A 115,113-nucleotide genomic window follows, 5' to 3' on the forward strand; every position below is an offset into this window, starting at 1 on the left:
TATCTTCTCAAGTGGTGCTCAGTGAAAGGGCAAAAGGCAACGGTGGACAGGAATTGAAGATCCTCAAAACTCACCTTGACAAAACCCTAAGCAACTGCAATTCTTGCTGTAATTGACCCTGCTTGAGAAGAGAATTTGACTGGATGATCTCCAGAGGTTGCTTCCCACCTCAACCTTTTTTGATTCCAGGAGATTCTGCTAAGGTGTATATAAGTCACTAAACAGCACAGGGAATCATTACAAGGTAATATAGGTGTGGTCAACACATAATATAGGAAGAAGAGTTGATTATTTTAGTTTGAAGTGTGGTACACCTGGATCTGGGTGACTGTAGTATTAATCATGATTAATACTGACTCTTTGCTAGATAATGTTTTTTGGCCAAAACTGTGTTCTTGTCTTACCTACTGTAATACAGTTTTTGCCTTCAGAAGGTATGAATGGTAAGGGGTCAAGTGATAGACAGAAGCCAAACAACCACATTTTCTGATGCTGACATGCTTCATATCTTCAAATAACCACTAAATCTTTCTGTGCTTATCCAGGCACACTCTGAGGATAATTGTAGCTACCTGTTACAAAGCACTTTAGGATGATTACTGCATGTTTGTCCGAAAATACAGAGCAGTCTTTTGTCTGGCATGTGGAAGGTTTATGAAAATCTCAGAAGGTAGGATTTCTCATCTGTATGTAATGTGCTGACATTTGACATTTTGACACTCAACAGCTGACAATTCTAATTGTTTTATCATCCTCAGTCCTCACTCCTCAGGCCGTCTCTCTCCATCTTTTAGCACATGATTGAAGAAGAGTAGTTCCAGGTATCCCCTAAGTCAACTCCTTGTGAGCATGGCCCATAGTCCTTCTTAAACAGCTCCCTGTTTTGATTAGGAACAGACACAGATCTCCAAAGATCACAATGTTCATGAGTAGCTGAAAGAAGCTAGAGGGATATGGCTGAGAAAAAAATGGTTTCAGTCTGAAGCGTATGCAGTGGACCAGCCATCTAAATTGTGTTTTTCAAGACTATTTATGAAAGAAAGCTGACAAAACAATTCTGATTTGTTCAGAGCTAAAGTTGCTTCCAGTAAGGGAGTGGCCAAAAAGCAGCAGGGGTATGGAGACTAAAACAATTGCTGTTGACGATTTGCAATACTGTGTGCAAGGGGTACTATTTCAGACTATCTCTAGAATGGTTGTTTGAATTCCATACTATAGGCTGGAAAACAGAGGGTGTTTAAAATGCTTAGGATCTCCTCATAATTTACATGATAGGATGTCCTGGAAACATGGATCATTTACTACTAACAAAGGGTAAAATTTTCAGGCATACCTGTGTGACTCGAACAGCAGACATACTCTTTTGAAAAGGGCAGGAGCAATTTACAATTTTTGTGCTGTTACTTAGATTTCGAATCTCCAGATACATCAGGTCTTTTGTTTTTAAGGTGGATGGTTGTCATGGGTTTACTTGTTCTAAAAAACCAAATGGGAATTTTCTTTCTCCTGCTGCATGTGGGGGAGGGATGTTGAATGGAGAGGACAGTTTTCCGCCTTGGGTGATTACCTACACAAAGGAGCTGGCTGGCAGTAACTACATTCCAGGGTGATGGCCCTCTCTAAGGGCCTCACTTGGGTGAGGAGTTTTTTCTCCCCTCCTCTCCTTGGAAAGCGGCACTTCTTTTGCTTTAATGGAGGCAGGGGGGTGTGTGTGTGTGTTGGAAAAGCTCTGAGGCCGTTTTGCTTTCGACGTCGTCATCTGGCTGCTCTCTGGCCTCGGCTTGCTCAGAATTCATCGGAGAGTTTGCACTCATCTACGAAAAAGGGGGAGTCCTGACCACAGCCAGCCACAGACAGCGTGAGTTTAGCGGGAAGGAAATGGCCCTTCTTTCCCCTTTTCCCCTTCCTCTCCTCGGCTGGGGGGGCGGAAATCTCCACTTTTCGGCTTCTTCTGCGATCCGGGGCCCACATGGCGACTGCCGGGGCCCAACAGCGCCCCCTGCCGGCCAACACCGAGCACTGCAGGCCCTGCTCCTCCAGAGATCCAACAGCGCCCCCTGCCCACCGTGATTGGAATCGCGCCGGGACAGAGAAGTGACAAACTGTCCTTTTTTTGAAGGGGACTTTTTGGGTACAGGATTACTGTTTAGTTGGTTTTGTGTTCTTTTGCTGGTTTTGCCAATACGCATATATCCTTTCATAAAGCGTTGTTATTTTTTTCTTTTTTTTCCATACTTCCTCGATTGGAGCCTCAATTTCCAATTTGCAATTGCTGAGAGAGAGGAGTTTAGTCTACCTCATAACTCGACCTTCTTAGCAAAACACTTTCAGTCTCATTAAACTGAGACACTGGTCCTCCCCTCTTGTCAGCAGAGAGGTTCCTTGGAGCAATCCCCAACTCACTGTGTTAAAAGCAGGCAGACTCCTTTAGCTGACACTTGAATTTACCTGCTGTTTTTGCCTGATGTGGATTAGGAACCATTCTATTAGTAGAGAAGCAGAAAGGGGAATTTCTTGTAGAAAAGTCAGGACAAATGGGAAAATTAATATCTGGAAACACTAGCTGATGGCTGCAAAATTAATATTTCTCTAAGTTTTGTGATGTTGAATTCTGTTTCTGAAATTCAGATTTTTTGTGGGTGATCCTTTGTGTCCTAAGAAAGGTACATGTACATTAATGTACGTTCCTCAGAGCAACAGTGCTGATTATCAAAAATATTACTGTTGAAACATAAGACATTATAAAGTTTTAGGCTCCACACATATAATAAAATTATATAAACACTTATTAATCACATATTTCAGTAAACCTTAACCACAAAATTTCAGGGTACCATTGTAGCTTCAGTGTAATAAATGGAATCTTGTTAAAAACAGAACTTTACCCTTAGCCAAAATCAACTTAAATTGTTTCACAGATCACCTATTGCTTTTTGCAGCAATGCCTGTAATTCACTAACTGTATTGTCCTGTGCAGAGGAAACAGCATGACTCGGCTTCCTCTCCTATTCCTCTGTATCTCTGGGCTCCTGACCCTGCTGAAAAGGAATTCCTGAACTTCTCTGAACAGAGGCTGAGTTTGCTACTGCTGGTACTTACTGTAGTCACAAAACTGAGAAGAGATTATGGTAGTCACAGCTTAACCCAAAATGCTAAATCAGTTCCTTGCAGCTAGGAATACTACCTATCTTTTCAAAAAAGATTTTTTTAAAAATTGTACAGTTCTTTTTTAAAGATTTTTGATTTTAAATGTACCTGCTGAATAATTTTTGTGTATGTTTTACTTAAACTTCTTAAACACTTTACAGTGTTTGCTCTTCGATGCTATTCAGTGGGAACAAGATCAGGAGACAAGATCTGGATCTGTATACAAACATGGAAAAAATATATTAAGGATATATCGCTTTTAAAGTTTATATTGAAGTTGGATGTGAATTTATATTTTGATATTGTTTAGCAAGTTTGCTTCAGGAGAAATTTAAATGAATTAAATTGAGCTACAGCAACATAAACTTGTTGCTAGAAAGCAAAAAGTATGTGTATGTGCATGTGCACATGAACAGCTTGGAATTAAAACTATTATTATTTCTTTAATTGAGCAATTTCAGATTGCAAAAATCAACATTTGCAACTTCAAACACAAAACATAAAATAACATCCTCATTCTGGTCACAGTTAACCACATAGTGACTAAATATAGCATCAGCTAGTCTTCAGGATGTGTCCACAATAACAGATTACTCAAAATGTTCTGCTGTTATTCCCTACCTAATATTATGCCTACAACAAAATGTGGAAGTTTAAAATATCTCTGTAATTATGGTAAACAGACAACAATCACCAAAATTGCAGAGTACTGTCTGCTGCTCCTAACCTACAGGCTGTATATGGAAAGCTAAATTAAACAATTCTGCCTACCATGGGTAGTCAAATACATACTGGATTCCAGGTGTTGGTGAAGCACAGGGAATTCATATTTTAGCGAGATATAAACTATAACCCTGACTTTCATTAAGATCTTCAGATGACTTCTAGTTCCAAACAATTAGTGTATATTTCATTACTGTGTTGAGAATTTTCATAGACATTTTAAAATGCAGAAGCCATGAGATGAATGACACTATTTCCTCTTGCTTCCTTTCTTTGCAATGGGTATATTGCTCAATGTCCAAAAACCTTTATGCTGCACTCAAGCCAAATTCCTCTTTGAAATGAATGCAAAAAGATGCAGGTATCTTTAACTGTCTATAAACTTATTTTTAAAGAAAACAGTCCTTATTTCTGCGCATGGCTTCCACCATTCCCTGCCTGCGACCCTGACAATGCCCTTCTGCTTACGTACAGCAGCCTTTGAGTGAGAACAGGAAGAGGCAAATCAAGGAAACAGCTGTTCTCTGAATCACAATCCTCTCTGGATTTCTCTATTAAAAAAACTAATAGGAAGATAACGCAGAGCAGAAGTATAATATGCCTGGAAACCACCTCTGCAGCTGCTACCAAGAAGACTCACCAGCATGGTGATAAAGATGGATGCAAGTACACAGAAAGTTCTGTCTTCACAGATTGAGGGCCCCTTTACTTTGATTTGCACAAATCTACAGGTCTGGATGGCTACAAATTCACAGTCATCTGTACAAATAAACTAGTAGAAGATGCCTTAGTTTGGCTCCAGAAGTTTCTCTTCTATCCCTCACTGAATAAAGACTTTCCAATATGGTTCCACTTTCAATATTTTCAAAGTATATTAATGTATTGTATTTTATTCTTGTATTTAAGAATCACCTCCACCTTTGCTATTCAAATATGTATCCATTTGCAGTCTACTTGTTTCCCTGTCTAAGTGAGCATGTAGAGGCCAAAATATAATATCAACACCCTGTGAACACTTTTCTATCAAGACACCTGTGAAAAATTTATAACTTGAATAATGATTCTTTTGCAAATTTAGGAAAATCTTTCCTTTTTCATTTTAGAAAGACCAGCTTGCACTGTATTTTTCTGAATGCATATTATCTGCTTCTTAATTACTTCATATGCTTTTTCTGTAAATGAGTCTGTAAGATGTACTGAATTCCAAAATAAAGTTCCTTTTGTCTTTCATGTAACAGATAAACCAGACCATTTCTGCACCAGATACTTTCAAGATACTTGTAAAATAGCCAAAAATCGGAGTCATATGTTCTGAAATGCTTAAAAACATGACTGAAACCATAACCTACAAAAATAATTTCTGGCCTGAGACCTGACCTTCTGTTCAGGTTTTGCTTGGAATTTTATCAGCAATTAGAAGTAACTAGCAAGAGCTAAGATCATAAAATCATAAAATATCCTGAGCTGGAAAGGACCCACACGGATCACTGAATTCAAACCTCAGCCCTGCACAGGACCCTCCCCAGGAGTCACACCATGTGCCTGAGAGGATCATCCTAACGTGTCTCGAACTCTTTCAGGCTTGGTGCTGTGACCACTTCCCTGGGGAGCCTGTTCCAGTGTCCAACCACCCTCTGGGTGAAGAATCTTTTTCTAATATCCAACCTAAACCTCCCCTGACACAATTTCCAGCCATTCCCTTGGGTCCTGTCACTGGTTACGAGACTGAAGACATCAGCGCCTGCCCCTCCTCTTCCCCTCCCAAGGAAGCTGTAGACTGCAATGAGGAATCCCCTCAGTCTCCTCTTCTCCAGGCTGAACAAGCCAAGTGACCTCAGCCGCTCCTCACACAGCTTCCCCCCTAGACCCTTCACCCTCCTTTGGACACTCTCTAATAGGTTTATATCCTTCTTATACTGTAGTGCCCAAAAATGCACACAGAAAAATTAACGTAAGCTCTCCTACATTATTAGAATCATAAACTACTGTGCTTTTACCCCTTCCTCCACAAAATTGTACCAAAAACTGAACAATACATTCATTCACAACTGATCAATTTCCATGCAAATTCCCGAAAGCTTCTTAGACTTAATTCCTTCTCTCAGCTGCCATTTCCCTTGTGCTATTTTGAGAAGAAAAACAGCCATTAATGGCTCTCCTTCCTGGCTCATAGTTCCTTCCTTTCTTTATGCCTTTGCTGAGAAATTGTCTCCTGTGTGATCCTCTTGAAAACTAGAAACACAGTCATTGCATCATTTATGTATCAAATCAGATGCAGATGCACTTAGATTAAGACACACAAGTTTTCTCTAGAAGTGCCACTTGTTATGTGCTTCCACAGTATAGTCAAATGGTTCTCAAGTTTTACCTACACCCTCCCTTTTTCCCATTCAACTCAAGTTTTTTTTCATAGTCTAATACGTTTTTGTTAAAGGAATCCAGAAACTCCTTTCAGCTGGTCAGTATGAAAAGAAATTCTAGAAAGCATGTACTCAAACTACAGGAGCAAGCTAGTGAGCAATGACATTTAGTATAATAAATCCCTGCCACTTAATTTAGCAGCCTCTTCAGCAGAACTACATGCCCCATCCCTGGAAGTGTTCACAGCCAGGTTGGATGGTGCTTTGAGCAACATGGTCTAGTGGAAGGTGTCCCTGACCATGGCAGGGGGAATGGAACTGGATGACTTTTAAGGTCCCTTCCAACCCAAACCGTTCTATGATTGTGCTCTCTTGCAAAATGTTTACATATCTTCAGTGAAATAATAAATACATATAACTAATAGAAGCAGCTACATTGCAGAATAATTGCTGTTTTAAGTATATAGAACAGGCCTTTACATGTTGAAGACAAAGTTTTACACTCAGATTTTTGATTTCCAGTGTCTGACATGAAACTAGAAAAACATGACCACAACTTACTTGCACCATGTTTGTGGACAACATATAAAATATATAGACCTCATTGAATCAGTTTTTAAGCCTGGATGTTAATAAATTTCGTAATGTAGAAGACGGTGAAAAACCAAGTCTCTCTGTTCTGACATTATTATAATTGTATTTTGAATTCCCATTCTGGTAATTTCTGTAGACCTTTTCCCATATATTTTGCATGGCAGGAAAAAAACCTTTCCTACAAGTTTAGTTCGTGACCTTAGATGACACTTTACATTTCCTAAAACATGGAAACAGTCCTAGTTTATTACTTAAAACATTTATTTCTTCAATTAAGCCTCTCATGAATACACGAATTTGATTTTCATTGTAACTTAGGCTTCTGAATGGGAAAGTCACTTTTGAAAAAGTGCTTGGATGCCTGTAAGAGACGGTTTCATCTCTTACTCTTTTTTTTGTTTTCACATTGACTGGTTTGGTGAACAAAATGGTGGACTCTAACTCCTGGCAGGGCTGTCTTCATCATCCTGAGAGGACATTTTTAGACTACTTGCCAGGCCCCCTGGAGAGTGCACAGCAGAGAAAAGCTACATTTTCCCGCCTTGGCAGAGCCAGCCTGCCCAGATACTGACGGTCTAACCAATTGGTAGTGTGGAGGAGTCTGCCCAGAGGCAAGCCAGCCAATGAGCGTTGACCGTGGAGTACTTAAGACCATGTCCAGCATCACCAGAGAGAGTTTTTTGTTGGTTTGTTTTGGGGGTCCAAGACAGCCGGAGTTCTGTTTTGTTTGGGCCCAGGACACGCAGTGCTCAAGATCCAGTCTGCCAAGTTCCACTGTTTCCAGTCTGCTCTGGCCTTGGCCCCACTCCTCGCTCCATCGTGCCTGGTTCCATCTCACCTGCCTCTGTTCCACCTCTCCTGCTTGCCTCCAGCTTGGTCAGGTTCAACTCAGGGTCCAGTGTTGGCTGCTGATCCCCCGCACCTGCTTTCATCCATCTCACCTGCCTGCTGCCGTCCCACCTACCCATCCACCCTGCTCACCACCTGCCTCCACTCGATGGTCCTCCTGCTGACTGCTTGAGGTCGTATGCATCCAGTTTCTTCCCTCACTGGTGGTGGCAATCCTTTTGTAATTTAATTTTGTAGCTTTTCCCTTTCCTTATTTTTCTCCCTTCTCCTCCCCCCTTGCCTTGTTTTAACCATTTACTTATTGCTAAAAATAAAGGTCATTTTCTGTTTGAGACCTTAACATTTGGATTTAGTGCCTTAATCTCATCTTTGTAGTATCCATTTAAAGAACCTCATTGCAGCCGCTAACTGGACTGTAACAGATGTCTGACTTGTATATTTTTTGAAAATCATCCTTTGCTAGCTTTAGCACTAAAAAAAAAAAAAAAAGAAGCACACATTCCTATATTTCATCAAGTTCTGACTAACAGAGAATCAGAAATGTTCTAAAATGTACAATTAAAAACAGGCATAAACTTTGAGACATTTTTGTGGTTTCAGAGAAAACTGATTTGAGTACATACATCGGAAAGTCCCACCAAAAAGCCACTTCTGTATTTTCAGGAAATTAAGAAAAAGAGCCTACTGCAATTTTTATTGTAATTTGTTTGTTTATTTTAAGCCACATAAGAAGGAGAAATTTTTGATTGTAGGTGCAGTATTTAGACCAAAAGACACTGTTTGAAGATAAAAGAGTTGTTTATATAAACAACTGTTCTCAAAAATTTTGAGACCAATTCTAATGGTCTTATATTCTGTGGCACTGTGAATAGTGGCAGGGTTCAAAGCTTTGCAGCTGTGGAACCAAGCCACAATCACAGTCATTCTCCTAAGTACTCTGTTTTTATTTCCTTTTCCTGGAATGACCCACAGAGACTATTTGACAGATGAAAAGTAGTAGGATATGGCAGAAAATGCCTCTGAAAAGTCTCGATAAAAAAGGTGACTGGAAGAGTAGTAGACTAAATTAGATTGCTGTTCTTGAGCCTAAGAACGGCTATAATAGATCTGAAGGACCATATAGCCCCACATCCTGTCTCTCCAGCACTGGTCAACTGCAGGGACCCACAGAAGAGTGGAAGAACAGGAGGAGCATATTATAAACATTCTCTGGTATTTGAAAGAGCTAGACAACCAGCAGTTTGGAATTCTTTACATAAGAGCCTACAGCTTGTCTAGACCCATATTCTATCTCCAACAATGTCCATAACTAAATGCATAAAACCCAGTAAAAGTGGATCAAACACATACACTCCAGGACTTTCCCTGCCTCTTGATTTTTTCAGATTTGAAGGCTTCCTAATCCTGATACCATTTGTTCAGTAATCCACCAACAGGTCTCTCTCTCTCCTGGTTAGCCAACATTTCCCTGAAATCCTGTAAACTTCCTGAATCCATAGTGTCCTTTGGTAACAAGTTCTATAGACCTACTTACCCATTCTGCTTTGAACTTAACCTCTAACAGCCTAATTTCATGGTCACTAGCTCTTGCAATTGATAGAGACTGCAAACAATTAATCCATGTTAATAAATGTTGGAAGGATTAAAATTAGAGTCAGTAGGATTCTGATATAGCTCAGAATCACATTTACCCTTTTTAAAAAGCAAATGGCTTCATCATGTCTACTTTCTGCATTGACAAAAGGGAAAGTCTCTTTCCTTCCTTTAAAAATGTTTTACAGATCAAAGGCTTTTCCTATTCCCTCAGAGTTTCTGGATTTCAGCAGCACTTTCTACTTAATGCCCTTGGCAATCAAGAAGCCAGGCAGAAGCCACCTGAAAGATTTCAAGCATGAGTAATGAATCTTCTTCTGATCCTGAGAAAACAGATAAGGAAACTTGGGAACAAGACTTTTTGTAATGATACAGGTATCAGACAGTTAGAGAGCTACCAAACCGAAGCCTGATCATTCAGGACACTTTGACTCTGTCCCACCCAACCTCTCAGCAATATTGCAAAACTTGGAATGAGCCCTAAGCTGCACAATTAGTGATCACTATGAAGGGATCACAAGTTGAAGTGTTAAATAGAAAATATCTGTATCATATCATTGCTGTTCAATCTTTGCACCTTTGTGCTGAGAAAAAAAGTGAGTTCTGTAAAACTAATAGATGTTGGCATAATAAGTACTTTGGTTCTGTCATGCTTCTCCTATTGAAAGAGTGATGCGCTTACATGCTTCATACGATCACAGCATATGCACAATGTTGAACATCTAGCAGAAGACACTGTTCCTTTGTTCAGCTGCATCTTTAGTGTTGCGAAACCATCTCTTCTGATAATGTATGTTTTTTCGTATTAATACATTACACTTTGTTCTTGCTTTCTATTTTTTGAACAAAGACCTTACTAAAGGTAAAAGGTTGAATAGAGTAGGCATTTTTGTAAGGCTTTAATTCTGAAAAATGTAAGCAGTGGTGAGGATTTACAGCAGAACCATCCTGTCATACTTTACCCTGCTACTCCCACATACAGCACAGTGCTGCGTGCAGTGTCACGGCCTTACCTCGCATAAGCCTCCAATCTGATAAGATATGACAGCTGAGCTTGCACACGCCGCTATGCCTTACTGAAACATTAGGGTTTGTTATGCATAGTGACATGCTGATAAACTCTTAATTAGCAGTTGTTTATGAGTGTCTGCTTTTACAGTAGATCCTAATTCATTTGCTTCTACCTATACCATGTCTCTCTATGCCAAATACGGATTATATTGCAACTGGTATCCTCTTGTGTGTGCATATAGAAAGGATGATTAGCTGTAAAGCCTTCTGTGAGACGTTTTATATGGAAAACTACTTAAAAAATATATCAGGTTGCACCAGACAGCTGCCTAAATTCTGGAATGAATATTTACTTACCATTTATATGCCAAGACTGTCATTCACAGTTACTTTGTAACTGCATCCAGACCGCTAAAGCAAAAAACTTATTTGGCAAGTAATATTTTTCTGATTCACAGTTGCCCTGGTACTAATTAATACACCAGCCCAGCACAACTGTGTCATTATGCCTTTTCTCACTTTACCAATCTCTGTGGTCTACCATGCCATCACTTGAAATTTCAGATGTCTGTTTCTAATTGGATGCTTTCTTTTGTGATAATAAAGATGATTCATATAGTGATATAGTGTCCTAAACATTATATAGTGTTTTTCAGAACACACTGGACACTTCTGCTATAAGGCCACTCAGTAATGTTCTATAATTATTGATGGTATTCTCAATAAGGGGTTAAAAAAGGCTGTACTTTTCTGAGGACTGCAAATAACATGATATCTAAAGACATCTATGTGAAAAAGATATAAATATAAATTTGTTCTCTTTGCAGTGGAATCAGTGAAAGCATTTCTGACACAATTCCTTTTGTGACAGTATGTAATATTCCACGGTGTCTTCCCCCTTTCAAAGAGACGTGACTTTCTTTCAGAACATATTCTTCTGTAAAAGTGCTGAATAAAATTAGGCTGTACTTAGAAGTTCTTGGTGGCAGAGATACCTGTTACATTCTGTCTTGGAGCAGCAGTAAACAGTTTGTAATCTGTGCTTCTGCTGGAGTCTTTTGCCACTCCCACAATAAAAACGACATGACTGTGCTGAGTAGATGTGACTTCTACTGTGTTTTTTTTTTTATTATTATTTACACTTGCATTTAGATTTCGCTCTATTTTAAACTGCTCTGTCATGGGTTATAATTTATGTTTCCCCACCCTCTCTTTTAATTTACATCCCAGTCATAGTAAAGTTTGTGAAAGAGAACCCTGTAGAGGCAAATAAGAAAGAAACAATACAGCCTGTTTCAGCAGAACAAAAGAATTTTTCCCTCTTCAGATACTGAGAGGCTTTGTCTGTGAACCTAGTGGATGACCTTATCTCTAAAAATTCACAAACACACTGAACTCCTGATTCCCTGACGTTTAGCTTTAACAAAGTAGAGTGAGTTACCAAACAATCCTTGTGGCTTGTTACTGAATTTTTCCAGTGATTACTCTCAGAACTTGAAAGGACAGGTAAAAATGATATTCACCCCACCTTGCCACCCACCTACATTGCTCTTTTTTATGTATCTGAGTTTTTCCTTGTCTAATGGACATGGGAGTGACAACAGAACTTCCTTAGTTTGGCTGCCAAACCTTTTTTCTTGTGGGAGTTGAGAGACCTGCTAGTGAAAGTACCTTCTGCATATTCAGATTTGAAGGTCATTATCTGGCTTTTCGTTTAAGCTATGTAGTAAGCTCAGTGCTGCCAATATAGGATCCATTCTTTGAAGCTTTTGCCCCAGAAGACATCATTTCCATTTGGCAGTAGTTTCTGATTCACATGTTCACTGAAGTCAGACTTCCTCTTTTGAGAACTAGAGGAAACTAGATTTGTCATTTGAAATGTCAGCAGTCTTTTACATAGAAAAAAAAAAGAATGGGAAGTAAAGCCAGTAATTTGTACTTCTATTATAGCAGTGGCAAGACCTCCTAAAACAGGAAGAAGAGCAGGTCTTGGGATATTTTAAGTGTGGTGCCAAATTAGCTTCAACCTGTATCTATTAAAAGTACAACTCAGCAGGAACATAAAACACTGTTGATTTATGTTCTTTATTCTCCTCCCAATGTCATATTACTCGTTATACAGCTGGCTTTATGAGCTCCAGTAAAGGACTGACATCACTAAGGACTATGGAAAGCCCTGTATACATACATACACTCAGAGAGAAAAGGAATGTCTCCTCCCTAAATAGCAACCTTACTTATTTCTCTCAGTGTGAGATCGGAAATTGCAACATATTCACCATTGTCAAAATACACTTTAAAAATAATCAAAATTCAACAGAAAACTGTCTTTTATAAACCATTTTACAAGCAACCTGAGGACATTATTATCATATGGAAGAAAATCAGTTTTTGTCAGAATAAAGTTAATTACAAAATCAAAAGTATAAGCACCTAATGGCAATGCAAAGAACTTCTGGGGAGAACAGTTTCTGTTCTACTGTCTATTAAAATGGGATAATTGGGTCTGTTCTCAGAAAATCTACCTTGAATCAGGTCACCAATTACAATCACATTTCAGTGCATTCACTGTAAAAAGCTGAACACATGAGACAGACATGAAACTGAAGAATCAAAAAAAATAACATCTGTGGAAAATGTAGTCTGAGACCATCACTCAAAAACCCAAGGTGAATGAAATGTTTGTAGATACAGGAGTGCCACTTCTTTGACACAAGATGACAGATGGGTAAAGGTGTGATTCATAAGCATTTACTGAACAGAGAATTAATCTCAATATTACAAGCGAATTTGTGCTGTAGAGGAAAGTCTGAGAGAGACCATATGGCTTTAAGTCAGAAAAATAACAGGTTTTCTGCCTTTAAAAAAAGCTCTCTTACTGAGGTATGTGGTTTTGATGGTAGATTTAGAAAATGATTGGCACAATATAATAGACTGTAATTTTAAGAACTACAGAATTATACTACAGTGGTGGTACATGCCTTTATTGTATGTGCTGAAGTCTCAACATGTCTTTAAATGTTTATGTCTATAGTCTTTTTAATGTTAAATACTCTTTTTCTTCACAAAATACATTTCGTTTGAAGAGATGTGTAATATGTCATTAAATTTATCCAACGAATTTAGCTTTATTTATTTGGGTGACAGTCTCTAAAAGCAATTTACTTCCATTTGGAAATGGGAACAGTTAGCAAGAAAATTCTGTTAGTTTTGAGGATAATTTCTTTTTATGGATGCATGTAAAAATTTGCAAAAAAATGTGTTTGACAGATTTTGTCCAGATCACATTCTTCCACAATACTAAAAAAAAAACCAAACAAACAAAAAAAAAGCTGATACACATAACCATTTATGTGTTTATTCTAAATATGTTCAATGTATACATAGGAAAAAATATCTAACTGTATTCTGTTAAGTATTCCTGAAAACTAGTGGTGACCTCTGTGAAACAGCAAATGCATGGTAAGGGACAGAACATGATGAAGCGGCTTCCAGAAGTCATACCTCAGCTGCACAAGCGAATTTACGCTGTGCTTTGACTAGAGAATTACCAGACAATGACTGCATTTAGTCCTTTCTGTGGAGAACATCCACATTGCTTCCTTCTCCAGTAACAGTACCCAAAAACCAATGGAGTCTCAGTTGTGGAAGTGGTCCTGTATCAGCTGGCTAAAAGAGCAGAGTCATGGACAGCACATGGGTGGAAGTGGGGAGGTACAAGAGTATACAGCGTTCAGAGCTACCCTGCCAGAGGCATTGCTGGTCCCTGTGCTGCTACACTTCCTACTCAGTTAGGACCCCACCTTTCCTAAACAACTCAGCACTAGCAGCAGGCCTGAGCCAATTACATGCGTGAAGTCCACTTTAATCAGAACCCTTGCAGTGACAGAGACATAACTTGTGATGCATCTTGTCAGTAATTCACCTGAAAGCAGACCGACCAGCTAAGGAAGAGAAATGAGCAACAGTTATTTCCCTCAGAATATTTGCATCCTCTTCCCAGTACTTTCTCATGTTCCTCATTGCCATCTCTTCTTTCTCAATATAGAACTTCAAATATATGCATGCATAATTCAGTTGTGTATTACACAGCTTTTTCTGTGACTTTTTCCATGTTCCTCAAGTGTGGGACTAGAAAATAATAAGAACAAAAAGTAGATCTGAATTGCTTCCTAGCAATTTTTGTTTTTCCAGGACAATCTTCAGTCTTCTGTGTGGTTTTGGAGAACCTTTATCTAGTTTCTCAAAATCTCTTTTGACCACTTCTATAAATCTAGTTGGGGTACCAACTCCAGCGTATAACAGCAGTCCTAAGTGCCCCTAAATTACCTTCAGAAAATACTTGAGATGCCTCTCTTCCATTTACATGCCTGATTAAGTGCTTATTTGCTATGCAGAGCAAAGCTTTTGCTTTAAAGTTCTGTTTACTTAACAATTATCTTTTTGAACTAGAGCAATGCTAGAGGTTTCTACTCTGGTATTTTCAAATCCCTTCTTGGCATGGTTAATCAATCCAAAAGCTGCCTTCTTGTTTAAATAGAAGACTGTATTTATGGAGGCCGCAAATCAAGTTTCTTTACTTGATGCTATAGTTTGAGTAGTCTCCGCATTTCTCATCTGTAATATGAAGATACTGACCCACAGGCCAGCTTAGCAGCTCTGCACTACCACAGTGAGAAAAAACAGTTTTAACTGCTGATAGGTTTTATAGAACGATAATTCCTTTCTCTTTCAGAGGGTAGTTTCAGTGGCTACGAATGTTTGGCTTTCCCTTTTCCAAAGGCTTGGCACGAACAGTTCTCTGTCTGAAATGTGGAGTTTAACCAAGTGGTCCTTTAACTTCACTGAATGAAAAGTTTTTTCTTGGTCCACTCTTTGTTCTTTTCCAGAATCAGTTCATTTAAAGGAGAATGTGACCTGTCACCTTCTAGTGGGACTGGGTTGTATTCTAGCCCCCAGATTTAGTAAACACAAAGACTTTTTTTTAGCTGCGTTCACATCCCTCTTCAGCTACCCTCTCTTCTTTGTGCCTTCAAGCATGCTTCAGTATTAGCCAATATATAAGGCACAATATGTATATTTTCATTCTTCCAAGAATAGCCTAGTATTAAATAACCATAAATCAGAGACTGATCCCAGCTGAGATCACAACTCAAAATTCCAAAACTCAGAGCAGAGCCCAATGTTTGAATCTCTTCTATCCAAAATTATATAAATCCTTCATGAATGTGGCTAAAGTACTGCAACATAGACAGCTTCAATTGTTTTCTGTCTCTGCTTAGCTGTTTTCATGGCCTCGGTCTTGGCACTTTATCTTTCTCACACTCAATTTCTCCAGCTATAAAATAGTGTTAAACTGTACTTCTTTGCAAAGTATTAGGAGATAAACTGGAGAAATGTCTCTGTAGTCCCTGAGTTTTATTATAGTGATCACTATGATACTAAGGTACTCTAAAGATATATAAGCAAAAGACTCCTGTGCTGTTCATCACAAGTAAAAAATCAAAACATTTTTGTGGATATCAAAACTGGCTGGACTGCAGTTGTTGCTCTCCCAGTAATTACCCATTCATGAGTGACAGACACACTAGTGGATAGCACAGAGTAGTCGTCTACCTGATGAGTTCCAGCAAAATGGATACCGTTGTTCACCTTTAGTCTGTGATCTGGCATATAAATGGAATGTTGGAGGATTTAGAAGGTTTCCACATTTGGTATGCACATTGATAGGATTAAGACTGGAATTTGTCAAGTAAAGCATTTTTTAACCAAAAAATACCTCAAATTTAAAGGACAGCATGCAGTTCTTGCAGATACTTCACAACACAGGACAGCAATGAATCTTTTACTGCTTTGCACATGCAGGTCATTGACAATTATGTAAATAGGGCAGATAAGAAATTAAAGAATCTTAGACTGGGCAGTGATCTTTACTAGGATAAATAATTTAACAAATATAGAAGTAACCAATCTTGGGAAATTAGTTTACTTCAAAAAAGAACACCATTTTTTGCAGTGAACTCAGTTACCCAGTCTTTGCATCATCTTGCCGTACAAATTGGCCACGCAGTCATGCTGACCTAAATTACTGGTTTGTAATTGGACACAATCTTTGAAAAGTTTCTCATTTAGGACTGAACTTTTTATGACCTGCATAGAAAACTTCTTTTGAGAAAAAAAACCCTGCAATTTCAACTCATGAGCTTTGCTCATAGGGAGACAACAATTGATTTCATAATTCAATTTACATGGAAGTCATTCCAGAAAATATTTTACAAATATGACAACTGTAGAATTCTTTTCTGTAACTAGAGAGTTAAATTTGACCATTAAAAAGCATTTAAAACACTTCCTGAATGCTTTCTTTTGGCTTTCCTGTCCTTTCATGCTTTCATGCATGAGATGCAGAACAAGTCCTTCACCTGGAATTTCCATGCAAAGACTAGGTCACCAGCCTAACTGCTGAAATTGGTTGGTAGGAATGACCATTGTTCCAGTGATAAATTAGTGATTTGCTAAATAAAATCGTTCTGTCCTGAAGATCTATTTGCTGATGGTAGGTTTAAGTGTGTGGACAGCAAACCTGAAAATATGGTTTCTGTTGTAGTCAGACAAATCTTGATTTAAACAGTTTATGACCTGTCAGCTAGATCCAGACAGGCTGACTGTACGTAATATGTAGCTTTTTCCTACAAAGTAGAGGTGCAGTGGGTCAGAATTATTTTACTTACAGCTGTTCTTTAGGATGCTTTCTCAGGATGGTGTAGACAATCATTAAGATCAAAAATCTGCTCAGCAAAGTAAGGGTGACTCATATAGTTTGCTGAATCATCCATTTTTACAGCTGAAGGGCTTCACTCATTCTTCTTGCATAGCAATTTGCACAAATGTAGCCTAAACTGGGTATAAAACACTCCTTAATATAGAGACATTACTTTCCACTCACTGCACTCAGTTTCAGTGCAAATCATTACTCACCACAAAGAGCAATGGCAAACAGAACTTGAAGAAGAAAAGCCAGGGCAAATATTATTTTGGTTATATTACATGCTCTATGGGATAAAGCATAGAAATTCACACACAAACAAGGGGGTTAATACTGTTATTTATTTATTTACTTCATTATTTCATTGTTTATCCTGTTGCTTTGGGTCAAAAACTCTGTTAATTAGGGTTTAGAAACAATCTTATGTTTATAAAAAAAAAAGGGGAACACATTTCAAATCAGTTACTAGGGCTAATTTTGCTTTAGAAAAAGCTTGTTTTGAAAAAAATTAAATGTGTCCACTTCATTAATTCTATGTTAGTAGCATAATTTCTGAGTTGTAAGTCCTTCTGGTAGTCAGTATGCAAGTCAGAACTTAGTTTCCTCTTTTTAATTGACTTACAAAATAAGAATTAAATCATGTTTTGCAGTATCAAAGGATCATCATAAAAGTTTTCATTTTTGAAAGTAACTTCTATCTCCACTATGCCTTTTGCTGATAATAATGTGGGTTAAGGGGTACAGAAAGAGCACTACGAGATACTACGTTCACTGCTCTTGTCATCATCAAAACATCCAGGACTGAGAAGAAAATATACATAGCATAGAAGAAAATACACCTTGTATCTGGAGGACAACAAGGAAAATACCAAGGGAGATACTGAGACCAGATTGGCTGGATTCAAGCTTCAAGTCTTTTCAGAGTTGTAACTCCGTGCATCTCAGGAACCATTTTCAGTGCTGGAAATAGATGCACGTTTTACATTTGTCTTTTTCAGTGGTAGGAGTAGGAGTAGTATGTATGTATGTATGTATGTATGTATGTATGTATGTATGTATGTATGTGTGTGTGTATGTACGTACGTAGGTGTGTATGTATGTATGTAGGTGTGTATGTATGTAGGTATTATTTCCTTCATGTGAAAAATACCAGTTTCTGAGCACCAAGAGTACCCAAATGTCTGTGATCTCAGACCTCACAAAAGTTGGGTTACTGGACAAAAGCTAACCTGTAGGGACTTGCAGCATAGACATGCACGGGTTACTGTAGTTACAGAGCTACCAAACCTAGCTCAGTTTTTTGACTTTTTTTTGGAGAAAAATACTGTTTAGAAATAAGCCTTTTACTAGCAGCAGGCTCTGTAGGATGTATTTCCTGAACACTTTAAAATAATATTAAGAGAAGTGCTAACACATTAGCAGCTAGATGCTGCTCTTTAGGAAAGAAGAATGACTAAGATGGAGACACTGACAGGCATCAGAGCAAGAAAAACTTTTCCTTCTGTATCTTTTTTCTTTTGGGGCAATGTAATTGTAAGGCTCTATTTCAGAAAAAAGTAACTGGTCAAGCAATAGCTGACAATGTATTTGTGTTCAGTTACAAAATATGATAGTTTGTACTGTGAAACTCTATGAAATGGTTTGGGGTTTTTTTATATATTACTGGTCCAAAATTGTTTTTATTCATTAATAAAATCAGTTAAATTATTTTCCATCCTTCAACCCACACGAAGCACTTCCTGAACCTCTTAGTAACTGTGCTACCTTCAGGGCTTTATTGCCTTTGCCTAAGTGGGGAGAGCTGCTATTCCAAACTTGATACAATTACATTTAGTCTCTTTTTCTTAGCACTAAAAATAGGTTAATTCAGGTTAACAGTGAGGATAAACTCTCTACAGCACACAAACTCCTTTAATGAGCTTTTCCAAATCTACCTTAGGGGTGCTTATTTGAACATTCCTATCCTCATTGTAAAAAACATACAGTCACCACAGCCTCATCCATTACAGCAAAGCCATAGATACAGGTTTTGTGTGGTACTTTAGGTAACATTCTCTTCATCAGGTGTTCTATAAAGTTACTTATTTGCAAGTTACTTTATAACATTCTTCTCCATATCCTATTGTGTATATGTATGTGTGTGTACAGAAACACACACATACATTAAGATGAAAACTGGTAAATACACACAAATATCAAATCCACAAATGGCTCTCTATATTCCCTACATTTCAGTCTTATCGGTACAACCAATCTGACCTACCTTTTCTAGGAAGCAGAAGTTCCAGGAAAATAAAATGGCACACAGTTATTCCCTGCTTGCTGCATGAAATGTGGATTTATAATTTAGGGAATATTTACTGTATATTTTAATGTACTCAAATATAGTTAAAGTCTTTTATATAGAAAGATAATTGTTAAATAAATGATCAGGTTTCAGTTCATTAAATGTGTAATATTTGCATGATAAGGTGTTACGTTATGCATTTTTTGGACATTCTTATACTCAGCCAGAGAATATGTCATGTAGAGTTAATGAAAGAAATTATATTACTTTCTTTGTAATGTTTATTTGCTGTATCATCACCATATGATTTAATTATTCTGATCAGTTGAGCCCTGACTGTCATTACACTTATGCAGAGCAAGGGCAAACATTTGGAACTATAATGGTAATACTTTAACCACTTTGCATGAAATTATAGGCAATATTTAAATTTCCCTGCAAACTTAGAATAATTTCAGCTTGGGAACACATTTTTTACTTCAGGTTTTTGGGGTTTGCTTATTTTCCTTCCTAATAAGCAGAATTATTTCTAACTTATTTTAGTTCCTTTAAAAATTAGACTTTTGCATGTATATAGATTTGTTCTTGAATGTCTAATAATCAACTTTGATTCAGAAATTAAAAATTGGCAAATAATTAGACTGCTCTAGAGCACAGCATAGCTCCCTACACTAATGAGGGGTATTCGTAAAGTTTTTACTGAACTAAGGAGGTGCAAATTGCAACTTATATACAAGCACCTTTCCAAGAGGGCTAAATGACAGATACTTGCCCTTTCAGGGACTTGAAATTATCTGTAATCAATAACAGAGAAGCAATAAAAATCTGGGAGGTAAAAAGTGCATTTGCTTAGATTTTCCATGGTTTGAGAACTAATCTTAATCTTGTTAAATTTGCTGGTAAAATTCATGTAAACATCAGTTAGATGTTATATCCTTTTGTGGATTAAAATGTTCTTACCCATAAGTGGAGAGGTTAACTATTGACCCACCTGAAAAAAACAGCCGTATAACAATCTTATCTGTCTAAGTCTGAATTAGATGGCTCTTTTAATATTCATACTAGTGGCTCAGCAGAGGGGAAGGTTATTTTTAATAACATACGGTAGCCAGTTATTGCTTTAGACTTACTGAATAATTCACTAAAAATGAATAGTGGAAGAAACGTGTTTAATGCTTTACTCAATTCTGAAAGTTCTATCAAAATGTGTGGATTAAGCAGAAGCTTGGCACTAAAACTGTCTGACACTAGATTTTGCCCCTTCTAAGAGGAAGAAGCTCAAAAGATATGGAGTATTCTGATTTGTAAATTGGCAATTGTGATTGTCCGGGGGAGTGGACAGGGGTAGAAAGTGTTTAATTGAACAGATCAGAATTTTGAACACAACGGGAAACATAATCTGCAAAGCTTTCCAAAAATGACAGCACTGATATTAAACATGTATGCCTCAGACCATTTGACTAATAAGAGCACTGTGAGTTAAATTTATTTCTCATAGTGGGGAAAAACACGTCCCACACAGATGTGATAAAACACTAGAAGAACGAGACAACCCAGAGGACGAATTCTACGCTGCTCACTGTACACTTGTGCCAGCCAGATCCCATGGCCCCTTCATACTCCATCCTACAGTTCTGTGCCAAATCGAATCCCAACAAAAAGACTGCCACCAATGTTGCTGTGCTGCACAATTCCCAACATGAAGTTGTAGCTCATAAGAAATAATGGCAATGGTATCAACTATTTAAGCAGTATTTGAAAGATAAAAAATGTGAATTCTAGGCTGTTCTGTACCTCCTGCTTGCTTTTCCTTCCTGATCCCAGAACTGCATCAATGGATCTGCCCCTGTCTTCCAATATCCTTATTTGATACTCCAAGAGAATCTGGGATACAGAAGACAGTTATGGTCAGTGGAAAATATCTCACCAGTCTCTCCATAACTGCAAGGTCCATTTCCTAGAGCTTGCCTGGCCCAGTTCTCTGAACATGGTAGCTCCTATCACTTCCCCTAGGCAAGGTCCGTATGGCCTCATACATGTGTTCCGTCAGCAGGAAGCTTATTCTGATCCAAGGGATCTTGCATGGACAATGTGGTTTTACTACTGAATCTTTGCCAGGATCGAAAGAAAAATTATATTGCTTAAAGACTCCCTCTAAGTGCCTCAGGCAAGCAGATCATCTTACTGCACAGTAAGAAACACCCCATGCTCTCTTGTCTTTCTCTCCATAGACTCTATCTTAAGCTATATTTGGAGGGGACTGGTGGTACAGCCTTTACTTGAATAATGATAAAATGTTGTTATGCAGTAGTTCTTGGTGACTTATTTTTCTCTAAAGAGAATATGGGCAACAACCATTAGAAAGCTCAACCAGGACAACATACTTCAAGTTGCATCTTGCTGTGCTTCGCGGATGACAAAGACATTGCACATCAATAATGAAACCATACAGACTAAATTTTTTACCTACTCCACTCCCAGCTCCACTTCTTGTGGCAAAGTATGTATTTGGCATTTCATCTGTTCTAGTCAGCCATCCCATGCCTTTGATCAAATTAGTTGCAGATGTAGATTTGGTTTTGTGTGTTTTCTAATCTCAAATAGCATCTAGTACTGCATTTCAAATGAGAGGAATAAGGATGGGCACAAGTTATATTTTATCAGTGGGCTTCCCTACTGTCTTTTCAAAGAACATAACACTGTTCTCCTCAGACTTCTCTCTTTTTGGCTTTGTCTTCATATATCTTGAATAGTTTTTTTTTATGTTAGTTTCTGGTAGTTCACCCTCCTCTATTAAAAATACAAGGATTGTAAATGAAAAAAAAACCTGAAAAAAAATTCAAATTACATTAATAAAATAGCAACAGGCAAATGTGATCCCACACCATTTCCCAACTTGTGGTGTATGAGGAGGTAGTGATGAACTTCATGCTGTGAGTGTTTTATAACTACATAAAAAACCAGCATTTTATTGTAAGTTTGTTTCAGATCTCAAAAGCCTAATAAGGGTCATGCCAAAATAGCATAATGTAGAAGTGGCAAAATAAACCCCGAGCAGATGTCTCATAGGAATATTCTGCCTGGTATGATCGCATGGTTTTACTAGGAAAGGCTTTCTCATGCAGATAGTCTGATGGACCTGCCAGTCTTTGCAGACATTTCTGTTCTCTGTAAAGACATAACTCCTCTTTCTGATTGTTAAGAATTTGTTTATTTATCTACTTTTCATTACAAAACATGAAAGATTTATATATCATACTAAATATAATAAATAACTAATATATTGCAGAGAAAGCATATCTAAAATGGAAAAATCAGATCTTCAGTGATACCGTTACGAAAATATTAATACTCTGTAGCCTTTTTAGGAGCATTACTGCAATTTTCATGAATTCTAGTATCCATGTAAGAGCCACTAGACACATGTGTCTGGGAGAAAGGATACGTAGTATACACAGGAGAATGATTCACAGAAGAAAAGGGCAGAAAAAGAAGCCAGAGAAATATCTAAAACTGAGAAATGGATGGGAAGACCAAATACAAAAGCAGAAAAGTGTGAAGCCAAGTCAGGGACAGTTTTGAAATCTAAAAAGAAACCTGTCAAATTGATACAAACAGGAGTAGAAGAAGTCTTATCCTGTATAGGAATCTCTCCCTAAAAATTTTTTTGCAGTCAAACTTATCAGAAAAGGGATTTTATGTTAAATGCTGATCACACGTTGTGAGCTACAGCCTGAGAACCATGATTTATGTAAAGAGACTCCAATGTAATATTAAAGATAAAGAGAATTACTTGAAGCTAGAGAAAAATACTCCAGCTCAGTTCTTCATCACGTTGGTTGATTAATATTGACTCTCCAGCCTTTTGTGTATTGCCTGATATTCACTACTGCTTCGTCCAGCTGGTGGCTATTCTCTCAGCAACAAGAAGAGAGAGCACTAGTTCTGTTACCTGAGTGGCAGTTATGTGTTAGTAACAAACTTGCTTGGAAAGATTCAGTGATTCATCCAAAATGATGGAATGGGGTATCCTGATCAGTCTGAAGGCGGTGCAGAAAGGGCTTCTGAGTCTCTGTGGGTTTTGAGATGAAGTAGGATTTATTTGCAAGGGTGCAGGAAAAGAAATGTTCTCAGAACTGTTTCTAAGAATAGCAGGATGACTTCTATAGCAGTCCTGTGAGTAATTTGAGAGCAGCATCTGAATCCCATGAGAATATTTGAAGCATAAATGTATATAATTTTACAACAGCTTTTTTTTTTTTAAATCTAACTTTTTTCATTTCCAATAGCTTGACTTGGATAAGAAATTTGCTGTGTTCTACAGTGTTTGAAGAATCTTTGTGAGATTTGGAAAGCAAGAGCATGCACAAAAATCTGGGGCTGCATATTTCTTCACCTTATCTGTGAGCTAATGACTAAAGTCCATGGAAATGTAAGTGGTAGATTGAAAATGAAAGATCTGGGAGCTTCAGCAAGGCACAAGAGAAACAGTCTCAGAAGATTCATGAAGATGCTGGCAAAGCTTCTTCCATGTGTTTCATTTAATAGAAGCAGTCACCATACAGTAGCTAGCATACATATAAGCAGTGAAATATAGTCATGGCCAACACAGAAGATAGCAATGGTTTGACAGTTTGAGGTACTCGCAAAGCAAATGTCAGCCTTTTACCAATACTGAAAGCCATTGATTACAACTCTATTACTAATGGAAAAAAAACAAAACATCGACATTATTGGAGAAAGGAAAATGAGATGTGAAAAGATTAAAGGACAGACACCCTGATCTATCTGAACCTAGCTGGATGCAGCTGAAATGTTTGGAGGATTAGTAGTGGCAAGAGGCTGCTCCTTTTGCATTTCCAAAATCTTGAAGTTGCTGGTCCCAAGGTCAGACAGCTTCAGGGCTACCTTAACTTGTACCTAAATCGTGAGATCAAGATAGTGTTTTGTTAGCAAATTATTGCAAAACTGTATTTTCCCAGTAACAGTGGTTTTCCTCTGGAAACATCCTGGTTGGCAAAAGATATCAAAGAGCATATATCCTGTAATCTAGAAGAATATGTTTTCTTTATATTTTTTAATATATTTATGGTTGCCATAAGCTAATGTTTCTCCAGTAATATAATTTTACATTTTCACACTAGGCAGAAATTTGATCCAAACCTTCTATAAGCCATGCAAAACACAGTAGCATTTCTAAAAGCAAAACTGAAAGTGTATATGTAAACATATGCATATTTGGCAGTTTGAATATTTGTAGCATTCATTAATCACTAATACAGTGGAGGACAGAAAATTCCTGACACTAGGATTCATATGACATAGCGCTTGAAAATACATACAGGAATAGTAAACTATAATTATTGTCTAAAAGTGCAAGTTAACTGTTACAGTCAATGTTATCTACATAAATGCTAAACTAATAAAAACCAGCAAAAATGTATTGCTACATATCATATCCAAGTTCTCCACCTCAAAATACAGCAGCTGACCTTTGAAAGCTTTTAACCACTAAGAAATTTAGCACCAGATCAAGAAAAATGCCCTCATTGGTTGTTTCTGTCTTTGTCCCAGTTTGTCTATTCCCAGACTTTTAAAAACTTTAACAGATATCATTTGTCCTATGAGATCATTTACACTGTGAAACACACCACAGCAAAATTTTTCCGATAGTTTCAGGAGATCAGGGGACATAAAATAGACAAATGTGATGAATTACTGTTTTGCTTGACTCCGCCTCATTCCTGAAGATAAATTGACTTTCTTTCTCTGTTTTGAAACCTGATCTGTGGTTATAAGAGTGTTGCTCAGATGGTATTTGCTATTTCAACAGAGGTAATTACTGTGTTCATTCGGAAGGGCATATCACCAAAGAGATGGTATCTCGAGGCTTCATTGATGGGAATCTAAGACAAGAGTCCAAAGAACATCCTTGAAATGTATTTTCCACCAGATGGCCCTTTGCAGCAATCCAGGAGTATGTGTCCTGGGCATAGCAAGTTTCGTTCTAGTCAAATGACTGGAAAAAAAAGGTTATTTGCTTTTACATTAACAATTGATCTTGCACATAGGTGGATTTGAGTTCTCTGTAAAATATACATCAGTCAGCTGTTCTCTCCATTGACTTCCAAGAAAGTTTTGCTCTTGGATGTTCTCTTGGGGTTTAATTTCCTAATTTCCCAAAATGCTTTACCAATCCACTTTTAGTGCCCACTTTTTATGCCCACTCTTACCGTTCTAAATTGGCCAGTCAAGCCAAAAAATGGTTCCTAGCAATTCCAGATACACAGCATTTTCAGGTACATATTTTCTAGTAACAGTAGGAGAATAATGTGCAGTTACACATTAGAGTGAAATCAAGAGATATGGAATCAATTTACGCCCTTACCACAGAGACTCAGTACCACCTTGGGCTAATCACAGGAGAAAAAGATATACAACACATATCCTCAGACCTCTGGTGATCTAGATGCCTCACTCACAGCCTAGTCTCCCTACCCATCTCCAGGCAATGAACAGATAATTGTTGTAGGTGTCTCCCATTTCTGTCTGTAAACATTATTGAACTTCCACTCCTTATTGGATTATTCTCTATGTGCACATTCAATGGCCAGTGCAGTGAAGCCCAGATCTTTGAGAGTTGTAGACATTCTGACACCAGCAGCATTAGAGCCTGCCAAGGAGGTATAATATCATGGAAGGAAAATAGTTGAAAAGGTTTATTAATTTCTAAATATTTAATTTTTCAGGAACAACTGAAGCATCTCTCTTACAAGGATAGGCTGAGGGATCTGGGCCTGTTCAGCCTCAAGAAGACACAACTGCACAGGGACCTTGTCTGAAAGGAGGGTGTCAAGAGGATGGAGCCAGGTTCTCCTCAGGGGTGCCGAGCAATAGGATAAGAGGCATTGGGCAGAAACTGATGCATAGGAAGTTTCACTTTAATATGAGGAAGAACTTCTTTCCTGTGCAGGTGACTGAGAACTGGAACAGATTGCCCAGAGAGGTTGAGGAGTCTCCCTCACTGGAGATATTCAAGATATTCAAGAACCATCTGGATGCAATCCTGTGCAATGTGCTCTAGGATGACCCTGCTTGAGCAGGGAGGTTGGACCAGATGACCTACTGTGGTCCCTTGTCCTGGTTGCAGCGAGGAGGTGGAGCTAAGAGCTGTGTGGGCATGGCTAGGTTGGTCTTTTATACCACACACGTCATTGCTGGGGGGCATGGTTTTGGAGGGAAGAAAAAGGTGAGTACACACCAAAAGTGCACCATTTTGTTCCCTCTCTTCCTTGGTGAAGTTGACGGCTGCTGTAGCACTGTGGACTCTGTCCCTCCACTACCACCAGCTGTCCCTTCCCATTCCTTGGGGAACACAGCTCCTGAGAGTAAATGCAGGCAGGATGTGGCTCTGAGAAAAGCAGTGAATGCAGCCAGGATGTGGGGCCAAAAAGCGCTGGCGAGCCAAGTGGTGCAGTCTGGGAATGGAGTGGTGGTGACTCCAGCCCAGCCGAGTAGCACAGCTCAGGAACAGAGCAGTGGGGAACCAAAGCCCAGCTGTGCCAGGCTCAGCCAAAGACTGAGCCCAGCAGTAGAAAAGTGGGTGGTGGAACATGGACAATCCAGCTTTTTGGGAGCGTCATCCATCATCGGTTTTCATTGTCTCAGGCAGGGACAGGGAGTGAGAGTGCTCACCATCTTGCCTTTGCCTCGGCAGCCACACAAAACTGAGTTAAGTTTTAACTGGTGAACACCTTTCATGTGTAAAGTGCCTTCTGTTTTGTACACCTTTGTTATTAATATTGTTGCTGTTACTGTGCATTTCTTATTCCATTGTTGTTTGCTTCCAGTAAATTGTTCTCTCAACCCATAGTCTCTGCCTTTTTCCCTCTCTCACCAGACGGGGCCTGGGGGGAAGGGGAGTAACTTCTTTGGAGTTTAATTCCCACCACATCCCTTCCAACTTTACCCATTCTGTGATCCTGCGATTCATTCATGAGATCTGTATTTGTGCATATATATATATATATTTATATGTGCACACACTTGTGTATGTGTGCATGGCTGTACATGCATGTGTGTCCATGAATGTGTGTACGAAACATAGTTTAAAAACAAGGGTATTTCACAGGCATTTAGAAGATCGATTGAGCCATGGAAGAATTCCACCAAGAACCCAGAGCACATTTCCAGCCATGTGTTCTGCATTGTACTTGTCTGCATTTCCATCTAGAATGAATAACTGGAAACACTCTGTCAGTACCCCAGATCACAAGAGGAGCAGGATGCTTCTTAACTACCACATATTTTGTAAAGGAGAAAAGGCTCTTTGCTGTAGTATAAGTCAGATAAGGCTGAGGAGAAGCAATTCTGCCTCTTCCTCCCACACACAGACAATTTACACCTGCACAATTCAGCTGTGCTGAAGCATTTTAATCAATCTTAGAAAATCAAGAATAGGGTTTAAAATTCCCTTCTCCTCTTATACAGAACAGAGATGTAGGAATGTCATATCATATATGTTGCAGCTGGTGTGTATGATGGAAAGAATTAAAAATAGTTTCCAAAACCTTACCAATTTTTTTTTACATTTGTGAATTGGATTTAGTCATTACCTTAACTGAACACTGCTCTTTGTACAGCAAATACGTGTACTTTGTAATTTACAGTGGGAGATTTTTTTTATCTTTATAGAATGTGGAGGCTAGGAACAAAATATGTAAAGCATTATTTTTATCCATGGTTCATTGACAAAAGGACAGTTTTGTCCATACTTCTTCAGAAATGGTGTTTCCTACAATAGTGCCAGCTAAGAGCCCATTTTTCTAAGTACTATGGAAACAGAATAATCTTAAAAGTAGCCCTACCTCAAAATAGTTTACAATCTAGGAAATAAGAGAAAGCAAATAAGAGGTGTTACTCTTTATTCAGCCTGGTATACTGAAACCGTAAAGAATTATATAAATTGTTGCTAATTCCAGTGCAGCTTTGTGATTTGCAGATTAAACTGAAACTAAGTATGGTTTTTCCCTTACTGTTCCAAGACACATTTGAATTTCTGGATCTGAGTGAACCTGACAACCTTCTTTCTCACAAAGGCTTTTAGTTTTAGTTTCACAGTTTTTTAATCAGACTCAGAGGAAAAGGGAAACGTTGTAGGTTTTCTGATGCCTTCTAATCAGAATTCTAAATCAAATGAAGTATCAAAATTAGATCACACTTCTTTATACTTAATCTGAATATTAACACTGTTTATTTTCCCTTAATTTTTCTGAAGTTTTAAAATGCTTTCATATAAACTAGTGAATTGCCTGCAAATTTTAGCAGTTTGAGGTAGCGGGGGGAACTTTGATGGACAAAAATAGCTCTAAGGCCTTGAATGGTGATTCTAACATCTTTGAACAAAAAAAAGTTAATTATCCTGTCTCTGATTCTTCTGTTTAAAAAATGCATCTTCAAATCTCATTTAAAAATATATGCAGGAGCAGTGGTGTCCCTGTTACCTTACAAAGTGCAGATGTTTCTCATCAATTGTTGAAAAGAAAGCATCAAGCTGGAAAGAGGCAGCAAGCGGAGCTCCTACAGCACTGCTCTTGAGATTAGTCCTGTTTGCATCTGGATGGATGTAGACATCACAGAAAACATCTGTGGTTATGAGATGAACTGACAAAGCAATGTGATTGCAAGAGAGGAGGATATCACACCAGAAAAACTGGGCAACTTTGAGGACTGGAGTAACAGGAACGAAGTGAAATTCAAAGGCTAAAATCAAGCATTTAGATACTAAGAAAAAAAGTTACTGTAAAATCTGAGATTCTCAGCTAGAGCAACTCAGGAGGAGAATGACATGTATACATTAACTGGATACAAAACCATTCGACCTACCAATCTGCTATAACCAAATAAAAAGAGAAATACATTCATAAGCTATATCAGGGACAGGAAAGGCTTAATATCATTAGTGCAGACCCTGGTAACTACCTCATATGAACTATTCTGCACAATTACTGTGTTTCATGTTCAGGAAGGATGAATTCAAGCTAAAGTAGTTGCAGGGATGGGCTATTCAACTGGTCTTGGAAATGGAGAGCCTAGCATACGAGAAGAAAATGGAAGATTGTGGTCTGGCTCATCTAGAGTATGGGGACTGACATCATAATGGACTATAAATATATGAAGGGGGAAAACAACTATTTAAGTTGGCAGACAGTGTTGTCCTAAGAATGCACGGGTATAATCTGATTATGAATAAATTTAGGCTGGATATTAGGATGTTTTTTCTTAATTAGGGAATGAAAACAGAGATAAGCTCCCCACTGTGAGCATGGAGGAGAAACACGTTGGGTTGTTCTAACACAACAGGTTGTTCTAACACTAACAGGTCAGTACAATAGAAGAATTATCTAGCATAGGTGCTCATGTCAGTAGAGCCACATAAGCTAAATTAACGTTTTGCTCCTTATCACTTTATAGAATTATTTTAACTTATCTATGCAAAACTTCATTTTTAAAATGACGTGGTGTTTCATCAGATGGACTGAATCTTTTAAAAGTAATCTATATACCCAAACATCATAATAATAATAATAATAATTTGTCCAGGGGGCCCCTGGTGGTCCAGTGGTTAAGGTGCAGCACTTTCACCGCTGCGACCTGGGCTCGATTCCCAGCCCCCCGGGCAGATGGAGCTCATCAGCCCTGTAAGGCAATCCATCTAAGAGAAGGTCACTCTAAACAAACCTACGTTCTGAGGACCTCACTGCCACTGTCCAAGCTTGTTGCTCGGCCCTGTAAGGCAATCCATCTAAGAGAAGGTCACTCTAAACAAACCTACGTTCTGAGGACCTCACTGCCACTGTCCAAGCTTGCTCGGCCCCGGCAGATGAACCTCAGGATTAAACGGTGGGCTCAGTTCAGCACACACTGGGTCTCACCTAAAAAAAAAAAATCCACTGCACAGGCTCAAAGGGTTAATGACCTTTCCCAAATCTTCGCTTGCAAAGACTGGTCATTATTATTATTATTATATACCCAAACCCATTGAATTAATGCAAATAAAATACATGGGTTAAAATATTGGGAATTTAAGTATTTTTCCCCAAATTATTTATGTTTGCCAGACTGTGCTGTGGAAGATAGGCAGAAAACTTTTTAGTTAGTTGTCCAAAAAGGTTGTGATATTATTTTAATAATAGTGCTTTACAGGGCTCCCCAAAAGCCAATAGTTTCATTCCTTCCTACTTGTTATGTTTAACATCCATTGTATAAAGACAATATGTGTAAATGTTACTATATAAAGAAAGTTGTTAGTTTTATTGTTACGACCCTGGAGACTTCAAATATTCCTAGAGAGCTGGTGAGCAGTCAGAAATAGATGACGCCAATATATGCTGAAAGGAATAATAAATCATTTTGGCACATTTGTCCCTAAATTTGTGTGTCTGTGATCTGCGCACTAACATGTACTACCTTAACATCTGACAGACTACAGACAGCTTCAACATCATTTTCATTTGTAACTGACTGTGATGTCTCAAAAGAATTCATTTCACCTTGATAACTAATTTCTTTCTTAAGAAAATATTGAGAACTATGCAAAAATATTTATTGAGTCCAGTCTTTTTCAGAAGGATTTAGTGTGTTCTTTTTCTTTATAAATCAGCTCTCTCTGAGATCTGAGACTACCTTTTTATGGTTCACAAGTTGTTGTTGTAATCAACTTGGCTGCAGGCCCAAAGCAAGCTGTGTGACTCAGTGACAGTTGCAATCAGTGCAACTAGGAAAAAGACAAAGAGCCGATACATTTGGAACCCACAGCGATGGATGAAAATATTTGGAGAGCTTTTCAAGCACTCTATTGGTTGAAGAGTTTCAAATTAATCTGATGTTTAAAATATTAAATATCATTTCTGAGGAATATGTATACAGAATCTAATGCTGCCAATTTTTTTTTTTATTTAAAGAGCATTACATTTCAATTAGATATGATATTGTTAACAACAAAATGTTTCACTCTGTTGCTGTGCACTACAAGACTTTTGTTTAGGAAATGCTTAGATGTGTTTTAATACAGGCAGTAAGTTACGCTACCCTAAAGCCACAAAGTGGTCAAGAATGCCATTAGTGTTATGCATGACCTTAACTCCTAGAAACATCAGTGAGATTTAAATATGGGCTACAAAGAAAATTCTTTGAATTTAACATGTCCATTTACCATCCCAGAGCTTAATATATCTTCATGAAAAATAACAGGTTTCCTATCTGGGATTTGAAGATTGCTTTGAAACCAAAGATGTTACTTCAGTAGAAGATATCTAAAATTTTTCTTCCTATAACTGATAAAGTCCCTTGATACAAATCTCTTGTGTAAATTCTTTCACAAGCATTTTGGTAACATTTATGTGATCTGCTTGTGAGAGGAATCAGGAATCCATGCTAACTAAACACTATGGGGATGAGTTGAATATAAGGTGAGATACAGGCCATGTTAAATAGTTACACCTGTTCCACATTTTCTGCAAGGAGAAGAAAAACGCACAAAACATATGAGAATGAGTTAAAGATATCCTGGATAGCTCCAACTTATGTAATAGTACTCCCACTTTCTCTGCTAGCAATTCATTGCTTCTTCATGAACAGAAATGTACTTAAAAGTCACCCACAATCACACATATGAATATAGTCCCACTCGCACATTTGTACAGTGATTCCTACAATATTACCTTGTATCAAGCAGCCTAAAAATGAATTTTTAAGGAAGAATATACAATACACACTTTAAATAGCCCTGGGAACTCAGCAGATACATCAGTGAGAACTATGACATGTCCCCCCCATCACGAAGAGCCTTTGGTTGCATAAAAATTGCCAGATTGGCTCAGATTAGTTGTCCATCGAGTCTTGAATCCTGTTTTTGAAGGTGACAAGTACCAGATGCTTCAGAGGCAGGTGCAAGAAACCCCCATACTGAACACTTATGTAATAGAGAGGGTTCTTCCTAAAATCAGGCAGTTGGTGGGTGGCTTGTGCTTCACAGCAGGAGACTTTATAATGCCGTGAAATGTTTATCTTCATTATGTAACTGTGGATGTGATTACCCATCTATAGTCAGCTCGGGCAAAAAGTGCCACAGGGCTTTTAATAAACACTGCTAATCAGGACCTTGTTTTATTTCTCAGCTGAGAGACATCAGAACAATTCAATATCTGAGAGACCCTAGAGTGTTATGCCAATTTGCCAGACTGATCATTTTTTACAGTATAGAAAGTGCTCATAAGTAGGGTTCATTTAGCCATCTAAAAGTTGAGCGTCTGGTCTAAGCTAGGCACTAAACCATAGATACATCCCAGTCCGAGTGCTGATAACTGGAAGCAGTAAAATTTTAGGGCTACACATGACAAGCTAAAATTGGGGAAGTAAGCAAGAGGACTTTTTGCTTCAAGACCTTGGGAAAAAAAATCTCTTAGGCAATTGGAATTAAAAATAGTCCAGATCCAAAGTAGACTACAATTCTAAAATAAGATTCATAATCTCCATTACTTTAAACAAAGAAAAGGTTTGAAATAAAAAGATGAATGTGCGCCATAGTAAAGAAGTAGGAATCCAAACATGCAGTATAAGTACCAAAAAAACCATCTATACTGGATGCTTGACTTTTAAATTAGTTTGTATTGGTGTTTTAAATTTTTACTCTCCTTCCCCAAGTTAAAGCTTTTCTGCTTGACCTCACCAAGGCTTTCAATACTGTGAGCAGAAAAGGTCTATGGCAGATTTTGGAATGTTTAGGTTGTCCCCCCAAGTTCCTTAAAATGATCATCTCACTCCATGAGGATCAGCGCGGCCAAGTCAGATACGGCAATGCACTTTCTGAGCCCTTTCTAATAACCAATGGTGGTAAACAAGGCTGCATTCTTGCACCAACCCTATTCACAATCTTTTTCAGCATGATGCTCCAAAGGGCCACAGCAGACCTCGATGAGGTATCCTCGATGAGGACGGTATCTACATTCGATATCGTACTGATGGAAACCTATTCAACCTAAGACGACTGAAGGCCCACACTAAGACCTTAAACCATCTTGTCCAGGAGATGCTTTATGCTGATGACGCCACCCTTGTTGCCCACACAGAAGTAGCTCTCCAGCGTTTAACATCCTGCTTTGCAGACGCTGATGAGCTCTTTGGGCTGGAAGTCAGCTTAAAGAAGACAGAAGTTCTCTATCAACCTGCACCTCAGGAAGTCTTCTGTCATCCCCATATCACCACTGGCCAATCAGAGCTCAAATCAGTCCAGCAGTTTAATTACCTAGGCAGCCTCATCTCCTCAGATGGTAAGACTGACGAACAGACAACAGGTTAGCAAAGGCATATAGTGCCTTCGGAAAGCTTCATAAAAGAGTTTGGTGAAATAAACACTTGAAGAAAAGTACAAAGATCAGTGTTTGCAGAGCCATAGTGCTGTCCACTCTTTTATATGGATCCGAATCATGGGTCATCTACCGCCACCACCTGCATCTCCTAGAACGCTTCCATCAACGCTGTCTCTGTACAATCCTAAACATCCACTGGTCAGATTATGTGACTAATATGTCTGTTCTAGAACAAGCAGCAGTCACAAGTATTGAGGCCATGTTACTGAGAACACAGCTGCGCTGGGCAGGACACGTCTCAAGGATGAAGGACCACCGCCTCCCTAAGATCTTGCTTTATGGTGAACTTGCCACTGGCTGCCGCAAGAGAGGAGCCCCAAAGAGGAGATACAAGGACTCCCTGAAACAACATCTCAGCCTTGGCCATATTGATCATCATAACTGGTCTACTCTGGCCTCCAGTCGGGAGGCCTGGAGACACACCATCTATAACGCTGCTGCTTCTTTTGAGAAAACACACAGGATCACTCTCGAGGAGAAAAGACAACACACAAAGAATCGTACCCTGTAGAATATACCACCTAAGGAGTCTTTCTGCTGTGCCTTTTGCAACCAGACATGTCCATCTCGTATTGGCCTTTTTAGCCACCAACGTGCTTGTAACAAACGCGGGTAGAGCCCTTCCCAAATCTTCATTCGCGAAGCCCAGCCATGATGATGACAATCATGCCATGAGTTAATTCAGCACAACTCTGTATGGCTCCTGGAAATAACGGCACATACAGGGTAGTTGTCACACCGGTTTACAGCATAAGCCCATTTGTAGGAAAATAAGCAAGCGCAGTGGAGAAAGTCTCTGGGTTTAGCATTCTTTTATACTAAAAGAATTTTATGAAATGGCAAAAATAAGCATGGTTGAAAAGGATATTGGAGTAACTGGGCACCTAAAGTGGTGTAAGGCAAGGTCCCTCTTCGCAATCCTGTTACTGTGCAGTCTGCTCTCTAAAGCAAGGACTATGTACAACATTCACTTATGCTTTAGCTAACACTCCATTCAGACCTTGCATATCCAGTCCTGACTCCTTTCTGCTTCTACTGGAATGGAAAAGCTTGACAAAGTTACGTATTTCTCTGAATATCTGAGGGACCTTTAAAAATATAGTGAATATTTCCACTCTCATTTCTAGAAGTGAGAGAAATCGGGATGGAATAAGAATTGTCCTCCCATGAAAGTCAAGTGATGTAGGAACCTACTTCCTCATGGCTGAACATATTAAACAGTTTTGTAAATGCTCCTTGTTCATTTTACTGCAAAAGAAACAGGTTTGCTTTAACTCCCTGCAGTGGAAAATTGAAACTACTCTCCCAGCTGTGCCCTAAAATGAATTAAAAGTCTGCATAAAACTGACCACAGTGTCTCAGCTGAAATCTCTTCAACTGCATTGCAAGCTCTTGTTCCATTGTGCCATACCTTGCCCATTTTTAAAGTTAATTGCCAAAGACTACACAACACAGGGGCGGCAGGGCTGGGAGGAGAACCAGAACTGCTGATGGGTCATTCTTGTGTTCAGTGCATTAGACCATAGCTTCCCCTAGACAGCACATTTCTGCATGTGGTACAGAAATGTGTCTCTGGTTCCTATTTTATATAGGCTGAAAAGACAGCAATGGATCTGTACCCAGCTGCTGGCCAGCAGGTATTTCTGAATATAATTGGGACTTTCCCTTTGGAGGATCCTGAGGACTGATTTTCTAGGTGAGTATTGATAATAACAAATCAAAACTATAAAAAAAAAGAAACATATGAAAGCTTATATTAAGAACAAGATTCTAAATAAGATTTTTGCATGTTCTCCACAGAATATTTACTTCTTAACCATTTGTGAACAAATGAGATTGCTCATTTTCAGTGTAGTTACATTGTCTGTTTTCTTCCTTGTATTTACACAAATTTCGTGGTGTTCTACCAAGACACACAGTTGGCAAAAATCACCACTGCCTCCAAAAAAAGTAGTTTTGCACTGTCACCATCTTCTTGCTCCCTCTTCCATGTTATCCATTCTTGGGCAAGCATGGGTGGTATGGTTAACTGGAAATACTCAGATAAATCAGGGTTTTTTCCTCTCACTAGTTTTAATCTGGGTTAATTTCCCAGTGCAGTTCATTGCCCAACACACAAATATTTAGGCCACCTAAGGCACAAGACAGGGAAGGGAACAGAGTAGGAGGAAGCTGAGGCTGCTTCTTTCAGTGGCAATGCTGCCCTAGCTGGCCATACCTTATGGCATATAAGGTATCACCAAAATCAAACATGCTTATCCCAAAACATCCTGTAAGCATGCTCAAAAAGGACAGAATAAACTCCCTGAACAACTGATACTGCAGATCACCACTGCAATTGTTGTGCACATCAGCCACATCTGCCACATCAAAGACACAACAGCTGGTACATCTGAAAACGCACAAGATGTGTTCCCCATCCTCCCACCCGGGTCTCCATTTTTCCAACACATAGCAGCAATTGTTAGCATTTTTCCATCCAGTATAGATAGTTCCAGGTTACTGCAAATCAGTAACTGGAATAATTTATGAAACTTTGCCATTCTGATGAGTTAGATCCATCTCGAATACATTGGAATTGATACAGATTAGATGTTAACATTGTTTTGTATCTTGTTGGAATACATTTTTTGAGGCAGTAGTGTCAAGTAGAACAGGCAACTTTTTTATCCTGTATGCAATAATAGGCTTCCTGCTTGTAACTTAACAAAATCTGACTTTGCTGATATACTAATATAGATTTAATTAGCTCGGTCTAGCTAAAACCTTAAGATGTGTGTAATGACCACCCAGTGTTTAACTCACACTAGGATTGTGAATGAAAGCTACTACAGAAGAAATTTCCAAATGACCTCTACTAATTTTCCTCAAAATGGCAAAACATCCATCCAGCCTCCATTTTTTGTAAACTTATCATTAGCATCTGCATACAAATATAAGTATCACTGCGTTTTGTGGACACAGAGTTCAAAACTTCCATATTTGGGAGTTAGAGCTATGAACTGGTCACTTAAATTCTGCAATGACTGACTAATCTGGATTGCCATTACTTAACTTCCACTGATCCTATTATGGATTTTAAGATGTGAATGCCATGCTGATCAGAATTATGCAACCCAACCTCCATAATACAACTATATATAATTCTTCTGCCACAGACTCAGTCCTGCTACACTCCATGTCCACCCCCGACCACTTCTTTCATCAGAGACATTCATAGACACACATGAAGCCATTTCAAGGAATGATGAATAAGCAGATTGGGACAAATGTACACTGGTTCTACATTCAGTTATAGCATATGAGAAATGTTTTAGTCCTACTTCTTCAAGTAAATATATTTTGTAACACAGAGCTGACTGCTGCCTCATCATAATTACTCCTGGTTAACTGAGCATTTTCAACTCCAATGCTAGTCACAAAAGCCGATGCTTATATGGGATGCATATATGTGTGAAAATTACTAAAATACAGAAATTCAGAATGCATACTGTTTCACTTAGATACACTTCTTGTATGTTATATGGCTTCCTAATAACATACATTGCCTTCATTCTGCTTCAGCAGTAACTGTTGCCTCCCCATTTCTCATTTCAAAGTCCACAGTTGTCAAAATGTTAGAGCAGAGCAATGGTATTGACATATAAACTAGTTTTGCTAAAGTGAAGCTAAAGAGGCATTGGATATGGGAAAACAGCAAATGCAATGTAAAAAATCGTTATTTTTAACCATATTTGACTTATTCCATACTGGGCATATCTTGTCTCTAGCTAAGGAGTCACCTCTGTACCTACACCAAAAAGTGAGTACGCTTCAGCAGCTCCAGTGAAAACTCCCAGAAATTTTTCTTTTTAGAGGTAACTTTTCCAGGTCATAGAGAGGAAGACTAGATTTCAACTCAGGACATTTAAATTGTACAGTTTGTAACAAGAGAAAGAAAAGAGGTACAGATGTACAGAGAAAGACAAGGCCCCAAAACATGTGGTGCTTGGGACACAAAGTAGTCATTTGTCTGAGGTTTCTGAATATGAGGTTTCTGACACATATGCCTAACCCACTTCTGCCTTGTTTGCACAGGCAGGGTTTACATGTACTTCTGAAATGAACACTTGCACTGAAAACACCTGATCATTTAATTCTGCTCAAAAAAATCAAACCTGGAAAGCCCCAAACCTTTGGTCAGCAAAAGAACACCAGTACTCCAGGATTGTGTTCTTCAGCCTTTCTAACCTGGGCAGAGGTAAACAAACAAACAGAATTTCAAAATCGAGAAGCAGACCAGTGCAGATTTTCTGTCATCTTCATGATATTCAGATGAAGTGAGAGAAACTGCTTGCAAGACCTCTGACTCATGCAGAGCCATACTGCACCATGACACTGCTTGCAGAAGTCAAAGAGCTACCATAGGCAAAGAAGCTGTGGGTCCTTCTCCCCTTACCTCCTCCACACAGACAAATAAAAGTCACAAGATGAGTTCACATTTTTAGTTGACCACCGAATACACATTCTGTTCTTAATAAAGACACTCATGAAAACCTTAAGGAGACTGAAATGATTTGAAATTATTTGTGGTATATTACAAAGCAGCTCATTTTATTGAACTGCCACTATGAAAATATTTTTCACATTGAATATATTTAAAGAATTAAAATAAAAAAGGCACAACTAGATTAATGATCTTTTTGTCATCATCATGTCTCATTCTTCAGGTGCAGTGAATAGAGCTATACCACCATCTGACAAACTGAACTGATTCTTGAGCATTCTTGTACAGGATCACATTAATCAACTTATCTTAATCAAAACATCAACTTACTGAATGTTAAATATTTCAACTTTGAAGACAGAAGAAAATCAGAAATAAATTTACAGGATCTTTATCAGAGAAAGCACAATAGCAGTTTAGTGTAATTGTTCCATTATGTTTATGGTAGAACCCTTTTATAGAAACATGGAATTTCAATCCATAGGAATATTGTAATGAACATAAACCATCTAGAAATGCAACGTGCCTTTTCTTGCCTGCTATGCAAGATAAAAATAGACTGATGTTTAAAATGCTCTAACACCCTGCAAAATAAAAACCTGACTGAAACTGTATATGTTTAGTGAAAACGAACAATTTCCTTAACAAATACCCTTCAGAAATGCAATACTGCCCTGCTTCTGTGCATTCAAACAGATGCTGCAAGTTTATAGTCTGGCCTTCAATGATGTGAGGCACTCCAGGTTCCCTTGATTTCCCATGTTCCTGGTTCTCCCTTCCTTGGGAAAAACAGTAGTGTGGGAATCAGAGACATTATTATTACCAGGGGATCTTGCCCCATCTTTTTCAAACAGAAAGACAGAACACTCATTGCCATTCCTACGGCACCACCACAACTGGGAAAAAAATCCCCCAGTTACATGAAGAAACGAAATGAGATTACAGTTGACAGAGAAGGCTCTGAGAGCAGCTGTGAAAAGGCGAGGAAGAAGACAAGAAGCTGGGAAAAACAAATGCGCATTAGGAAAGTGATGTCTCTTACAGTAGCACTACTGGTTTTGGTTCTCCATGAATTTTGGACAATGAAATATATCAGCTGGAAAGTATACATACAAAGACTAAGCAGGAAGAAATCAAAATCCAACTGACAAACAAAACCACAGTATAATCCTTTATTATAGCCTAATTTACTTGATGGTCTGACTCATGATTTTTGAGTCCTGGGGGTTTGCAGCACTGCTCCACTATTTCATCAGATCAAGCAGCACATTTACCATGTAAGTTCCTGAAAAGGGATTTGGATTTGGTTGCTGCTGCTTCTTGATTTCACTGCATTACCTGGATCAAATATGAATGCTTCCATTTCGGTGTGCGTTTAGAAAAAGGACAACTCAGTTTACACGCACCCTCCCGCGCCGCCACCCACTAAGAACCGCAGATTTATAGAGTTAAGGAAATAATTACAAAAAGGGCCCCGCTTTTCCACATCTTCGGCGGGGTACATTGGCAACAGCCTCACATGGCATCACTTAAAGTAGCGCAGACCCAGGTCACCGTGACCACTGCTCCTGTTCGCCAGTCCCGCCGCGCAGCCTTCCGGCGGGACGGGGGAGCCGAGGGCGGGCGCTCCGGGGGGAGAGGCCGCTGGCAGCTCCCAGGCAGGGGATCCTGCTTCACCAGACTCCCGCGCTCCCGAGAGACACCTGCACTCAGCCGCTGAGTTCACTTCGTCTTAAAAAAGTAGTAAAAGAGTGGGAGCTCAGCCCACGGGCGGAGAACGCAGCGCTCAGCCGCGCCCGCCCCGAGCCCCCCGCCGCTGCAGGCGGACGGACCGGGCCCCTCGCCGCCGGCGGCCCACTCCCTCACATCACTTCCCGGGATGCCCTCTCCGGCCCACAGCGGCGGCCCGGGGGCTCTGCGCGGGCCCGCACCGTGCCCAGCCCACCGGCCGCGCTGTCGCTGCGCCCCCGCCCCAGCCCAGGGCCGGCGAGACCCGGGAGCGGCGGCCCCGCGCCCCCCGACCAGGAAGGAGTGGCGGCGGGGCAGCCGCGTATCCCTCCGCGGCGCCGTGCGTGCGTGTGTAGCGGCGGCGGCGGCTCCGCGGGCCGCGCGTGAGGCAGAGCCGGGGGGAGGGAACTACTTTCAGGAAACTCGGGCGCCGGGCAGCGCCGGGCGCCGGGGGGAAGGCGGTGGCGCGGGCCCGTCCGCCGGCGGGCGCAGGTCAAGGGGATTACTTTGCTCCCCTTGCTCTTCTCTCCGTTCTCCCGCCTCCCTTTCCCCCGTGGTTATTTTGGATCAAGCTGTGGCGGCGGAAGGAGCCTGAAGTCAACGCTTCCGCCCAGTTTTCCTGTGAGGAGGAGGCGGGGGCGGCCGCGAGGAGCCGAGGCGGCGGCAGCGGCCGCTAATGGAGTTACTGCTGGGGAGGAAGCGCCGCCGCTGAACTTCCCTGCGGGCTTTCTCCCTCTTCTCCCCCTCGTCCTGCGGCCGGGGGCTCCTCTCTCGCCCTGGCAGCTCCGCTCCCCCTCCCTCCCCGCGCCTCTCCTCACACAAACAGCCGTGACGCATCCTCGTTCTCCGCCGTCCCCCCCCTTCCCACCCCCAGGCTGGTTTAAAACGCCTCCCTCCCCCCGTCACCAGCCTTCTCCTTGGGGCCGGCGCGTCTTCCCTCCGCAGTGGTCGGCGTCGCTTTGGAGGGGGTGGGAGAGCCCCGTCGAGCGTCTCTACCCCCCTTTTCCCGTCCCCCCCCCTTCCTTCCCCGCCTGTCCCGGCCTGTGGCAGCTCCGGTGTCTGGAGGAATTTGTGCCGCCGCCTGCCCCGGCTGTGCGCGGGAGGCGGGCGGGCAGGGAGGGAGGCGGCCGAGCAGCAGGAGGAGGAGAAGGAGGAGGAGGGCAGCAGCGAAGGCGGCTGCAGCGGGAGATGAGCTGCAGCGGGAGGACGGTGCGGTGCAGCTTTTTGCGGCAGGAATCCGTCCCTTGTCTCTACAACTCTGTCCCCCTTTAACCGGGAGCAGCTCGAGAACAGAAGATCCGTGGTTGTTGCTGCTGTTAGCACCACTACCTTCACCACCACCATCATCACCTTTTAAGATAAGGGAAATACGCTGCACCGCCGGACAACAGGATTTCGCGTTTCCAGGATAAAGACCGCTCTCCTCCCCCTTTTCCCTTCTTCTCCCTCACTTCACCGCACGGCCCGTGCCCTGGCCGGGGGCGGCGGACCGGGGGGGTAACAATGGTGAAGTTTCTGGTGAGTTCTGGCTGCGCCCTGGCTGCGTCGGTGCTGCTCCGTGTGCCTGTCGGATCGTGGTGAGGAGAAAATGAGCGAAGAGACGGCGACTTCTAACAACGAGTAAGTGGCCGTGCCCTCACCTCCCCTCCGCCTCGGGATGGGGATGGGGCTGGGGCTCGGCGCGTCCCTTCGGCTCTGCGCCCCGCGGGGCCTTTGCCCGCGCACGTACGTGTCCTGTCCTACCCCTGCGCGGACTGCGCATTGCTGCTCGCGTTCATGGAAGCCCAGAAGCTCCCTCTTTGTGAAGGAGCTTAGTTTGGAAGGGCTGCGAGCCGGCGGCCAGAAAAGCTTGGTTTAGTTAAAGCCCGATAGAAAACGGTGCAGATAACGATGGTGTCTTGGAGCGGGAGGATGGGTTTAGTATGCCCAGAGAGGTATCAGCACGTACCATCTCTGATAATATCCTATTACTTGTAGATATTTCACATGGAAACTAGTGTGTGGGAGCTTCATCCTGCAGGAAACTGCTCCTGAATTTTAATTGGATGAGTCAGCCAGTGTAAATACAGCTTAAACCTACCCTAAAGCTCTTTTTTTTTCTTTTAATGAGCACTTGTGACTTTTTTTTTTTTATTTCTCCTCAGAGAGAAAAGGGACAGTTCAAGGATCTCTTAATATTTTTACTGTGAGGGGTTTGAAGGCAATCCAGAGGAGATTGTGTGTGTGTGCGGCTGTATCCCCTTGAATGTAATCTGTCTTTGAAATACATTTTCGGTCGGAGGCGATAAATATTTGTCAGAAAACATCCGAGTTCTTTATGGCATTGAAAAAGGAATATGAAGTATTTTGAAACTTTTCCTGTGATCGGGAAGTTTAGAGTTGATTGCTGCGGTCTCCGAGCCGTAGCGTTACGATTTGCGATGTCGGGGTTTGCTCGGGCTGATTTTATGAATGATGCGGTGACTGCCGCGGCCATGGCGGTGGAGAGGGAGCGCTGCGCCTGTTGTGTCTGGGGGTAGCGATGAGGGGCAGGGGAGCAGCCGGGCTGCCAGACAGGGTGCGGACGGGGCTCCGCCGGCAGGAAAAAAGGATTTCCCATTTCACTGCCTCCCTCCAGGCAAAGCCTGCACACCTTCCCGTGCGCTCCCCCGAAGAGGCGTTCGGGTCCCCGGGGAGTAGCGCGGGCCGAGCCCCGCGGGGAGCGGGGCCCAGCGGGACGGGGCTCGGGGCGCTGCCGCCCGCGGCGCTGAGCGGGCCGAGGGGAGCCGGGCCGGGGCAGCCGCCGCGCCGCCCGCGGGGCCGGAGCCGGGGCCGCCGCCGCCATGTTTCCTTTTTTGTGAATCGCTCTCATTTGCATACCACAATCTCCATTCATAAAAAAAAAAAAATTACAGAAAAAGAATTGCTGTCACCACCGCTGACCTGCGGCGGAACCTGCCCTGCGGAGCGCCCGGAGCGGATGCTCCCGCGCCGAGGGCCAGCCTGCGGCCCGCGGCCGGCGGCGGAAGGTCTCCAGGACCTGCTGTATTAATATGTGCTGTTCGCTGCTTGTTGACACAGTTATGTGGGAAATATCAGCTCGGGGAGGTGCTGGGAGCACGTGATCCGCTCCATTCATAAAATACCTGGCTGTCCATTCACAGTGCAGTACAGTGTCTGCATTCAGCAGCCTCGCAGATCAGACCTGCATGGGAAGGGAGAGGCAGCCAGGCCGGCAGGTTTATCGGAGAAGGCAACAGAAAGAGGGCCTATGGCTGCGAGCACGGGAAGTCACTGTAGAAGGGGCTGTAGGGGGGACGAGAAGGCTTATTTTTATAGTTTAAGTTTGTCCTTTTCCTATAAAGGACCATTAATTCAGAAGTGCCTTCTCGCTGTATCATCTAAGCTAGGAAGAGTTATATTCAGAAAATGTTGAAATATTTTCCGCTCCAGAAATATTGACCCAAAAATAGAATGCTGAAATTCAAATTCGTTATTATTAACACGCTTTGAAAACAGTATATTAATCCATTTGGAGTAATTTACATTTTATTGAACAATACCGTCTTAGATATGCAAAATATCAACCTGGTGCAGAAGGGAGTCAGTCATACCTAATGAGGCATCTGAAAATGTTGCCCATCGTAAAATACAAGTGACAGTGAAGACAACTAAATTGATAGAAATCAGCACTGCGGTTCATTTTTGTCTACTTTGAGAATTTTACAGCAGATTAGCAGTCATTATTTCTTCTTAATCTGTGCCATGGCTAAAGAGACCTCTGAAATATCAGAATACAGGAAATGTTTTTATTATGGCATAAATTGTTTAGAGGTCAGTGTCTTAACTTTGATTTTAAATATATTGAAAATTAAAAAGATAATAAAATTGAATGAAATTTACTGCTGAAGAATCCCTAAAGCAGACAATATATTTGTTTGATGTAACTGTTTTGTGGTTGCAAGTGTTAAAATGGTGATGTTCGTTGCTCACGAGTACCTATTTCATTAGCCTAACAAATTACACTGAGGTGATCCTTAATTATACATTCATGGAGTGGAGGAGGCCTGTTGTTACCGCAGCCTAAGAGACTACCTGAAATATTACTAACCTTTACTTAATATGAGAAAGGAAAGCTCACATACAGTATTTGGTTTGAGTTTATTCAGTTATAGAACTGAATGTGTATAGTCTTACAAAGCACTGTAAACAGTGATTTTTCTCAAAGAATAGATTTTTATTCTTTTTTACTTCGGTTATTAGAATTTCAGAAGAAAAATAAAAAGTGTTTCTCAGTTGCTCTGCTTTTTTTGACAGCATTTTTGGTGAGGCCAGAATTGTTATTTCTCTCTTGTTCCTTTTACACACAGTACAAGCATGTCACTTTAAATGGCTGGGAAATTCGATTGAAACACCAGATAAACCATTTGTGAAAACAGGACAGATCCACAAATGGAAATTGATCATATATTCAAAATTCACTCTGTTTAATTTTATCAGTATCATTGATGATATCAATGGCCTTGAGCTTATTAACAGATCTTTTCTCATATAAGAGTGAATACGAGTACTTTGCAATGCATTTTGTGTCATTGTGACTATAGCAAGTATTCTGGTAATTGAGTGTTATTTGTTTATAAAACTTCATTTTATGGAGTAAGATATAAATATTTGTGGTGTCTAGAGTTTGACCTCAGTTAATGATGTTAAATTCTCAGTGGTGGTGGGAAAGATTAATTAAAAAGCTGCATTAAGGACTACAGGTTCCTTCTCGACCATGAACATATGGAAGGCAGCCTTATAAAATTCTCATTGCTACAAAATGAGTCTTCGTTGGTGACTTTTACATTGTTCTTACAATGATGTTATTGTATTTGTCGGATGGTGTTACGTGGAAGTGTTTCTATACTTCCAGATAATTTTAGTCTTTTTCCCCTCAGTGGTGTTTTGCAGTCCGTGTGGACAGCATCAACGCAGTGTGTTCACAAATACTATCAGTTTTTCAATTAAGGAATTTGTAGATTTGTGGACTCACGGGTTGATTTGCTATTCATGCAACTTAACATAATGTCAAAGCAGGGAGGTCAGTGAGCACTGTACCAAATTCCTGTTTTGGTGGCAGATTTTATTGCTGAATAGAAATACTACTGAATTCAGTGTTAGGTACAACAGAATAATTATGTTGTGTAGTCCCCATTCAGTAGGGATGAATGATGACAGGCTTAAGATGGAGTCTGAGTTGTTGCTGTTGAAAAGTGGGAACACTGCTTTACTGGCTTGTTTACCTTCCTCTGTATTGCAGGTGGCCACTTTCTTGTGCTCTTGAATTGTATTCAGAGGTGCTTTTACATACTGTATTTTTACAGATTCAGACTGTCATATGCTAATTGTTTTACCGCATAAATACGGTTAATCTTATACTCATTTTCCTAGATAATTTAATAAAGAGATTATAAATTAGATAGAGTATATAGTAATGCTGTGTGCTTAACAGCCTCTAGATTACGAAGCTATAAACATCTTCAAGTGTTGATTTGAAAAGTAAAGCTAAACTATATTTTTAAATAAGGTACTTGATTATGTTTTCCTTCAGTATATATGAAAATCCTGTTTGTACTTCATTTGTGATTCAGAATTGGGTTGAATCTGTATTACAAGCTAAGATACTGAAAGATGAACATGAAATTGTATCACAAAAAGTAATGCTAATTACTTTAGGTTTATTGGTTCTGGGAGGATTTTAACACTTGTCAGCAGGCTAGTATTTTTTCTGCTGTTTGGGGCATATGTAGACTTATAAATTTTTCATCCCTTAATGAAAGGAATTTGTAAAAAGAAGTAGTTTTTTTAAAGAAAGCATCTTTTAACCCAATTGATTGTATTAAATCTTGCAATTCTGATGTATTTTCTTTTGAGAGAATGTTTCCTTATAGAGTCCTTGGGAAGCATTTCCAGTCTTATGAATTGCTTCTTGCTGTCTGTTTGGCTTTATGTTACGTGACGCTATTTTGAAGGTGAAACTGAATTTGCATGTTACATAATCTGAGAGTCAGTTTGGTGTGGTTTTGTTGGTTTTTTTTAAAGGTTCATTCTAGCAACAATCTTTGATTACTGTGATACTGCAGAAAAATGCTTTTGGGATGTTGCAGCATAACTGGAGCCAGCAATAATATTTCAATTAAAGAATGATGAGTGTTTCCCTTGTTTGTTCATTTAAAATTCAACGCTCTTGAAGTGTTAAAGTGACAGTGAGGATGTCAGTGTGCCTTTTAAAAGTAGAGACCTTTCTTGAAAGGAATGTATCTTGACAAGATTGGAAGTCACAGGATTAAAGCTGAGGGCAATATGGTGGTTTTTAGGCTAAACACTGGCAGTTTTGTTTGTTATTTACCCATTCTTGTGTATATCTGGAGAAATTGTATGTATTGGTGATGACTTGATGGGATTACAACAAACACCGGAAATAAAAAATACTTTTCAGAGTATTGATACAAGCTTAAAAAGGAGGCAGAAGAAATAATTTTGTCTTTTTCTGGCTTTCGTTCCCCTGATTCAAAACAAGTAACTATGATAGGACATACTGTGTATGTTGTCTTAAATGCTGTTGTTCAAATGTTTAAATGTCTGCCTTCTTCCTCTTAATCTTCTTTCTCAGTTGGAACATTTTGCAGTTTCCTTAAAGGAATTTGAAAGATATCTGGAAGTTGCCATTTTGTTCAGGATCCCAGTTGCTTTATGGCTGCCTTAGAAAGGAAAAATCTTTGTCTTTTCCCTTTCTGTTTTAGTGTGCAACAACATTTAAGCACGTGAATTTTAGCTAACACAGTTTGCACAATTATTGAATGGCTGGAATTGATTGTAAACAAAAATTAAATGGTCATTAAAAATATAAAATCTGTTCCTTCTTCTCTCCCTTGAAAAATATTCATACCTCTTTCTGAAAGCACTTTGTGTTGTTAAGTATTTATTTAATTACTGGCAATTAATGTGGTACAAATATTCCAAATTAAAATTCAATAAGATGGAAAGACATTTGCAACATTTTTTATACTTTCTAATACTTTGTTAGGTGTGTCCCCTAACCAGTCTTGGTAGTCAGCAGAAATTATCTTCAGCAATGGTTGGTTTTTGAGGGAAGGAAGAGGACTGGATGCTCTTCTGTATTGACATATATTTCTAGTCTTGAGACAATAGCAATATATACTTCTGTTGCACTTACTTTTTTTGTATTCTGTAAGAGAAGATTTTTTTTTTTTTTTGCTGATGCTTAGACTATGCTCTAGTAAAATCTGTTGACTGTCACTACTCCCTGTGGTTTTTCTCATTCATGAGGTGATAATATGTTGTATATGGTAACATATTTTATGGTATATTTTACTAGGGTAAGCCTGGTACTTCTCCTACTTGAAAACTGTAATAGGAATCAATCTGTAAGACTGTGGTGGCATTGAACAATACTTACTTGTACGAAATAAGCAGACATTTTAAGTGCATGTGTTTTCAAATCTTTTCAGACTTATCTTTTATGTAATAATCATACTGATATCTGTGATATCAGTTTGTTAAAAAATATACGTTAATTTATTTATATTCATTGCTTTATTTTAATTTTCCCTTACATATGACAAGAAAAGAATTTAAAAAAAATAAGCAACCTACAAATCTTTAGGTATGCTGAGGGACAAAAAAATGTGCATTTAAATGCTCTGAGTATTAAGATTTGTTTATAAATGTGATTCTGATTAAATAACAACTGACTTGTATGCCATTGCAGGCACTAACTCCTAGTGCCCCAAATAAGGTGGGGAAAATAGATGGTGATAATAATAATGTCCCAATATAGTGACAATAAATGCATCTATACAAGGAGGTCACTCACAAGCATTTTTTTTTCTAAGAACTCACTGTCATATGACAGTAAATAATTCAATTCAAGTAGGGAAAATAGGCCACAGAAGCTTCATCAGTTACTGTGTTCCATTCTGCATTGCTGCCTCATACCAGGCTTCCATTTAGAACAAAATATTTTTCATGTGTGCGCTATGCAAGAATTCCCCAAACGTGTATAATTGAAACATCTGAACCATCTTAAAAATGAGGTGGTAAAGGATCTGTTTCTTCTTCTCCCCCCCTCCCTGATGTATTAATTGTTGTGTCTTCACTACTGCTATTTGTGATATTTTAATTAGATGAGGAAGTCTAATTCTGTTACAGTGAGTTTAACACTCTTCTATTCAGAACCCCAGAAGAAATTCTGTGACCCAGATGTTTGGCTTGAATGGTTTTGTGAGATAGTGTTGGTTTGAATGGTTTGTGAGAGCAGGTATCGTTAAAATCTATGGAAGAGTTGTCTTTTTTTTTTTTTCTTTTTTTTTTTTTAAGAAACTCCAGGAAAGCAGTACCAAATAAATAGGTCTTCCCCAAGATGATCTGACAACTGTTGACAACTACCCTTTTTTCTTTGGGTCCTGCTGACTAGTTGCGATACTAAACTGAAGTTTGTCAAAGCAAAAACGAAACTGATTTATTTCAGTTTCAAGTCAAATGCTGTGGCCAAACAAGCACACCAACAAGGAGCATCGAGAATTTCATTAATGAATCAAGTCATTACTGAAAACTAGTATCAGGTTTATTAAAAATTGTTTCTGAGTCAGACTGCATAACCCCAGACTGGTAAGATGTAGCTGTCAGTGAGGATTCCTGCCTGGCATTTTTTTTGTTTCAGAAATTGTGCAGAACTGTTTTGGTGAAGTGGTACAAACCTCGAGGGCAGAAGTTATTTCTCTCTCTTTAACCTCTTGAAGGAATTAAGTAAGGGTAGTGAAAGGTGTGAGTACAGAACCTGCTCTGATTTAGAAACTTTTCAGCCTCTCAGATAGGATAAAGTATTCTGAGCCCTGGGTATTTCTTTCTCTGCATGATGTGCTTACTCTACTCTGGATCCCAGTCCAGCACACCTTAATATGAAGCCTGTGATTGAGGCCAATGTATGTTGAATCTTGAACAGGAGCACAATTTTTAAAAGGTGTAAAGAAGCTTGAGTTGAGGCCCATACATTTAAAATGGGGAATCTTGAGGGGGTTTTTCATCTACAGAAGTAGCTGACCTGAGGTACCAAAGCTGTATGTTTTTAAGCACTAGTTGTTGTTGATAATCACTGGTCTTTGCTCACTTCAGAATAATTTGGAAGTTTTCTAATAGGATAGACTTAGGATGGGTATGTTTGTGCTCTCTTCTGAGGGCAATTATCTATCTTGTTACAAGTTCCACTTGTGGTTCAGATGGTACTGATGTCTGGGCTACTGGATACAAAAAAAATTGGGGTTGCTGTTTCTAATTTTGCAAGATTTTAAAGGAAAAAATGGAGAAGAAATTGATTACTGGTACCAATGGTATACAATGAGCATGCCAAGGGAATGCAAAGCTGTAAAATTAAATGCTTGAGAATTTTCAGGCTTGAGAGCTGAGATTGTGCAGATACAATCCATGTGGCCAGGGTGTATGAATTTTGATGATTTTGATAATAAGGCAGATCCAGGAATATAATCAGATAGCCTGGGTTCTGCTCTCAAACCTTCAATACTAGGAAATACCCATTTTCTTTCTTTTAGATCCTTGTTTGCCTCATTTGCTTCTCCTCCTGTGTGAGGGAGGAGGACTGCACCTTCTGGTCACGCACAGATGTGGTGCCTGTGCACCTTCTGGTCATGCTGTGTAATTGAAGAGTGCATCTTAATAAGCATTAAAATTCTGTAAACACTAATACTGAAAGGTAAAGCAGTGTTCTGACAGGTTTGTTAGGGGTTGGCTGTTGACATGTATGGGCTTATTTGCTGTGGAGGCACCTAACATAAGGGTTTCTGTGGTGTCACTTGTGTCCTGGAGGAATAGTGTCATTCATACTTCAAGCATGTAAGTGCAAAGTACTTGCAGCTCTCATTGAAATGAAAATGCCAGTTGCTTATCATTTCTTAACCAGTATGTTTTCTTTCTGGATCTTTTTTCCTTCCTCTTTTTTTTTGATGGGGGAAGGGCAGGCAGGGCAACTTACAGGTAAACTGTGGTGTTCACAAAATCTTTTACGATGTTATGCTATGTGCTTCCCGAAGAAGTTTGTGTGTGTAAAATCAGGCCATTATTACAGAGCTGTTTTAATGCATTAAGGCCCATAAGTGTTGACAGAATCTTGCTTCATCTCCTACTTCTTTCAGCCTCCAGAAAACTTTTTAATGGATGTGTAACCACTGCTTGAGCAGTCTTGTGATGATCTCTAGCACAGTACTTTCATGCTTTCTGTATTTGTACTGAACGGGGCTCACTTAAAATATCTTATATTGTCCTAGCTGTATTCAACTTGACACATCCTCTAGAAGAGCCCCCATATGCACCTTAAAATGTACGTGCTCTGTTACTATGGTGATGGAGAATAATTGTGCATGTTAACAACCCTGCATTAGGTAATGGAGGATTTGCAGAAATCAGTTAAGCATCTGCCTGGGGCACTGAAAACTGAGTTGGTGACCAAACTCCACCTCAGCCTCTTGGCTGCAGACAGGCTGAGGGAATCTTGTTATGGGATTACATGCTTCCCTCTTCCCCCTCAGGTTGTCTGAGGGGTGAAGACGACTTTTTGGTAATAGTTTCAAAAGTTGAAGTAGTGTTGCCTTATCACATGCTTTTTAAGTATCCTGCATCATATACTTAGGGTGTTCTGCATAGTGTAAAGGAGATACTTGGGCAAGCAAGTTTAATGTTTGTCACTGATACAAACCCGATTTTGTTTTTCTTTGAACTCTCTAGGCTTATGGTGCATGAATTCACTAGCTTTCATTTCTCAGTTAGGCCACCTGCAAATTCTGCAAAAGGAGAATATGTCCACATTCATTCCCCTGAAGCAAGGTAGAAAACATGAACTCTTCTTGGTCTATTGTGTATGAAGAACAGGTCTATTCAAGGAAGCTGTTCCAGAGCAAGACATGAATTTAGAGTGCTGTAGTTCCGTATAGTGTAATTCTTGCGAGGACCTTTTATTCTCCGTATTCTGGAGTAAGTTGTGGTTAACTAGGGGAAAACTGATAAGCTTAGTTAGCTAATTAGAGGAGCTTTTTCAGGTTCTCTCCTCTCTTTCCTTCTCTGCCGTACCTTTTTAAAACTGTAGGGGGTTTGCATTGATTACTTAGTTATTTGTTGGGTTTGTTTCTTTGTGTGTTTTTTTTTTTTTCCATTTGTTTGATTGTTACTTCTGAAATGGCATATCTTTTCCATGTTTGCAGGTGTGTTGGCTTTTAGAGACTCATCCCTGTAGGTTTTGGTTTGGTTTTAGCATTTTTAGGAAGCATTTTTTTCTGAGTATTTCTCTGTATTAGTGTTCTCTAACAGCTTATCCTGAAAAGCTTCTCTGGAAAATAATATACTGGTTATTGTCTCTTTGAGATGTTTTCACTGGTGCACTGAGCACCCTTACAGGTCTTAATACCAGGGTTTTACCCTTGAGCAATGGTAGCAAGAAGCCTGTTTTTTACTGCTCTGGAACAATAAAAACATAACCCAAATACAAACATGTGTTTCCTTTGCTGTAGAAAGACAGAATGCTTCCCACAGGCTACAAGTTCATCGTCCTTTCAGCAGTGAAAGAAGAAGACATTACAGAAATGTCGAAAATCAATGTTGAGTCACTTCTTTGCTACAGAAAATTCAACTTTTTTGATATTTGCAAATAAATCTTCCTGCAGTAGAACTGCAGTTATAGGTATATCTCCTTTTCCAAACGAAATCAAAATGTATGGATTAAACTTGAAGAATAACTGGAAATAAATTTACCGAGTCTGTTATTTCAGCTGCTTTTTAGGCCTGAGCAGCTACTAGCAGATACAGGATTGGCTTTTCTGTGTTTTGGCCAATCTGTGCTGTTTGAGCTTGATCCCCACAACTGAAGCTCAATGGATGAAGTAAAAGCTTCAGGTTAGTTTTAAGATCCTCATACTCCTTTCATCAAGAGCATGCAAACAATGAGCTTTGATGGATTTATCATCCCAAATAGAGCACAGTGATCCAAACTTTTGCCATGTGCTTTAGAAAAAGATCATTTCAGTAGAGAAGTTGCAAGAGATATCCTAATTAAATTTCACATGGCCAAGGAGGAAGGAATAAGTGTCACTTCTCAAGGGCAAGAGTGATTTTTGGACAGGTTTTCTGAGATTGCTTCACAGTTTTAAAGGCGATTACAATCAGATAGTGCAGAAATTGTAATATCCTATGGTAGAGATTATCTGCTTTCTGAGTTTTTTGTTTCTTTGCTAACTTATAGCTATGTATTTTACAGTGGAGAAAACATAACTGCCCTTTCCCAGAGCATTAATATCTGTGATCTAAGGTGTATTTGGTGAGAGGGGATTTTTTTACAATGTTGTTACTCCTTGACTGAGACAAATATTCCCTTATTTTGTCTACATAATAAAATGTATATTTGATTCCTGACAAATTCAGCCTTAACAGTTGAATTGAAAGATGCTGTTCAAGCTTTTATCATTAACAAAAAAAAATTTTGGTTGTATCGTGTCTACAGTAGGATATAACTTCTGTTATCTTTATTTACACTGGAAAATGGTGTTCTCCAAAGGACTGTTTTTGCTTTCCTCTGCAATGAATTCTTACTATAGCTCTGCAAATAATTTTGTCAGAATTTACTTCTGTTTGTCTCTGGAATATGTCCTTTGTCAATAACAGTGCTGGTCAAAAAGTAGGAAAATCTTTTGTTCTAACCCTTTCTTCCTACAATATTCCAGTAGATCACAAGAAGCTTGGATCAGTACTTCTCACACTTTAAATAGCCAGGTAGTGTTTGTATGCCTTTAACTCCCATGAGAGCATGATCAGAAATTGCTCTAGTATCTGACAGCAGAGACAAGGAGGATTATGTATTAGTTTTGTCTATGATTTTGTAAGGTTTGTTTTTTCCTAATGATAAAACTTCTCTTCATTAATCTTCAGTTTCTCGAGCTCCATTATATACCATTTTCTGCACAAAGGAAAATGTTGAGTGCATGCTTTATTCATTTCAGTACTGTAGCAGTAGTTGCCCAGTCTCGTGGTTGAGGCTGCTACCAGTTAGGTTCCAAGATCCAGAGGAGTTCAGTTGACTTCAGTATTAATCATATTATTTAGGATTGTACAAAATTATTTATCTGTGGCTCTGAAGGGTCTGAAAGTTGCTGCTCCTTTGTAAAACTATGCAGAAAAGGGTACTCACAAGCAAATCTTCATAATTCTATGGGTGTTTTTAAGAGGCAAGTATGAATTTCTTTTTAAATGCCCCCTCCCCCAGGCAGTAGGAAGATTTGTCATGATGTAACTAATATGTGCTATGGGTGGGTTTGTTTTAATGGGTTTTGATAGACTACATAATCTGAAATTCTTTTCAGAATGGGTTTGAGGGTTTTGTTTGGGTTTGTTGTTTTTTTTCCAGACCATTTCTGTTAACCTGTGAAGTATTTCAAAATAAGCTACAACTGTGTAAGAACATGAGCAGTTTCACTAAATATAATGGTACTAGTGTTGTCATTTTGACAAAAAATAACTTTGTCTCTATGTAGTTAATAGTTACCTCTTAAAGCAACTAAAGCAAATTTACAGTTGAAATCAGTTAATGAGGGAGAGTGGGAGTAGATTTATTTAAAATTCACTGAACTTAAAGGCTTGCTTGTTTGCTTTTTAATGGTAAAGCAGATCTGTGGTTTGAAATGGTTTGGGGAAGTTTTTGTGACAAGGCAAGTGATGGTTCGGAGGGGTCAGCTACAGTTTCTCCTTTCTGGGAGACTGGAAATCTTCCTTTGAAAATGTTTTAGAAACTTAATACGTATTGAAGGTCTTCAAAGATGCAATTAATATCTGCACAGAGTGTTCCAAGAGCATCACAAATGAATAATAGTACTGTATTATCTTAAGATGTTAATGCTGCTGTTACCTTGGTATTATTAATGCTTTACAGAAAAACATAAGTGTTGCCATAAGGGATCTGGCAAAAATTCTTGTTGTCATCCTTTTCCTGACTTTTCTACTTGCTATGGAAGTTGGTTAAATTCCACATGCATCTGTTTTCCTCATTAGAAGGTTTGAGCTGAAATACGTTATTTGATTTTGGATTCTTTGACAGGAAACTTTGCCATGTAATTGTTTGGTAGGGCTTCATTTGACTTTAGCAATAATTTAGTTTCAGATGATTTATCTCTTCTTAATTCAAGTGTTGTGTTTTCAGGCATTCAGAAGTTAAAGTGAATTGAATTTGCTATTCCAACTTACTCAGTTTTAATTTTTTGGTATAATTTTCTGCTCATGTTTCTATGTTAGAACTTGAAATTAGTCTTAGTATCTAAATGAAGTACTTCAGTATCTGTGTACTGCATGGGTATTTCTTTAAATGGTTTGTCTCACAAGAACCACATGAAAAAGGGGATGAAGGAAAATGGTAAGCATGATGTTCTAGGGAGGAACTTAGCAATTCAGTTTTGTTAGGAAATGCATTGAATTTATGGTCATGTTAGTGTCAGCTGCATGCTTTCTGATGCCAAAGTAGTGTTTTAGCAGATGGAGAAAGGGATTGAAAGGTGCTGGTACTCTTGGGCTTTGGCCTTGAGCAAGGACCTTGTGAAGTAGGGAGGGGATTGCCTGTGTCACCTTTCTTCAGTCTTCATTCAGTCAAGGCTCATTCATTAACACTTGGAAAGTGGGTGTGTTTGTTGTTTATTTCGTTGTTTGGTTTTTTGTGTGTGTTTTTTTTAAGATGCTATTTTACACTAGATACAATTGAGATTCAAACAAAGGATTTATTGATTAAAAGTTAGGTAAATACTTCAAAATTTGTCTCTGTGTTCCACCTAACTGTAGGTCTGTCACTTTTGTACAAAACCAGAATGTGTTTAATGGAAATAAATTGAATTCAAGGAAATTCTAACTGTTTATTTGGACCAAGGCAATACAGACTGTAGATGTGAAATCATAGGGCTTTGAGAGAGCTGCTGAGTATTTTAAAATAAGTTTTTTCCGCTCATTCCTGTTAGTGGTGTTGGACTAGAATTAAATTACACCAGGGCTGGTTTTGTTGCATGAAACACTTTCTCAGCTGTAAAATCTTGGTGATGTATCTTCAGTGAAACTCTTGTTTTTTCAAGGTGGTGTTAGAGGGATGAAAGTATCAAATAAAAATACAGGGGAGGCATGTGGAAGGGCAAAAGTAAAGCTTCTGTAAGAGCTACCTATGTCTACAAAATATATTAATTCCTTTCCCCTTATTTGAGCTGGACCTTCTGCCGAGACAGTTCTACTGTTCCAGCTGGGGCTTGCAGAAGCTGTAGTGACTGCAGGAAGTGATATATACCATTCTTTTAATTCTCAATGGCATTGACAGTTACCAAAGTTTCTTTTCTTTGCTCAAGTCTATCCTTGCTGCAAGTTAAAATGAAAGGCAATAGAGACAGTAAGACAATGCTGAAAAGATAAAGAAGACTGACAAGGAGAGAAATCTAATGTCTAGTTTTAGGTATGCATTTAAAAATCAATTAGGCAAACTGCTGGCATTAAGTTTCTAAAATTATTTCAGATGCCTGTCTTGCTATTTGAAAGATCTTCTTGTAGCAGATTTTCAAGTTTTTTTACTGAAGTATATAGTACATTGAACATTAGAGTCCGTTACTAAGACGGCTTCTCTTATTGAGTTATTGCCCTGTCACCCAGTGCATTGGGTTCTGGAAAAATACCTGGTAAACTCCACAGCCTAATTGATGTACTGTTTGGAAGTGTTGGAAGCTATAGAGAGTTTGTCTAAGAATTGCTTCTAGTCCTACCGCTGGTATCCATGGCAGTAGTAAGAAAACATTTTTAGGCAATTTTTATCAGCTTCACTTTTTAGCTTTCTTGCTACTTTTAAAGAATGCCCAAACACTATTCTCTGAAACTTTAAAGAAAATGCAAAGAGAAGTTTAAATGTCTCTGTGGGCTATGCAGCTGCCATTCTTTATATGAAGAATGACAGGCTTCACCAGAATGTCTGGCTCCTAAATCAGGAGACCATGATGCTGAAACACATTAGAGCAGTGTTATTTATATTCTGCCAAAAGCAATTATCCTGCAAGACTTATAAATATATGTTAGCTTTTATGTGTGTGATAAACTCTACAGACTTCCACAGAGATCTGTAGGTCTGCTTAGAGTGATATATTTAAATTTTTGCAGGACTGAAGCCCAAGTGCTTGCATAAAAAGATGTTTCGAGTTGCAGGCATATGCTGATTATTCAGTAGTGTGGCAGAAGTGCTTCTTTGGGATTGGTCTGTTAGGATTCAGATTGTTACTATGCTGAGCTAAAGAGTTTTATATTTAATGGTACTTGATAAGAGTTGTTTTAAGAAACCTGTTTGGATCCACGAGGATTCCTTTTCAGCAACAGCTTCTAAGTTCCCAAGGGCTCTTATCTGTCCAAGAACCCTATTTTTAATTTCTGTGAATCCTTTACTTTTATTCCCCATGAAGATTTATTACTCCTTAAAAGTATCTTCAGCTAGCTCTTTCAAGCCCTAAAAGTGGCTTTGTTTTGTGCTGTGTCTTTTTGTCACTGGGACAGAAAATGAGCTCCACTGTTCAAGAGGAAAGGCCTGTACTTTGGGTCTTGGCTACCAAATAGAGCAGCTTTTCTGTTCACCCCACAGCTGCTGTTAATGTTTCATTCTGCAACTGCTAGAGGATGGGCAAGTAACCATCCTCATACGAGACAAAAATATAACTCCATTAGTCAGCTGGCGTGGGTTGTTGAAGCAGAAATGCAGGCAGTATTTTCTCCTGGTGGAGAAAAATCCATCACATCCTATTAAAGTTGCCATTAGCTGACTATAGGGCAATGTACATTTCCTGAATCCACGATTGCTCGTTCTCCTTACTTTGATGGCTGTCTACTTTAAAACTTGTAATTTAGTCATAACTATTATAAGCTCATGTTACATCTCTGGGGTTAAATCTATTTGACATATAATCTGTCTGGGAAAAGCCCTTTAAGAAATAATGGTTCTTGATACTAACTGAACCTCAAATTATTGTTGTGTGAATTGGAGAATCTTGTTCCTAAAGAGGTTCCATGAGCTTTCTAAAATCTATTGCCCTATAGAACTTGTAAGATTTAATATTTTAACTATTAGATTATGTAGTATTTTAATTCACTGCTGTTAAACACAGATTTTGAAGTTTCTGCCAAAGGTGGGTTTATTAGGGTTTTGTTGGTGTTTGTTTGTTTGTTGGTTGGTTATAGGCTACTGGCATCTTTGACATCCTCTTACCAGTATTCATTGTAAGGTTTAAGTGAGCAAGGGTTATAACCCTTCAACTTTTTCACTCCAACATTTGAACCCTTAAGTTTTTAGATGCTTAATCATCATAATTATGGCATAAAGCAGAACCAAGAAAATAGAAAGATGCCATCTTTTCATAGCTGCTTACCAATGAAAAGAAAATTGTTTTTCTTTGCTATTCTGGAAGTGGCAGTCTTTTGTCATGTGTAGAGTCATGTTTCAGTAGAGGATGATTTTTGCTTTCTAAGGGAGATAGAGATGTGGTCATGCTTCCTCTTAGTTGAGTGCTTAGAGATTTTGTTAAAAACCCTTGGCCACCTCATTTGTTGTTTCTTTAATTGTTTATGTATTTTCTTTATGTAGTGTGGACAGAGTGAAACGTTCAATTTCTTAAATTGAGAGGGATGAATATTTAACCTTAACATAAGGATTGAATGGTTCTTTACAATAACACTTCTGCTATTATTGTATCAAATGTCATGGATCTTTGGTTGCAGGTTACAGGTGCATTAATACCTATAAATTAAAGGCAGAATATTATGCAATGTTATCTTGTACAGACCATGTCTGTCTCCACATTGTGTAGGATATTGATGAAGAAATGAGGCAATTGCAAACTGTGGTCTACTTTTGCTTTTTATTGTAGTTATGTTTCAATATAGGCAGAGCCTGGATGTATCTCCAGCTGGTTGACAGTTGTTTGTCTCTGGTTTTTTTATTTCTTTAGGGCTGGTAATAGACAATGCCTTCTGCTGCTTTGGTTTGTCTCCCTACTACCTCTAGTAGAGCTGCTTATTGTTATTCTCAGTAAGCTATCTGTGGGGTCGTAAAGAACTTAAGAACATAGCAGTGAGCAGAAGAGGTAAAATAAGAAAATTAGATTACTGTTATACAAATATAATTACTAGTTGAATTAAACTAAAAGTAAAAATCACACAGCTCCAGCTGAGGGAGCTATTTTCTGTCAAGTCACTTCCTTGCATGTTCATGTAAGTCATGTTCCCTAAAACTTGGTATAAAAATGTTGACAGAATTTTGTACTATTTTATATAAGAACTTTTTTTCTGGGCTTAAAGCTGCTGTAAAAGGCAATTATTATTTTGGTAAATTGAAAATAAAGTATCTGTAAAAATCAGTTTTAACTTCCCAGCAAAGGAAATAAGCAAGATCCTATTTCATTGTATTTGATCAGACAATCCTAGTTTTACCTGAGTTAAACACAACTTTGTGTTGGGCCTTTTTGAGAAACTTATCTGCTCTTCACTGAGAGTGAGTAGTAGACTATCTTCTGAGGTGCTGTGTCTTGGGGTGGTTTTCCTATTGGATTTTTGCAGTTTGGTTTTCAGTAAAACTTTAATGCTTTCCCTGCAAGAAAGGAAAATCCATCTCCACCTTATTTCTTCTTGGCCTGGCTTTGCCTGGCAGCTTCCAGGCAGCTATGGAAGTTTCTTTTCAGCTTTCAGCCTTTCTCTTTAGTCTCACTCTCCCACTGGTGGGCTTGTCCTCTGCATGCATTGCTCATCAAACAGGCACTGTTTTTTCTGCAATACAGTAATTTGCTTTATGTCAAACCCATGTTGTGTGCTGAACAATGCATTCAAGTCCTTGATTTTTCTCTGGACTACTTGAACTTGTGTGTAGACAGCTGGGTAGTTTTGTGAGAGAAGCTGGAGCATGCTGTAAATGCTTGTGGGAGTATGGACAGGGCTGCTCTTATCCTTGAAGCAACATTATCTATATTTCCTGCTCGTTACATTAATATATAGGCAAGATATAGTAACTGGTCTCTATGAACATAGGCACATGGATGCTGGTATCTGTTAGGCTTTAGCCCTTACCTGCTTCTCTTCGGATTGGCTTGGTAGGGAGCTTGTTTTGCCTCTTACGAATTGAGAGAGAGTGCCATATGGTCTGGTAAAGTTCATGTACACAACCGTGATCCAGTAGAGGAAAGGCAAACTCCCAACCCCCCTACTGCTGTTTCAGAAAGGAACAGACAGGAGGAAGTAGGAGTGAGAACAGATTTCTGGATAGATTTGTAGGCAGTGGGGTGAATTCTTAGCACTTCCCACCAGAAGTTTATTCTAATAGGCAATGGGTTTTAACCATGTATATACTGCTGAGGAAGCTGGAACATGACTATGAAGAGTAAATGCATAAATAGACTTACAGGGCTATTTTCAGTTTAAAATTATAAAAGTATTTATTTCATATCTGAAACAAGGCCGTGGTACTCTCAGCCTCTAGTTGTGTAAAGTTAATTATGGCTTGATTTTTTTTTTTATTTTTAACTTCTATTTTTTTCAAAATTTATGTGCAATTGAATGTGTGCACTACAGGCTGTATCTGGAAAACACTACTGTAGCAGTATCCTGACTGACTGAGACTTTCCTAAGGTTTACACCCGGTGTATAAATAGTTCTGCAGTGATTGAAAAATATGCCAAATGCAACAGAAATTTTTTCCTGGTTTCTGGGTCCCTTAAAGCAAAGGGGTAGTGTTGTCTATTTGTTCCCAGAGAGAACAAGAGAAACGAATGGATTTTTATGTTACATAAATGGCTATGATATTGGTCATCAGTTTCAGCCTGATTTAAACCTTTACTACTTTACTGAGTTAAAACAGTAAATAAGACAAACAGAAGAGCAATCTATTTAGAATTAAAAAATTTGTATAGACTAGAGAGCAACTTCTATGGCTTTCATGTGGTTTAAAGATGATTTTATACATAAATGCCTCCCTCAAAATGAATAGTTTAGATGAGTCTTAAAAAAACTGCGTAAACCTGCATTTCTAATGATGAAGCACAGGCTGCCACTGAAAGCAATAGTCTGCATTCACGTACACAACCCTAGCCTTAGATATAAGGGGCACATGACTGTAGGTGATTTGGGGCACTGATCTGTCAGAACAATCTTTTTGGGATGATGGATTTTCTGTTTTGGTTGCACAACCAGTTCACTTCACAGTTGCATACTGAACAAAGGAAGTAGGAGAGCTGTGCCTCAAGACTGGAGAAGAAAGGGGTGAGAATTCAGGCTGGATTTAGGTGTGTAGGTTTAGTTGCCTTCCCATTTTCCCACAAAAGTGAGTAATTTTTACCGCAGACCTACAGATGCTGAATTACTGATAGAACTCCACACGTATGGCTGTTTAGACATCTCCTGTGAATAATACCTTGCAATTAATAAGGAACTCACAAAATGAGAGATCTATGTACCATTTATGTGCTATGTATAGTTAGTATATTATACTCCTATCGTATAACTGTTCAATGGAGCATTGCCCTTTAATTTGTCTCCTGGAGATGGATTGTCTGTCTGTGTCAAAATGCTTACACGAGTGTAATCTGGAAGCTGGTTTTCTTCTGAATGCCAGTATACTGGAATCCAGTGTTTAAAGCTTGAAATTCATGGATTTTGTATTTCCTTGCATTCTCAACAAATACTGAATAACTTTCTGTAAATAGTGATCCTTATTAAAGATGAATAGCTGCAAAACTTGTAGAGTTTTCACATTTTGTGGTTTTTTTCTTCTTCCTCTTTTGTAGAGGGGAGATTTGTATTTCCTCTCCCTTATGTGCTTGGCATAATAATGAAAGCGCACAAACTGGGGAAAAAAAGTGGTAACAAGCAACAGTGGTTCGTGATGCCAGTAGTACTGCAATTTGGAAAATGTGTTGTACCAGTAAATTGACGAGTCTCAATTTAAATTTAAAGAGTTTCCCTTACAAGTAGTCAATTAACAGTATAGTCACTTCTGCAGTTTTTGTTATTCTTTAATATGAATAAATGGTTTGTAGCAGAAAAGGTTCAGTTGCCAAGTGAATTTTTCTAGGTTGTTTTTAAAGGCTACTTTTTTATTTTAAAGCTTTTTTCTGGGTGATATTTCCTTGAATATTGGTGACTGTGCATCAATGAAGATGAAGTGATGAATCACTTCAGGCAAATCACATTTGTTTGGTATATATTAAACTTCCAAATAGGAACTGCTATAATTCTTTTTCAGTGAAGAGATCTAGACTGAGTATGCTTAACCCGTCCTGAGTCTTATTGCAGTTTGTATTCAGGCTTCTAAATTCATGTAGTGGGACTACAATCTTTAGTGTTAATTTTTTGTAAAATTATCTGTTTATGTGTATGAAAGTTTGGCCAGATATGCTGTTTCAGTGTTTTAAGCAGCAAGATAGTGCATGTTTCTTTTGTCTCTGGACTGAAAATACTAGCTTTTACATGGATTAATGATAGGAAAATTGAAAGTTACGTGTGGGTTATGTGTGCTTATAATTGATTTGCATCTTGTGATGTGGTTTTAGTTGTATTTCTTGAAAATTGTAGTTTCTCTCACCACATTGTGAGATAAACTTTTTGCATTGTTCAAGATACCTATTTTTTTGTGCTACCAGAGTTAATCCCCTTGCATCTTCTGGAATCAAGAGTGCTTTTCCTTTGTATATTCAGTAATTACATAAGGAAATTCTGTTTGTTTTGTTAGCCTATAAACTGGGCTTTACTAAATACAAAGAGCTCCAAAACCTCTCACAGTAAGAATTCTGAGAAAGAAAATGTACATTTCTTAGGAGGAAAACTGTTCGTAACCTTTTCACATGGTTTGTCTTCGTAATTCCACACATATGAAGCCAAAAAAAGAGGAAAATTTAAGACCTAAGTTATGTCGATACTGCAGAAAAAGGTCAATTGTGCCAAACTTTGTGACTTAAATTCTGAGGGTTTGTAATGTTAGTTGTGTCTTAATCTCAAAATATATATATAATGTAGATAAGCAGGCAGGCTCCAACTGGCCTGTAACGTGACTGACCCCTTCTTTTTCTGATCCATACAGACTTAGGTGAATGAGTTTGGCTGCAGCAGCTGCTGATAGTGAAACAAACACTCATACACGTGTTCAGTCACTGCTCTGGAACTTGTGTTGAAGTATCATATCTGCAGAACCACTTCGAGCAGTTACAGGATGGCCTTGTGACAAAATCAGTAATTTACTGATTAGGGTTGTATAATTGTTCTGGATCGAAGTTACCCTTTCTTCTGGATTCACATGAGCTTTCCCAGTGTTGATCACTGCAAAGCTGCAGAAGCAGTGGAGAAAGTGCATGGTAGGAATGAATTATCAGGGCAAGAGAAGGATGGAGGGTGATTCTGACAACAGTGCCAGATTGAAGTGCTTATAATTGTAGTGCAGGTATGCAAGTTGCCTTGGATTTGTTAGTAGAAGATAGTGTAGAACTGTCAGTAGTTTTGTATTCTCTCTCCAGTCTGTGTTAAAGGACCTCCTGAGATCAGACTGCAGAGAGTAGTTACAGGAAAGATTAAAAGAAATCTGATTGCTGTGTGTTTTCAGCTGTCTCTGCGTACTCACTGTGGAAATGCTTCTCAGAACCTTTTTGTCCACTCCTTGATACTTAGCAGTTTTCCACCTGTGTTATTTAAAACTGATAATATGATATTGATTGTAATACAATAACTTGTATTTGCTGGAAATTACTTAATCAGTTAAAAATGAGAAATTTCTATTTTTTATTTTTATTTAGAACCAGGGTAACAGATAAATCAGTGTATTATAGAAAGCCATAGCATAAGAATTGCATGTTAAACAGTGATATGCATTGTGATTATGACTCTCATTGCTGAAGGGCACCCAGTTTTTTCTCATGTGTCTGCTGCTTTTTTGGGAAAAGGAGATGCTGCTTCTTCTCGCTTTCCTATTCCTTCTGCATCCCTTGTTTTATTTTATTGGGATTTTTTCCTTATCTTTTTCTTCCTTTTTTTTTTTTCCCCCATGATGTTATTTACTTGGTAGGGAAGAATTTATGCAAACCATATTTCCCCCCCAGTCTTTTCATGTCACTGACTTTTGAAACATCTATTACTTCACTTTTGTTACTTGAGTTCTGGCATTTTTAGCTCCCTCTTCTTCCCCTTACATAATTCTTAGGCAATCTCTTCTTTTTTGTGCTTCCTAAAGAAACAACTGTCAGCTGCTTTTTGGCTTGGGTTTGTGGGGTTTTTTTGTTGTTGGTTTTGGTTTGGTTCTTTTAATCGGCTTTTTATGTGGAATAGTCAATATCACTTTTTAACTTAGTCTTTTATGAAACTGCCTCAGCTAGATGGTTGTGTTGAGTACTGGTCACACAACGCTTCCCAGTCAACACAAGGCTTAAGAAAACAAGGGTGAGCTAAAATTGCAGAGTGACAGTGCTAGAATTCTTTAACTCAAATTGTCACTTCTATTATTACGATTATTAAGAACTAAAAAAGTCTTCTATCCATTCCTCACAGTATTATTAAAATCACAGGCAAATGAATTCTGTCTCAGAATTACTGCATGTAATGTTTTTTCTTAGAGAAAAAAAAACATTAGAGAATGTTTTTTCTTCTCTCCCAACACAACTTTTTGATATTTGAATGACCAGATTAAAGAAGTAGAGTCCTGAAAAACACTACTGTACCTCCTATATGTAAAGCTCATATGTGATGAATGCATTCCCAATGTTGGGTTTTGAACAAAGTCTACAGAATTCTGTCAGATGGACTTCTATGATACAGCTGGTACTTGAGACTTAAATTCCTAAATAGTGAAAAATTTGGCTGATAAATTAGAGATTGTCTGTTAGCACCACTAAAGCAGTTACTTGTAATATGCTCTTGGTCTTTTGACCTTGCTTTTCAGGATGTATAATAAAATGCTGATTGCTTTTCTTCAGCTAATAAAACAGTTAACGACTTCTCCTCGCTTATTTGGATTACTTGAACAGTATCCTTGCAGATAAGAGTACTCAAAATTCATTGCTATTTATAAAAAGGGAAAATTATTTGTAGTTCTCACTGTTTTAATAGTAGACCCTGTGCTTGGAATATGAGTAGATAAGATCCTTCTGTTGCTGGAATAAGAGAAAAAGTGTATAATAAAACACAAAGTACAAACGAAACAGCCTAATTAAGTTTCTTAAGTTTTACCTTCTCCATCTACACCCGTTTGTTCATTCTACCAGTTTAATTTCTCCTTATATTTATTGAATCGGTAATGGTCTCCTCTGTCTCTGTAAGCAGAGATATTTATTTTTCTGGTTCTGTTTCTTCAGTTATGCAGTCAGGATTCATTTCCAGTGCTGTTAAATACAAGAACACAAACATTTCTGGAATGGTTTAATGTATATCACATCAACTTAGTAAGATTTTTCAATTTCATACTTTAATCTAGGTATTTTATTATGTACTATTTTGTGTAATAGAAATGGCAAATAGCCATTTAAAACATTTTTACAGTGGATAGCATTCATTTTTGTTCAGTAAAGCTGTACAACGTAGATGTCAGAGCTGCACCAAAAAAAAAACTGTAGAGTTGTTCCTTCATGACATTTTTGTCTCATAGGTTGACTGAAGCTAAAAGACCTTTCTTTCACTCTGTCTTGGATTCTACTGTCTAAAAACCATTTTGAGCTTGCATCTTGTTTGACTTGGATTCTTGGTACTTTAATATATTTTGAACAGTTCAACTTAGCTGTCTCCAGTCTCCCTTTTCAGAACTTCCTTGTGGTGAAGTTCCACCCTAAACCCATAATTTATCACAGAATCATGGAATTATTTGCATTAGAAGGGACCTCAGAGATCATCTAGTTCCAGCCCCCTGCCATGGGCAGGGACATCTTCCACTAGACCAGGGCTCAAATCGCCATCCAAGCTGGCCTTGAACACTTCCAGGGATGGACCATTCACCACTTTTCTGGGCAACCTGTTCCAGTGCCTCACCACCCTCCTAGTAAAGAACTTCTCCCTAATGTCTAACCTAAACTTGCCCTCCATCAGTTTAAGGCTGTTGCTCTTCTGATGGTATTAATGGTTTTAAAAGTCCAAACAGGAAACAACGAGACATAATTATAACACTAAATTATCTCATTATCTCCCTGCTGTAACCCTTTGTTTAAGATTGTGTTGTTGCAAAAACAAGGAAGCTGTATTTGGTGGATCCCTTTTCAGTTGCTGAGTAGAGTGAGAGGTTCAGTGGTTATTGTATGTGTTCTCATGACTAGCTATCATTTATAAAGTGTGAATGTGTTCTTATTTTGGTCTATTACATATTTGGTGGGGAGGGGAATGCATGTGTACTTTTTATCCTTTTTCTTTGCAGCTGGTTACAATTTTCTAAACTTTTCTTCTGGAATAGCAGCAAATAATAGAACTTAAATAATCCTCATTTTGAACTGAGAGGCCTTTTAGTGTGCTATTTCGCTCTGTGTTATGTTCATGCATGACCCGTGTATTAATTACATGCAGTTTTTTGCAGAAACTTGTGAAAAGTATTACTGTAGTAGTAGTTGCCGTGGGGAATGTAGTAAACAAAGGCTTAGCTCTACCGTTTTTTAATACACTATTAGTATCCATATGTTCTGACTCTAGGCCTTGTGAATCACCTGTTTCTATGCTTAAGACTGCTTGTTAGGCTCTAATTATTACTGAGATTATCAAACATAGATCATACAATTATATATTGGCTATATAAGTCACGTTATTCACGCTGACATATGGCAAATATTAAAACCCTACTATCAAAACATTTTGTATAATCTTATTAATCGTTTGATGGATTATTGTAATAGAAATCTTTGCATTTGTTTTTCACTTGTCTGTTTCATTTTATTTCCTCTCTCCCAAATATTCATGGTTTCTTAAAACTACAGAAAAGACTGACTCAAACCACAAAGTGTGGCGCTGCATAACTAGGGAATAGTAGCTTCCTTTCGGTCAGTGAAGATACACCTTTAGAATACATTTGTAGGTTTACGAGCTTATTTTTCTTAAGGCTCGTTCAGACTTCCTTTGTTACTCTGATTTTGGTGTTATTTGTTAAGCATTTTGCAGTTTCACATGTAGTCTTTTTGTTTTGTTAGTGCAGACACACGATTTGTCTGTTCGTGCATTCAAAACATCCTTTTGGATGTTTACTGTTTTCTTACTGTGTTAAAAGGGGGAATTTGGCACTAGGATTTTCTTAGAATATAAGAAAGCATTTACTTTAAAATGCTTTCATATTGGCTGGTTAAAGTCCTTAAAAAACCAGGTCAGTGTAACTGTTGAGACAAGCTTTAGATTTAACAATATCAATGAATGATACTACAGTTTCAATTCACATAGTTTTAAAATACATGAATGTTGTTTGTATACAACATTCATTAGCAATCTCACATCTCAGCAAGGCTGTTAAAGGAAGATTATTTTTATAAGTGTGGATATGCTTTATTTGGTTCCAGATTCTGTTCCTTTTCTGTGCAGGCTGAGTGAGAAATGCCTGCCAGGAATGATCTGGACCTTTCATAAATTTCTTTTAATGTGCTAAGAATAAATTTAAATTTTGTGCTTTACTGCCTGATATCAAGTGTTGTTTTAGGTGAGTAAGGTCAATGGGCCTGGTGATTTTTTCTTCCATAATGTATTGCCAAAATATCAAGAGTATGTAGCAGCCACCATCTAAGCTCTGTATACCAACGTGCACTCGGGTCTGTATTGAATTACGCTCATTACTGATGGTCCCTGTCCCAAAGAGTGTATCATCCAGCATAAACTGACAAATTCAGACATAGTAAATAGAAAAATCCATGACAATGTTTCTGGTGTGTTAGATAAAGTATAACAGGTTTGTCCTTTATTTTTGCTAATTAAATTCTTAGGTGTGTTAGGAGGAAAATAATAGCTTTCTGGAAATTTGTGAGGTACTATTCCTAAATACAACAAGCAGTGAAATAGAATGTACACAGATGCCTTTTGAAAATAAAATATTCAGTACAGCCTGTTGTACTTTAGAGTAGCTAAGGAATGTGTTAGTTACCTTCATCTTGTCTTAGTGGCCAAGAACTTTATTACAAAATGACTTGTTGATTAATGTGTTCTCATCTCCTGTTAATGGGGTCTCCAGTGCTGCCATCTGTAATCTCAATGACTAGATGACCAATGGCTTTGACTATGAGGGGAATCTAATTGTACTTGCATACTTGATACTTGGACTTTGTGAGCATGTAAGGCTGGAGGAGAATGTCTCTGAGAGAAGAGAGAATTCTGACCTGTTCAGATACAACTATTACCTGAAAAACTTTCCATAATTTATGTTATTCTAAACTGTAGTAATCACTGCTGTTCCCAGGAAAATAAAAAGCACAACTGAATCTGTAAGCTTCATTTAAAAAAAATTCTTTCTAAGCTGGATGGATGTTGTCTGACGACATTTACTGGAAGTGTCAAGTTGTCTTAGTTGCAGTGGAATCTGCCTTAGGCTGCAGACTTGTGCTTGTCTTAAGTTTACTGAAGAACTGGAGAAAATGAAAAGCTCGTCTTCCATGGATTCTTTAGACATTCCTTTGTTTTTGCAAGGTTGGAAAGAAATGTTAACTTATCTAAGAAAAAAAAATCCTAAGCCTTTTAACCTCTTTCTCTTGTTTTATTTCTGGACTCTTTCATCTTTGTCTATGTGTTTCCATGGTAAGCAAATCAAAATTAATATATGGCATCAGTACCCAAGAGCTTGGTAAGAAACTTATGGCTGTCAGCTTTTAAAAATGAGACAAAATCAGGGTTTTCTGGAGGAAGCCCATTAAACTTGGGGGGCACAGGAGTACCAGGATCTGAGTACTCAAATTATTTATAAGTTATCTGTCTAAAATTGGATGGAATTTAATCCAGGAGTCCTTCATATCAGCAGTCCTCTGTTGTAAAGCAAGCAGCTGTGGGAAGTATGCTATTTATGTGGTTCTGCTATACATGTCCAAAACCTGTAGACCAATCTTTAAATGTTACTTTGATTCTTTTTAACTTCTGTGGGGAAGGGTAGAAAGAAAAATAAGATTGTTTGGGTTTTTTATTTGATTTTGTATTTTATATCAGATGCCATTTTCTGTAACACCAGATGGTGTTACAGAATCCATTCTATTAGGAAAACTGCAGTTTCTCTAAAAGAGATGGAATCCAAATATGCGTTGTCATCTTTAGTCTGCTAAAATATTACTTCATTTAACACACGCTCATCGATAACATACAGAACTAACAGAAACTAGCTACAATTATTAAACAAGAAAAGATGCTGGGGAGCAGAGCTAAAATGTTGTTCACAGAAATGTCAAATACCTACTTTGTATGTAATTTTGATGGTTTTCAGATCATCTTAACAGCTTCTCCATTCTTCATGTCCTCTTGTGCTTTGCAAAAGTGCTTACAGCAGTAGCCATTCTTCCTTGCAGCATTGATTACTTTACATGGTCACAAATCTTAAATTGTCTGTATTAAAATAGGAGCATTAGAGCTCCATTCCTATTTTTTAATTTTATTTTTTTTTTATTCTGATGTTGTGTCCAAGAGAATACTTCATGAGAGCAGTATACTGTTCTGACAGTTTCCTGTTCTGGACACTTGTTCATTTGTATCTCATTTTCCCTTTTGAATTGTAGGTACACTGTCTAATCCCTTATTTAATAAGCCTCTTCTGCTAAATAATAATTGTAATCATGTACTTCAGGCTCTTTCAGGATACCAGTTATCCCCTCCTTATGTAATACAGTTTCCCATGTAGCTTTTCCCTTTTATGACTTTGGTTTCAAGCCATTTTGCTTGGTAGTTCAGGTTTCTGTAAGATTTTTTTTGTTGCTGTTGTTATTTTCGGTTTGGGGTTGTTTTTTTTTGTTTGAGCAGTAATGCTTCATTCCGGTTTTTTGGCAAAATCCAAAGCTCTTCAGTAAATCAGTGTAGGTATCAATATCCTAAATGTAACAGCACTTGTATGTAATTCTCCCTGGAAATACTTGTCTTTGCTTGCTAAACTCCTCACAGAAATAAACTTCCTAGGCATAGTGGCCATGTATGGTTGCTGTTTACTCTGAAGAGTACCTTTTGCCTCTTTTTTTAAAGGAGAAAATCTGCCAAGTTTTGAGTTCTACCAGTGTAAGAGTTTGGTGTATACTCTGATTTGCTGGTATAATTTTGAGAGGAGAAAGGTAATAGTCACGTTAGGCAGAGCCTCACGTAGCTGCTATTACAGCAATTTCCTCTTTGTTAAAAAATATGTGCTGTCATATGTTTTCTTGATGTAAAATATGTCTTCTTTAGTACTTGTGTTATATTTGCATCTCTTTTGCTTTAGCCAAGTCATTAATGTTTTGTGCTGGTGGCACTCATTCTCTAAACCTTTAGTAACAAGGGGTTTATAACATCAGCGGTGCACTGATACACTCATGTGATACTGGTGACATTATTTTGTTTTTCTAAATTGAGTCAATACTCAAAAAAGGCTATCTGCAAGTAAAACAGACTTTAGCTAAATGGTTTGGTATTATGTACTCCTGAGCACTTCTCTAGCTGAGAATCATAAATCTTCTGCTAAGCTTTTTGGATAATAAGAACCATAAAAAGCCAAGTGTGATTCATGTATGCTCTTTGGGTAAGGCTACAAACACAGAAGGATATTGCACCAGAAGTTGGAAGGGTTAAAGTACGTGTGTAAAGTGCCAGTCAAAGGTAAAGAACCTTGATCCATGACCGTTTCACATTTGCAGATCAGCCTGGAGCTGTTACTTGCATGCCAGCAAAGATAGTGTAATCTCATAGCAGAGTGTGTCACGATTTTTCAGAACACCTTTTTTTTTTCCCCCTTGTCAGAAGTGTTTAAATAGCAGTTGTGCGCAGTGACAACTCTTGCTTCGAAGTATCATGAATTCTCATAAATTAACCCATATTGGTTATATTTATGAAATTGTATTTTATTGAAATTGCTGTGCTTTGAAATATGATATTAAATTTAAAAAACAAAATAATAATTGATCTTGGAAGGCACCTCTGGAGTTCATCTTGTCCACACCTGCTGCTCAAGGAAGGGCCTCCTAAAGCAGATTACCCAGGACTCTGTCCAGATATCTTTTGAAACTCTCCAAGTATGGAGACACCACAACTTCTCTGGACAACCTGGCCAGTGCTCAGGCATCCTCGCAGTGAAAAAGTGGTTGCTGATGTTCAAATGGAACCTCCTGTGTTTCAGTTTGTGCCCGTTGCCTCTGGTCCTCTGACTGGGCACCTCTGAAAAGAGCCTGTCTCCATCCTCTTTGCACCCTCCCTTCAGGTATTTGTATACACTGATAAGATACCCACGAGTCTTTTTTTCTTGAGGCTGAGCAGCCCCAGCTCCCTCAGCTTTCCCTCATATGACAGATGCTTCAGTCCCTTAATCATTTTTGTTGCACTCTGCTGGACCCACTCCGGGAGCTCCATGTTTTTCATTATTTGGGAGCCCAACACTGGACACAGCTCTCCAGATCTGGCCTCACTAGTGCTGAGAAGAGGGGCGGGATCACCTCCTGAGACCTGCTGGCAGCACTTCTAATGCAGCTGGGATATTGTTGGCCTCCTTTGTCCCCAGGGCATGTTTTTGGCTTATGTTCAGCTTGGTATCCATATGAAAGTTGAGGTCCTTTTCTGCAAATCTGCTTTCCAGCTTTGAAAGAAACCATATTTTTATCAAATCTAAGAGGGTCATTTTCTCCTATGGTTCAGTTTAGAATTCCACTTGCACATCCAGGTTTCTTGATGGTAACAATAGGAGCTTTATAGTACTAAAAAAAAAAATTTGCAACTTGATGGCAGGCAAGAACTGGATTTTCATTTATAAGATATATACAATATACAGTATATATACAATATTATACACATATTATCTATGTGTATGCTATCTTCCAATTGCCTTATTTAAGTTTTAATAGGTTTAGCATTCAAACGTATGCTGTACTGTTCAGTAAGTCTTAACTACTAGGGGGAAAAACACTGTAGATAACTTTTTTTTTTTTCTTTTTCTCCTTTATCTCGATTTATAACTTCCTGTAACCACAGAATACTGTACTCTTACGTCCTTACCTGAGGCATTCGGACATGAGAGAGAAGATCTGTTTCCTTCGTTGTTAGGAACTGATCTTGGACGATATTCTTGTCCCCACTTTTCACTGGTGCTCAGCACTGACTTTTGGGAAGCAGCATCCTCCTATGGCCAGAATACCATTTCCTGTAAACCTTGCTCTGCCTCAAGAGCAAGTGACCACAAGCAAAATCAGGGAGTCTCAGGAAAAGCTGGCTGCAGTACACTAGGTTTGGGCCTGCAGTTGCATGCTGCTCTTCATGCTCCATTTCCCATGTTCGTGGTAGCTCCGGTAAAAGGCTTCATAAGAGCAATGCTCAACTGATTGCCCTGTTTTTTTGGTTTTTCTTTTGTTCAGGTATTCCTGATAGAGCTACTAAACATGCAGGAGGAAGTAAAAACGTTAGACTGTGTTAGCAAAACACTGGAGCCTTGTCTGCCCTTTTTCCCACAGCTAAGCTAGACCAGCAGTTTAGCAATTTGTTGTGAAGTTCCCAGGAGTAGGTGGGGTTATAGTACTTACAGATAAAAGACATCTGAGTGCTTTTGGTGACACCAGTAGTGAGACGGGCAGATGCTGTTTTGTTTACAGAGGATTTTGGAAATGGAAATCATTTATAAGTCCTGCCACTGCATTTTGACTAATTGCAAACCAGTTGTATTGTCACTAAAAATAGCATTTGTTACCAATTGTAAGTTCCATTCAAATATAAAAAATAATGTTAAAAAACAGCCACCAACAGAAACTAAAAAACTAAAAAATCTCTTTGTAGTCTTTGGCATTGTTGCAAGTAAAGTAATGAATTTATCTATTTAATTTACAGGGAGGTTGTATGGAAAAACTATTTCAATTTAAGAGGTTATTCATTAAATATTACCTGTTGGGGAATTTTATTTTGGCTCTTGCACTAATGCAGTGGATTTGGTAGCCATTTCCAAAATATTTGAAAGCATAAATGTTTAAAACCACTTGGAATATATGGGAAGCAAAACACAAGATTGTTAATTAGACTAGACATCTCAGTATAGGGAGGGGGGGAAAACCCCAACACTGACAGGGTATGATAAAGAAACCTCCATCTTTACATCTTCTTAGCAATTCTTGGAAAGAAAATTAATGTGGAGTGTAAAGTTTCATTTTAGGAAAAATTAATATGTTATAGTTTAAGTTTTCTTATGTAACCTAAGGGAAGTTCTGTGATATCCCTAAATAATGTTTAACTCTTGCTGCAGTCTGTTGATATACAAAAGAAAGCTCTAATATTCAGATTTACAACCAAATTTATAGAATTAATAACTTCAGAGCTAAATTTGTGTTTCACTTAAATGGACAATAGCAAAAACAGTGTGTAGGCTTAACCAGTTGGTGCATCCTGTTTCTTACTTTTTCAGAGAAAAGTCCCCGTGTCCTCAGTTTCTGTCAGAAGAGGCTCTTCTGAGAGAAATGAGACGAAAGACTACCTGTGTCTGAAGTGTACAACTACAGTTTGAACCTGTATTGGAGTGAATAGGGTGATAGAGACCAATGAATGAATGATTCAACTTTCAGTAACAGGATTAAGCATCAAGATGTAGCCATTTTTGTTTGCTGATATTAGAATTGCGATAGATGCATACAAAGAAGGATTGGATTTTTCTTCATGATATTTGTCTGCTGTGTTTCAGTAGTTACTGAAGTAAGTTGGTACAGAAATGGTGAGAAACACTGACTGAACTGTCATTTTAACTGTGATTTTTAGAGAGAGGAGGGGGCTGGGATTTGCTTGGAGGGGGCAAACAAAATCTATTAATAAATTCAGCTGCCTGTAAGCTAAAGATTTATAATCTTGTTTTATTTTCAGTTTTGAAAACCATTATGTATTTAAGCTTAGATGCTTGCAGCAGAATTCCTTTTTATATACATATATATATACACACACACACACAAATGAATCATATGTGTGAATCATATGTGTGTGTGAGAATGTAATATATTAATTACACAAAAAAGCCTACCTTGGTTATTTTAGTATAGTTGGGGGAAAAAATAAAGCAGTGATCTTTTAAAAGTACAGTAGCTTGGTGAATGGTTTTATCACAAGTAATTTTGTACAGAAGGAATAACTTTGTCCTCTTCTAATATTTCCTTTTCAGCCCTTAAATTCGACATCACTAATGCCAGCTGGCATAAGTACTTAAACCCTCAATCCAGAATATGTTGCAAAAGATAACATGAATCATATTTAAGGTGTTTGAATATTCATTCATCAACTGTTACATTCACGCAGTAAACCATACTTCGAATATAGGATCTTATAACATCCTTGGTAAACCATGGGGTTTTCCAGCTGATATACTGGCAAATTCATAATCAAAATTAAAACTTGTTATTTAATTTAAAAGGAAGAAATAAAAGGAGAGAGAGAGAGAGATCACCAAAACCTCTTTTTCCTTTCTGAAAAAGCGATTTGGCTCCTAAGTAATGACCTGATAATCATTTGTGTATTTTATAAAAATGTTAAATGATGGGAAAAAGCTGTTCAGTTGTGAAATGCTTTCACTACAGGAGAGAACCAGCTAGTAGATACTGCAAATAGTGATTTTAAGTGTCTGTAACTGGTTCTGTTGTTGAACCCCACAATGGGCATGTCCCGACCTACCCTTGCAAAGGACAGGTTATGTGTGTGGGGAGGAGGGATGGATGAAGGGAAGCAGGGTTTTCTGGCTAGAAGCCTGTTCGTGTTTAGATTTCAGTGACAGAAGGCCTGACCTCTTTCTGCTTTCTTGTTCTCTTTTCTATGCAATTTCATGGTGACTGACTGGCTTCATGATTAGTCTAAAATAAATCGGGAGTTGATTCTTACTCTCTTCCTGACCCTCTAGCTAGATTACTGACTGAAGTTTTTAGAAGGATATCAGTTTTGACTTGGGAACTATATTCTCTGGTTAAGTTTCTTTACAAGAAATTACATGTAAGCTCCAAAAAGTCCTAATGAAGTCATAAAAGTACAGAGGAACATTTTTTAGAGTGTGGTCTATGGGTTTCTTCTAGGATGACAGTTGTGGAAAGACAGTGTTAATTATTGTGACCTTGGTTATGGGTTTGTTGTTTTGTTTTGTTTTTAACTAGACTTCGCTGGTTTCTGTTTTTGGAAAACTAATTTCTTCTTTTGCCTCTCTTTCAGTAATAGTTATGCACGAGTGCGAGCTGTGGTGATGACCCGGGATGACTCAAGTGGTGGATGGTTACCACTTGGAGGGGGTGGACTAAGCTGTGTCACAGTCTTCAAAGTCATTCCCCAGGAAGAGAATAGCTGTGCTGATTTTCTTATCCATGGAGAACGACTCAGGGATAAAACGGTAACAATTTGCATCCATTTAATGATCACAGTTGTCGGTGGAGGTTTAGGGTGGATATTAGAAAAAGGTTCTTCATCCAAGAGGGTGGTTGGGCACTGGAACAGGCTCCCCCGGGAAGTGGTCACAGCACCAAGCCTGACAGAGTTCAAAAAGCTTTTGGATGATACTCTCAGGCACATGGTGTGACTCCTGGGGATGGTCCTGTGCAGGGCTAAGGGCTGGACATGGTCCCTTACAACTCAGCGTATTCTGTGATATTAAAACTACATGGGACATAAGTATAGATGCTTGCTTATTGTTACCTGTAGACTAGAAAGTAAATTTATAGTCTCAGACTCATGCTGTTGATGAGCTTTTTTGTGTCAGTGATTATATACCTAAAGACCAATTGTTTGTTTTAGGTGTAACGCCATGCTTAAGCACATTGATCTTTTAGAAACTTTACGTATTTTTTTCATTGCAGATTTCCACTCATTTGGGGAAACATTTTGGTATTTTTTTTTTCCCAGTGGAGTGTTAAGTCTTGTTATCTTGTTTATATACCAGTGATACTACATAATATGAGTGTCGGAAATGAGATCATTTCTTAAGAACATGAAATCAGAAGGAATTCCTCAGTAATGGTTTGGCTGGTTGTGGAATTTGACTATGACAGAAAGTAGCCATTTGACATGAGAACAACTTTGTATTGTAAGAGAGCTTAAGCAAACAGGTCCAAGAATTGCTCTGTTTTGGTGAACACACAGACAGTATTCATTCCTCAGCTACCTAAAATAAAATCCCACCAATAAATGTGTCTTAAGTAGCATCATGAATATCAGCCTCACAAAAGGAAAACTGGTGTAGAATCTGAGCCATTTCCACATGCAGACCTATGGAAGACAAAATGGGCTTACTAAGAATTGCTTGGATACTTGTGTACCAAATAGGTTTCTGAATGAGGCTGTGTCTTATTGTGGAAACAAAGAGACATAGAGAAGGCACAAAAGCTCCATCTTAATGACTTTCATCAAGAACTAATTGTTTTCTACCAATGGATTTTGACTCCTGTATTAGCTTAAAAGGTAGAATTACCTTACACCATATTGCTGATCCTTTCTCAAGCATACCAGTTTCTCCCTTGAAGCAGGGCTGCTGAGTTTCCTGCCTTGGCTGTGACTATTGTAGGAAGAGAGCATATAAATAGAAATTCTGCTGACTCAGTTGTTTCAGCGAGGCGTAGTGCTATTAGCAGAGTACCCTGTGTTCCCGCACAGCTATGTGCACCTGCAGTTCCTTCCTCACTTTGCAGTAGTTCCCCTTAGAACTTTTTTTTTAGCCTTATTGAGGCTGTTTTTTGAGAAGCTTAATTGCATTTAGAGATACTTGATAATTTTCTTTTAATTCTTAATACTTGGAACATTCACAGCTTGCCTTAAGAATTTGAGGGTAATAAAATGCTCAGAACTGAAGGCTGGTTTAATGTTTCGCCTGCATGCATATGAAAATGTCATGCCATCAGTGTCCTGATCTGTTTGCACTCTGCTGTTTCCCCTGAGCAAGCCTTGTTTTGTTTCCACTTCTGGTAGAAGGTTTTAAATGTTTCTGCTCCTCTTCCTGTCCAAAATCAAGTTCATGTTAGCGTGAATACATTTTCCAAAACTTTATTGTCTTGAACAGTTTGTTTTGATTTGGGGGTTTTTTGTGTGTTCCATCCTGTGTCCATCTGTCCTCCCCCTGCTTGCCCCCAAATGTGACCTCTGCTAGTCTGTCAGGGCAGATTGTGATCTTGCTGCAGTTTCAGGAAGTTGCTGTTGGAAATCAGCCCCTCAAAAACACAGGATAGAAGATAGAAGAAATGAAGCTAGGAAAAACATCTCTCCAGTGTATAGTGAATAAAAAGCTCAGAGAACTAACAAATACGGATTTAGTGTGTGGGGAAGAATACTGGGAGAGCGAGAGATTCTTTGATAACTGAGTAAAAGGACACTATGTGTACACATATTTCCACAGACATCAGATAATGTGCTTATAAGCAACAGCTAATGTGTAATGAATTAACAACAAAGTTGTATGTTATGCAACAAGACCTCTCTCAACATAAAAGAAACAAGATCCTACACCAAGATATGCAAGGTCATCTTTAGGTCGTGAGGCTTATTCAGAAGGGCGGTAGGTAGCAGGGACTGAAAGACAAACTCTGTTGGACAGGGATCTAGTCACTGATTCTAGAATTGTTCTGATCCTTATGCTTGCAGTATAGTTAATGGTTTTACATTTGTTCTTAGGATATTCCTGTGGAGTCACTGTAAAAGCACATTTTTTAACCTTTTCCTTAGTAAAGCCAAACAATTGAGTTTTTAGTCCAAATAGAATTGACAGTTGGCTATTATATTTCATAATAATGATACATTTTATTTTTTATTTAAAAATAAAATAAAAATGGAAGTTGTTATTGTATTTGCTATGGATTAGAGACCAAATACTGTGATCACCTTGAGATTTTGAAGAACTGTTATACTGAATCTGCTGTTTCTGTACTCCATTATCACTCTAATCTCATTTTAGAATGCCCTTGGTAAACCTGTATGCCTGAATAATCTTTGAAGTTATCATATCACTGTTTAGTTGGTTGCTCTGCCATTGTATTTGTGAAGAGAAAGTAACAATATTTTTTTTTTAAACAACTTCGTAAACCATTTTGAACACATCAGTTATTCAGACTTAGAACACTTAAACATTCAGGAATGTTTAATCTATTGTAATAACTAGAAGTCATTACAGCTTAGTCACCTGGACCATGGTTTTCAGTTCACTCACTTCTTTGCAAGGTACATACAGCTGTTTCTGAAAATACTTATGTGGATTATAAAAGAAAGTCATCTTTACAAATGAAGTTCCCCCCAAGTCACATTGTATATTGTTAAAATATCTTCCAAACTAGATTATATTTTGATTTCCTCTAGCCAGTAAGTCTTTTCTTTTGGGAACTGGAAAACCTAGAGTGTAGAACTTGGAGCACTTTTCTGGGACACAGGGAAGCATAGGTTTTGAAATACCTGAGGTTACAGAGCAAATGGAATTCAGGCTTTTACCTAAGATACATGGGAATCATAATGCCAGTGTAACTGTTTAACCTATGTGTCAATAGAAAGGTGGAATTCATTCCAAAGCAACTCGAAATCCACAGGTGAGGTGTTTGATGGACGTATTTTCCAGATACCTTTTGAATGCTTGTGCTGAAAAGGAATGAACTAGCTTTAGTTCCTGCTTCTCCAGGTGCTGCTTCTGACACTACACTGCAGTTCCATTCCAATGTGCCAGATATTTCCATATATTTTATAGGCTATGCAGGCATTTAATTAGGAGTGTAGTTCTCCGTCTGTAAGTCAGCTGTATAAATGAAATACTTCTGGACTGAACTTCAAAATATTGAAGTTCCTTGTTGGAGAGGGTTCTCATTGTTTCTTTATATACCTGAGAGTTAGGTTGCTATGAGCCCTTTTGTGAATGAGCTTCAGACTACATGTAGAACGTCCAAACTTTTTGTGCAGTACAGAGCTATTTAAAACATCTTGTGGCATTCCCAAAAAGCATCTTATTTATCTGGGAAGAAAATCAAAGTGGTGGCACCATTGCATTTAATTAATGAGAAAGAATGTTCCCTGCTAATTTGATCAGGTTGTTTAGATCCGTGTTGGAATGTAAGGGTATTTCGTGAAGCCTTTATTTACATAATTACACATTTCCTACTTTATTGTACTCACCTTCCTAGATCTGGTTCCAGCCAGTCTGCTTGGAACAATTGCACTCCATCCCAACCTTGTCAGGTCTCCTGCTCTCACTTACTGTGTTTACAGTGGCTCTCTTCTATCTTAATAGCACTAGTGTTAAACATATGTTGGGCTCAAACTTACAGGTTTTTAGGCTTTGGTGAATTTTACATTCTTGAATGAAAAGTCTGGTAGACTTCTGTTTTCTGCTCCAGTCCTTTGCCATGCAAGTTTTTACTGAAGGAGAGAAGAAAAAAAAGAAAGTACTAGTATCTTTTGGATCATGAGTCAGGAATGACAAAGTTTAAAATCTTTCCTTTGAAGAACAGGTAGTTGTGTAAAGGGAGAGATACAAAGCTAAAACTAAATATAAATACCATTCTTGTCTAAAAATCTGCTGTTTAAAAACTTAATTGTTTACTTTTTAAATTACTTTTTAAATTGGCTTTAAAGTTTGAGAAAAGATTGATTTTGATGAACTGTAATACAAACCTTAGATCATCTTGATGTTTGACCTACAGTTTTTGAGTTTTCTCTCAGCTGAGGCAGGTATGAAGTCTTGCTTATATGGATTCTTCTATCTGATAACATGTCAATTTTTATGTCAATTACAATTTTGGTGCAACAGATTTTTCCCTTTTCCGTACCCTTTCACTTGTATCTATTGTGTTAACTTCATGCAGCTTTAGATGTGAAAAATCACTGTCATCCTGTGGTGTATTGAGGCACAGACTCAGGGGGGTGAAGCTGAGACAAGTTTGTTGGGGTCGTAGCCCCTTTTATAACCCAACACCAACAGACAAACATACCTTATAAGGTAAAAACTGTGACTGCAGCATCTGATTGGCTGCTAGCTGTCATGGCAGTTGAAACGGCAGGTTTTGGACTTACAGCTCACTCCTGTAATGAGTTACTCTGTTCTCTGCCACGATCTGGGTTTTTTTCAGACCCTGTTTCCCACAAATCCCCCTTTTTTATTATTTTTTAAGAAAACTTGTTCAATTGTAAACATCGTAAACATTGTAAACATTTCAATACATGTAGTCATCATCATGGCTAGGCTCCGCGAACGAAGATTTGGGAAGGACTCTACCCACATTTACTACAAGTGTGCTGGTGACTAAAGAGGCCAATGCGAGATAGACAAGTCCGGTTACAAAAGGCACAGCAGAAAGACTCCTTGGATGGTATCAGCAAGACACGATTCTTTGTGTGTTGTCTTTTCTCCTCGAGAGTGATCCTGTGTGTTTTCTCAAAAGAAGCAGCAGCGTTATAGATGGTGTGTCTCCAGACCTCCCGATTGGAGGCCAGAGTAGACCAGTTATGCTGATCAATATGGCCAAGGTTGAGATGTTGTTTCAGGGAGTCCTTGTATCTTCTCTTTGGGGCTCCTCTCTTGTGGCAGCCGGTGGCAAGTTCACCATAAAGCAGGATCTTAGGGAGGCGGTAGTCCTTCTTACTTGAGACGTGTCCTGCCCAACACAGCTGTGTTCTCAACAACATGGCCTCAATACTTGTGGCTGCTGCTTGTTCTAGAACAGATGTATTAGTCACATAATCTGACCAGTGGATGTTTAGGATTGTATGGAGGCAGCGTTGATGGAAGCGTTCTAGGAGATGCAGGTGGTGGCGGTAGATGACCCATGATTCGGATCCATATAAAAGAGTGGACAGCAGAATGGCTCTGTAAACACTGATCTTTGTACTTTTCTTCAAGTGTTTATTTCACCAGACTCTTTTATGGAGTTTTCCAAAAGCTCTATATCCCTTTGCTAACCTGTTGTCTATCTCCCCATCAATCTTACCATCCAAGGAGATGAGGCTACCTAGGTAATTAAACTGCTGGACTGATTTGAGCTCTGATTGGCCAATGGTGATATGGGGATGACAGAAGATTTCCTGAGGTGCAGGTTGATAGAAAACTTATGTCTTCTTTAAGCTGACTTCCAGCCCAAAAAGCTCAGCAGCCTCAGCAAAGCGGGATGTTAAACGCTGCAGAGCTACTTCTGTGTGGGCGACAAGGGCGGCATCATCAGCATAAAGCAGCTCCCAGAGAAGATGATTTAAGCTCTTAGTCTGGGCCTTCAGTCGTCAGGTTGAATAGGTTTCCATCGGTACAATATTGAATGTAAATACCGTCTTCTTCATCGAGGTCTGCCATGGCCCTTTGGAGCATCATGCTGAAAAAGATTGTGAATAGGGTTGGGGCAAGAACACAGCCTTGTTTCACACCATTGGTTATTAGAAAGGGCTCAGAAAGTGCGTTGCCATAACTGACTTGGCCGTGCTGATCCTCATGAAGTAAGATGATCATTTTAAGTGTTGCAGTTTGAGGGGTTTCTGGGGGGTCACTGCCGGCCGCTCTGTGAAGGTTTTCAGGGCTGGAATCACCCCCCCCGCCGCCCATCCCTCGTGGCAGGGACAGGCGGCGGAGGTACTTAAGCCAGGAGACAGAGACCACGTAGCACGCAGGGAATCCAGCAGCGAAGAAGAGACTTTATTCAAATTTCCCGCAGCTTATAAGGGCTGCTGGGCCAGGATGGGATTGGCCATTTGGCTAGCCAGTGCAAGGAGACAATATAATAACTATGGCAACACAGAAACCAATGGTAGACAAGTGAGTTAACAACTTCCAAACCCCAGCATCTCACCCTTTCTTATTTATAATAAAGACACCATTTGTAATTTTCATGGGATTTAACAATGAAGATTTTTTAGTTGAACCTGGGGTAAAAGTTGATATAAAAATGAGAAAGTGAGTAAGACGATTTTTATTGAACTTGGGAAATCAGGTAACTTTAAAATTTATGTTCCTATTATAAAAAGAGAAATCTCCAAATTATATTTTACTTGAGTCTGTTTGGGTGACTCTACCCGAGCCTGTTAGGGAGGCTTCTGACCCGAGCATGTGTGGGTGCTCAACCTGAGCCAGTTAGGGCAGCCTCAGCCCTGGTTACTGACGCATCCTGATCAACTAGGCTAGTCCTTGGGTGTGTCAGGAGACCGTTCCACCGCGTATACCCCTTATATAGCTTAAGGCTATGGGGTATATGAGTGAGTGGTTGACCCAAGAGTCTTTCATCTTGGGGAACAAAGTTATCTATTCCAGCTGTAATAACTTTGGGAACCTGTGTGGGGGTTCAGCCCCAAATATCCCCCTCGAGGAATATTCGCCTTTTGAGTGCCTTCTGTGTGTGGAGATTTCTAAATTAATAATAAAGAACAAAAATGTGAATTTGTTATTAAACAACAAGGAAGAAGTGGATCTTAATGTTTATCATTATAACATTTCTATAGGTTGGAGATAATACATACATTCCCTGTTCTCAAAGCAATTAGGCATTGCTAAGGAAAACTCATAATTGTTTTTGAAAAACTGTTACAAATACTCTCGAATTGGTTTACATTATAAGACAACATCACTTATTTAAAGAAAGACTTGAAGTAGTTGTTAAAAACTGCAAGGTTACCTGTGCTTCGCTGTGGTTAGCTGCTTGCTTCTTTTCCCTCCCCCCTCCTTTTTTTTTTTTTGGAAGCGGAGTTGGGCTGGGGGGGGTGTTGTTGGGTTTTCTTTGTTTTGCTGGTCATGGTGTGCCTGTTAGAGATATGTAGAAGTGAAGCAATCTGGTAATTAATGCGTTGCCATAAGTGACTTGGCCGCGCTGATCCTCACGAAGTAAGATGATCATTTTAAGGAACTTGGGGGGACATCCTAAACATTCCAAAATCTGCCATAGACCTTTTCTGCTCACAGTTTTGAAAGCCTTGGTGAGATCAACAAAGGTTACATAGAGACCTGTGTTCTGTTCCCTACACTTCTCTTGCAGTTGTCTGAGAACAAATACCATGTCTGTGGTACTCCTGTTGGCTCTGAAACCATATTGGCTTTCAGGTAGAAGTTCTTCTGCCATAGCAGGTATTAGTCTGTTCAAGAGTATTCTTGCCAGGATTTTGCCAGCAATGGAGAGCAGAGTAATACCACGGTAATTTGAACAGTCTGATTTAATACCTTTCTTCTTATACAAGGTGATGGTGACTGCAACGTAGGTCTGATGGTAGTTCGCCTAGTTCCCAACAGCACACCACAAACTCGTGAAATTTAGTATGGGCTGCATGGCCCCCATGTTTCCAGACTTAAGGTGGAATTCGATCAACTCCAGCTGCCTTGCCAGTTTTCACCTGCTGTATGGCCTTAAGAGTTTCTCCCATAGTAGGGACAATGTCCAATTCATTCTTCACTGGTTGCTGTGTAATGCACTGAATTACTGAGTCTTGCATTACATGGCTAGTACTGAAAAGAGTCTGAAAGTGTTCAGACCTACGATTCAGAATGGAGATTTTATGTGTGCGAAGCACCTGACCATATGCGCTGAGTGGGGGGCTTTGGACCTGGTATGTAGGCCCATATGCTGTTTTCAAGGCCTCTTAGAATCCTCTGTGATCACCTGTATCTGCGCATAATTGAGTTTTTTCAGCTAGATTGATCTACCACTTGTTCTGGATGTCACAAAGTTTCTGTTGGAGCTTGCTGCATGCAAGACAAAAGACTGCTTTTCTTACATGGCAGGATGGCAGTGCAAGGTGTCCTTGGTGAGCAGTTCTCTTCTTCCTCAACTATTCCTGGATCTCTTGATTGTTTTCATCAAACCAGTCCTTGTTCTTCTTGAAGGAGAACCCTAAGGATTCTTCAGAGGACTGCAGGATGCTATTTGAATATATTGCCAAAGTGTTTCAGGAGAGGAATCTATGGAATGATCTTCGAGCCTAATTTGAAGGTTTGCCTGAAAGCTGTCTCTCCTTGTAGCTGATTGAAGACCGTTAACTTGGAGTCTCCTTCTTGGAATACCACCCCTTTTTGGTTTGAACTTAAGGTTGAAGTTAAGTTTACAGCGCACAAGTCGACGGTCTGTTTGGCATTCTGCACTAGGCATCATGCAGGTATGATGAACATCGCAAACATCTCTGTCGCACCAAGACATAATCGATGAGGTGCCAATGCTTGGATCTAGGATGCATCCAGGTTGTCTTCAGACTATTTTTCTGCTGAAAGATCGTGTTGGTGATGGTGAGCTGCTGCTCTGCACAGAATTCTGGCAGAAGGCATTATCGTTGCAGTTTCCAATGCCATGCTTGCCTAATACTCCTTTCCAGGCTTCCACTGCTCCTTCTGCTTCTGCAGCTCCTCTCTGGAGCTGGCATGAGCTTGCAGAGTCTTAAAAGCTACCGTCCATGTTGTTAATAAAGTTTGTTATTTAACATGGGATTGGCTTTCGATGTCCACAACAAGAGATGTTCTCAACTTTCTTCCTTTACTGTTTTCCCATATTTTTTAAGGATTTCAGCAAGGGCTTGCAATACAGCTTCTTGCTGTTTAATTAAAGGGGTTCCCATTTCGTTCTCAGCTGCTTACCTTATCGTCCAGCGTAAGATAGTTAAGAGCTCTTTTTCGTTGCTTCCTTTCAGTGCTTTTTTTCTTGTGTGCAGCTGAGCTACACCACCAGAGAAACAGCTACTTTCTTTCATGCCTCACATTGGGCGCCATTTTGTGGTGTATTGAGGCATGGACTCGGGGGTGAAGCTGAGACAAGTTTATTGGGGTCGTAGCCCCTTTTTATAACCCAACACCAACAGAACAACAGACAAACATACATTATAAGGTAAAAACTGTGACTGCAGCATCTGATTGGCTGTTAGCTGTCATGGCAGTTGAAATGGCAGTTTTTGGAGTTACAGCTCACTCCTCTAATGAGTTGCTCTGTTCTCTGCAAAGGTCTGGTTTTTTCCAGGCTCTGTTCCCCACGTTATCCCATCAAATTTGTTATTTCCTTAAGTTGAAAACAGTTAATGTTGGATAGGATGTTTGCTTGTTTTGTTAATGATATCTTGTCATATAAAATGTTGTGGGGGCTGGAGATGGGGGGTGTGTGGTACCAGTGTTGCTTTTTGGGTTGGAGGGAGTCAGTTTGGGGGGTTTCTGGTTTGGTTTGGGTATCTTTGGAAATCATAACTTCTACTCAGTAAAATTTTAATCCAGTTATTTATCTCTAGTGGTAAAATTGTCACCAGGTATGAATTTTCAGGAAAAAGTAATCTAGATTAATTCCTTTGGGACCAGATGTTCATTGAGGTGCTGTAAAATCAGGCTTGCAGTACTTTTTGTTGTTTTGGATGAAAGTGCACACAAAATATAGCATGAAAGCAGTTGGTGTTAATGTATTAGACATCCCACAAAAGAGCTCACAGACCTAGAAAAGGCACTGATATGAGCAATCTTCATTTTTAACTCCTCCTTTAAGGAAGAAGCAAGTTTAAGATCATCCAAAGGAACAAAGAACGATCATTTAACACACCTTAGAACTGCAGCATGACATTTTTCTTTCTGCAGCACCTTTTCCTACACACCGACAGCAAATAGTTAGATTCCTTTTTATGTTTTCTTATAGGCAGTTTTACCTACATATTGTTGACCATTTAGGGAATTCCAAGTGGAGTAACAAAAATTATTTTAATGCTGAAAGAGTTTATACGTTCAGAAAGACCATCATCCTTCTAGAGAGAGGTAAAAGTCAGCAGTCAATGATTACTGGTGTGGTCTAGGGAGAATAAATAATAAAGAGCAAAAAAAAACCCTATTTGTCTATGTAATAATTAGATATGAAAGGAGAGGAGGAACATGAGGAATATGTAAGTACAGACCTAAGTACAGACATATTTTTTTAAAATGTGAGGGTTTTTTTCTCAGTTATATTTATAATTAAATTAATTTTACCGCGTCCTGTGAGGAATTTTGTATTTTTTCTCAAAAAGCTGCATATGTGACAAAACTAAACATTAACGTTCTGAAAGTACATTAATGTTGAAATAATAGAATACTAAAATTTCTCATTCATCTGTCAGTGTAGGTTTTCAGCATCAAATAGTAATACAGAGATAGGTTGTCTTTTTGCAAGCTTTATTATACCTAGCGCTACAAGAGCAGATCAGCGCATCTCTCTCCATACTTTATTGTTCACATTTGATTTTTTTAAAATCAGGAAACACTCAGAGTGTAACAGTGTTGCTTAAAATAATTTTTGCCAGTAAAGTAAATATGCAAATATATTTTTAAAACAAGACTACTTAAAGTGGGGAAATGTTGAGGCCTTTTGATACACAAAGGAAGACTACAAGGAAGATGAAGAGAGACTATTTACAAGAGCATCAACAAGAGGGAATGGCTTCTAATGGAAAGAGGGTAGATTTAGATTAGATATTAGGAAAAAATTCTTTACTGTGAGGGTGGTAAGGCACTGGAACAGGTTGTCCAGAGAAGTTGGAACTAAGTGATATTTGAGGTACCTTCCAACCCAAACCATTCTATGATTCTGTGTGAAGACTGACTTTGCTTCATAACTGAATGTGCATGTATACCTTTAAAGATTTTGTAGCCAAATAAATCTGTTCATTATTCGTAGTTACTATTTTTGTTATAGTTGAACATGAGCCATAAATGTATTATTGTCTAGGTGCAGGCAGTAATACATTCATGAAGATTTAGATTTTATTAGTTACAGTTTTTAAAACAATTGTCTTGTTTTATTTTCACTTGTCTAGTAGCCTTTCTAGTAGGAGAAATCTGATGTGGCCTGAAAACAGCATGAAGTTAGTCTAGTGCTCAAAAATTTTATAGAATAAGTATATAAATAAAATTCCCAGTGATACAGTAAAATTTTGTATCAGCACAGTAATGTTTTTTAGGAGATGTGGCCTGTTTAATTTGCTGAATATCTACCAAGTTTGTACCGACAGAAGTGCTTGTTGCAGGTATGATATACTTTTATTGGTGAGATTTTCAAATGGAAAGATTGACTTAGTATACGAATAGTGGTTTTAATCCCTACCACCTTATCAGCAACTGATAGTGAATAATTTGGCCATGAAGGAAATTAAGTTTAAATTACATCCTTCTAACAGGAAGAAATTTAAAGAGAGATTTCTATCTGCTCTTATGATGTATGACTACCTTTTGTTCTCAGATATATTGGTTACTGATATCTTTTCCTTCTGTTCTCTTTGGAAGGTGGTCTTGGAATGCACACTAAAGAAAGACCTCGTTTACAACAAAGTTACTCCTACTTTTTACCACTGGAAGATTGATGACAAAAAGTTTGGCCTCACATTTCAGAGTCCTGCTGATGCAAGAGCATTTGATAGAGGTATTCGGAGAGCAGTAGAGGATATTTCTCAAGGTACATATTTCAGGTGAAGGTCTTGGTGGGGCAGAGAGATATTGAGTGTTTACTAAATGAGATGTCAAAGCACTTTATGTAACATCAGTGCTGACAGTATTTAAGAACATGGATTGATCTATAGTATTAACAGTTTTTAATAGCACTTCTGGTATTTCTAAAGTGCCATTCATCCAAGTGTCTTAAATTGTTTTAGAGACACTAATAAGGTAATTTCCTGAAATATCCTTACATAATATAGCATTGCCTCATTCTTTTAGACATGAAGAAGTGAAGGAAGCTACACTGTTATATTGTCTCACTTGGATCTTATTCTCAGAAGCTTTTTACAGCTGTTTTGTTCTTAGAGGATAAGCTATGAAGTTCAATGATTTCCAACCTGTTGAGTTCTCTCTTTATCTGCACATACTTTCAGTTAATAGGGTTGTTTTTTTACTAACAGCTGACAGTGTAGTTCTGAGGACAGGTATTTATGGAACAGTAGAAGAATTTGCTCAAATAGTAATATGGCTAACTGCTTCCAGAGCTTCACTAATGTCATCATCAAGCCTAGATTCTGAGCTGAAAATACAATAAATGTATTGCTGCGTTGTGAGAGGGAGGGAAGAGAACAGGTGTCTTGAATTGAAAGAACATCGCTTTCAGGCTTGTAAAAAGTAATGTTAGGGATTTAACTTGTCCTATTAACAAAGGGAGAAACATACTTCTGAAGGGAAATGCTTTTTGACATAGTAGAATGACTTCTTTTGAATTGTGTTGATATCAAGATAATTAGAGAACACAAGAGTAATTTTCTCTCTTAGGGTGTTACAGTTCCAATTTCTGCTGATTTATAGCAAAATACAGCACAGTGTGCATTCATGCCAACCAAATGTATCTGCCTTTAATTTTCAAAATGCTACATTAAAAGGAACATACTCCCTTGCTTCTGACTGCTGATGACACTTTGAAAATACTTTCACAGGAAGGGTGTGAACAGGAGAGAGCAGTGTGGGTAGGAATACTCAGTATATAAAATATAGAATGTAGAAATGAATGATGCTTACTTAAATCAACTTGAAATACACTGATTAATAGGTTTTAAAAGGTAAACAAGAATGTTTATATCATCATAGCTGGATATTGAAAGATGTATGGACTACTGGAAGCAGTAAGCTGTAAATAAAAAGAAAATAACCTTGTCTACTTTGGTTTTTTTTCTTCTTTCTGTGTAGGTTATCCACCCTCCCAAAATGATGTTGAAGTGGCAGAAGACTGCTTTCAAGTGAGTAAATTTTTAAATGAATTGTGCATTTATTTTTTTTTTTTAGAAATATACTGAACAGATTTTGTTCTCATTAGTGAGAATAAGTAAAATAAGAGCAATAGCAAAATTCAGTTAAATTAAATAAATTCCTGAACAATTATCTACAAGATTTACAGTATTGTCTGTCCTAAACAAAGTAGGCATTATTTAATCAATAGGATGATTAGTCATCTTGAGTTTAATTTTTAAGTTCAGAATGTCTGTTCAGGTTATGTGTCCTCTTTAAATTTATTGGAACTTGAAATATTCTTATGGAAAAAAGAGAGGAATCAAGAATCTTTTTACTTGCATATCCTGTTTGTTTTCTTAGATTTCACTCTGCAGTGATAAGACACTTCATTGTATAGTTAGAGTTAAAAAGATGTTGAGATAAAAGAATCTAGTCCAGACAAGGGCTGAAGTTCAGACAGCTTTTAAAAACACACTGAAGATAATTACTTGTTGAGATTCAAGTTTTTATGGATCCTTATTTGCACTATTCAATTTGACTAATTCAGTTGACTAATTTCTGTAGGTCATAATGGCTTAAGAGGTAAAAATTTATGTCCAACCATGCTTTAGAGTTATAGTGCTTTGCACAAATACCATATCATATACCTTAAGTACTGTGACATTGGTGGGTAGCACTGCCTGGTAATATCCAAGAATCCATGTAATTAAAAAGCCAGGATAAACAAATATTACGAATATCTATATATAGATATAGAGATAGATATATGTATACACACACACAGTAAAAAGCTGTAATATAAGTGAGTAAATCCTCCTCCTGTCTATGTATGCTTGTTATCTTTTCCTTCTTATTTACATTTTTAGGGAAAGCCTTTCCTTTATTCACACACATACTCAGTTTTCAGAGTGCAAATATTTAAATTAATATGAAGCTGATAAAGAAAAAAGTTGATTCAGGGGTCTTAGTGGCTATTCAGAAAATTGATAGTATTCCTAAGTGGTTTCTTGAGGGAAATAGTTTTGTCATATATGCCAGCATAAATTCTTTATCAGTGTAGATAGATCGAGTGTAGAATCTCTGCAACACAAAATCAAAAAAATTAGCAGCAGACTTAGAAGATATGGGTAAGAATGAAATTACGATAGTAGACTGAGAGTCAAGTATTTAGAAAGGATACTGCAATGCAGTGGCAATGCAGAAATCTCCTGATTTCTTTCCGTTTTATGATAGAAGAACTTTATTTCTTTGTGTGAGTGTTGGCTATGGAACCACCTGTTGTTCTTTATTTGCAGTGCTTTATTTTAAGGCACTTGAAAGTAAAATTGCTATAAATATTAGATATTTCAGATTTAAAAAAGGAATGAGATTTTTACAGGATGGAGGAAATGTGTGCCAAAGTTAATTCAGTCCTTAATCAGCTCTTAAAAGACTTGCTTAAACGTGCTTTGTTGCAAGGATTAATTATTGAACAATTTCTTCAGGCCTAATGAGATTAGAACAAATGAATTGCCTCTTGATTTTGCTGCCTAGTTATTATATTTCTATATAAGGATGCCAAAATTGAAGCAAATATCTGTGGTTCCTTAGAGTTACAAAATTTGTTGTTGGAAAAGTGGAGAAAAGTGTATTTACAACAACTATTCGATATACATGTGAATATAAATGCATCACCTATTTACGTATCTAAATATAGGTTTTACTTTATATATATTTTTAAAAATAAACACATATATTTAAAAAATATTCTTTATAAAACAGATGTGTATGTATATATATACACAATATATATATATTACAGGTACAAACAATCTTATGTGGTACAAACTATCTTTTACGTGGTAGAACCATCTTTTACATTCTGGATATAAAATGTAATTTCATACATTACATTTGGGGATTTGTGCCATGGATAAGTGGCAAGAATGGCTTGCTTTCAAAAGGCAAAAAAGCTAGCCAATATCTCTTACCATATCTCTACCTACCAAAGTAAAATAAGTGATACTAGCATTGCCTGTCAATAACAATACCAGAAGAGAGGGGGGAAAAAAAAGTGCAAGGAAGACTGAACGCACCCTGCTTTAACAGGTTTATGTATCAGTAACGAAGCTGTAACTGCAGGGTTATGAATGTCAGTGTAGAAAAGCTGCATTTTAGTTACAGGCACCAGGTCTAGTCACCAAGAATACCTTTGAAATACCAAATAGTGTACATTCTCCTTCACATTATTAATTCCTTCCCCTTCCATGATTGATACTGTTGTAAATGAAACTCGATACCCCGGGGGTTTTTAACTGGTGGATAAGACCATTTTTCTTTAAAGATAATGCACTGTGTATTTGAAGAGTCATGTTGACTTCCACTCCCCCACTTCTTGCCTCTGTGTAGTTTAAAAGGCCTAATGATTTTTTGTTTTGCTGTTTTATAAGCTCTTTTACCAAGTCTCTAATAGTATTTTTGAGTAAATTTTGGAGTGTATCTATGCAAGGGCATTTTAGAGTGTGGGTAGAATATAAGGGCAGTTTTGCCTATACTGTTCTAGTCAGCAGGAATCCTGTATTTAGTGTATATTTGAAGTATGAATATAGTATGTAGTTTGTACATAAATTTCATTGCCATTGTTTTTGATTTTTTTGTAATGAAGATGACCAGTGATGAAGAAAGCTAAACATGCTTCTTAAGTTATTTTATTTGGTGCTACAGAGAGCAAATAAAATGATCCAAGTAAGATCAAAACTGATCTTCTCAGTGATGGTGTTGTGAAACCTCAGTGCCTCCTTGTAATAATTACTATTACACTTTATAGAAGTAGCAAGCAGAAACAGTGATTGTCCAAAGGTTGTATGTGCATCTCTTAAATGCAGATCCAAAAACTGAACTTTTGTGCTTTCTAGGCTAGCATTTGGCTTACTATGTTGTATCTTGGGTTACTAGATTTTTTGGGGTTTTATTTACATTTTGTAAATAAAATCAAACAGAGAAAGCATTCTTTTTACTGAAGATCAAATTTATCATTTTAAGAAGACATAGCTTCATTATAGTTTCTTTAGCTGTTCTGAGTTCACAAATAATGTTAGTCTCAGTATTAAAAGAATACAATCAAAGGTTTTCATACTTGCTTCTAATGGTTGCTTAAATTATTACGATTATTATTAGTTGTTTAGTTAACCTATTAGATGTAAATTGCTTATATCATCAAATAAGCCTTAGTCTTACCAGATTAATCTCAAATAGAAATATACAAATGAGATAATGAAAAGGTATCTGACTTTGTGAAATGTTCGTAAATTGAGCCTGCAAATGTATATATACTTATGTGGAAATATACACTGGGAATTTGTTTGGGTAGGAAGTTTGGATGGTTTTGGTATAAAATGATGCATTTTGAATATAGTAGATGAGCAGCTTGTTTAAGTCAGTTTGCTTGTTTGTTAAAAGATTGGCTTGTATTCTTTTCCTCTACCAAATATAAACTTCTTGCTCTAAAACTCATCTAGCTTAACTGAAAAAAAACCCATAAAAATCAGAATATTTTTTTCTTAGAAGTAAATCTAATCAATGAAATCTAGAACTCATGCATTTAAAATTATTTTTATGTGGGTTTTGGATCCTGAAGTGCATAAGTCTTGCTTTTGAGAACTGAAAAATAGAGCAGTTGAGTCTTAATTTCTTTCAGGTTTTGTTGATTCAGCCATACTGGTGTTATTTATAGGCTACCAGCACATTTTAACAGTTTTGAAGCAGTAAGAAATGGATCACTTATGCTTTTCAGTTTCTTAGTACTGGCAGAAGAAAACTGTAGACTGATAAATTATAAGCAGAAGAAAAAGTTTGGCTTGTTCTTTCAGAAGTAAGTAAGTTGGGCTTTTTGCTAATACAAAGCTGGAAAAGGCCTGCAACTTACATCATAAGTGGTTTTGGTGCAGTCAGGAAGGACATTAACAGTTCATATGCCTCTTTGTAAATACACTATTTAGAGACCTTTTCATAACTGCATTATTTAGTGACCACTCAATTTATTTTGTCTGTAACAAAAGGTTTGAAGAAGTTGTTATTTTTGTATTAAGTATTATTTCTCTAAAATAAATTATGACCTGTGAGGAAATGTGAAATAATTTACCCTTGTTTTTACGGAGAAGACAGTACTACATGGTAAACCAGTGAAGATTAGCAATATTTAGTGCAGTTAATAAATTGACTAGGCCCAGTTCCTAGAACTAAAAGTAATACTAATTCACATTATCAATTTAAAATAAATCTAATCATATACTGTGCTAAAATATTTGGGTTTATTAAGTTTTTTTGTTGGAATTGTATTCTAGAAACAGGAGGAATTATATTTTTTTCTTCCTCACCCTAACAGCCTCTTTGCATCTAGTGTGCTGTATATATTCAGGTAGAACAGCCTTTGAAGAAAGAAGCATGTCAAATGTCTTATTTTTTACTTCAAACTGTACAAAATATTCGGAGTAATCTAGTTCATATTTCACCCCATGTCAGAAACACATACCTGAAAATAGTAGTTTCTTTGCCAAATATACTGCTCCATCAGTCTTAGAAATAACTAAAGCAGAAGGAAGTTATTCAGATGTTTTTGAAACCTGTATCATCTAGTCACAATTGAAAAATTAAGGAAAAAACATTTAAACATTCTTGTGTTGGTTAGCATCAAACAGCAGATTTTCAGGCCTCATGGGAAGTAAATGCAAGAACTGGGATGCAACGGAAATGTGGTCTCTCATCCATCCTTCTGTGTAATCATTAAACTTACTTAAAGCAGAACATTTTTAACAATGTTTGCAGAACAATGTTGAATTCTCTCCCGGACTTAACTCTGGCAAACTGGGAGAAGTAAGGAGAGAAAATTTGAAGAAGTCTGGTTTTCATTTTCTCTACAGCTGTCATCTGGCTTTGAATTCTGCTGGAGAGCTACAGCTGGAGTCATTTTATTGCTTTACCCAGCATCCTTTTGCCTGTGCGCACAGAAATGTTTTAGTAGTCTTGGAAAAAAAATCAGAGTATCTCTTAGCAACCATAGGACAGTAATTATTATACCAGCAGCTGGGAGCAAACCAGATTTCCGTTGTGCATTAAAAACTGGCGTAGGTTACTTTACAGATGATACTGAATAACCTATGCCAGTACTGTACTCTGCAGGCTGTGGTTAAAGGATATCAAATGTGGGCGGTGTAATTGCTTTGGACAGTAGAAAAGGGGAATATGTGCATCTGTGTTTGTGTGTGATATTCTGTATATTTAATATAACAAGCTTAGTTCTTGTTGAATACTTTATATGTTTGCTTTTTACTTAAATGGATTTTCAACACAAAAGCCTTTCTGTTTTCTAGGGCCTCCTACTTCAGATTGTCAGTGTTTCCATTATAAATGTGGGTTTTCAGGTGTTTATGACCTTATCATAAAACATCAGATTGGAGTAGGAAGTGTTGTTCAATGAAAAGCTTTCTGGATACGAATAAACGTGGTTTGACTGTATCTAAACTACAGTTTAATTAAAAACACAGAATTCATGATGTTCATCTGGCATTTCTGTTGTTCTGTATAGTGAATATTTATTGGCTAAAGAAGATCATAATTGACCTGATTGCTTTTTGGTTTTCATAAATATCAGAAGTTCAGCTGTGTCCGCTTACCTGTAGTATCTATGTTGGTAAGCTGAGCATTGTGCTTTCAAAAAGGCTGTCTTATGAGTTTTTGCCTTGCAAAAGATCAGGTGCCTTTTTCTGTCTCCTGCCACCCCGAAATTTGTCCTTGAAGTCATTTAGCTTGAATTGTGATGTTCATTTTGGAATTTTCTAAAAGCATTCTTTGATAATTGCTGTGTGTAGGGCACAAAGGTTTGCTTTAAGAGTACGATTTGTTTTTCATACATCATTGTCTGGCACTGCTAGTTAGCACTGTAATAGATGATTGTTGCCTGTGTCCTTCATTAGATGAAGCCTTTCTTGACTGCCAAGGGGAGTGCATACGTGTCCTTTTTGCTTTGTAGTGTAGGTAGTTTACTGCTGAAGAAAAAAGGTGTCAGTCACCTGCAGGGACAGGAAATAATGCAGGCTGTTACAAATCTCACCCAGGGATAAAGACTGGCTTGTGGGTAGTATCTTTTTTCCCTGGGAAGAAAGGAGTAGTAGTTTTTGCAGCTTGCTCCATTCTCCCAAGACCATTCAAATTTATAATAGCAGGGGGAGGGGAGCAAGGGGGAAACAGGGTGCTTATCACTGTGGTTTCTATAAAATGGCTCATAGCTGTTAGCTTTAATGTTTGTAATAATTTTTAACGTTGCTCAAACCAAAATTAGTTGTAGGCATTTATTCCTTGTTTTGAATGCAGCTCTTCTGTGGTTTGAACCACTGCTTGGAAGCTTTTTGTCGTTGGGCAATATACCTGCAGGAATGCCTTCTGCTAGGAAGATGTTTGATATTGCACTAATATTTGATGCTTTTTGCTCCTAAAATAAATGTACATCTATGAAGTCTAACTGCCAGTCATTTCAACATTTCTTTAATACTCCTTTCTCAAGAGTGTTTGACCAGAATATTGAATTTTGACAATAACAGGGTCGGTTGCTTTAGTGTTGTTGTCATGCTCAAGGATCTGCAAAAAGTACTTCTTTCTGAAGTTTTGCTTGTCTTCAAAATTTTTCATTGGAACTTTAACCTGATTGAGTGAGCTATTATCTTTCTTGGGGTGTATGCTTTCTAGTATTCATTAAGCTGATCATTAATTAATTACTAAATTTAATGTTTTTCCACTCAGTGCTTTTGAGCAATACATAAATTTTTTAGTGATGTGATGATTTCCTTTCTCCTAAAAATCAGCTACAGCCCTGCTACTTCCAGTTTCTCTAGATAGTTTTAGAACTTGATACATTAGGCTTTTACATACATGAGGTGCTAATGTAATCCCAGTATAAGTTCCTTAAGTATTTTGATAAATGAACCTGACAAAACTTTCAGTTTGCCTCTGCCTCAGTAGTTTTCTGCAGTGTTTTTATTCTTCTCCTCTTAATGTTTTCTTGATATATACAAGTCCTTGTAATAAAGCTAAAACATTCTCATTGCTGGAAGTTGGATGATGCCAGAATTTTCTCAGTGCTATCAGATGATGACAGCCAGTTAACTTTACAGCATCTCTCAATACAAACAAAACATCCTACAGTACATTTTTGACAGCCCAATGGCATTAGTATCAAAATGCTCTGCTGTATCCTAAGTATACCCCAGTCAGTCAAGCTTAAAGAATGAGGACTGTTTGTTTTTCTATTCATTTCAGAAGCTGGATCACCTCACAAGCCAGTATTCCACCCAAACATACTTCCTCTTCTTCATTCTAAATGGCACAGGTCCTGCAGATATATATGTTGCCACATGGTCTCACTTTTGTATCAAATTGCCTGATATAACCTTAATTTCTTTAAAAGTCAGTCATTAGTTGTTTAATACACACTTGCTGTAATTAGATATTGTTAATTAGTGTATGTTAAAACTGACTTTCTGATCCTTTCCAGCTGATCTTGCTTTTAATTTATTAAAAGGTCTGACTAGCTTTTGTCTTATTAGTCTCAGAAGTTTTTTTTTCTCCAGTTGTATTTTTGAAAATACTGGCAGCCTCATGGGTGGTTAGAGAAAGCATAATCTCAGAGAATGGGCTAATCTCTGCTTCCTTAAAGAAGTCTGATTTGGCAACTGAGTTCAGAAGGTGTGTATCTGAAGTGCCCAAGTTGTACCCTCTGCAGAGATGAAACTTTGTATTTGCCAAGGCTGACTCACAGTAAAGAAAATACTTGCCTACTTCTAAGTGCTTTAAAAATACTTCTATTTTTAGATGCCTCTAACACATTACATAGAATATTAACACATTTATATGTGAACTTGGTGGGTTTGGTGTGGTTTTTGTATAAATGCAAAATCATTTCAAGGGAGTTCTTATGTGTTCTAGACTGCTCAAGACAATACATCAGGTTCATTAATGAAAGATCACCTTTTTCAACATGAAACTGTAGTAACCAGTGAAACCTACAACAGTGCGAATTTAAGGCCTTCAGCATTTGAGGATTTCAACACCAGGAGAGCCTGTTTTCCTAACCAACCTAACCAGGTAAGAATACCAATAAAAGAAGGTGTTCTTATTTACTTGCTGTATTAATGGCACAGTATGTAGTTTCTGACAAGAAATCACTTTGTTCTAAGTCCCTATGTGTAGTATTACACTCTCAACTTCCTGAAATTACCAATATAGGCTTTGCAGCTGAAATATTATAGCATTATTATGGCAGAGATAAAGCTTTGTGAAGGTATTTACCTGTGTTTGTATTGCACCAGACTACATTAATAAATCTTTATTTTCTTTGAATTCAGTTTTTGTATTACAGACTTCAGTATCTGCAGCCTTGAAAAGCTGTTAAAAATTTTTCAGAAAATGTTATTTGGCCATGAGCTCAATCTTGGTTATACGTATACTAATAATGTTTTGATTAGAAATACTGAAAAGTGTCTTTAAAACTGATTTCTTGGATGCATTGCAAAGTAGTGCACTTCTGCTAAATATTTTTAGTGAAACATTGCTTATCCTCTCTAACTGCCTATTAAAACTAAAATACTCTATTTTGGTTCACAAAGGAAAAGAATGTATCAGTTATGTATAAAAAGTATTCAGCCACTGGTACAGCTTTTCCTCTAACACTATACATTTTTCTTTTTTCTAAAGCTCAAAGAATTTGACAGTTTTTATAGCCTGTAGAAGTAGACTTAACAGTAAGTTGGATAATAATTAATTTGAGGGTCTTATGTCTAGAAGCCTGGGAAGCTTTTATGTCAAGAAGCAAACACATGGGAAGCTCTTAGAATATGTAAATAACAGCAGTCAAAGTAGAATGCAAGTTCAAGTAGTTTTGAAGACTTGTCAGAAATATTTCTGTTCCTTGAAATAGAGCTTTTTAGTACTCTCAGTCATTTTTGCAGAGAAAGATAGGATTGTATTAAAGTCTTGTATCAGCTGCTCTTAAACTGCTTTATTGGGCAAAAGAAGTGTGCAGTATCATCTGGAGAACTAAGTAAAGAGCTCAAAATTTTGAACTTCTGATTTTTAATCATTGATCTACTCTGGTTATCTCTTTGTATAAGTCACCTCATATTTTTGTTTGTTCTGTTCATTAAGAGGTACATATTTTTCCCTCTTCCCATTTACTTGCAAATAGAATTGTAAATATTTTTTAGAATAGAATGGATAGGTGATTAGGTTATTGCAGCTAACATGTAATAGCTACAGTAACCAGTGATGTATGTGCTGTTAGTCTTCACTGAGTTGTAAAGAAAAGTGCAGTAGCTTAAAATACCTGTTTTAAGAGCGTGTATAAAATTGGCTACTGAGTAAATGATAATTTAAGCTGCGGTATACTGGGTAGTTTGTGTCTGTCTAATAGAAATTAAATAGTAATTTTTTTGAAATTACAATGCTCCAATTGAAAACTGCAGTTATGAGAGATTCCATGAAAATTTAAGTAGATATTCTTTAAAATATTCTTATCATATTTTGTCACCATCTGCAACTGCTATTCCATGCTTTTTGCATGGTCTTGTGGTACACACATTTAGAATATAGGCAAGTCAACAAAACCTCACATTGTGTATACGCACGTGCTGTACTGTCTCAGCTAAACTCCATGCATGTGACCAGGTGGCCCAGCAAATCTTGAGCTAATTACCTGTTTTGTTTCAATTTTACGTAAATAAGTTTGAACACTCTTACTGTGCTCGTAAGTTGAACGGCTTGAGAAGTGTGCGCTCAAACTAAAGTGATTAATGACAATTCAGATCTTTACCTGTAGTACTTTGGCTATTAGTAGAAAATACTTAAGTCCCTCAGCTTTTCAGCTTCTGATACGTGGATGCATGTTTAACTTAAATTTAGTGTTTTGCGATGATAGATTCAGCTGCTGGTGTCCTCATATTGTGAAGTTGCAAGCTCAGCAAAGACAGGTGTATCTGTTTGGGCAGAAACAGCAAAGGCTACAGTACCAAGCAAGTGACCGTGCCTTGTCACCTTGAAGGTGCAACCCTTCAAATAAGGTGCAATACTTGTGGGTTCAGGCATGTCAACAAAAATTTTCTCTCTAATTTCCATCTGGCTAATCATGTTCATAATCAGATTTTTTGTAGAATTTCAGTTTGCTGTAATATTCCTGCTCCCTTCCTGCTTCAGCTGGCATACAGAGATGGCATACTGAGTTTTAATTTTGAATGTTTAGAGGACTGTGTCTGTTATTCTCTTTGAATTTTGCTGGTATTTGTACTTAACTGAATTTGAATTGTGTATTGTTCTTAAGTTTTCATGTGTTCATGTAGGTCCCATTAAACACCCAACGAGTAAGCACTTCATTTAAATAAAGCTTTTCCAACATTTCTCCAGTTTGCTTGTTTTTCACCATTTCCCACTTTCTTTCTTAAAGAAATACTTCTCAACATCAGTTGTATAAAGAATGTGTAGCGGTGCATTGTTTGTAACATGTCAGTTATTAACTATTTTTAGGTGTTGGTCTGGGGACTTGAAAAAATTAAATGAGTTCTATGTATATGATGTGTTCTGCTCAAGCAAATAAAAAGCCTTCAAAGGCTGAGGAGAGGTCAGATTTTACAGTTGTTAGCATTTGTAGTGATCTTTAATGGCTATTAGCTGTCTGGGGAATGGGAGGCTGAGGGTGGGTTTTTTTGTTTGAGGTTTTAGGGTTTTTTCCTTTAAACAATGGGTTTTATTTAATGTCTTAAATGTGTGCGTAATATTCTGTGTGGACAGTGGGGTAAGGATCCTTTATGCCTGTAACATATGGGATTCTAATGACATTTTTGCTGCTTTTCCCTTTAAATAAATTTATGCTGTAAAGTGCTCAAGAAAGCCAATTAGCCATAGCTATTTACTGGTGCTAAACAATACTCTTCCTCTTGTTTGAAAACAGAGTAGAGTTGAGAAGAACTCTGCTTTTATAAGCAAAGAGGAAGCCTGACTGCTTGTATAGGAGCCAGGGGAAGTATGGAAGAGGAGCAATGTTAGCTAAATAGGATATAACCTTTCTTCTTCTTATATCCTTGAGACCTTGTGGAAGTCCAACTATGTGGCTTAGAGCCACGGGAAAAAAAAACATTATTATTGTTAGCATATTCCAGTTGAGAGTCTCAGGGCAAAGCAGTTCTAATTACAGTTCTGTACTTATCACACAAGGATTGTTGAGCAGGGAAGTGATGGTTAGAGCAGGCTATAGATATTCTTACATAATCAGAAGATGGCATATTTTAATAAGTTCTTTCTTCCTCTTTCACAGCTGCCTTCCCTTCTCCCTCCTCTGTCTCCTATCCCAAAACCAGGACATGCAGACTTCAGTGTAGTAGGACCTTAGGCACGTGAGAAGTAAAATAGAAGTGTTTTAACATCATTTTCAGTAGTTTTCTGTCACACACTGCAACAGATTAGGAACATGCAGTTCAACTGTTGTCCTCGACTTTGGAATGGTGACACATTAATTCTCATTAATTTGAGTATTAACAAGGTAAACGCTCCCAAAGCAACCATACTGGTGCCAAAGATGCATTCCCAAATAATTCATGATTCTGGAGACTTTGTAAGGCTAATAGGTTAGGGAGTGGAGATTTTTTTGGTGCTTTCTGTGAGGTGGTTTACAGGCTGTGCACTTGACAGAAGGAGAAGGCGGAATTTGACTTGAAGCCCACTTTTAATCTGTCTCTGATCATAATAGCCCTACAGTGTAGGAAAATAATTGCCTGTCTGTAAGGTAGGAATACTGGGACGTACTGAGACCTTTGCACTGTCTGCTATTTTCAGGAGCTACTTTCATACACATGCGAAATTTTTATCTTGTCATTATTTGCACCTTTTCTTGCAAGTCACTTGTAATGTGATTTCAGTAACACTTAGTGGCAGTCCACTATCTTACACTTTTATCTGAGGTCTTCAGTATTTCAGTTCAGATGATTCTATGAATTTTGCCACCTTTGACAACTTTTCTATGTCCCCATGCCCTCTCATTGTAAGGCAGAACAAGAACTCGCTCTTATTTCTCTACTGTTTGTTTTGTGCATGTTTAGCACGTTCCTTCTTACCTGCCTTTTAAAGTCTTGAATTATAGTCAGTTTATTACAAGCTGAGAATTTAGGAAGTACTTAGGTGTTTGCTAGTGTCCTAAACTAATGAATTTAAGTACTGTAATTGTAGTAATTTAAGTACTGTAATTGGCTAAGGGGAAATGTCTTTAGAAGCTGATGGATCATCATACTGAATATTATTCTTCACATGATAAAATCCTCATTTAGAATGCAGCTTTGAGAATAAGTAACAAATATTGAGTACTCTTGTTATAAAATGGAGAGAGTTCAAAAATTTAAGACAGGAATAAAGGAAAGCTTCTCCTAGATAATACAAAAGTGAATGTATCAGGGAGTTAGTCCTAAAGCAGCAGATCATCGCTGATGTGAAATCAGCACGTTCACATAAGGCATAATTAATCTGTGGAGTTAGTTTCCACCGAAAGATGTTAACACCCTAATTTTGAGCATAATTCAAAGAGCAGCATCAAGTTTTGTGTGGATAGCAAAATGTTCAAAGCTCTTACAAGGTATTGAAAAGTCACGAAAGAATACTAAAGCTCATAGACCTAATACCATGCAAAAGACTCATTACTGTGGGGAAGTTTGTAAATTGTAATAGTGAGAAAATAAGCTGGGTTTTTTTATTGTCAAGCAGCAAGGAAAAAAAGTGTCGTTTTTTAATTTTCTAATTTGAGTTTTACATTGTAGGTGGATGTAAATTTGAGACTTCACTGTAGTAAACTTCTCTTACTTTGCCATTTCAGGTCCCACTGAAGTCCATCAGACACGTTAGTTTTCAGGACGAAGATGAAATTGTTAGGATAAACCCTCGTGACATTTTGATACGTCGTTATGCAGACTACAGGCATCCTGACATGTGGAAGAACGACCTGGAGAGGGATGATGCAGACTCAAATATACCATTTTCTAAATCAGACAGTAAAAAATCTGACTATTTATACCCATGTGGGGATGGAACTAAGTTGAATTCCCTGAAAGACTCGAAGAGTTCTGTGGTATTTAAAACTCAGCCTTCCTCATCAAAATTTAAAAACTCAAAAAGAAGAAAAGAGGATGGTGAGCGTTCCCGCTGTATATACTGCCAGGAAAGGTTTAATCATGAAGATAATGGCAGAGGAAAATGTCAAGATGCGCCAGATCCTATTAAAAGATGTATCTACCAAGTTAGTTGCATGCTTTGCGCAGAGAGCATGCTGTATCACTGCATGTCAGACTCTGAAGGAGATTTCTCTGATCCTTGCTCGTGTGACACTAGTGATGACAAGTTCTGCTTACGCTGGTTAGCACTGGTGGCACTCTCTTTCATTGCTCCATGTATGTGCTGCTACCTCCCCTTGAGAGCATGCCATCACTGTGGTGAGGTGTGTGGGTGCTGTGGAGGAAAGCATAAAGCTGCGGGATGAATCAGTCTTGTGCCAAACAGAGCTGAAAAATCTTTGTTTCCAGGAAGCATCTAACTTGGATTTGTGGAAGCTTTTTGGCAAGCTGAAGGGAATCTTCTTTCACATAAGAGATGCTTGATGTGGAGGAAGCAACAAGACTTGTCAGACCTTGGCATTTTACAAGTGGTAGCCACGCCTAACTATTTCCTTTGAGTGCGTGGCATTTGTTGCGAGTTGTGAAGGAGATCTTGCAAAGGAAAGCCTGTTCTTATTATTGGCTATAAAATGAGTATATAAACTATGATTATACTAAAAGAGATTAACTTTTGCCACTTTGTACATTCATGGTTTAGGTGAGGGGGCTCTTTTAAAAGGATTAAACTTACCTGATGGGAAATTTTAACTAAAAGTGCACTAGTGACAGTTGATTTAAGATTAAGAAAAGTTAATACTTGGCAAATGAGAAATAAAACTGATTTTAAGTGCAACTAAATCACTTATTAATAGTTTTTTGGAAGCGACTTTATGTATAAATAACAAATGTTTATATTTAACTAAATGTGTAAGGTACGAATTATTACATGTTAAACTTTCCTTCCCTCCGATATAGTAGGTATGGACCATATCTACTGTCACATTCCATGGTAGTATTTTAAATATTTAATTAGTTAATTTAGTTGCATTTTTATTCCAGATGGACGAATTGATATTTTCAGTCCTGGTTCCCTTCAGCTACAGTTTGTGTTGAATTGTATCCATACATTCTGATAATCTAAAAACCTTTAAAATATTAATTATTCTAGTCTCAAGTGACCAATATTTTTTGTTAAGCACAGATGTAATTGTCTAAAATGTTCTTGTTAGAACATAACATTTATTTTTATATATAAATGACTTTGATTTCAGCATAATAGCAAAAAGGACATTGTTTCTGTTGTTCAACCAGCAAGTTGTTTTCTTTTGGGGTGTCCTCCAAAAATATTTTCTTGCATATTCAGATGTTCATTAAGCAAAAGGTACATTAAGGCAGTTGTAACAAATTGTCATCAGTGTTCTTGTTTATCCTTCTGTTAAACTAGGATCCTGTTCAGCTGTTTATCAAGTACTATGATTAAAACAAAAGATTAATAACAAAAGTGAAATTGTTCTCATTATTTTGAACCACAACTTTTTCTAATTTGAATGGGCAAGAACAAAAGTACTGTGTGTTTTGTTCAAAAACAACAACAAAAGACTGAGCTTGAGAAATAAATTACAGCCTAGGCAAAACTGAGTGAACTTCTTAATTGGGAACTTTCAAGGCGGCGGTGGGAGAGTGGTGGTGGAGAGTGAGAGAGCATGTGTATGTGTGTATATGCACGGTGATATATTGTGTATGATATTTCTTCTGGTTTTGTACTTACTAAGTCTTTAACTTTCAGGTAAGAATTAACTAATTAACCCATAGAGAATTTTTTTAAAACATTACGCGTTTTGCTCTGTTATGAAGTAACAAACATGTTACTTCTTGTTAAAGACGTACAACACTAAAAACAGTCGTAATTTATCAGTGAAGGTGCCTGTTTGACATCTTGGCTGGAGTGGGACAGACTCTCCTCAGTATACCCTTGTTATTAAACAAACGACCTAATTGAGTCATTTTAAAAGATGCACATGACTTACTTTTCTCACTTCTATGCATTTTTTTCAGTATATTTTGTGTAATTTTTTTCTGCCTGTACCAGTCCCCTTAATTTTCCTTTGTAGCCCAGAAATAAAATGAACAAATGTAAATAACTTTATCTCTCTGTAAAATACTTTTTGAAAGAAAACATTTATATTTATATTACAGCTTGAATTGGCCACCTTGTGTATATAGATCATCTGAAAGTATTATTTCACATTGAAAAAGAAGACAAATATCTTGATAACTATAGAAGTTACAGAAGAGCTTCTAGTTTTGTATTGAGAGTTGATTGGATGACTCAAGTCCAAGAATATGATACGGTAGCAGCAATCTTGGTTTTTACTGTTTATATATTTGAAAGCTGCTACTCTGGTTGGTTTTCATGCTTCACACATTTTCAGCTAAACTTGGTTGCCTAGAATAGACTGTTAACTTTAAAAACAACTTTCATTAAAAAAAAGGTGATGTTTTCCTAGTGAATGAGAGGAATTTATAATTTCTGAATGCTGGGTTCCTCATTCAAGGTGGAGAGGTATGAACAACCTAAGAAAAGAACTTGCTGGCTGTATAGAAAAATACTATATAATCGTATTATGTATATACTTCAGAAAGAAATTAGTTTAACAGTTTCCTCTGAGCACTATACAACACAGTGAAACTCCTGGTCCTGTACTGTATTTTATATGAAACATATATGCTTTAATATTTTTATTGAATGTGTGCATTAATATTTTTACCTTGCATTTAACCACTTTGCTGCTAAAATGTTTTCACCTTTTGCTTTTCTCTTTGAAGAATTGCTTCATCTAAAAAAGAGTTACTGAACGGACATATGCTCACTTGTTCTTGTGCTGAAAGTGTCAGCCTGCATGCCTGGTTTGAGAGCAACTAACTGAACGCAAAGCTACAAGATTACAGAAGGGTTGGTTTTAGTAGCCTGCATGTGTACCTTTTCTTCTGGTGTTAAGAATCTTACCCACTGTTGTATTTGGGAGAGAAGTAGTGGAAGGTGGACATATGGCAAACCCATTCCAGAACAGGCTGCTACATCTGCGTATCTTTTGGTTTTGGTGGCATGTTACATTTATCCTGTCTCTTCTGAAATACTTTCTTAAGCATTTGGAAAGAGAAATTTCTTCCCCAATCCATACTCTTCCCCTTGCTTTTAATGTCAGAGCTGTAGTTTGTCAGCCATGTAGTAGCAGAGCTTTGTGCTGCTTGGAGGGGACCCGAGCCTTTGGAAACCGTCACTTGAATATTAAGTCCCTCGCTTGTTGAAAGCCTCGATTACCGTGAAAATTAAGTATTTCCCCTTGAAAGTGCGGAAAGAAGTTAAATGACAGCAGCACTCGTGCACCATCTACTGGAGGAAAAGTGACGTTCAGGCGCGGTATTGGATTAAATCGTCATTTAACTGGCCTTTGGTGCACGATTAAGTTACACAAATATGTTACGCTTTAGTTATGAATTTACAGGATTGTAATTTGGAATCTTACTGTGATTTCTTATCTCATCATGCTTCTTAAGTGCCATTATTAACACTGAAGTACAAATCCTTTAACCATATATTTTGTTAGGTTTAAAATAGTTACAATGGCCTGTTACACAGGAGCATAAAAATCAGAAATGAAATTAAAATTCTTTTGATTCTGTCACTGAGTTTATAAGAAATATTTTTTTTATTCTTATTTAATCTATTTCCCCTCTTGAAGTTCTTCCCACAGCAAAGTGATGGAGCTTTGATGTTCACATGGAGGGAATCTGGCTTTTTGGTTTGTGATATAAATCAAGTTTTGAGTATGCACAGGTGGGTGCGTGCACTCACATATGCAATTCAGTAGCTGTGAAAAGTATATCTACAGTTGTGTGCACAGTTAAAGCAATACTTGATAATATCCTACAATTATTATGGTAACTATTTGGTAAACAGCAGCAAATGCTGGCATAAAACTCTTCCAGAGCTTAAGGAAGGGATGTTCCAAACAGTCTTAACCAATGCAGTTTCCTCTAGAGAAGGAAAGGTATTTTGAAGAATGCCTTAATTGTGGTTGTTGGAATATAACATTCCCATTTTGGATGAGTTCTCTTCAGAATGATCTGTCCATGTGTACCTGGAGGATAATGTTGAACTCCTATGTAAATAATGCCCAGGTTTAAATGAGACTTTAAATCTTCTCTGAGCTTATGGCACAGTGTGCAGCCAGTACAGCTATACATTCTTATTAGTAAAATGATCAGGCTCAGGGCTGGCAATGAAAACAAGAACTTTAAAAGATGCCTTATGGTACTGTTAGTCCAGCAGTGGATAAAACTTCTGTTTCCTTTGGTGCACTGATGAAAAAAAAGAGGGGTTGGGGGGCTTGTTTGGGTTTCATTTTGGGGGTTTTCTTCCCTGAAGGTTTCTCTCTCTTAATTGCAAAAGTTGTGGTTCGTTAAAGAAATCAAACATTTGGTGAAGAAGCAGCCTTCATGTTCAAAGCTGCAGTATAAGCTGTACATGGTTTTCCTTCTTTTGCTTGGTGCCATTTGCTTTCCACCCTAATGACCTCAAAGTGCCTCATGTGTATATTGTTTCCATTAAACCTCAACTGCTATTTGTTTCTAGTAATTGATGTATAATTTAGGTAACTCATCCCATAGGTGTTTCCTTTATGAATATAGCTTGTTACTTTGAGTATATAATGTAAATATGTCTTTAAGTTTGTAACTGGTTTGTTACATCATATCCTTGTAAGTTGACATAGCAGATAACACCATAAAAATTGTTTTAATGTTTTTTCTTGTAATTACCTGATTAAAACTATCTTAAAAATTAAGCAGCTAACATGTTTTTTCCATTCTATGCTGGGATTACTCTGAACAGTGCATATGAAATAAAACATTGCAGCTCAAGAACAGAACAAAAAGAAGTAAATAGAAGTATTACTTTCAAGCTCCAGCATCTTCCATCGTAAGAACCACTTTTAATAGCTGCTATAATGTTTTAAAGAAAAATGTGCTTATACCAGCTTGCTTTTTATATACAGCAGTACTTGTCCTTGACATCATGCTATGGAGGTCAAGATTTCTTTTATAAACCGTATATATATAAGTTCCCACTCGACCCCACCACAAAAATGTGTATCTGAATATAGTACTAAGCTTTGTGGAAGTTAAAGAATTAGATATACACCAGAAAACAAAGCAAAACTAATTATTCCATGAAGAAAAATGCACAAGTAGAAATCTGTGAGGCTATAATTTGAAAGCTCAGTGGTCAGGGTTTAGGATGGATTATTCTAAATTGCAATGTATTTGCCTCTGGGTTTTGCAGATGTTTTATTATTGGTTACAGCCAATAGAGTAATTCTCACTGTTCATTTGATTAGTTGCTAACTTGAAGAATTTTATTACTGCCAGGTGTAATCATTACATGGACTATTAACTATTGATACTTGAGCTTTTAATTGATGATTTGAAAATGCAGCTCTACAAGAGAAATAAAACAGACAAATGAATTGAGTGACTGATAAGGTGAGGGGTTAATAGAGAAAATTATAGAATTATGCGAAAACCACATATGAGAAAGTGGCTCAGCATTAAACATGGTTTCGTACAAATTAAAAACCTAATGTTACATCTCAGCCAAATCCACCTTAATGTTATGGATAATGCACAGTCTTCTGGTTTTGAACAAGAAGAACGGATAGGTAAGGAGCTCTTCTCGTTATATTCTTTTTTCTCATTCTTTCTTCTTGTTCTTTTCTTTTTTCTCATTTATTTATTTTTTGTTTCTTCTCTTTTTTTCCTTGTTCTTTTTTTCTTTACAGCTACATCAAACTCAGTTGCTGGAACTTATAAAATAAATGGAAAAACTGAAGTTAATCCACAGACTACAGTCTGTAGACCACAGACCTGGTGGCCAGTTTCTAAAAAGAATTCATAAAAGTATACCAGTTAGTCTTTGTCATTAAGCAGTTAGTACTCAGTATTTTGCATCACTGTTTCTTGAACCTTTTAGCTTACTGTCATGGATTGATATGTGCTCCTGTACCAGAACAGAAAGACTTTGGTCTGTAGGATTATATCATCACTTCCATCATTTGAGAACACTGAGTTCTAATTTAATAGATTGGAAACAGATATAACAAGTAAATGGATGAGAATAAAAAATAATACCACATTTTATATCTTAGAATTGAGGCTGGACAGCATGTGTGTGCACACACAATGGGATTTGACTAAATTATGCTTTGAGTAATGCATAATGTGAAACAATAACAATATTTTGTTTTACCTAGAAGGGAAAGAAAAAAAGAGATAAGTCTGTTCTTCAAGAAGCTTGTATCTCCAGCTATCCATGCCCTGACTTGAGAAGTTTGAGAATATTTGAGAAAATAATGACTTTGACAGAATAAGCTTCTCAGATGAATTGTGATTTCAGTTAAGTGCTGGTTTGGCAGACTCCAGGCACATCTCAGTACCCACAAAATATATCCAAAGGGTTTTTAGCAATGTGTGAATATTTATGTCAGTTGGAGGTAATGCACAGAAACAACTATTTCATGTTTGGCATTTACTGTTTGGGGTTTTTTTTAAAACCTCCAACGAAAACCTCTTCTGCATTCTGGTTTTGAGTAATATGTATCATATTTTTGCGTAATAAGTAAGCTGATGAAAAAACTCAGTATTTGGTGGGAGGATAGATGGAGAGGAAAAAAAAAAAAAAACATGGCCAGGAAAGCTCTTTTTAGTTCCTATCCAGGCCTATGTGGTAGGTAGATAGATATATAAATATATATAGGTAGATAATGAAGCAACGCCTAAATGAAAAACTGTTGCAGTATGATCTGTGGTCTAAAAATGGAGATTTTATAGAAAGACAGATTTAGCTGCTTTCCATGATAATGTGCAACCTCACTATGAGATAGTTCTGATTTCACCATGACGGGCAATATGCAGATGTTAACAAGCTTGCGAAAAATGCAAAATACTGGGGGGGGATGATTGTAGAACCATATTAAGTGGAATCAATAATAAATTTCATAGAATCAAACGGGTTGGAAAAGGCCTCCGAGATCATCAAGTCCAACCCTTGATCCAACACCACTGTGGTTACTAGACCATTGCACTAAGTGCCACATCCAGTCTCATCTTAAAAACCTCCAGGGATGGAGAATCCACCACCTCCCTGGGCAGCCCATTCCAATATCTGATTACTCTCTCTGTAAAAAATTTCTTCCTAATATCCAACCTAAACCTCCCCTGGCACAGCTTAAGACCGTGCCCTCTTGTTCTACTGCTGGTTGTCCGGGAGAAGAGACCAAACCCCCCTGGCTACAACCTCTTGGCAAGGAGTTGTAGAGAGTGATGAGGTCTCCCCTGAAACTCCTCCAGACTAAACAACCCCAGCTCCCTCAGCCTCTCCTCACAGGCCTTGTGCTCCAGTCCCTTCACCAGCCTTGTTGCTCTTCTCTGGACCTGCTCCAGCACCTCAGTGTCCTTCCTGAACTGAGGGGTCCAGAACTGGACACAGTACGTGTGGCCTCACCAGCCCTGAGTACAGGGGAAGAATCACTTCCCTGGTCCTGTTGGCCACACTGTTCCTGATCCAGGCCAGGATGTCATTTGCCTTCTTGGCCACCTGGGCACACTGCTGGCTCATGTTCGGCTTCCTGTCAATCCAAACTCCCAGGTCCTTTTCTGTCTGGCTGCTCTCCAGCCCCTCTGTGCCCAGCCTTTAGCACTGCAGGGGGTTGTTGTGGCCAAAGTGGCACACAACACCTGGCACTTTACCTTGTTGAACCTCATCTCGTTGGAATCAGACCATCTCTCCAGCTTGTCCAGGTCCCTCTGAAGAGCCCTCCTGCCTTCCAGCAGATCAACACTCCCCCTCAACTTGGTGTCATCTGCAAATTTGCTAATGGTACACTCAATCACCTCATCCAGATCATCAGTAAAGATAATAAACAGAACTGGGCCCAACACTGATCCCTAGGGGACACCACTGGTGACCAGCTGCCAACTGGATGCAGCACCATTCACCACCACTCTCTGGGCCCGGCCCTCCAGCCAGTTCTTCTCTTTGAAAGAGAAGGAGATACTTCTAAATGTCGATCCAGTATTGATAAATCAAATCTGTTTCTCTTATCAGTGCTACAATTAGCTGTAAGAAAGCCTTTTATGATGATTAAATTTCCTGTTGCATGCAAAACTGGCCTGGAGTTTATGGGCTGTCTCCCCTACTCCAATATTGCAACTTGCCAAACCATTCCTGTATGAACTCTCCTTCCAATAGTACATTTGTAGGATACAGATCCATTTACAGTTATTTTGAGATCTCCTAGCCGTCCATGTAGGTACCTTGCCATTTTGTATCCCATATAAACAGCAAGTAGTGTAGTCAACTATTTCTTGCAAAGTGAGGATATGAGACTATTTTTTCTGAAGTAAAAAAGAGTTGTGAAAACATATTACTGCTGTTAGTACTTATCACTGTCCCTTTGATGGAGCTGGCTGCCTCTTTGTGCCTGCCAATGTGCTTAGGTGCTTTTCTGTTGTTGCTTTATATTGCCTTTGAGAGAAGTGTTACAGTGACTTGATCTTTCCTATGTTTTTCCCATAATTTGTTCCCTTTTTCCTTCCGTGTTGTCTGAGGTCTTCTTCAGCTTACTCTGCCAGCATATAGGGTTTTTACAGGCTGTGTGTGCATCTGATGATGATAGCTGCTGATTACCAAGTGTCCATTATAAACAGTATTTAAAAGTTGTTTTGTAAGGTCCAAAAGGTTTAAAATATTGCATCGCTCTTGAATATGGTAATGCTGAGACTTTTTCTCTGTTATGTGGGCTTGCAGCCACAGACTGACCAATCCAAAGAATTGGTTTCCAAGTCTGATGTGGTTTTACCTAAGTTTACATTTGTCTTTTGCCTACTTGCATTTAACTGTCTACAAGATGACTAATGGGCTGAACTCTGCAGAACATTATTGCGTGACTCTTCCCAAGCGGAGGTGCAAAACCAAACCCTGAAGCTCTAAACAATTCTCGGTTTGCTCTCATGCCCTAACAATCACATCAGTAATACAGTTAAATAATTTTTACAGTTGAAACTATGTTGAAACCAACATGGTGGAGCAAATTAGTTTGGGATGGTGTTATTGTTTACTTTGGCTGAACACCAGGTATCCCCTGGGCCTGCGCCCAATCCCTCCGGAGGGAAGGGGAGGGGGGAAGGGGCAAAAGAAGGGGAAAAAAACCCCCATGGAATCGAAGCTGCTAATATTTACACAAAGAGGGAAGATGTTATAAACACTATTCACGCAGAAAAGAACTAAAAATAAAGATACTTCCCCACAACTGACACTCTTTTTCCCCGAAGGAACTGCCCGACTGCTCCACTCAGCTACCAGGAAGAGAAGGGGCCACTTGCTTCCTTCCTGTCTATTTTATATCTGAGCTGACGTAACATGGTATGGAATACCCTTATTGGTAAAATACACATCAAATGACCTATTCTATCTGTTTTCTTCTCAGGGAGAGTAACAAACCCATTACAGACGGTTGTCACTATTGGCCTTCAACAGTACTACGAATGGTTGAGGCACCAGCGGGGCAGGATCCACTGTTCTTGTTTTCCATGATGTTACAGCTAAGTGTTAAAAATGCTTCTTATGAAGAAGAGAGCTCTTCTTCTTTCAGGGCTACTTTTGTTATGAGAATGCTGCAGTGACTGTTCCTTCTTATCTGGATGTGGGGTCTTCAGTTAGTTCTTAAAAAACTGGAAATTACTGGAGACATGAGAAGTGAGAATAGTGATCCCCACAAGCTGAAGAGGTACACCGTGGGACAGAGGTTAAATTTTATGTGTGGAATCAGGAGAATGGAGAGGGAGGGCAGAGGAAGAGGAGCATCATCTGGGCCCTGTTCACAAAATTAATCTCTTTGGAATGAGTTGACAAGTGATGCAGTATTCACAGGAGATTTCAAACATTCTGAATACAGCTATGCACCTTTTGACTTCCCCAGGGCCTTTGAGTCTTACTGTGAATGATTAGAGGACTGGGCAATCACTAACCACGTGAAGTTCAACAAGGGAAAGTGCCGGATTCTGCACTTGAGATGGGGCAACCCCGGATATACGTACAGACTGGGGAATGAAATGCTGAAAAGCAATGCCATGGAAAGGCACCTGAGGGTCCTGGTCGATGGCAAGTTGAAGATGAGTCAGCAGTGCCCTGGCAGCCAGGAGGGCCAACCATGTCCTGGGGAGCATCAGGCAAAGCATCACTAGCCAGTCGAGGGAGGGGATTATCCTGCTCTGCTCTGCACTGGGGTGGCCTCACCTTGAATATTGTGTGCAGTTTTGGGCACCACAATATAAGAAAGACATTAAGCTATTAAAGAGTGTCCAAAAGAGGGCAAGAAAGATGGCAATGGGCCTTGAGAGGAAGCCATATGAGAAGCAGTTGAGGTCACTTGGTCTTTCAGCCTGGAGGAGACTGAGGGGAAATCTCATTGCAGTCTACAACTTCCTTGTGACGGGAAGAGGAGGGACAGGTACAGGACTGTGGGGACCAGTGACAGGACCCAAGGGAATGTCCTGAAGTTGTGTCAGGAGTTTAAGTTAGATTTTAGGAAAAGATTTTTCACCCAGAGGATGGCTGGGCACTGGAATAGGCTCCCCAAGGAAGTGGTTATGGCACCAAGACTGACAGAGTTCAAGAAGCATCTGGATGATCCTCTCAGGCACATGGTGTGACTCTTGGGGATGGCCAAGGGCTAAGGGTTGGACTTAATGATCCTTGTGGGTGCCTTCTAACTCAGCATAGTCTGTGATTAAGTCTGATACAGTCCAGGTCCTGGCTCTTCCATAATAGGCACTGTCTCAGAAATCCACCAAGTGCTAGTACAGAACGCTTCTCTTTGTAAATAGTGCATGTCTAGGATTTGCACAGATGAATAGCTAATTGGTTGATATTGAAGGTTGACTGCTCTCCAGACATTTCAGTTAATGCTATGTTCTAAAATGGTGGTGGTATCCAGACTTGTGAGTAATTCTAGCTTGTGGCAGACTTGCATAGACATCTCTTTGTTAGCTACATTATTAAAGTAAACTTATGTAAGTCATGGTTGTGAAGGAGTATCCAGAAGGCTTTAGTGCATTTGGAGCTGGTTGATCAGAGAGGTGGATGAGTCTCCATCCTTGGAGACACTCAGAACTCAATCTGACCCTGTTTTGGGCAGGCAAGGTTGGACTAGGTGATCTCCAGAACTCAGTTACTGCATCAGCAATTCTGTGGCTTGTTTTTCAAGAAAACTATAATTTTTGAAGCAAGAGAGCAGTTTCAGAATAAGTGATATGATTTTGTGCCTTCTAAATCTGGTCTCTAAGGAGGCAAATACTACTGTTAATACTTGAATTTTCAAGTTACCATCAAGTTACCATCATTTCAGTCATGTCGTCATTATAACTCAATGTTTTTCACTGTCAGAATTATTAAAATTTTAATATATTTCATGAACAAAGGCTTTTTTAATATAAGTAATAGGTATTAACATGGTGTTGAGGTGAGGAGGAAAGCTATTCCAATTGTTAGTAAGCTTAAAAGTATGCACAGGTGTTTGCATAAGTAGTGAACAGCTGTTTCACATGCTCTTTTGGCATAAAAAAAATGTTTTCCCAGAGTTGCTAACTAATTTCAAGATAGCTTAGTTAAAAAAAAAAAAATCAGGCCCTCCAAACCTTTTCCAGATTACCAGTCTATCTTAAAAGCATCTCTAAAACCTGTCTGGAATCTGAGGCCTGAGCAAAGCCAGGCAAAAATGTCTGAGCAGTGTTTATTTGGAAGGCACACGCACCTGCTCAGACTGAAGCAGCAGCAACAGGGTGAGACTGGATGTGGGTGTGCTAACACAGGCAGAGTTAGCAGCTAGTCAGAGGCTCTGGGACCCTGTACCTACTACAAAATTTAAACTGTTCTTAGTAGCCAGAGCCAAAGGATAGGTGGGGACTTGAGGAGGCTGAGTCATTCTCCTTCACGCCTCTACTAAAAAATGGAAGTAATATTACTGCACACAAACATCCATCCCATTTTTAGACAGACATTTGTCTCAAGTGAATACTAGAATAAATTTTAACTATATAATTGACAGTTCACATTTCGTAGTCCTGTTTCTCTCTCCTGAAGTTTAAAATAATGAAATATTCTAAAAACCTTGGTCCTTTTTGTGTTTCTGGAAAATTCAAAAGTACCTGAACTGCATCATTTGCTTGTTGGGTGTCTTGTTGCCTATGGATCCTGCTAGTTTACCTCCAGCCAGCACTGAAGTGGTAAGTCTGGCTCATCAGCTTACTCAGTAACATGCTGATCATGACTCAAGTCCTTCCTGCACTATCCTTGATGATTTAATGCTCTCTGTAGCTTTTCTCTCTATTAATCTACCAGTCTTTCCAAAAAATGTTCTGTTATTGCCTGAAGTCTCTCTTCCTTTTAGACTAGTCCTGTCTTTGCTCTCCCCTGAGTCCTCATTTGTTCAGCCTGACACCCCTGAACCAACTCACATCCATGAGTGTGGCAGCAGTTCTGACCACTGATAGTATTGTCCTCCAGTATTTATTGACAGATCTCATTTCTTGGTAAACACTGCCATGAGGCTTTACAGTAATGTAAGGAAAGTAGATGTTTTTTGCCCCCAAACCAACCAAAAAAACCCCTAAAAATACTCCTTCCAGTAAGGTGGGAAGTAAGCTGAGGGATGATGGGAGTGGTTATGTTTGTTTTAATTTTCCGTGCTATCACTCTTCAGTCTTGCAGTAATATACCTTTGGGCTGGAAAAAATGTCACACAGGCATCAGAGTTAGGATTGTGAGCCACTGGAGCTGTAAGATTGGCTCCAACTTCACACTCTACAGCTGTGGCCCAGATGTATCTCCTGAAACTCTCTCACTGCAGCAGTTAACTCCATTCCCTCTTCAGCCTCTCTGTTTCTCCCTTTCAATTTCTTTAACACAAACATTTACATTTAGAGGGAAAAGAAGGGTGAGAATGTCAGCAGATCCGTATTGTAACAGTTTGTTAGGATAGTTACTATTACTTAGAAGAATTTAGAAAACAGACTCAACCAGTTGACCTTTTGTATTTCTAGATGACATAGAACAGTTTCAGATCTTCTAAACTAACATTTACAATGTGCTTTGCCCAGTGCAGGTATTTCTATTTGGCTAGAGATCTGCTGAAGTATGAGATAGAAGTTATCTTTAACCATACCCCTGGGGTTTAGGCTTCAGTTACATCTTAAGTGCAAAGCTGCTTGCACTGGACAACTGCTTATTTCGAGTCCTTCGATTTGCTTATTTTTCACTCTTTTCCTAAGCACCTGCACTTAAAAATCTACTTTTAATCTTCTGAGGATGATTTAGAAGCCTTCCTCTTCACAGAGCAGGTAATACAATCAAGTCTTTTTGTACACCTGAGCAGAACACCATCTGGGCTTTCTCTTCAATTCATGAGTAGCATGTACTAAATCAGTGATGATTTGTGTTTCTATTGTTTTTCCACAAATGACCTTTAACAAATGTAGGTTTCCTTATTAGGCTGTTAGTTAAAAAACTGTCCTTTGCAAGATAACAAAGTGATACAGATTTGTAAATGGACAGACTAGGTCCTGCTATGCGTGTGGACCTCTTCAGGGATTATTTTCCTTCTGAAAATTTTGCATGTGTGAAAAATCTCACCTCATGTAATCAATGATTATATTGTAGAAAAAGTCTTCAAGCATGCTCAGTTTGAAACTGTGTGTGTGGTAACTGGCCATAAGAACATTTAAATGGAACTGCTCCCATGTGTTACGAAGGTCATTTAGGAAAGGTTGACATCATTAATGATTCATGTCTGCAAAAACAGAGCAACTGACATACTATCGCGACATCACTTGAGATAAAAGTCTTGGCTGTTAGAGCATTTGGTGAACACACTGCCTGGATTTGGTGGAACTTTGACATCTGTGATGCAGCCTAAGGGGAATTTCAGATTGCACATTTACATGGATGATCAGATGGCACCTAATCAGCTGCAGTCCATGTTGCAATGATTTTTTTTTTCTATTTCCACTACATGGTGTGTATGGCCAGTCTTCGCAAGCGAAGATTTGGGAAAGGTCATTAACCCTTCGAGCCTGCGCAGTGGATTTTTTAG

General features: G+C 38.3%; 1 protein-coding gene and 1 long non-coding RNA gene across 4 annotated transcripts; one reads left to right on the forward strand and one right to left on the reverse strand.

Annotated features, from left to right (window-relative positions):
- Positions 1 to 40,440: 40,440 nt before the first annotated feature.
- On the forward strand, positions 40,441 to 102,407 carry SPRED1 (sprouty related EVH1 domain containing 1). Its single transcript, XM_017827380.1, has 6 exons — positions 40,441 to 41,593; positions 74,345 to 74,519; positions 86,331 to 86,499; positions 87,714 to 87,763; positions 95,712 to 95,870; positions 100,633 to 102,407. The coding sequence occupies exons 1-6, from the start codon at positions 41,562 to 41,564 to the stop codon at positions 101,290 to 101,292; spliced, it is 1,245 nt and encodes a 414-aa protein (XP_017682869.1). The 5' UTR covers positions 40,441 to 41,561; the 3' UTR covers positions 101,293 to 102,407.
- On the reverse strand, positions 64,130 to 79,071 carry LOC108503439. 3 transcript variants are annotated; one of them, XR_001876828.1, is made up of 4 exons: positions 78,764 to 79,071; positions 78,416 to 78,508; positions 71,183 to 71,306; positions 67,729 to 70,884 (listed from the first exon to the last, which is right to left on the reverse strand). It is a non-coding gene; the product is annotated as an uncharacterized LOC108503439 (long non-coding RNA). The 3 variants fall into 3 exon arrangements; XR_001876830.1 differs by lacking the exons at positions 67,729 to 70,884; positions 71,183 to 71,306 and adding an exon at positions 64,130 to 64,410 and having other exon boundaries at positions 78,764 to 79,067; XR_001876829.1 differs by lacking the exons at positions 67,729 to 70,884; positions 71,183 to 71,306 and adding an exon at positions 76,337 to 77,737 and having other exon boundaries at positions 78,764 to 79,067.
- Positions 102,408 to 115,113: the final 12,706 nt, after the last annotated feature.

This window comes from Lepidothrix coronata, unplaced genomic scaffold (genome assembly GCF_001604755.1).
Source record: "Lepidothrix coronata isolate B3197 unplaced genomic scaffold, Lepidothrix_coronata-1.0 Scaffold138, whole genome shotgun sequence".
NCBI classification, from domain to species: Eukaryota; Metazoa; Chordata; class Aves; order Passeriformes; family Pipridae; genus Lepidothrix; species Lepidothrix coronata.

Bases quoted from the DNA above. Each gene is read 5' to 3' on its own strand.
- SPRED1 (XM_017827380.1), top strand. From the start codon at position 41,562: ATGAGCGAAGAGACGGCGACTTCTAACAACGA. The intron at 41,594-74,344 runs GTAAGTGGCCGT...CCTCTCTTTCAG, and splicing joins ACGGCGACTTCTAACAACGA to TAATAGTTATGCACGAGTGC. The intron at 86,500-87,713 runs GTACATATTTCA...CTTTCTGTGTAG, and splicing joins AGTAGAGGATATTTCTCAAG to GTTATCCACCCTCCCAAAAT.